General features: G+C 43.5%; 2 protein-coding genes across 4 annotated transcripts in view; one reads left to right on the forward strand and one right to left on the reverse strand.

The window, feature by feature from the left end:
• The first annotated feature begins 2,221 nt into the window (after window positions 1-2,221).
• On the forward strand, window positions 2,222-82,021 carry GMPR (guanosine monophosphate reductase). The gene is made up of 9 exons (XM_066579390.1): window positions 2,222-2,571; window positions 30,456-30,575; window positions 33,206-33,289; window positions 36,987-37,160; window positions 43,829-43,910; window positions 47,133-47,239; window positions 60,975-61,017; window positions 72,058-72,217; window positions 81,725-82,021. The coding sequence occupies exons 1-9, from the start codon at window positions 2,485-2,487 to the stop codon at window positions 81,903-81,905; spliced, it is 1,038 nt and encodes a 345-aa protein (XP_066435487.1). The 5' UTR covers window positions 2,222-2,484; the 3' UTR covers window positions 81,906-82,021.
• Window positions 82,022-106,365: 24,344 nt separating this feature from the next.
• The window catches only part of ATXN1 (ataxin 1), a 284,235-nt gene continuing 246,421 nt past the window's right edge, over window positions 106,366-144,179 (reverse strand). For all 3 annotated transcript variants that reach the window (XM_066579392.1, XM_066579391.1, XM_066579393.1), the window contains 2 exons: window positions 118,262-120,305; window positions 106,366-107,095 (listed from right to left, as the gene is read on the reverse strand). In XM_066579392.1, the coding sequence (XP_066435489.1) occupies window positions 106,571-107,095; window positions 118,262-120,136 (2,400 nt within the window). In that variant the 5' untranslated portion in view covers window positions 120,137-120,305 and the 3' untranslated portion in view covers window positions 106,366-106,570. The remainder of the gene's footprint in view (window positions 107,096-118,261; window positions 120,306-144,179) is intronic.

The raw sequence follows: 144,179 nt of genomic DNA on the forward strand, positions 1-144,179 counted from the left end.
CAATGGGGCTGATGGGAATACTTCAGCACTTTCTGCTCGGCTATCTCCGGCAGTCCCTTTGAAAGTGAATGGAGTGACGGTGCGCTTACATGGCCATCTTTGCATTCAATCTCCACCTCATTGCGGGAGTTGCTGTTGGCCCACAGTGAGGAGGATGGGGGACATGGTTCTCGAGATCAGCAGGGTTTTCAGTGGTAAGACCCTCACCGATCAGCAAGTTATCTCCTATCCTATGGATAGGTAAGGACTTGTGATCCAGGTACAGCCATAAACATTCAACAACTGTTAGACGAATGATCATTCATCCAATGGCTTACACCTGCCCCATGAACATAAGTGTTTCGTTCGGCCACACATTCATCTGAATAGGAAGATAAGCCACAGCCAGACAGTTCAGGTGGTGGCTTATCTCCAGGGGAACAATAGCATCAGGCACTGAAATTCAACATTCCCTATACTTCTTTACCTAGACATCAGGGGCGTAACTATAGGGGATGCAGGGGATGCGGTTGCACCCAGGCCCTGGAGTCTCAGGGGGGCCCTAAGGCCTCTCTTCTCCATTTAGGGAGCCCAGTACTATGACTAAAACATTATGTTTGGGGTCCCCATTACAAATTTTGCATTGCGGCCCAGAAGCTTCAAATTACGCCTCTACTAGACATGATCTGTCGGGGAAAATCTGAACCTCCACCATGCGTATCAGAAAATCTTATGGCCTCACGGGGTTTGGATAACTAAAGTCTAATGTGTAACTCTTATGTTTTAGTAACCTTTCAATCTCCCCATAAATTGGAGGATGGGATATTTTTTAGGAACATATTGATACAGTATAGTTTTGGTGCAGGTTTTTGCAAGGTGTCTTTCTGTTATAGCTTTCCTCACTTAAGGATTCAGTCTGAGCTTTAACTGACAAAAACTGCTCCAAACTGGGCTGCATAAAAGAAGCCTAATGAGGAATATGATCTTTCAACATACTAGCAAGTAAGTGTTAATAAGTTAGTTAGTGACATATTAGTGAAAACATGGAAGGCTAATAAAAAGTTTTCCTGGTCCGGTGTACATTGGCTGGAAATCTCCCAGCAGAACGAATCCATTTTTTTTTAAATCACTTGCTTGTGTATAACATTATTAAATGTGGTTTGGGCCATTTCTCCAAGAATCTGACATGGCAGGGGAGCAAACAGTCCCCTTTTCCCTGTGTATTGGGTTTCTCAAAAGTCCTTTCCCAATCACTAGTAATTTAGTCTCTAGCCGCTCTGTGTCACACCAATGTTGTTGGACAGAAGAAAGGAAGAGGAGAACAAGCAGGCAGAAGTCTCTCCAGTGCTTGGATTCAGCTCGGCCTTTATCCAAAAGAAATATCCCTCTTGTTTTCATGAGTTCATACCCATAGGGTAGTCCTGTGCACCACAGTTACTCTCACACCAGGGAGTATCCCCTGCTCCTTACTCCACAGCATGGCTGAGCAGACTCATGGGAGTATCCCCAGTTCCTCACACTGCAGCCTAGCAGCACAGACTAACCCCTTCCTGTCTCATCTTTAAAATCACAGCAGTTTACTAATCACTCACACAGCAGAACATCAAATAAACAATAAAACAGTCAGCAACCACCATACCCCCTTATAATCACTTTCTATCATGAGCAGCATTCTTACGTTGAATTAACAGAGAGGTTAATTGTATTTTGCCAAGTTCCCATGAAATACTGTCTATTATGAAAACCGGAACAATCTCTGAAAATCAAGGATGCCTGGACAACTATAAAAAGGAGTACCTTAATAGCCATCTCAGATCCACGCTTGAAATAATGCCTTTATAGATGCTAAACCTTATACATAGTGCATTCTTTGTCATTTTATGTATTTAATATGCATGTACTGCATTTTTGGACGATTGACTGAGAGTGGTTTCCCTTGTATCTCATTGTATCAGTGCTTTGCAGATGGCAGGCTGATATGTCTTTTGAGGCCCGTACAGAACAATATAATTAAAACTACTGACCCTTTAAATGATATCCGCACTGTAACAAGTGCAGCGGTAATTATTTTACATATAAAAGAGCTTCGTCTGTTGTGTTTAGTCAAGAAATAATTACTGTAGGCTGAGCCTCCGGATCTGTTAGCATAAAAAGCCTCATTGATTGCCGTCCCTATGCAGAGCTTTGGTGTGGTTACGCAGCACTGCTATGGAGAGCCGTTGACTCTGTCATACACACATTCTCGCTCTGTCAGCCCACAGAACAGGAGCCAGAGGGAAGACTACAGTTCTCTAGCTGAGCTCTTTCTAAAAACAGCACTTGCCTAATAAAGATATGGGGCTTGTACGCACACTGTTGGCCTTTTCCACACTATAAATACTCTTGCTGAAGATCATACGGGCTTTGCTTGTTTCAGGTTTGGATCTGGTACACTCTAGAGCAAACAAGAAGAATATCTGCTCCCCACTGCATTACACGATTGTAGGATCCTAAGCAGCCATAAAGATGCCCAGAGTGGACGCAGACCTCAAGCTGGACTTTAAAGATGTCCTTCTCAGACCAAAGAGAAGCAGCCTCAAAAGCAGATCAGAGGTGAGTTTTCCTCCCACCATACTAGAGTTGATGTTCTATGTGTCACTATTAGTGCCAGGACTTACTCAAGGCACACATTGGTTACTTTTTAACACGTAGCAATATACTGTGGGAGAAAAAGCAACAATGTGTATTCATGTTTGATACATTCAGAGAAATCTATAAAGGAGCAGCTTGGGACACATTATAGCAGGTGCAAATAATGGAGTTTGTCTTAGAGACTTTCTTTCAATACGAATGGAAATTTCCACTTTTTCCACTTTTTTTTTCTTGTCTGCTGAGCAGTCTAGTGAAACGTAAGACTTCGCAGCAGGGGGTGAGGAGGACAGGATTTGAACCTTGTTGGCTGGAGTATTGTATTCACCTTCAGTATTTCACCTTGGCAGCTGAAAGAACAACTCCTAGAGTAGTTGGAGTTGGAAGTAGATTAGTCTGACAACGGCATTTGGAAAGCAGAGCTGCAGAATTGTAAACACAAATGACAATGACAGTTGGCAGCACGGATTTAAGAGCCTTACCTGCACTTTTCAGTAAACATATCTGCTTGTGATTTAGTGCTAATACTATTCCAACACTTCTTAGTGACTACTTCAGACTTGTTGGAAATGTAACTAGACATATAGCAAGAACATAAGTTCATCGTTTTATCATTGCAATAACAATCGTTACTCCTGTCCTGACGAACTGATCTCTGTGCATGTTGCAATGACATTACTTAAATATATCGAAAGTATGCTTGAAGTTTGTGATTTTTTTCTTCTGCTCGTCTAGAATTTCTTATAAAGTTATTTGTAGATTTGCAATACTTCTCTGCAAATCATCTATAGATCCACTTATTCTAGTAGCAACTTATGTGTTTGACCACCACAAACATCATACTACCAGCAGACCTCGCCATATTTATCTGGGTCTGTCGATGGTCTGCAGAAAAACATCTTATGTCTATGGGCAGCACAAGCCTTTTAGCAAGGGAATCCTCATTCTCCAGTGGCATACATTGACTGGTTCTTCTATTTTGCAATCTATTAACCCATGCAGTGCTACATGTTTCATCAAAGTATATCAAGTAGTCCCATTTTGTATAATATTGACACATGCAAATTCTCATTGTATATCATGTTCTCTCTTTTTTTCTGTCTGCATATAAATATATAAATAACCAGATTCCTACAGCAAAGGCCATTAGTTTCAATAATTGTTTGTATTCTGTATTGGAATGCCCATGTTTACTAATATATATACACATATATATATAAATAAATTCAGTGTATCAGCTTTGAATAGGAAGTCACCTTCAAGGCATTCTTGCTGCAGCAGATTGTATCAAGCATGTGTTCCATTCACTACATCCAGACAGTGGGTGTCTCCCTCTGGCGTAGTGGCTTTCTGGGAAATTGCTATGTCATGTCCTAGTTGCTTTTCCAATATGAAGCATAGGTAATTCTAGATAAAACATCGTCAAGGTCCCTTTTAGACAGGCAGTAATTGTACTGTGGTGCGCGTTTCCAGAACTGCAGCTATAAAGCATCTCTGCATTGCAGCTACGTCTGCTTACTGCACGTCTGATACTGTAGCATGCCTGCTTCTATCTGTCTTCTTGGCAGTATTATACAGGTTCTCTTGTCATTCTCCGAGCGGGGATTCACTTGTATTGTCATTGGCATGACTGCTATCATTTTTTCTCGGCAGCTAAAGACGCGTTCTCATATTTTCAGACATAGAAGTATTAGATTACATATTAAAATTTCCCTTTAGCGTCAATAAAAAAACATTGTAAAATGCTTCCCAGAGATAATTTGTATCCAATCAGATGCCAAGCTGTGCACAGAAATGTATCACAACCAATGCATGACTTTAATAGTAAAAAAAATGTGAGGGGTGGGGAAAAAAATGCATTTGCTGATGTTTTTGGGCTTTGTTTTGACAGCATTCATGGGGGGGTATGAGTGATATGATAGGCCGGCTTCACATGGGCGTATTTGCACGCGCAAAATTCGCAAGCGCAATACACAGTGAATAGAACTCATTGATTTCAGTGAGTCCGTTCACATGCATGTATTTTTCCAGAGTATTTCGGTCTCTCCCAAAACAAAAAAATGCAGTATGCTCTATTTTTCTAGAAGTCAATGGAGATGTAGAAATATGTGCAATATGCTAGCAGATGCGTGAAACACAGCGTAGTTGTGCAAAAAAAAGAACACATCTGGACTTCATTAGACTGGGAGTATCAGTGTGCGCAAAAAGTACAGTAAAATATGCTGATGCGCCCGCTAGAAAATAACGTTTGTTTCACAAAAACGTGATGCTCATGCCCATGCAAATATGCATACGGTCATGTGAAGCTGGCCTATATGTTATTCTCCAGCTGAGTACAATTAAGGTGGCTTCACATGAGTGTATGCATAAAAAAACTCGCCTCAGCGCAATGTATTCGCGCATAAACAAGGTTGGTTGAGGTAGATTTGCACTATCAGGTCTAGATGGGTTCTTTTCCCCATGGTTTTGCGCAGTGTTTCAGCCATTCCCTAACGTATTTGCGCACCTCCTATAGACTTCTATGGGACCCCTGGTGCCAAAAAATAGAGTAGAACTTTTTCGCGCGTGCATGAAAAATGCATGCAAAACACGCTCCTGCGAACGAACCCCTTGAAATTAATGGGACCTATTCCTTGCGCATATTGTACACATGCAAAAACAGGAGCAACTAAGGTCATGTGAAGAAGCCCTTATAGTGATACTAAACTTAGGGCTCCCTCACACAGGTGTGTTGTCTGCGTATTATCTGAATATTTTTTACGTGTGCAGTATAAAGTACACAGCAAATATGTTGTAACATGCGTATGAACTGCAGAATTTTAGCACCTGTATTACGCATCAAAATAGGACACATTGAGTTTTTATTTTCATGGACGTGAAAGGTGTGAAATGTCCATTGTAAGCAATGAGCTTTTGGCACTGCATATTACAAGTATAATATGCAGACAATATACAACCGTGTGAGGGAGCCCTTATAATGTTTAAAAAAACAGGTCTGGTCCGGTGTTAGCCAGTAGAGTAAAATGTGATTGTTCCCAGTAAGAGAAACCAAGTAATCCTGTAGATATGATCCCTTTTAATGCCTAACAAAAATACATGATGTTGCAGCAAGCTTTCAGGATATCACCCCCTTCTAGCCTGAGGAAGGGGATATCCTGAAAGCTTGCATCAACATCATGTATTTTTGTTAGCCATTAAAGGGTATATCTTCAAAAAAACAAGGACATTCTTTTGTTATTGCATTCGAAGACCCATATCATTTTTATTATTGGGGCCATGCAAATCAATAAGGTCCTCAGGACACTATTGTCCACTTCATCTAAGCAGTTATAAGACAGTCAGGCCCCTGCTACACCTGGCATCTGATACCCACCCCTAGCTTCAGATGGAATAGCATAAAAAAGGTGTAGAGGGATGCGTTTGCACCTGCGCCCAGGACCCTAAGGCCAATGAGGCCTATATTCTTCATATATTGAGCCTAATAGTATGACTTAAGCATTATAGTGGGGGGGCCCTATTACAGATTTTGCATTGGGGCCCCAAATCTTTAAGTTACGCCTCTGCTCCACAGTATATGTCTGTGCACAGATATGGCCTGATGTATGAGCAAAAATATAGTATGGATCCAGCTTGATAGGATGGGTGAAAATGAATTATATGGGTAAGGGCTTAAACAGATGGGCGTGTATTTGTCCCGTTATGGGGCCATGAAAATCACAGCCGCAAAATGGGCAGATTGAAACCATTGGCTTCATGGGTTCGTTTTCACTATCGGGATTCTCGTGCATCAATCCTAAGCGCAAAGGTGCTAATACTACATCCAAGAAAGTTAGGTCAAGACTTATCTTCCTGTTTTGTTTTTCAAACTCACGGAGTTTAAAGAGTCAAAAAGAAACAAAACCCCCAGTTCATGCACTAATATTGTTACGGTACTAGTGGGGTGCCTAGGTACGCACAGCGCAGGGCTCCCTGATCTACACCCACGCCACTGTCCCTTCCTGGAGATAGCCCTGATGGTGGACACGTTCAGGCCACCAACTCTGACCCTACGCTTCCTAGGGGAGGACAGGCAGGGACCGCCGTACCTATGCAAGAGACTACTACCCACTAGCACCGACAGATAAGGCAGATGACAAGAACCAAAACGAACAATACAAACAGGACAGAGGCAGATGGTAAAGCCCTGGCTTTTTTTTTTTTGCCTGAGGTGGACAAAAAGAAAAAATGAGCATTTTGTGGGAAAACAAGGAGATGCATGGGCAAGTTACACTGGAGCCAAGCTGTATTGGTTTACAGTATAGAGCTCATATACAGATCGGTGGGTCTCCATGGCTAAATTCTTAATTAAATAGTCTTGATTAACAGCACCCGATCATTTTGTGTCTACAGCTGCACAAAAAATTAAATTAAATTGAAATTACCTGGATTTTTGCTTCAGGGCTTTAACAAATGGCAGTGTTTTAGCCACGTTATGCGACCCGTGTGTTTTTGCCCTTAGTTCCTAATAGGCATCCTGCACATGGACGGAAATTCCGCGGCGAGATTTTCCGGCTGTGCATGCTGCCATAGGATTGCATTAGATAATGCAATCCTATGCAGACTGCCGTGATTTGAACACGTGAAAACTCTCACGGTAAACAAATCGCAGCATGTCCTATTACTGTGAGAGGCCTGCACAGAAACATCATGGCTGATGTGCCGGCCCTGCACCGCGCATGTCTGGCTGTGCGCCAGCCGGCATATCACAGTGCAGAGAGAGAAGACGCCGGACGGGTGAGTATAAGGTCAATATCAGGGCACGGGTCTCATCCCGCTGTGAGAATTCTCACAGCGGGATCCGACCCGGCTGTATGCAGGCAGCCATAATTTATGGTCTCTTACATGAGTGATGCCCTTTCACGTTGGCCATATCGTAGCCGAAAATCGAGTGAGCAGACAAAAGTTCCAAAATTAGCGTTTTCTCGTCTAATCACACAGGCGTTTGTGGTATATTAGCGAAAATATACACCGCAGAGCTGAAATCCGTCAGTCGGGAGAAATCCTTGGAATGACTTCCAATGTTTAACTAGAGCGCCAATGGAAGCCTCCTTTGTAGCTTCTCGCGTGACACATGTTAAACCTTACCTCCTCCAGTCCAAGCTTGGGACGGGAGAAGGAGAGTGCCAGACAGTAAGTTTAAGAAGAGAAGGAGAGTGCCAAGTGCCAGGTTGGTGACAGCAGTGCTGCAGGTCAGCGGCCACAGCTTGGGATAAGAGAGTGCAGGAGAGGTGCAGTGAGTGCCAGTTTAAGGTCCTGACCTCCCTGCCAGACCATCAGTAGGAAAGAGGTTAACAGAGACACGTTGGGTGCAATGATTCTGAAGCCCAGGGTGAAGTTGCTAAGGAGGTTCTGCCCTCTCTGTGATGCTGGTGGTGATGTGGCTTGCACATCCTTGCCCAGAATAAGAAACCAATTGGCAGGGCTGGTGTTGTGCAGAAAAGTTCTATGTGCAGGGAAGTGTCTGATATAAAAAGCTGAGCAACAGCATCAATGGGAGAGCAGCAGAGAGTGTAGCTACAACAGCCAGTGAGGAGTGAGAAGCAGCTGCAACACGGAGGCTTAGTAGCAGTTCGTGTGATGTAGCAGAGCCAAATATGCGCAGCAGAGACTTGTGAGACACTGAAGGAGACTGCTCACATGGCAGCAGCCTTGTACCCAGACTGGAGAGCAGCCTGGAGACTGCAGTGAACTGTGAATTGCACAGCTACTTGTACAGCTTGTTTCCCATGCTGGGGAAACAATTTGGGAAGCAGCGTAAGAGAGTGCCTAATGACCAGGGTCTGAAGTCCAACAAAAGGGTCCTGATGACCAGGGACCAAAGGGCAGGCTTAGAAAAAAGGGCTTGTGAGATAGTTCAGAGTAGCATTGCAAAGGTAGCAGATTGGGCCACCAGAGGACTATGGACATTGCTGGAGCATCGGGCTGTAAGGGAGGCTCGGCCTCAATCCAGCGTGCACACCATTGGACTTTAAAGGGGTTGTCCCGCGCCGAAACGGGTTTTTTTTTTTTTCCACCCCCCCCCCGTTCGGCGCGAGACAACCCCGATGCAGGGAAGTAAAGAAAGTTTACCGGAGCGCTTACCTTAATCCCCGCGCTCCGGTGACTTCAATACTTACCGCTGAAGATGGCCGCCGGGATCCTCTGTCTTCGTGGACCGCAGCTCTTCTGTGCGGTCCACTGCCGATTCCAGCCTCCTGATTGGCTGGAATCGGCACGTGACGGGGCGGAGCTACACGGAGCCGCTCTCTGGCACGAGCGGCTCCATAGAAGACTGCTGAAGACCCGGACTGCGCAAGCGCGGCTAATTTGGCCATCGGAGGCCAAAAATTAGTCGGCACCATGGAGACGAGGACGCCAGCAACGGAGCAGGTAAGTATAAAACTTTTTATAACTTCTGTATGGCTCATAATTAATGCACAATGTACATTACAAAGTGCATTATTATGGCCATACAGAAGTGTATAGACCCACTTGCTGCCTCGGGACAACCCCTTTAAGCTTTGCACAGGCCTACGATGGGAAGGAATGGCTTGTTTATGTGTATTTTCTGTGTCTAAAATGTATAATTTAAGGGCACAGAAAATCCACCTGTATCGCTGACAAAAAAATGGGACTAAGCCAGGGATAGAACGGAGATGTATGGTTTATGACGTCTATGACATTGTGCATCACAATGGAGAGACTAAAGTCTAGGCTACATGTACCAAAGGTGTTTACGGCTAACGGACAGCTTAAAGGGGTTGTCTCGCGGCAGCAAGTGGGGTTATACACTTCTGTATGGCCATAATAATGCACTTTGTAATGTACATCGTGCATTAAATATGAGCCATACAGAAGTTATTCACTTACCTGCTCCGTTGCTGGCATCCTCGTCTCCATGGATCCGTCTAAAATCGCTGGCAGCTTGCTTTTTTAGACGCGCTTGCGCAGTCCGGTCTTCTCCTTTCAGCACGAGCCGCTTCAGTGTGCTCCCCGCTACAGCTCTTCTGCGCATGCGCAGACGAGCTGTCACTGCTCGGGAGCGCGCTGGAGCGGCCATTCTGTACCATCCTCTGTTAGAGGAAGGTGCAGAGCCGCCCAGCTGTCCCGAGAAGCCGCCCAGCTGTCCCGCCGTCCTGCCGCCCAGGTAAGTGATGGGCCGGGGGGGCTGCCGCTGCGCCGGGGGGGGGGCTGCGTCGGGGGGGGGGGCTGTCGCTGTGATGGGGGGGGCTGCGCCGGGGGGGGGGGCTGTCGCTGTGATGGGGGCGCTGTCGCTTGATGAGGGGGGCTGTCGCTGTGATGGGGGCACTGTCGCTTGATGGGGGGGGCTGCCGCTGTGATGGGGGAGCTGTCGCTTGATGGGGGGGGCTGCCGCTGTGATGGGGGCGCTGTCGCTTGATAGGGGGGGGCTGTCACTGTGATGGGGGCGCTGTCGCTTGATGGGGGGGGGCTGTCGCTGTGATGGGGGCGCTGTCGCTTGATGGGGGGGGCTGTCGCTGTGATGGGGGCGCTGTCGCTTGATGGGGGGGCTGCCGCTGTGATGGGGGCGCTGTCGCTTGATGGGGGGGGCTGCCGCTGTGATGGGGGCGCTGTCGCTTTATGGGGGGGGGCTGCCGCTGTGATGGGGGCGCTGTCGCTTGATGGGGGGGCTGCCGCTGTGATGGGGCGCTGTCGCTTGATGGGGGGGCTGCCGCTGTGATGGGGGCGCTGTCGCTTGATGGGGGGGGGCTGCCGCTGTGATGGGGGGGCTGTCGCTGCGATGGGGGGGGCTGTCGCTGCGATGGGGGGGCTGCCGCTGTGCCGGGGGGGGCTGTCGCTGCGATGGGGGGACTGTCGCTGTGCCGGGGGGGGGCTGTCGCTGTGCCGGGGGGGCTGTCGCTGTGCCGGGTGGGCTGCCACTGTGCCGGGGGAGGGGGGGCTGCGCCGGTTACCTGCTGCCTGGTGGTGGGTGACTGGTCGGCCGTGTTCACTCCAGGGGTCCAGTCGGCAGCTGCGGGGCGTCTGGTTGTCAGGGAGACACAGCTGGTAGCGTCTCGGGAGCGCGCACGTCGGGCTACAGCAAGCGATGGGAAAAGAGCCGGCGGCCATCTTGGGAAAATTTTTATAAGTTGCTGAAACGCTGGAACGGTAAGTACAAACCAGCTAGAAATGTCATTTACAGGGGGGCTTAGTAATGTATGCTTAATTAGGGGGACTGGGCAATAAAAAAAATCCACTCCTGCCTCGAGACAACCCCTTTAAGTGGGCAGATGAATTGCTGAGGCCCAGAGTTAGTTACAGTCAATGCACCAAAAGCATTTAAAGGGGTTGTCCCGCGCCGAAACGGGTTTTTTTTTTTCAACCCCCCCCCCCTCGTTCGGCGCGAGACAACCCCGATGCAGGGACCTAAAGAAAGCTTACCGGAGCGCTTACCTTAATCCCCGCGCTCCGGTGACTTCTATACTTACCGGTGAAGATGGCCGCCGGGATCCTCTTCCTCCGTGGACCGCAGCTCTTCTGTGCGGTCCATTGCCGATTCCAGCCTCCTGATTGGCTGGAATCGGCACGTGACGGGGTGGAGCTACACGGAGCTACACGGAGCCCCATAGAGAACAGGAGAAAACCCGGACTGCGCAAGCGCGGCTAATTTGGCCATCGGAGGGCGAAAATTAGTCGGCACCATGGAGACGAGGACGCCAGCAACGGAGCAGGTAAGTATAAAACTTTTTATAACTTCTGTATGGCTCATAATTAATGCACAATGTATATTACAAAGTGCATTATTATGGCCATACAGAAGTGTATAGACCCACTTGCTGCCGCGGGACAACCCCTTTAATGTTGTTGTGACGGTCTTACATTATTGCAGAATTTAAGTATTTATCCCCCCTATGGGGCAAATACAATCTTGCCAATTAGGTAAAAGGTTTATTCCTAAGTCGTAGTACCATCTCCCTGTTACATGTAGTCCTATGCAACTACATGGTCACAGACTACAAATAATGCCCCGTAGTCAGAACCTGTAGTCATGTCTTATTCCACTCCCTATTTTTCTATTGCTGCACTACAGACAGTAAGTTTAAGAAGAGAAGCAGATGGAAATGATCTCATTCATTAGAAAATGAATTGGGTTTTCCGCTATCACAGGTTCACTTTATTTATTAACCATTTGTAGGGAAAGGGAGTTGGGAGATTCTCTACTGAGTGTCGAAAAGCAAACTGAAGAGATATGGATGGTCACACAGAAGGGTCATTGGAGAAAAGCCAAAGAAGTTCATTCCTGTAGTTCACCAAAGTGGCTGACCTAGTACAGGCTGGTGAAAATAGGGCGCATTCTATTTCCTTATCTACGTTCTCCATTTTCAACTTTGTCGAATGTACCCAATAGTTCATTCGTGTATCAGCTGCTAGTTTAACCCATTCAAAAAAGGACAGTGTTAGGCTGGGTTCAGACGAACGTATATCGGCTCGGTTTTCACGCCGAGCCGATATACGGTGTCCTCATCTGCAGGGAGGGGGGGGGGAGGATGGAAGAGCCAGGAGCAGGAACTGAGCTCCCGCCTCCTCTCTGCCTCCTCTCCTCCCCTCTGCACTATTTGCAATGAGGAGAGGCGGGATGGGGCGGGGCTAATTCTCAGAACTTAGCACTGCCCCACCCCACCTCCTTTCATTGCAAATAGTGCAGAGGGGCGGAGAGGAGGCAGAGAGGGAGCGGGAGCTCAGTCCCTGCTCCTGGCTCTTACACCCCCCCCCTCCCTGCAGATGAGGACACCGTATATCGGCTCGGCGTGAAAACCCAGCCGATATACGTTCGTGTGAATCCAGCCTTAGAAGAAGTACAATGTGATTAGAATGTCTTTGTGTTGGTTGTTTCTTTCATTTATGTTCTTTTAATAATTCTATTTTCACTGAATAGTAATATACGAAGAGCCTATCAATGATATAGATCACAAATCACATACATGTAGAACCTCTTCAGGACGCTGCCCTTTTTTAATTTTTAATTTTCAGTTTTTTTTCTCCCCACTTAAAAAAATCATAACTCTTTTATTTACCCATCAATGTAGCTGTATTAGGGCTCAGTCAGACGGGCGTTTTTATGTGCGTATGTTGCCTGCGTTTGCGATCCGCATCTATATAGAACCAATGTTTATCAATGGCAGCAGTCAGATGCCCGATATTTACCTGCGCACAAAAATGCGCAGCGGTAAATATAGGGCAGCGGATTTTAAAACGCAGGCAACTGCGGCATTCCAGGTTTTTTGGATGTGAAACCCCTGGATGCTGTCACATCCAGGGGTTTCACCTTGTGCTCAACTACCCATTTGAGAACATACAGTGAAGATCGTGATTCTCTGACACAGCTGTGGCACAGGAGCACGATGTTCTCCCATTGAATTCAATGGAGCCGGCACTGAAAGCAATGGGCTGCCGGCAAGCCCTGCAGTGATTTTTGGGGCAGGGCTTTAAATATAAGCCCTTCCCTGAAAATCATCCCTAAAATGTGTAAAAAATATATATATACTCACCTCTCTGCAGCTGCCAGGGCTCAGCCGCGTCCAGCCGGGTCCTCTCCTGCACTACTTTGAAGTGCTTTCAGCAGGCCGGGACTTAAAATCGCCGTCTGCTGAAAAGGCTGCCTATGATTGGCTGAGCACTGTGACCAATCAGAGGCAGCTCTCAGCTATTGAATGACAGCTGGCAGCGCACTTTATGTGCGCAAAAACACAAAGTGTGGGTTTTTTTCAGTGTGACGCCCGCTTCGGTCATGCAAATCGTTTTAGGAATGCGTTTTTGCGCACATAAATTCGCACGTCTGACTGAGCCCTTATGGCTTGTTTTCTGCAGGACGAGTTGTATTTTTCAATGGGACAATTTAATGTACCATATAGTGTACTGAAAAACTTTTAAAAATTCTAAGTGGGAGGGAATGGAAAAGAAACGCAATTTCACAAATTTTTTTTGGGGGGGGGGGGGGCGGGGGTCTTGCTTCTACGGTGTACACACTGCAGCAAAAATGACATGATAGCTTTATTCTGTGGGTCAGTATGGTTACTAGGATACCAAATTTATATAGTTTTTTTTGTTGCACTGCTTTTAAAAACTAGAATATCTTTGATCGCTTTTTATTAAATTTTGTCTTGGAAACGGAGTGACCAAAAAAAGCGCAATTCTGGTGTTGTGTATTTTTCTAACAAAGTTACCGTGATAGATAAATAAGAGAGATGAGCGAACGTGTTCTTCCGAGCTTGATATTCGTGCGAATATTAGGGTGTTCGGGATGTTCGTTATTCGTAACGAACACCATGCGGTGTTCTGGTTATTTTCACTTCCTTCCCTGAGACGTTAGCGCGCTTTTCTGGCCAATTGAAAGACAGGGAAGGCATTACAACTTCCCCCTGTGACATTCAAGCCCTATACCACCCCCCTGCTGTGAGTGGCTGGGGAGATCAGGTGTCACCCGAACATAAAAGTCGGCCCCTCCCGCGGCTCGCCTCAGATGCCTTGTGAGTTAGCTGAGGGACAGTGCTGTTTGTACCGGAGCTGCTGTAGGGAAAGAATTGGTAGTTAGTGTAGGCTTCAAGACCCCCAAAGGTCCTTATTAGGGCTACTGATAGCTGTGTGTTGGCTGCTGTTAGCAGTGGCAATTTTTTTTTTTCTCAAAATCGGCTCTGCAGAGCGTTGCACCCGGCATTAGGGACAGAAGTGCTGCATAGGCAGGGAGAGTGTTAGGCGTGAGTGTAGCCTTCAAGAACCTCAACAGTCCTTTCTAGGGCCATATTTATCCGTGTGCAGTACTGTCCAGGCTGCTGTTAGCTGTGCTGCATTTTTTTTTGCTTCTCAAAATCGCCTCTGCAGAGCATTGCACCCTCCATTGATACTGCAGGGAAAGAATTGTATAGGCAGGGCCACAACACAGTTATTATTCATAGAATATACGCAGTGCTGCCTTTTGCTTGTAAAACAAGTGAAAATAATTCTATTTGTCCTGCCTCTGTCCGTCCTAAGGGCGGTGGACACGTGTGAGCTGCGTGTGCAACCTGTTAAAATCAGACGCACCCAGCTACGTTTTACTCCTGGCTTCGCCATTTGCTTTCCTTAATTGGGAAAAAAAATACCTGCTCTGCCACAGTTAATAACTCTGCTACCCTCACGTTCTGTGACACATTAGCAGGAAAACAGCACAGTTATTAAACTTCTCATGTTCATAGAATATACGCAGTGCTGCCTTTTGGTGCAAAAAACGGAAAATAATTCTATTTGTCTTGCCTCTGTCCGTCCTAAGGGCGGTGGACACGTGTCGGCTGCGTGTGCAACCTGTAAAAATCAGACGCACCCAGCTACGTTTTACTCCTGGCTTCGCCATTTGCTTTCCTTAATTGGGAAAAAAAATACCTGCTCTGCCACAGTTAATAACTCTGCTACCCTCACGTTCTGTGACACATTAGCAAGAAAACAGCACAGTTATTAAACTTCTCATGTTCATAGAATATACGCAGTGCTGCCTTTTGGTGCAAAAAAAACGGAAAATAATTCTATTTGTCCTGCCTCTGTCCGTCCTAAGGGCGGTGGACACGTGTCGGCTGCGTGTGCAACCTGTAAAAATCAGACGCACCCAGCTACGTTTTACTCCTGGCTTCGCCATTTGCTTTCCTTAATTGGGAAAAAAATACCTGCTCTGCCACAGTTAATAACTCTGCTACCCTCACGTTCTGTGACACATTAGCAGGAAAACAGCACAGTTATTAAACTTAGATTATACATTCACTAGAGGCAGTGGGGCCTTTCGTTTTCAAAAAAGGGAAAAAATTATATTTGGCCTGCAGTCTTGCGCCAATTTATTAGCTGCCTGTGAAATCAAATCACTGGTAATACAGCATGCTGAGGGGTAGGGGTAGGCCTAGAGGACGTGGACGCGGCCGAGGACGCGGAGGGCCAAGTCAGGGTGTGGGCACAGTCCGAGCTCCTGATCCAGGTGTGTCGCAGCCGACTGCTGCGCGATTAGGAGAGAGGCACGTTTCTGGTGTCCCCACATTCATCGCCCAATGGGTCCACGCGGGAGACGGTTATTAGAAAATGAGCAGTGTGAGCAGGTCCTGTCCTGGATGGCAGAAAGTGCTTCGAGCAACCTATCGTCTACCCGCAGTTCTGCGCCGTCCACTGCTGCAAATCCGAATCCTCTGTCTGCTGCTCCTCCTTCCTCCCAGCCTCCTCACTCCACTACAATGACACCTGCTCAGGAGCGGGAACACTCCCAGGAACTGTTCTCGGGCCCCTGCTTAGATTGGGCAGCAGCGGTTCCTCTCCCACCAGAGGAGTTTATCGTCACTGATGCCCAACCATTCGAAAGTTCCCGGGGTCCGGGGGAAGAGGCTGGGGACTTCCGCCAACTGTCTCAACAACTTTCTGTGGGTGAGGAGGACGATGACGATCAGACACAGTTGTCTTGCAGTGAGGTAGTAGTAAGGGCAGTAAGTCCGAGGGAGCAGCGCACAGAGGATTCGGAGGAAGAGCAGCAGGACGATGAGGTGACTGACCCCACCTGGTGTGCAACGCTTACTCAGGAGGACAGGTCTTCAGAGGGGGAGTCAAGGGCATCAGCAGGGCAGGTTGCAAGAGGCAGTGCGGTGGCCAGGGGTAGAGGCAGGGCCAGACCGAATAATCCACCAAGTGTTTCCCAAAGCGCCCCCTCGCGCCATGCCACCCTGCAGAGGCCGAGGTGCTCTAAAGTCTGGCAGTTTTTCACAGAGACGCCTGACGACCGACGAACAGTGGTGTGCAACCTTTGTCGCGCAAAGCTCAGCCAGGGAGCCAACACCAACAGCCTCACCACCACCACCATGCGCAGACATATGCACCCCTGCCTCTCCCCCTGTGCCCCAACCTGCCACTGAGATGCAACCCCCCTCTCAGGACACAGGCACTACCGTCTCCTGGCCTGCACCCACACCCTCACCTCCGCTGTCCTCGGCCCCATCCAGCAGTGTAGTTCAGCGCACCGTCCAGCCGTCGCTTGCGCAACTGTTGGAGCGCAAGCGCAAGTACGCCGCCACGCACCCGCACGCTCAAACGTTAACCGTCCGCATAGCAAAATTCATCAGCCTTGAGATGCTGCCGTATAGGGTTGTGGAAACGGAGTCCTTCAAAAGTATCATGGAGGCGGCGGCCCCGCGCTACTCAGTTCCCAGTCGCCACTACTTTTCCCGATGTGCCGTCCCAGCCCTGCACGACCACGTCTCCCGCAACATTGTACGCGCCCTCACCAACACGGTTACTGCCACGGTCCACTTAACTACGGACACGTGGACAAGCACAGGCGGGCAGGGCCACTACATCTCCCTGACGGCACATTGGGTGAATTTAGTGGAGGCTGGGACAGAGTCAGAGCCTGGGACCGCTCATGTCCTACCCACCCCCAGAATTGCGGGCCCCAGCTCGGTGGTGGTATCTGCGGAGGTGTATGCTTCCTCCACTAAAGCACCCTCCTCCTCCTCCTCCTCTGTCTCGCAATCAAGATGTGTTAGCAGCAGCATGTCGCCAGCAGTCGGTGTCGCGCGGTGTGGCAGCACAGCGGTGGGCAAGCGTCAGCAGGCCGTGCTGAAACTACTCAGCTTAGGCGATAAGAGGCACACGGCCCACGAACTGCTGCAGGGTCTGACACAGCAGACCGACCGCTGGCTTGCGCCGCTGAGCCTCCAACCGGGCATGGTCGTGTGTGACAACGGCCGTAACCTGGTGGCGGCTCTGCAGCTCGGCAGCCTCACGCACGTGCCATGCCTGGCCCACGTCTTTAATTTGGTGGTTCAGCGCTTTCTGAAAAGCTACCCACGCTTGTCAGACCTGCTCGTAAAGGCGCGCCGGCTCTGCGCACATTTTCGCAAGTCCCACACGGACGCTGCCACCCTGCGCACCCTGCAACATCACTTTAAGCTGCCAGTGCACCGACTGCTGTGCGACGTGCCCACACGGTGGAACTCTACGCTCCACATGTTGGCCAGGCTCTATGAACAACGTAGAGCTATAGTCGAATACCAACTCCAACATGGGCGGCGCAGTGGGAGTCAGCCTCCTCAATTCCTTTCAGAAGAGTGGGCCTGGTTGGCAGACATCTGCCATGTCCTTGGTAATTTTGAGGAGTCTACCCAGGTGGTGAGCGGCGATGCTACAATCATTAGCGTCACCATTCCTCTGCTATGCATCTTGAGAAATTCCCTGCAAACCATAAAGGCAGCTGCTTTGCGCTCGGAAACGGGGGCGGGGGAAGACAGTATGCCGCTGGATAGTCAGGGCACCCTCCTGTCTATTTCTCAGCGCGTACAGGAGGAGGAGGAGGAGCATGAGGAGGATGAGGAGGAGGGGGAAGAGACAGCTTGGGCCGCTGCTGACGGTACACCGGCTGATTGCCTGTCATCCTTTCAGCGTGTATGGCCTGAGGAGGAGGAGGAGGAGGATCCTGAAAGTGATCTTCCTAGTGCGGACAGCCATGTGTTGCGTACAGGTACCCTGGCACACATGGCTGACTTCATGTTAGGATGCCTTTCTCGTGACCCTCGCGTTGCACGCATTCTGGCCACGACGGATTACTGGGTGTACACACTGCTCGATCCACGGTATAAGGAGAACCTGCCCACTCTGATTCCCGAAGAGGAAAGGGGTTCGAGAGTGTTGCTATACCACAGGACCCTTGCGGACAAGCTGATGGTAAAATTCCCAGCCGACAGCGCTAGTGGCAGAAGGCGCAGTACCGAGGGCAAGGTAGCAGGGGATGTGCGTAGATCGAGCAGCATGTACATCCCAGGCAGTGCAACAGTCTTTAAGGGCCTGGCCAGCTTTATGGCTCCCCACCAAGACTGTGTCACCGCTCCCCAGTCACGGCTGAGTCGGCGGGAGCACTGTAAAAGGATGGTGAGGGAGTACGTAGCGGATCGCACGACCATCCTTGGTGACGCCTCTGCCCCCTACAACTACTGGGTGTCGAAGCTGGACACGTGGCCTGAACTAGCGCTGTATGCCCTGGAGGTGCTTGCTTGTCCTGCGGCTAGCGTCTTGTCGGAGAGGGTGTTTAGTGCGGCTGGGGGAATCATCACAGATAAGCGTAGCCGCTTGTCAACCGACAGTGCCGACAGGCTAACACTCATCAAGATGAACAAAGGCTGGATTTCCCCAGACTTCTGTTCTCCACCAGCGGACAGCAGCGATACGTAAGCAATACGTAGGCTGCACCCGCGGATGGAAGCTACGTTCTCTCTCACCATCCAAAACGGGGACATTTCTGCTTCATCAATCTGTGTCTAATATTCCTCCTCCTCCTCCTGCTCCTCCTCCTGAAACCTCACGTAATCACGCTGAACGGGCAATTTTTCTTAGGGCCACAAGGCTCACTCAAATAATTTTTCTGAACAATTTTTATAAGTTTCAATGCGCTTAAAAGCGTTGGAAGTTTAACTTGAACCAATTTTTCGTTACACTGGGCTGCCTCCAGGCCTAGTTACCACTTAAGCCACATTAACCAAAGCGATTAATGGGTTTCACCTGCCCTCTTGGCTGGCCATGGCCAATTTTTCTGATGTACATTAGTACTGTTGATACAGCAATTTTTGTGGGCCCTCGCCTACAGTGTAATCAAATTAATTTTTAGCCCACCTGCATTACAGCTGACGTTACCTCAGCTGTGTTGGGCAATGCAATGGGATATTTTTGTGTACCGCCGGTGGGTTCCAGGGAGCCACCCATGCTGTAGGTGCACACGGAGTGTAACCTACATGTGTCCACTTGTAAAGAACCCCGGTCAGACTGGGGCATGCAGTGTGGGCCGAAGCCCACCTGTATTACGCACGACATTACTACCTCAGCTGTGTTGGGCAATGCAATGGGATATTTCTATGTACCGCCGGTGGCTTCCTGGCACCCACCCAGGCAGTGGGTCCACAGGGAGTTTAACCTACATGTGTCCACTTCTAAAGAACCCCAGTCTGACTGGGGCATGCAGTGTGGGCCGAAGCCCACCTGCATTAAGCACGACATTACTACCTCAGCTGTGTTGGGCAATGCAATGGGCTATTTTTATGTACCGCCGGTGGGTTCCAGGGAGCCACCCATGCTGTAGGTGCACACGGAGTTTTTAATACATCTGTACACTTCTAAAGAACCCCAGTCTGACTGGGGCATGCAGTGTGGGCAGAAGCCCACCTGTATTACGCACGACATTACTACCTCAGCTGTGTTGGGCAATGCAATGGGATATTTCTATGTACCGCCGGTGGCTTCCTGGCACCCACCCAGGCAGTGGGTCCACAGGGAGTTTAACCTACATGTGTCCACTTCTAAAGAACCCCAGTCTGACTGGGGCATGCAGTGTGGGCCGAAGCCCACCTGCATTAAGCATGACATTACTACCTCAGCTGTGTTGGGCAATGCAATGGGCTATTTTTATGTACCGCCGGTGGGTTCCAGGGAGCCACCCATGCTGTAGGTGCACACGGAGTTTTTAATACATCTGTACACTTCTAAAGAACCCCAGTCTGACTGGGGCATGCAGTGTGGGCCGAAGCCCACCTGTATTACGCACGACATTACTACCTCAGCTGTGTTGGGCAATGCAATGGGATATTTCTATGTACCGCCGGTGGCTTCCTGGCACCCACCCAGGCAGTGGGTCCACAGGGAGTTTAACCTACATGTGTCCACTTCTAAAGAACCCCAGTCTGACTGGGGCATGCAGTGTGGGCCGAAGCCCACCTGCATTAAGCACGACATTACTACCTCAGCTGTGTTGGGCAATGCAATGGGATATTTTTATGTACCGCCGGTGGGTTCCAGGGAGCCACCCATGCTGTAGGTGCACATGGAGTTTTTAATACATCTGTACACTTCTAAAGAACCCCAGTCTGACTGGGGCATGCAGTGTGGGACGAAGCCCACCTGCATTAAGCACGACATTACTACCTCAGCTGTGTTGGGCAATGCAATGGGCTATTTTTATGTACCGCCGGTGGGTTCCAGGGAGCCACCCATGCTGTAGGTGCACACGGAGTGTAACCTACATGTGTCCACTTGTAAAGAACCCCGGTCAGACTGGGGCATGCAGTGTGGGCCGAAGCCCACCTGTATTACGCACGACATTACTACCTCAGCTGTGTTGGGCAATGCAATGGGATATTTCTATGTACCGCCGGTGGCTTCCTGGCACCCACCCATGCTGTGGGTCGACAGGGACTTCACAATAGGGAGTTGTACCTGCCTGTGTCTATGAATTAAAAAGCCCGGTCTAACTGGGGCATGCAGACACCTTGACAGAATGAATAGTGTGTGGCACATAGGTTCCCCATTGCTATGCCTACGTGTGCAGCTCCTGATGGTGTGGCACAGGATTCTATTTCTCATTGCTTCTGTACAGCATTGTGGGCTATCGCCCCGCCCCTTTTAAAGAGGGCCGCTGCCTAGCCATGCCAACCCTCTGCAGTGTGTGCCTGCGGTTCCTCCTCATGGCAGACGCACTTCTAAACAGACATGAGTGTGGCGTGGCATGAGGGCAGCTGAAGGCTGCACAGGGACACTTTGGTGTGTGCTGTGGGGGGGAGGGGGGCGGTTGGGCAGCATGTAACCCAGGAGAAGTGGCAGCGGAGTGTCATCCAGGCAGTGATTGTGCTTTGTTGTAGCTAGTGTGGTGCTTAGCAAAGGTATGCCATGCTAATGATGGCTTTTCAGAAGTAAAAGTTGTTGGGAGGGGGGCGGGGGCACTCTTGCCGGTATTGTGGCTTAATAGTGGGACCTGTGAACTTGAGATGCAGCCCAACATGTAGCCCCTCGCCTGCCCTATCCGTTTCTGTGTCATTCCCATCACTTTCTTGAATTGCCCAGATTTTCACACATGAAAACCTTAGCGAGCATCGGCGAAATACAAAAATGCTCCGGTCGCCCATTGACTTCAATGGGGTTCGTTGTTCGAAACGAACCCTCGAACATCGCGGGAAGTTCGTTCCGAATAACGAACACCCGAACATTTTGGTGTTCGCTCATCTCTAATAAATAACACATTACTTTGATAAATCGGACTTTTATGGATGCAGCAATACCAAATATGTTTTTTTTATTATTTAGATTATTTTATTATAAATATGGGGAAAGGTTTTTTTTCAAAACTTTTATTACTTTTATAAATTTTTTAGCAATGAATACAACTTTTTAAACTGATTTTTTTTTCATTTTTTTAATCCCCATAGGGTACATGAACTTGCAATGTTTTGATCACTTATGCAGTATGATGTAATACCATAGTATTACATTATACAGTGATCTGACAGGCAATCTATCAAGTTATGCCAATCTGCAATGATGGCCCTGAGGGCTTTCAGAAGCCCCTGGCTGCCATAGCAACCAAACAGCACCCAACGATCTCATTATGGAGCATTTAAAGGGGTTGTCTCACGGCAGCAAGTGGGGTTATACACTTCTGTATGGCCATATTAATGCACTTTGTAATGTACATCGTGCATTAAATATTGGCCATACAGAAGTTATTCACTTACCTGCTCCGTTGCTAGCGTCCCCGTCGCCATGGATCCGTCTAATTCTGATGTCTTCTTGCTTTTTTAGACGCGCTTGCGCTGTGCGGTCTTCTCCCCTTCTGCTCGGTCCAGGCACGAGCGGCGTTCTGGCCCCGCCCCCTTCTACGCATCATCGCTTAGCTCCGCCCCATCACGTGTGCCAATTCCAGCCAATCAGGAGGCTGGAATCGGCAATGCAACGCACAGAGCCCATGGTGCACCATGGGAGAAGACCCGCGGTGCACCATGGGAGAAAACCGCAGTGCATCCCTGGGAAAGGACCGGCGGCCATCTTGGGAGAAGATTTTTTAAAGTCCTTATTTCGTCGGATCGGTGAGTAGCAAGTGGCTTAAAAACCACTTTACTTTGCTATTTTATGCCAGGGGGGTGACAGGGGGAATGGGGTAAGGTAAAATTTTGAGGTTTGCCGCGAGACAACCACTTTAAATACCACTGGCAAAATTACAGCAGCATTTAAAGATCACTGCAGTTGCGGGCGGGTGTCAGCTGTAAGAAACAGCCATCACCTGTATTATATGGAGTGGGATCGGCTCCTGAACCTTCATGATTAGAGATGAGCGAACGTACTCGTCCGAGCTTGATACTCGTTATTAGCGCGTTCGAAATGCTCGTTACTAGAGGCGAGCACCACGTGATGTTCGAGTTACTTTCACTTTCATCTCTGAGACGTTAGCGCGCTTTTCTGGCCAATAGAAAGACAGGGAAGGCATTACAACTTCCCCCTGCGACGTTCCAGCCCTATACCACCCCCCTGCAGTGAGTGGCTGGCGAGATCAGGTGTCACCCGAGTATATAAATCGGCCCCTCCCGCGGCTCGCCACAAATGCATTCTGACATAGATCAGGGAAAGTGCTGCTGATGCCGGAGCTGCTATAGGGAGAGTGTTAGGATTGATTCTAGGCTTCAAGAACCCCAACGGTCCTTCTTAGGGCCACATCTGACTGTGTGCAGTACTGTTGAGGCTGCTTTTTGCAGTGTTGCACATTTTTTTTTTTTTCTATATCGGCCGTGTAGAGCATTGCGTCCAGAGCATTGCTTCCTGCAGTAATTTTACATAGTCCACGGCCAGTAGTGGTGGTGAGGCAGGGACAGTGAAAGACATGTCCAGTCTATATAGGCAGTGGGCTTTTCCAAAAAAATTTGGGGAAAACAATCTATTTGGGCTGCCTGTGACCGTCCTGACTGTACTGCGTCTCTGCTGGGGGTAGTTGTCCTAATTCATACGCAGCCAGCTAAGTGTTACAGCAGGCTTGCGCAAAATTCTTTCCTACTTCTGCTGTGCGTTCCGTAAGTGAAGTCAGCCTCCAACCACAGGCCAATAAGCGGCACATTTAATTACAGCGTTCTGTTTCTGCACTACTGGTAATACAGCATGCAGAGGGGTAGGGGTAGGCCTAGAGGACGTGGACGCAGGCGAGGACGCGGAGGCCCAAGTCAGGGTGTGGGCACAGGCCGAGCTCCTGATCCAGGTGTATTGCAGCCGACTGCTGCGGGATTAGGAGAGAGGCACGTTTCTGGCGTCCCCACATTCATCTCACAATTAATGGGTCCACGCGGTAGACCTTTATTAGAAAATGAGCAGTGTGAGCAGGTCCTGTCGTGGATGGCAGAAAGTACATCCAGCAATCTATCGACCACCCAGAATTCTGCGCCGTCCACTGCTGCAACTCTGAATCCTCTGGCTGCTGCTCCTCCTTCCTCCCAGCCTCCTCACTCCATTACAATGACACATTCTGAGGAGCAGGCAGACTCCCAGGAACTGTTCTCGGGCCCCTGCCCAGAATGGGCAGCAATGGTTCTGAATCCTCTCCCACTGGAGGAGTTTGTCGTGACCGATGCCCAACCTTTGGAAAGTTCCCGGTGTCCGGGGGCTGAGGCTGGGGACTTCCGGCAACTGTCTCAAGAGCTTTCAGTGGGTGAGGAGGACGATGACGATGAGACACAGTTGTCTATCACTCAGGTAGTAGTAATTGGAGTAAGTCTGAGGGAGGAGCGCACAGAGGATTCGGAGGAAGAGCAGCAGGACGATGAGGTGACTGACCCCACCTGGTTTGCTATGCCTACTGAGGACAGGTCTTCAGAGGGGGAGGCAAGTGCAGCAGCAGAGCAGGTTGGAAGAGGCAGTGCGGTGGCCAGGGGTAGAGGCAGGGCCAGACCGAATAATCCACCAACTGTTTCCCAAAGCGCCCCCTCGCGCCATGCCATCCTGCAGAGGCCGAGGTGCTCAAAGGTCTGGTAGTTTTTCACTGAGAGTGCAGACGACCGACGAACAGTGGTGTGCAACCTTCGTCGCGCCAAGATCAGCCGGGGAGCCACCACCACCAGCATGCGCAGACATATGATGGCCAAGCACCCCACAAGGTGAGACGAAGGCTGTTCACCGCCTCCAGTTTGCACCGCTGCCTCTCCCCCTGTGCCCCAACCTGCCACTGAGATCCAACCCCCCTCTCAGGACACAGGCACTACCGTCTCCTGGCCGCACCCACACCCTCAACTCCGCTGACCTCGGCCCCATCCACCAATGTCTCTCAGCGCACCGTCCAGCCGTCGCTAGCGCAAGTGTTGGAGCGCAAGCGCAAGTACGCCGCCACGCACCCGCACGCTGAAGCATTAAACGTGCACATAGCCAAATTTATCAGCCTGGAGATGCTGCCGTATAGGGTTGTGGAAACGGAGGCTTTCAAAGGTATGATGGCAGCGGCGGCCCCGCGCTACTCAGTTCCCAGTCGCCACTACTTTTCCCGATGTGCCGTCCCAGCCCTGCACGACCACGTCTCCCGCAACATTGTATGCGCCCTCACCAACGCGCTTACTGCCAAGGTCCACTTAACAACGGACACGTGGGCAAGCACAGGCGGGCAGGGCCACTATATCTCCCTGACGGCACATTGGGTGAATTTAGTGGAGGCTGGGACAGAGTCAGAGCCTGGGACCGCTCACGTCCTACCCACCCCCAGAATTGCGGGCCCCAGCTCGGTGGTGGTATCTGCAGCGGTGTATGCTTCCTCCACTAAACCACCCGCCTCCTCCTCCTCCTCCTCCTACGCAACCTCTGTCTCGCAATCAAGATGTGTCAGCAGCAGCACGTCGCCAGCAGTCGGTGTCGCGCTGCATGGCAGCACAGCAGTGGGAAAGCGTCAGCAGGCCGTGCTGAAACTACTCAGCTTAGGAGAGAAGAGGCATACGGCCCACGAACTGCTGCAGGCTCTGACAGAGCAGACCGACCGCTGGCTTGCGCCGCTGAGCCTCCAACCGGGCATGGTCGTGTGTGACAACGGCCGTAACCTGGTGGCGGCTCTGCAGCTCGGCAGCCTCACGCACATGCCATGCCTGGCCCACGTCTTTAATTTGGTGGTTCAGCGCTTTCTGAAAATCTACCCACGCTTGTCAGACCTGCTCGGAAAGGTGCGCCGGCTCTGCACACATTTCCGCAAGTCCCACACGGACGCTGCCACCCTGCGCACCCTGCAACATCGGTTTCATCTGCCAGTGCACCGACTGCTGTGCGACGTGCCCACACGGTGGAACTCTACGCTCCACATGTTGGCCAGGCTCTATGAGCAGCGTAGAGCTATAGTGGAATACCAACTCCAACATGGGCGGCGTAGTGGGAGTCAGCCTCCTCAATTCTTTACAGAAGAGTGGGCCTGGTTGGCAGACATCTGCCAGGTCCTTGGAAACTTTGAGGAGTCTACCCAGATGGTGAGCGGCGATGCTGCAATCATTAGCGCCACCATTCCTCTGCTATGCCTCTTGAGAAGTTCCCTGCAAAGCATAAAGGCAGACGCTTTGCGCTCGGAAACAGAGGCGGGAGAAGACAGTATGTCGCTGGATAGTCAGAGCACCCTCCTGTCTATATCTCAGCGCGTTGAGGAGGAGGAGGAGGAGCATGAGGAGGATGAGGAGGAGGGGGAAGAGACAGCTTGGCCCACTGCTGAGGGTACCCATGCTGCTTGCCTGTCATCCTTTCAGCGTGTATGGCCTGAGGAGGAGGAGGAGGATCCTGAAAGTGATCTTCCTAGTGAGGACAGCCATGTGTTGCGTACAGGTACCCTGGCACACATGGCTGACTTCATGTTAGGATGCCTTTCTCGTGACCCTCGCGTTACACACATTCTGGCCACTACGGATTACTGGGTGTACACACTGCTCGACCCACGGTATAAGGAGAGCCTTTCCACTCTCATACCCGAAGAGGAAAGTGGTTCGAGAGTGATGCTATACCACAGGACCCTGGCGGACAAACTGATGGTAAAATTCCCATCCGACAGCGCTAGTGGCCGAAGGCGCAGTTCCGAGGGCCAGGTAGCAGGTGAGGCGCGGAGATCAGGCAGCATGTACAGCACAGGCAGGGGAACACTCTCTAAGGCCTTTGACAGCTTTCTGGCTCCCCAGCAAGACTGTGTCACCACTCCCCAGTCAAGGCTGAGTCGGCGGGAGCACTGTAAAAGGATGGTGAGGGAGTACATAGCCGATCGCACGACCGTCCTCGGTGACGCCTCTGCCCCCTACAACTACTGGGTGTCGAAGCTGGACACGTGGCCTGAACTCGCTCTGTATGCCCTGGAGGTGCTTGCTTGTCCTGCGGCTAGCGTCTTGTCAGAGAGGGTGTTTAGTGCGGCTGGCGGAATCATCACAGATAAGCGTACCCGCCTGTCAACCGACAGTGCCGACAGGCTAAAACTCATCAAGATGAACAAAGCCTGGATTTCCCCAGACTTCTCTTCTCCACCAGCGGACAGCAGCGATACCTAAACAATACGTAGGCTGCACCCGCGGATGGAAGCATCGTTCTCTATCACCATCAAAAACGTGGAACTTTTAGCTTCATCAATCTGTGTATAATATTCATCCTCCTCCTCCTGAAACCTGACGTAATCACGCCGAACGGGCAATTTTTCTTAGGCCCACAAGGCTCAGTCATATAATTTTTGTAAACAATTTTTATACGTTTCAATGCTCATTAAAGCGTTGAAACTTGCACCTGAACCAATTTTTATTATAACTGGGCTGCCTCCAGGCCTAGTTACAAATTAAGCCACATTAACCAAAGCGATTAATGGGTTTCACCTGCCCTCTTGGTTGGGCATGGGCAATTTTTCTGACGTACATTAGTACTGTTGGTACACCAATTTTTTGGGGCCCTCGCCTACAGTGTTACCAAATTAATTTTTTGCCCACCTGCATTAAAGCTGACGTTACATCAGCTGTGCTGGGCACTGCAATGGGATATATTTATGTACCGCCAGTGGCTTCCTGGCACCTACCCATGCTGTCGGTCCACACGGAGTTGTAACTGCATGTGTCCACTTCTAAAGAACCCTAGTCTGACTGGGGCATGCAGTGTGGGCCGAAGCCCACCTGCAATAAACATGACATTACCTCAGCTGTGCTGGGCACTGCAATGGGATATATTTATGTACCATCGGTGGGTTCCAGGGAGCCACCCATGCTGTCGGTCCATACGGAGGTGTAACTGCATGTGTCCACTTCTAAAGAACCCCACTCTGACTGGGGCATGCAGTGTGGGCCGAAGCCCACCTGCATTAAACATGACATTATTACCTCAGCTGTGATGGGCAATGCAATGGGATATATTTATGTACCGCCGGTGGCTTCCTGGCACCCACCCATGCTGTCGGTCCACAGGGACTTCACAATAGGGAGTTGTACCTGCCTGTGTCTATGAATTAAAAACCCCGGTCAGGTTGGGGCATGCAGTGTGGGCCGAAGCCCACCTGCATTTAATCTGACGTTAGCTCTGCTGTCCAGGGCACTGCAATGGGATACATTTATGTACAGCCGGTGGGTTCCAGGGAGCCACCCATGCTGTGGGTGCACACGGAATTCCCATTGCGGAGCTGCCTGTGACTATTTATAAAAAAACCGCGGTCTGACTGGGGCATGCAGACACCTTGACAGAATGAATAGTGTGTGGCACATAGGTTCCCCATTGCTATGGCCACGTGTGCAGCTCCTGATGGCGGTGGCACAGGATTATATTTCTCATTGCTCCTGAACAGCATTGTGGGCTATCGCCCCGCCCCTTTTAAAGAGGGTCGCTGCCTAGCCATGCCAACCCTCTGCAGTGTGTGCCTGCGGTTCCTCCTCATGGTAGACGCACTTATAAATAGACATGAGGGTGGTGTGGCATGAGGGCAGTTGAAGGCTGCGCAGGGACACTTTGGTGTGCGCTGTGGACACTGGGTCGTGCGGGGGGGGGGGGCGGTTGGGCAGCATGTAACCCAGGAGAAGTGGCAGCGGAGTGTCATGCAGGCAGTGATTGTGCTTTGTTGGAGGTAGTGTGGTGCCTAGCTAAGGTATGCATTGCTAATGAGGGCTTTTCAGAAGTAAAAGTTGTTGGGAGGGGGGGGGGGCCACTCTTGCCGCTATTGTGGCTTAATAGTGGGACCTGGGAACTTGAGATGCAGCCCAACATGTAGCCCCTTGCCTGCCCTATCCGTTTCTGTGTCGTTCCCATCACTTTCTTGAATTGCCCAGATTTTCTCAAACGGAAACCTTAGCGAGCATCAGCGATATACCAAAATGCTCGGGTCGCCCATTGACTTCAATGGGGTTCGTTACTTGAAACGAACCCTCGAGCATCGCAAAAATTTCGTCCCGAGTAACGAGCACCCCGAGCATTTTGGTGCTCGCTCATCTCTATTCATGATGTAACTGTTATGAGGGGGCTAAAATGTGTTCTCACCCGTAATATAGATACCCCAGAAGCTACATGCTATGTCTCTTTGGAATACTCCCCTGTCTCATCATTGGTTTAGACTGTCTCCTCTGCAGCTTAACCCCTTTCCACACCAGGACGTACATTTACGTCCTTGAGCGTCGGGGTTTGTATGAAGAGAGGTCGCGGGGCGACCTCTCTTCATTTATTACAGCTGACACCTGTGGGCAATAGCTGTGATCGGCCATTGGTGGCTATTTACCCTTTAAATGCCCCAAACGATGTTCGGGGGTCCCGCATGCCCCCCCCCTCCACAGTGAGATCAAGGGAGCCGTGCAGGTGTCATGGCAGCAGGGGGCCTTCTGAAAGGCCCCAGGGCTGCCTTGAGAGACTGCCTATCAAAATGCAGTATGACGTAATGCTATAGCATTATGTCATACTGCAGGAGTGATCAAAGCATCGCATATTGTAGTCCCCCAGGGGGACCTAAGGTAAATAAAAAAAAAAAAAAAAGATCAATAAAGTTTTTTTAGTTGTAAAAAAAAAGTAATAAAAGTTTAAATCACCCCCCTTTTGCCATATTTAGAATTAAAAAATCTAAATAATAAAATAAAAATACATATCTGGTATCGCCGCGTCCGTAAAAGTCCGCTTTATCAAAGTAGCGCATTATTTACCCCGAAAAATCAGCTTCGTCCAAAAAAAAAAAAAAAAGAAATAACGCCAGAAATGCACTTTTTCAGTCACCCTGTCTCCCAGAAAAAACGCAATAAAAAGCGATCAAATAGTCGTGTGTATTCCAAATTAGTACTAAAGGAAACTTCAGGAGATCCCGCAAAAAATGAGCCCTCGCTCAACTACGTCGACGGAAAAATTAAAGAGTTATTGTGCGCACAAGATGACGGCAGAAAATAATTGAAAAAAATTAAATGTCTATGAAAAAAAAAAAAAAGAGTAGTACAGTAAAAAAAAAAACTATACAAGTTTGGTATCATAGTACTCATACCGACCCATAGAATAAAGTTATCATGTCGTTTTTGTCGCAGTTTGTGCGCCGTAGAAACAAGACGCACTGAAAGATGGCGGAATGTCGTTTTTTTTTTCATTTTATTCCACTTAGAATTTTTTAAAAGTTTTTCAGTACATTATACGGTACTTTGAATAGCACCATTGAAAACTACAACTCGTCCTGCAAAAAACAAGCCCTCATACAGCGACGTCAATGGATAAATAAAGGAGTTAGGATTTTTTTAAAGATGGGAGGAAAAAACTAAAATGGGGGAAAAAGGGGGGGGCATCATGAAGGGGTTAAACCAAACATTGCTCAAGGGGGAGTGTCTCAGACTACTTTAAATTAGGCATTGTATGGTAGTTAAACTATAGCCACAGTTCACAGGTCTGTCCTGATAGAGATGAGCTAAAACTCAGCAGCCAAAGGGAAACCTATGAGAAAAATAAGTAGCCTGTAATCATCCCCTACAGGTATACACTTACATATCAATTTTGAGTTCCTGATAGAAGGGTCACTTTAATGAAAGGATAATGGATGTTTCGGGTCATAAATCTCTATAGGTTAATGTATGTGTGGCTGTGTTTTACAGGTCGATCTGGTTCGCACATTTACATTTCGCAACTCCAAGCAAACCTTCACCGGGATCCCTATTATTGCGGCTAATATGGATACTGTCGGTACATTTGAAATGGCAAAAACTTTGAGCAAGGTGAGATTGAAATAATTTTAAGCAAAAAACAATTACTTTTACATTATTTTGCATTAAAATCTGTACATGCACCACAGTAAATAATACATCTAAGCAATGGTATAGTATACAAATATTACATAATTTCTCTACCCCTGTATATGATATTTCTACAGAGACATTACTCTCCACCCATATAACAACAACTTGCATATATGATTTTTTCCTGTTAGTTTGCTCCCACAACCACCCAGAGCAGGGCAAGAGGTGAAGTAAACACAAATTTGGTAGGAAAGCTCTCAACCAAGTGCAGCTCAGTGCTAATGGTTAAAGTCCATGCATTTCGTACGATGTTTCCACATTTTTGTCCACTCCCTGTATTTTCCGTATTAAAGTTGAGATTTGCATCACCTTCTGACTGAAAGTTGCAACCATAGCCACCCACTGAGGAGTAAATAGGCAACTGACTTTACAACTGAGCATGAAAGGGGTAAGAATGTGGTTAGATGAATGAATTGCCCTCAATCGTGTCCTGCACCCCCTTACAAAAAATGTGTCTGAACTGAGTGCTATTACTAATGGACCACAGTTGTTTTAGTGCAGTAATTGGGAGTTTAATGTGCCATTCACTGTACAGGTCCATGCACATGGCACCCAGGGTCTCTTGCATTTGGCCATATTACGGTTTTGTATGGATCCATTATACAGCGCTCATAGTTTGTCAAGTGTCTCAGGAATATACAGGAGTGTCAGAGGTGTTTTTCTCATCGATTCCATATGAATTCCAAATACAGACTATGATTATGGTGCCCACCAAAATCTATGGGTCTTTATTGTACCTCTATGCGCCTCCAGTTTTATACAGATGCAGGATGGATTCAGACGAACTTGGTTTTGTCCCGTTATGCGGCTGTGATAATCATGGTGGCATAACTGGACAAAACAAAACCACTAATATCAATGGGCTTTCGGTGTTTTAGTTTTCACTAGCTCTTTTCTCGGCTGTTAATTGTACGGCTGAGAAAAGATAGGACATGCCCTATCTTTTCTGCATGTAGTGAATAGTACACGTGGGAAACATCGGGTGGCACCTATCTTCCCGCGGTTATTTTCAAACTCCTGTCCTCCGGTGCGGAGTTTGAAACGCCGGCTGTCATGTCCAAACAGGACGTGCTGAGTCCATAACCCTGAAATACTCACGCAACCGCAAACAAGACAGTGGTAAACAATAAAGAAAACCGACACAAGAAAAAACACTGTCCGTAAAAACCCTTTACTCAGGGAAGGGACCTGCCTGTACGCAGATAACCCACCCTGAGAAGGACGAACCTGACTACATACCTAGGCCACTAGCTGACCTTACGTGGGAGTGGAGAATACTACAGAAAACGAGATTTAAATGATAATAACTGCAGTACTTAGCTTTGAGAAGGCTCAGGCAAACAGGAGATCCAGCTCCAAGTTCGTACTTCCACCACAGTCAGAGGGAGACTGAAATTAAACAGCACTCGGCTAAGTACCAGGCCAGGTTAAATAATCCTCCCAAATTACCACATGTGAGACCAAGCATGTCTCACCTAACACCACTGAAACCAGAGCCAGAAGACGAAGAGAACCAAATGCAAAACCTGTACCACATTACTAGACAGGAGGAGATCCTAGAACCGCCGCAACATCGGCAAAAGGGAAGGTCTTCCCTTCATTCAAGCGCAACTACACTCAATGCCGGCTGTGACAGTGGAGAGTCCATTGGAAGAATGGACAAGTATGTTTAGAATCCTTAATCTACATTCACATGGTGTCTTCACCCAACATAGTATCATATAATTTACTGCATGATGTATTCATTTCATCTACCCAGGATGTACAGTATATTAAAAATATAGCATTTTATACACCTAAATATAAGGTATAAGAAGCAGGGGCATAACTATAGAGGGTGCTGGGGATGTGGTTGCATCCGGGCCCAGGAGCCTCAGGGGGCCCATAAGGCCTCTCTTCGCGATATAGGGAGCCCAGTACTATGAATAAAGCATTATAGTTGGGGGTCCTGTTACAGGTTTTGCATTGGGGCCCAGGAGCTTCAAGTTATGTGCAGCATGGTTTAGGTATGGGTACGGGTATAGATACACATAGAGGGGGGGCCCCAGCTCACATTTTGCATCAGGGCCCCTGAGCCTTTAGTTACGCTCCTGATAAGAAGGCTACATTCACTTGTTGTCCTCACCTCCAGTTGGGGGTTCTGGTTCAGGGCTGCTATTAGTCAAATGGAAACCAAATTTGCCTGCACCGGTCTCTGTTTTAGCAGGTGTCTGCTCGATTCTGTCACTTTGACCAGACAGAATAATGTAGCGGACTATGGTATTCTATCCGGCCAAAGTGCTTGAATCAAATCAAAACCTGCTAATATGGAGTTTCGTCTGGACACCGTTTTCAGCCATCCAGATTTGAAGGAACTCACAAACAGGGATGAAGACGCCGAGTGAATGTACCCTAATGATGCCTAATATTCAGGCATGCTTTATGCTATACAGTCCATCCTGGGCAGATAAATGAATACACCCGGCATTATATGATGCCTATACGCTCCATACAGTATATGAGAAAGGTCTGCTCTGCTACATTATAACTATCTTCGTTTCTCTTTTAAGCATACATTATTTACTGCAATTCACAAGCATTATACATTAGAAGACTGGAAGAACTTTGCATCGACATCTCCTGAATGTCTTGAGGTATGATTACTGTAATTCTTTATTTAGATGTGAAGTGCTGAGTTTCTGATTTTAACAACACTTAAGCAAAGTACCGACGCCTTAAATTGTTGGATGCACACAACAGCGCTTATGATTGTATATTATACACATGGACTGACGGAACAATAGATTCTAACAATCCCCCCCCCCCCCCCCCACCCCCTGAACACTTTTCTTATGTAATTTACGGCTCTTATTTCCCTGAGCTATGTAAAGTACATGGATATTATAGATGTAGGGCAGCACTATATAAATGAACTATTGCCACAACATTTGCCATTAGACAGGTGTAATTTAATTATAGATACTGTATCTTAAAGATAATAGAAGGGGGTTGAACCGATATGTAGTGTTGAGCGAACCGAACCCGTTGAACCATGTTTGGACCAAATTTTGTTTGCGGTGAACCTAAGGGTGGTTCATCCTGACCGAATCCGCTGAAGAAGAAGGTGTTGTTCCTGTGGCTTAGCGGTCGGCATTGTTGCCCTAAAGTGCTGGAGTCCTTGGTTCAAATCTGACAACATCTGCATGGAGTTTTCAAGCTCTCCCTTGTCAAATTTGACCTGAGCGCAATGCACACATCGCCCAGGATAGATGCCAGACTGTGTCAACAACATCCGACAAAGGAAAACACAATACAAGAGGGAAAACTGACACTGCTCCTACCTAAAAGCAGATTGACCGCACTGACAAGTGTGAACCTGCTGAATACCTCTCTGACCTGTAACAGGGGGCAAGGGAGAAAAGCAAACCACAGTACAAATAACCAAGAGAGAGGGGAAAAAAACGCAACTTAACTGAAAGATGCATAGATAACTCCAGGAGGACTAGGACTAGCATTGCTCCAACCACCATGCCCAACTGAACTGCAATAACCCACAAAGAGCTAAGGGAGGGGTGATAGGTAGACCACAGAAATAGGTGAATATCGATTGTGAGCCCAAATGTGGAAAGAAAATATCAAGTGCTATATAAATAAGGGGGATTATTTTGGCACACAGGGAGAACATACAAACTCCATGCAGATGTTGTCAGAATTGAACCTAGGATCCTAGAACTGCAAGGCAACAGTGCTAACTGCGAAGTCACAGGAGAACCATCATTTGGCCGACATCATTATTTTAGGGGTATTGGTGAAGCCTCCGTTCAGTTCTAACTCAGTTGGACCGAACCAAACCTTTTTCAGAATTTTGGCGAACCACCAAAATTGAACTTTTCAAACGTTTGCTCACCCCTAGCCGTATGCTATAAGTGCCCCAGTTATATAACCTGACTATCACACAGAAACCTTTCATAACATGCTGACAAACCTTCACGAAAAGACTTGGGAGGATCAGAATGTATTCGACTGAACTGAAAATGAAAAACAGGGTAGTTCCAACCATGGAGGGAAACTAATTGCTGAACATATTGGCTGCTCTCACCACTGCAGCTTACAGTACAAAGTAGTGCTTTGCAGAAATTGCTCTTATGATTATTCTTATTGGTCTCAACATTACTGAAAATAAGCCAGAGAAGCTGCCTTAACAGTGTTTCCCAACCACAGGTATTGTATATCCTTATAAGTGTCTGAGACTCAGATGTTCCCTTAAGTGCCTTTATTTCAGATGCCCTTATAAGAGCATCTGCATGACATCTCCCTATAAGTGCCTCATCCTCCGATGCGTCAGTGCCAATATCAGCGTGGCACGACTGAAGAAATTCTGTAGAATGATGCCAGGAGATTATGTATAGACTGAAGAAATGTAGTACTGTATTACTAAAATTAGCCAATTATCACCTTGCTTATTAGTTTCATAGGAGAAAAATTAGCATTTCTGACAACAGTATTTCTGTAACCGGCATAAAAATTATCTGGGCTAGTACTACCGTGTTTCCCCGAAAATAAGACAGTGTCATATAAATTTTTGTTCAAAAAGGTTTAACTTTTTTACATGTACAGCTGCCTGGACACTATTTAAATTGACTTTTTAAATTAACTGTTAGCAGGGCTTAATTTTGGAGTGGGGCTTATATTTCAAGCATCCTCAAAAAGCCTGAAAAATCATTTTGCATCCTCAAAAATTCTGGAAAATCATGCTATGTCTTATTTTCAGGGTATGTCTTATTTTCAGGGAAACAGGGTATGTGGATAATATCACTGGGGGGAATTCCAGTGCTTGAGTAACTATAACCAATTAAGTGTCCATTTACACCAAACAATTATCGTTTGAACGAGCGAATGACATCAGAGTTCGCTTGTGCAGCCCATTTATACAGAAGATACATCGTTGGCTCATTCACATGAGAAATCGTTCTTCCCATTCACTTATTCAGCGAATGTAAAAGACTGGACTGAATGATCAGAATTTAAACCGAATGATTAGTGAACTAGCCCCATAAGTTGCCATGTGTAGCCTCGTAAAAAATACAGTACTTTCAACTGACTTCTTGCCTTAGGCTTCTTTCACATGAGCGCATATTGGCCGGCGTTTTCATAGCCGGCCAATATACGTTTCTATTTGGTGCATAGAAGCTCGTGAACGGGCGCACAAATCTAACGTTTGTGCACCTGTTCTCAAGGCATGGGGCCCGGTGCATATGCACCGAGCTCACCATACCGTCTCCCATTTCCCCTCCCTCCCCACCACAGGCTCACCTCTCATCTCCTCCGCGCTTGTTATTTGCAATGGGAGGGGTGGGGGTGGAGCTAAGCGGTGAGCCGCCCTACCTCCTCCCATTGATGGCTATAGACAAGAGGCGGGGAGAGGGCTGTAGCTTAGCTCCGCCCAGGGCCCGCCCCTTGCCCATAGCCATCAATAGGAGGAGGCGGGACTGGTCAGTGGTTAGCTCCACCCTCGTCCCACCCCCTTCCATTGTACAGAAAGAGCAGGGAGGAGGTTAGAGGTGAGCATGCACGGGGGGCATATTTTGTATTTCAGCCGCACTTCAGCAGTGGTGAGCGGTTCCAGCGACCTCATTGGTTGTTGGGTACACCCCCCCTTTGGAGATGTGCACGAGTGGCCGGCCCATTAAATAAGCAGCAGCACGGCCGTAGTAGGGTCGGCAACTAACCCTTACCCCTAACCCCAACCCTAAACCCTAACCCCAACCCTAACCCCAACCCTAAACCCTAACCCCAACCCTAACCCCCAACCATAAACCCCCGCGGGTCTCGTGAACTAGTACTCGTGCAAATCTCCAAAGGGGGGTGTGTACCCAACAACCAATGAGGTCGCTGGAATCGCTCACCGCTACTGAAGTGCGGCTGAAATACAATATATGCGCACGGGGGGAGAAGAGCAGAGGGAGTGAGTTTAGCAGCCATGCTGCTAAACTCTCTCCCACCTACGGCTGCTGCTATGGGCTCCCATAGGAGCCCATGCAGTGGCAGACATATGTCGGCCCAAAAGATATTTCAAGGACTATCCTTTGGGCCCAACGTAAAAACGCCCAGCGCTATATTGGCCTTGCTGGGCGCTTTTACGTCTAAGTAATACGCCCATGTGATCTGATGCATCCAATGCATCAGATCATAGCGCATATTGGCCGGCCGTGAAAACGCCGGCCAATATGCGCTCGTGTGAAAGAAGCCTTATGAAGGAGATGGTGCTTTGTTGGTTACTTCAAGCTCTTGTTTTACTGTGATGATACTTTTATCTTCAGACGCTTACAATCTTATTATGTTCTACTGCAGCACGTAGCAGCGAGCTCTGGAAGTAGTCAAACTGATCTTGGCAAGCTGAGCAGCATCCTGGAAGCCATTCCTCTTATTAAATACATTTGCTTGGATGTAGCTAATGGATATTCAGAACACTTTGTAGAGTTTGTGAAGACTGTACATGCCAAATTTCCGAACCACACTATTATGGTAAGTTATCGTACATCACCATGTAAACTATTTCCTAGACTGGGGTTTGTGCACGTGTTGTCCAACCTCAGGTTTAAAGTATACATTTAGAAGGTTTAAGCTCCATTTTTGAAACAGAGCTCAAAAATACTCTTTTTCATGATAATATTTTCCTTGGGGCCACTTACTGAAGACAGATTTACGGTAGGCAGCTACAATCCTAAGCTATTATAAACCTCTGTTCAGTGAACTCCATAGCCCCCCATCACCAGTGGAAGCTAGGCAGGGGACTTGAAGCTCTGTAAACCTAAAGGCACAAGTTGAGTGTACATATTTGTACATGACCACCAAATGTATGTCCCAGACCTATGCATTTGTATACCAGTGTAAGGTAGTTAAGCAGCTCACCTCCTTCATCAGTATCATCAGTGTCCCTCTGATGTGTCAATGGTGCAGACACATATCATAGTTAAGTTCCATTCACTTTGATGACACGACCACTCACACCTGCAAAACCCCACCACCTTGGTGATGTGCCCGGCAGGTACTATTTTGGGTATTCCATGGTGTGCATCTCATAGTGAGCACTCACAACGCTGGAAGAGAGCAGGGAAGTAGTCACTGGGCTCTAGAGTGAGGGCCCAGTGACCAGAGGTCCAGAGGTGCAGGAGAGCAGGATCTAATTGTAAAGGCCTGTTGCCATTGCAAACCCATGTAGTTGGCAGTGTCCTGAGGGATGACTGGCAGAGAAGTAAGGGTTTCAGTCCAAGCAACAGGAAGCACTCACTGAGGCTACTGTAAGTCTGGATGGTTACTGATGATTGGGAGGGCCCAGCGAGAGATCCATGTGAGTAGTAGGCAAATAAGTTGCCCTCTCTGCTTGCCCAAAGTTGACAATGCTGCAGACTCAGGTGCCAAGAGAGCTGGGAGAAGAAAGGGTGCCTAGCTATATGATGCCCACACGAGAGGATTAGACATGGTGTAGATTGCAGGTCTGGTGGCATTCTCCACCAAAGAGTGCTATTCTGTGAGGCAGAGAGTAGTGTCCAGTGATAGCCAGAGGGAATGCCTGAAGGAAGAAAAGGCAAGCCACACAGCGCCATCTTAGAGACCTAGAGCCACCAGAGGCTGGATTCATCTATGTACCAAAAGCCCTGTATTAGTGAGGTCCCCCCGCAAGATGATATTGGTAATTTAAGACTGTCCTCATAGAGATTGTTATTCCCTTAGTTACCACAAGGTATTTAGGCCTGTGTATTTATTCGGGACTGAGTTTGATGCAAGGATTGAGTTCTATGCCCTCCTATGATGTGATTACATGGGTACCATATTGAATATGTGTTGCAACCATCTTGCCTATTCTTTGACATGCCAGTATAACATCTGACCTGCACATAATACCCATACAGCTAGGGTTTATTCACACTGCCAAGCTCCTATCACATACGCCAACCATATCCATAGAGCTCCATTCACCTGACAGATACCCAAAAGGTACCATTTTGGCATCTGTTGAGCCAATATACATTAGTATACCTTTTTATGCGCATGTATGTAATAGTGTAATTGATTGCGCCATTCCATACAGAGGTATCCAGTAATAAATGTATACCGAACAATATACTTTTCTTCAACATAGGAACCTATAGCTGAACTTCGCCACAATATGCCTTTATACTGTAGCAGTATATATTGAAAGCTTTGAAATGAGGTATACTGCTTATGGTATACCCAGGGGCATAACTATAGAGGATGCAGGGGATGCGGTTGCACCGGGCCCAGGAGCCTTAGGGGGCCCATAAGGCCTCTCTTCTCCATATAGGAAGCCCAGTACTATGAATAAAGCATTATAGTTGGGGGCCCCGTTCCAAGTTTTGTATCGGGGCCCAGGAGCTTCAAGTTACGCCTCTGGGTATACCTTTGACTTGCACTGTAATTACAGATCCTTAGGCCAGCTTCACACAGACATCTTTGCGAACGCAATATGCAGTGAATAGAATCCATTGATTTCAATGGGTTTGTTCACATGCGTGTATATTGCATGCGCTTTTTCGGCTGCCCAAAAAAAGACAGAGCGTGCTCTATCTTTCTCCGCATTTGCGCAACAAATGTCCCAATAGAAGTCAATGAGGGGTACACAAATGTGCGCACAATAAGCAAGGAGATGTGTTAAACACAGCATGATTTTGTTGGAAAAAGCACACATCTGGAAGTAATTAAACATTTCAATCGATACATTTGTTTGCCACAAGCAAATAAACACGTCCTGCAGACAGAGCATGTACAATCACTTGCACCGTTACGTGTGCAAAGAAACGAAGGCATGCACAATTGCGTTTATCTCGCATGATGCGAAAATATGAAGTGATACGAGCCTTTCCCATATTTGCCATTCACTCCCGTTGTAAAGGAAAGTTTATGGCACCGGAAGGGCTCACTTACACGAGCGTTTGCTCACTGCATATTACGTGCACAGTTTTTGCTTGTGTAATACACAGTATGATGCGCATGAAGTACATGCACAAATAAAAATGTGGCATGTTCTAGTTTGGCATGTATTACCTGCCCATACATGCCTAGACAGGATGTAAGAATTGAATGTACATGCTGCGCACTGCCACGTGAGAACAAAGCGCATAGTACGCACCCTCACACACTCGGGTAAGTGAGGCCTCAGCATATCCAGCTGTATAAACAACCTAGAAGACTAAACTTTTCAATTCAAGTTAAAACCAAAGGAAAATGCAGTAGGTCCAGCGTAGGATAAAAACTCTTTCTCTTTATTGAAAAATCCAGACAGACATAGAGAAACAGGTTTATGATGTAGGGCAACATGTTTGCCTGAAACATGTAAGACGCCACATGCCTTTTGTTCTCTATGCCTGTCTGGATTTTTCAGTAAAGAGAAATTGCTTTTAGGGCCCATTTCCACGTAACGATTATTGCTCAAATTTCGTTCGAACGACCGAAAATCAGCGATAATCATTACATGTAAACGCGGGTATCGTCCACGTTTCGTTTGGACAATGATTTTAAGGTGAACTTAAAATCCATCTTTCATCTACTGAGAGGTAAAGCAAACATATTTACCTGAGTAGACAGCATGCTGTTATCTCCATAGGAGTCAAGAAATAACATAGTAACCTGCTGGGAGCCGCGAGCAGAACAATGCAGCTGTGTGCACAGCTGGGTGTGTGATGAATCACATGCAGGGCTCTGCAAACAAGTCCTGGAGGCCCTTTTACATGCAAATGCGGATGATAACATGTTAATGGACATTAATGGCCATTATCACTTTATTCAAATATATAGCAAAATCTTTCAGTTGTTTGAAAGATTATCTTTGCGTGTAAATGGGCCTTTACCCTATGCTGGACCTGCTCTCTTTTCTTGGGCATCTGTTGTAGTTTCCAGCCATTCCTTGTGTGGGAGTACAAAAGAACACTCTTGGCAGACATTCAGCTGTATAAGTTGAGAAAATTGAATAGGTTGATCATTTGCAATTAACTGAATTGATTTGCATTGGATAGTCAATGGAGGGGAAAAAAACTATAATTATTTATTGAATCTTGGATCATTGATTTGTCAGGTTGATTTGCAGCAAGTTTAGTTGATTTGCCTCTTTTTTTGACTATTAGCTGGCATAATCTCACCAAATCATTGGTTCCTTTATTTTAGATCACCCATACAGTAGTTATTACATCTTTTTATCTATTACTAAAAAAGACCTGCATTCACTGTCTGGTAAAGGCAGAGACTGGTCTCTTATTGCATGCTGAATGTGTCACTGCTTTCAGTGTCTACTTTATTGGCAGAATGTGCGTATGCATATGGTAGGGCCATTACCTCACTGTCTCAGTAGAATTTCATTCTTGAACCACTAATGGGTTCTAATGATCTTGGACATATTTGTCAAGCTGAATATTTATGACTGCAATCAATTACAGATAGAAAGCTGCATAATGGGATGGTTCCGCCTAATTGGGTTGCAGTAAAAAAAAAAGTCAATTCCGAAAAATGTGTACTTTGATAGGTATTTTCATGTAATAATAGACCCTACTTTTATTAATCCTATATATAACACACACATTATATATATATATATATATATATATATATATATATAGTAGCAACACGGGGGTTAAAGAGCACGCCAAATGGTCACTTTTGCTTCTTAACCCTCCACAGTCCACAGGAGGAGCAAGTAAATCCTCAGCTGAGGAAACAATAGCAAGTCCGTTGGTTTGCACAGACCTGTGGATGTCCAGAGCGCAGCTGGTCCTTAAGTCTTTAGTATCTTCAGACCCTTAGTCCAAGGACAGGCGTACCCCAGGGGTCCTGCTGGAACCATGTAGCGCCTCGTCCACAGTGCCTCTCTGCTAACAAGAAAAGTCACGTTTCAACTGAGCCTGGATCTCCCAGACACACACACCTGCCTCTCACTTCCAACTGTCTCCTTAAATAGCATGCTGGTTGAGTTATAAGATCTGGCCTGGAGTAAGAGAGGACCGTTCTACATCACAGAGGCTAATACCTTCCATTCCAGACCACACCTCTCACCCTGTTACTATATATATATGTTGTTCTAATAGTTCTAATAGTTCTAGTGAGTTACTCACTAAATAACATAAGTAACAGAATTATAACATAACTCTAAAGTCGATTTCAATAAAAATATTTAGTTTTCCCTAAACTCCAGGTGCCATTTATGATATTAACTTTTTCATCTCAAGAAGTGCCTTATTCTCACCCTCTGACACATCGGCTGTGAGTCACTGTCTTCCATGGAGTCTCACTTAGAAGTTCAATTTTGGAAATTTACTGTATGTGTCTGACGTGAGGAATAACCGTGTCTAGCCAAAACATTCCAACCACACATCCAGAGATACAACGCGAGCACCAAATTAGAGAATGACGACATCTTGAGGTTGGGACAGACCGAGTAGTACAAGACATTTCCAAAGGTTGTTTTATTTAAAAAAAGGAAACTATACAAATTATAGTATAGATTTTAAAAAATACAAACAAAAATAAAAACACTGCACTCACATGTAATTTACTAGGGTCTTCCGATTTTCTATCATCGGCAGATATTAGGGAAACAAGTTTCTAGCTTGTTGGATTTTTGTTCTGCCAGAGATAAGCCATTGCCAGAAGGTTTCTCTAAGGGTGGTTGTCACCTCTGGTCGGAGGTGACATTGCAGATCCGGCACAAAATATCAGAAGAAAAAGCGCTGCATGCAACACTTCTTCTTCCGGTAAAATGCTGGGCAGCAGAGCGGAAATCGAATGGACCCCATTATGATCAATGGGTTTTGTTCGGAGTTGTTTGGTTCTATCAAAAGACGGACTCTTTGGCCAGGGGTTTCTGCTTTTCTGATCCACAAGCAGAGCAGGAAAACAGAATCCCTTGGCCAAGATGTGAAACTACGCTTACCCTCCACGTTGAGATAAAAATGGATACTCAGTTGAACCAAGCACATTTTTTAATAAGGAGGTCGGAAGAGTCAGCACTTTACCAAATGCTTCTTCACCCGGTAATTATCATTGTGTATAGCCAGCTTTATGCTAACATATTCATCGCATTTCAAAATGTCTTTATCTGCAGGCTGGAGATAACTGGTGGGAAGATTAGTAAATACCTACCATTAGCATACAATTATGGTAATGCAATGTATATGGTAATGCCTCACATGTAAAGATGCAGTATGTACTATTGATGGGGCAAAGTCTAATGGTGGCCATACTCATTAGATAAAGGTAGGTTGTTGAATGAACAATCGTCTAGAGAACAATCATTTCACAGATGCAGCCATATACATTTTAGTCCATATTGGCAGTCGCAGTCCTTCAAACTGGCCATACATGTTCAATGTTACCGGCCGGTGGACGAAAGACCTTTTTGAGAACATTCTTTTAAAGAAAGATCATTCATGAATGAAAGATTTTTCGTCCGACTAAAATTTCAAATATGGCCGACTTTCCAGACACTACACACCTGAAACGATTGGTTGCTGTTAAATTTCATTTGACGAATGATCATTTTGGTTGAAATTAGACTGGTATGTATGGGGGACCTAAGAGAGCCCAATCATAGTAACATAGTATACAAGGCCGAATGAAGACAATGTCCATCTAGTTCAGCCTGTTAAATCAGTTGACCTTCACTTGGAAGCTTAAATATAGCAAAAAGAGGTTTTCAGCCTATTTTCAAAAACTGATCTTTATGATATCAAAAAATAGTTTTTTGTTTTTTTTTTGGTGTTCCACTGTATGTCTGTGAAATCTAACCATTCGCAGTAAATTGTAGAAGAATGTGCAGAAGTCTCATTGTTTATCGGAGTTGGTACGACTATATTTCCCAGTCAATATGTTTAATCCTAGATGCACACCTATATACCAGAGATTAAAGTGGGCATAATATACGGAATGATCTCTACAAATCCTTGGACTGCATTATGAGTCGGACTGCTGCTGTTGCACCTTTAGCAGATGAGGGTCCTATATACAGTAGTACTGACTGGACAACCATGGGAATAAGCTTGAGGATGGTACAGTTTTATAATACCATCATTACCCATTGGCAAGTAGTGCAGTAGATCTTCAATTCTGCATAGTGCTATTCACAAGGCAAAGAGCATTGTCAACTGGATTTCGATTCATATTTCCAATTTTTTCATATTTTATAGGCCGGGAATGTGGTTACAGGTGAAATGGTGGAGGAGCTGATTCTTGCAGGAGCGGACATAATAAAAGTTGGAATTGGACCAGGCAAGTTCAAAGAATTTTTCAATTTATTAATAACTTACATCAACTGAGTCCATTCTTATACGGAGATTCTGACATTTTCATAAACTTTGTACACATAATTCTGAAACTTAAACTTTGATTCTTTACATTTGCATCACAGAAGGGGAAATAAAAAATTAAAAACAATCACAGAAAAATGGCCGTTACTTACTGAGTGAGGAGTGCATATAAATGCATCCTCCTCTCACCATGCAGGTAGCTGACTACCAAATGGAGGAGCCAATAACACCTGTGCAGGACACAGATGAGACAGTCACTCACACTGCCTCCTGATAATGAGGGGGGTGGGTGCTTGGCGTACACTCTCACACATAGTGGATACAAGGTGCCAGACCATTCTGATATATGTAGTTCACCATGCAAACCAGCAACCTATTGATGACGCCATGATAATTCGGCGGGTTGCCCTGCATATCCATCAGTGAACCACATTGGTACTGCCACCCTGGGCTCCCCCTGGAGACTTAATGCCACGCTGCATGTGAATGATAGATAATAAATGCAAGGCATTTAATGAGAATTACCCTTACATTCGGATATTTATTTTTATTGCAAGGTGTTAAAACATGTGTCAACATTGATATATAATGAATAGTAATGACTATTCTATAGTAAAACTGAGTTGTGGCGTTGGATTACTGAAAATTTCAAACTATCAAACATCACATCAAGCGGTGGCATGGTGGCATCAGGTCCCTGGGGCTTCAGGATCCAGGCTGTGCGGCTGATCCATTCCACTGAGTGGAATCCACTTTATCTATTCCACTGAGCTCTAGCTATATGGAAAGATATATGAAAGTGTTGGCTTAGTTATTATCAATGGACAGACATCTCTCTTGGAAACGCATAGCAAAATAAATAGTATTGACAATTTACGGACCTGGGGTCTGCATCTTTTGGTTTAACCCTTGGAGCGTGGGGAAGATTTTTGTCTCTTGTATGGTGAGCTGGGATGATTTAGTGATCCCGCACTGAGCAGGGCGTTGGACTGATGACCCTGGAGGTCCTTTCCAACTCTACCATTCTAGGATTCTAGGAGTCCCTTCTCCTTTCTTGTGCTATTTACCAAACATTATAATAAAACTCTCAAAAGTGCCTTGGACAAAGCAACACTCCTCCCCAGACTGACCCACCGATGCCACGGTTGGCGCATGCCTCAAACATGTTTCCTTCAGCAGTGATCTAGGTGCACTGAATGTCTGTGGAGAAAGTCAAAAATGTCAACAGATTTTCTCAATTACACATTTTTGCTCCGAACTTACAACCTTGCCCTCCATAAGGTCAAACAACCCTGTTTCATTACTTTTATCCAGGGGCGTAACTATAGAGGATGCAGGGGATGCGGTTGCAGTCGGGCCAAGGAGCCTTAAGGGGCCCATAAGGCCTCTTTTCTCCATATAGGGAGCCCAGTATGATGAGTAAAGCATTATAGTTGGGGGCCCTGTTACAGGTTTTGCATCGGGGCCCGGGAGCTTCAACTTACGCCTCTGCTTTCATCGCTTCACTATTCAATAATCAAAAATGACTCTAATACTTTTCACTCCCTCCTTAGATCTACAGTGCAGCCACCTAAGACAGATCTGAAGTTTTTGATGCAGTTTTTTTAGCCAAAGCCAGAAGTGGATTTAAACTATATGGGACGTATATAAGGAGGACTTAGTGACATTTCGCATGAGATGGAATTCGCTGTTGAATTTGCCATTGTGTAGAAAACTATTCACCAAATCCTAATGTCTAATGTGTAGATTTTGATTCAGAATTAAAGTGGTTTAATTCTACATCCAAATCCACATTTAGACTGGTTTCACATGGGCAATAAAATCGCGCAATATTTGTGTGTTGTGAGAAGCACAAATCTTGCACAAATATGAACCCCATTCATTTGAGTGGGTTTATACACATGAGCGATGTTTTCAAGCACGGCACCGTGATGTGATGCTAGATGAGAAACACATCGCAGCATGTTCTATCTTCCTGCAATATCGCTTGTTGTTTTCAGTGGGCCAGCGGGTTGAAGGGATTCCCCGCAGGGATGAAGGAATCCCCTGCCGTTGCTATCACATAACAGAATTCTCCCATTGCTTTCAATGGGGCTGGGCTGCTGCCGGTCCATTGAAAGCAATGGGATGAAGGGATTCCCTGCAGTGATGCAAGGCTGTTCTAAAGGAAAGGAAAGGGAGGGAGGGGGAGCGGCATACATGTAATAGTAGCCGCGACGTGCTCGCGGCTGCTATTCGTGCATCCGATTTAAGGCTCTGATGGCTTTAGCACGGCTATCTGAGTGTTAAAACGATGCTTGTCTGAAAGCTCCCTTAGGGCCTAAACATGTTTTTCTCCCCTTTGCAGATGCTATAATCACAGCCGTATAACGGGACAAAACAAAAGTGATTTTGTTTTCACTGCGGGGATTGCTCAGCTGTGAATACCACTGCCGAGAAAATATAGGACCTACCGCAGGCCCCATTGAAAACAATGGGTGCTGCGATGCGAGAGCACGCAGCCAGATAGGACGTGCTACAATTTGTTTCCTGCATCACATCGCCTCGTGGTGCCATGTTGGAAAACAACACTTATGTGTATCGCTTAATATTTGTGTGACGTACAACGTAAAAATCTTGCGGGAGTTTCTCGGCCGTCTGAAAGACGCACAAATCTCATTCTGCTGTAAAATCTGCAGTATTACCGCCGGTCAGGGGATACGGAAGTGACCAGCGGTGCTGCGCTCACTAGGGGCCACCAGGTTCCCGATGAAGAAAACGCCTAAAGTCCAAAGACTTTGGAGGTGAGAGGGAGCGCGGTATCTTCTGCTATCAGCTGTGGTAGCACAGCTGATTTCGAGACAAAATCCGTACCTTGGGTGCAGATTGTAACTCTGTGTCTTTTGCAGAAATGCTGCGGATTTAGCAGCGCAATTTTCTGCTAGTGAAAATCTACAGCATTTCCGCTGCATGTAAACATATCTTTATTTTTCTCCCGTCTGGATCCACTTCTGGCTCAAAAACCGTCATGTCACGAAAACTGTAGGAAAACCTGTTTGTGAAACCACCCTCAAGCCTCCATTCCACTAGTGTACTTGGTGCCATGTGGTCTCTATTATAGCATATTGGCGCTGTAGATTGATGTTGTCACCCTTTGCCAAGCCATAGAACATACCCTAAATGTTTTATCTCCTTACTTTGGCAGGTTCTGTTTGTACTACGAGGATTAAGACCGGTGTTGGCTATCCCCAGTTAAGTGCTGTGATTGAGTGCGCTGACTCGGCCCACGGGCTGAAAGGACACATCATATCAGTAAGTACAGAAAAGTTCTTAATATTCAGGATGTCACATTTATCACGTTATCTCCAGAACTTACAGTCGCATCAATTCGCTCACATCTGTTGCTAAACATTTATGTGAGAGATTGCATGATTCTCTGCGCTATGTCATTAATGGTGTTAACAAGATAAAAGCAACTCTTTGAACGAACATCTTTTCCGCAAGGTCTGCTAAGACCATAACCATTCGAACGTCTACTCCTACACACCGAAGTCAGATGGCTGTCAAGAGGAAAGTGCTTACAACGCTTATACGAACTTTTTGACACAGTAGTCAAGTTTCATTGGCCGATTGACCCAAGACTTTGTGATGCAATCGAACTACGACATATTGACGTTGCCTATCTGGCAGACATATTTGACAAACTCAACAAGGTCAACACAAAGCTACAGAGACAAAACGAATTTCATTAAGGCTAAAGGTATAATCTCTTCCTTCATTGCCAAAAAGGACCTTCATAGCAATAACCTGAGTCAACGTGAGCTCTGTCAGTTTCCGAGTCTACAAGAAATTGCACGTGAAGACGGAGACAAACTTCAAGATGCAGACCTAGACGTTTTTTGCTCACATCTCAAACAAGCCAAAGAAGACATGCACACTAGGTTTCATGATCTATGTACCCTTGAAATACTAACGTGGGTACTAAAGATGATTGAACGTACTTGTTAAGGGCGATTTCGCAATCGAGCATCGCTTTTTTCGAGTAACTGACTACTCAGGTGAAAAGATTCGGGGGGCGGCGTGGTGGAGCGGGGGGTAGCAGTGGGGAACAGGGGAAAGCTCTCCCCCTCCCACTCCCCTCTGCAACCCCCCGCTCACCCCCGGCGCCCCCTGAATCTTTTCACCTGAGTAGTCAGTTACTCGAAAAAAAGCGATGCTCGATTGCGAAATTGCCCTAAACGAGTACGTTCGCTCATCTCTAGTGGGTACTCAATCCTTTTTCAGCAGATGCAGAAGAATTCCATCCCAGATTACAAGAGCAGTAGATCGACTTGAAACACGATAGCGAAGCCCAAGCACTTTTCCAACAATGTGGCTATGAATGTTTTTGGGTGAAAGTGAAGAATTCCTGTCCTATCCTGTGGCAGGAAGTTAAGTTGCTTGTTTTAGCTTTTCCGTCTACGTACTTAGTGGAGAGGAGCTTCAGAGCGGTTCAGCAGCTCCTGACAAGAGAGAGAAACAAACTTCAGATATGTGTAAGGGGTGACTTGAGACTGCGGTTGACGAAGACAGAACCAGATATCGCAAAATTTGCATACGCTCATCGGGCCCAAGGCAGCCATTAATGGCACAGATTGTGGCAAACATTATTATTATTATTAGTCGAATTTCATTGTTCTTGCATTTTAATTAGTCTTCTGACCATTAAGGATTAAGGTGTATCTTGCATTTTCTTTAAAGGTTGTCCATTTCTATTGAGTGATAATTAAACATTGTATTATTTCATCCCCCCCCCCAAAAAATCTTCTGAAATAAAACCTATTCATTATTGTTTCCACAATTAACCTGTTTGTAAATATTTAGCACCTATATTTTAGCAGCTAAAATGTAGCTGACTAAAATACTTTTTTGGTCATTTTTAGAAAAATGTTTTCACAATTAATGCAAATCTGTTAAACACTATCAAACTTTCCAAAAGAAGTATTTGGTATTTTAATTTATACTTTTAACTATATAAACAAGGTAAAAGTACAACAAGTTTGCATCAACTGGGTCTAAACTAGTAAGGCTGGGGGGGGGGGGGCGCTGGTTCCCTTCCCAATACCTAAAGGGGGCGCTGGGCTGAAAAAGGTTGAGAACCACTGCTTTGGATGACCCCAGGGGGGGTAATGAGAACTCTTGTTTATGTTATCTTCCCCCTTATAAATCAGAGTACATACTTGCTCTCTGGTTCTCACTTATGGAGGATCTTTTTTCAGAAGAAGACTAAGGTAAGCGGTTGCTCATCTATTCACTCCTTTGCAACTGAGGGCCCTTTTACATGGGACGACTTTTCAGGCGCAGATGCCCAACAGGTCGTCCCAACAATAAGCATTCCTGAACTTTTACACAGGAACAATCATCAGTAGTAAATAAAGGTGGAACGGGCCGCTTTCCTCATTCACTGTAAGGCCTTAGTCAGACGGGCGTTTTTAGCCGCAATTTGCGCATGCGCATGCGTCTGGCGATTTTATAAAACCATTGCTTTGCAATGGTATCGGACACATGAGCGCTTTTTATGCGCTCGTCTGATAAATTATAGAACAAAAAATCGCAGATCGCACCTATCTGCGATCTGCGATTCCTGTTCTCTTCTGTATATGCGCTCAATGGGGCCGGCGGCAGCAGCGCCGACCCCATTGAGAACATATAGAAGACAAATCATTCTTCTCTGCCACAGCTGTAACAGCTGTGGCAGAGAAGAACGATGTTTGCCCATTGAATTCAATGGAGCGGCAATACAGCCGCTCCATTGAAAGCAATGGGCTGCCGGTGTGCGCGGGGTGATTTGTCGGGAAGGGGTTAAATATATAAACCCTTCCCTGCAATTCATCCTAAAATGTGTTAAAATAAAAAATAATTGTATACTCACCTTTCCGCTGCAGCCGGAGTCCAGCCGTGGCCGCTGTCAGTTCTCCTGAACTGCTTCTCGGCACTATTCAGCCGGCGGGGCTTTAAAATCCCCGCCTGCTGAATGATCTGCCTCTGATTGGTCACAGCCCTGACCAATCAGAGGCAGGTTTCACTCACACACCCATTCTGTTGCCGTATCCATTGAATGCAGCAAGTAGCACCCATAGTTTGCTATGGGAAATCAATTTTTCCAGCACACTTGCGGAAAACAATTGTGATTTCCGCAAGCGGAGGAAAGATCGCAGCATGCTCTATTTTTTCGCAGATTCCGCATGGCCAGCTTTTGTTGAAGTCAATGGAAGCCGTCCGATCTGCGGCCCTTCCGCAATTACATTGGGCCGCAATGTGTAAAAATTTTTTAAAAAGTATAAAAATCCCCGCCTGCTGAATGATCTGCCTCTGATTGGTCACAGCCCTGACCAATCAGAGGCCGGTTTCACTCACACACCCATTCATGAATTCATGAATGGGTGAGTGACTGCTGCCTCTCAGCGCTGAGCCAATCAGGGGCAGGTCTGACTCACATCCATTCATGAATTCATGAATGGGTGTGAGTGAGGCATGCCTCTGATTGGCTCAGCGCTGAGCCAATCAGGGGGCAGGTCTGACTCACACCCCCTTCACACCCACTGCAGGATGGCCGCGCGGAGCTCCGGCTGCCGGGAGAAGGTGAGTATACAATTTTTTTTTATTTTAACACATTTTAGGATGAATTGCAGGGAAGGGCTTATATATTTAAGCCCTTACCGACAATTCATCCCGGGCTCGCCCGCAGCGCATTGCTTTAAATGGAGGCGGCTCTGTTGCCGTATCCATAGATCTGCAGCAAGTAGCACCCATAGTTTGCTATGGGAAATCAATTTTTCCAGCACACTTGCGGAAAACAATTGCGATTTCCGCAAGCGGAGGAAAGATCGCAGCATGCTCTATTTTTTCGCAGATTCCGCATGGCCAGCTTTTGTTGAAGTCAATGGAAGCCGTCCGATCTGCGGCCCTTCCGCAATTACATTGGGCCGCAATGTGTAAAATTTTTTTTAAAAGTATAAAAATCCCCACCTGCTGAATGATCTGCCTCTGATTGGTCACAGCCCTGACCAATCAGAGGCAGGTTTCACTCACACACCCATTCATGAATTCATGAATGGGTGAGTGACTGCTGCCTCTCAGCGCTGAGCCAATCAGGGGCAGGTCTGACTCACATCCATTCATGAATTCATGAATGGGTGTGAGTGAGGCATGCCTCTGATTGGCTCAGCGCTGAGCCAATCAGGGGGCAGGTCTGACTCACACCCCCTTCACACCCACTGCAGGACGGCCGCGCGGAGCTCCGGCTGCCGGGAGAAGGTGAGTATACAATTTTTTTTTATTTTAACACATTTTAGGATGAATTGCAGGGAAGGGCTTATATATTTAAGCCCTTACCGACAATTCATCCCGGGCTCGCCCGCAGCGCATTGCTTTAAATGGAGGCGGCTCTAATGAAACGCGGCTAGGAGCAGATTTTCGGGCGATTTGCGGGCGACTTGCACTCACCGGTCACACGATTTGCGGATGCGCATCCGTCATGCGATCCGCAAATCGCGCGAAAAAACACCCGTCTGACTAAGGCCTAACCAGGCAGGGGGTCAAACAAGGTAATCTGCCACAAAGAGCAAGATCGTCAAATGGTGTGTTGTCTTCCTTGCACTCAAGTTCGACACATTGTGGATCGAGTTGCCATATTACTGGGTGGAATAATCTTGGGGGGTCTCTAGGACCCACTAGGGTTAAATTGTAACGAATTCCACCGCAGCCTTTGCCATAGGGCTCCTGCCCATGGATGGATATTTGCTGCAAAATCCGCTGCGGGCGTCCGCAGCATAGATCTGCAGCAAGTGTAAAAATTTTTTAAAAAGTATACTCACCTTTTCCCTGCAGACGGAGTTGAGCCGCGTCCAGCCGGCAGTTCTCCTGAACTGCTCTCTGTAGTATTCAGCAGGTGGGGATTTAAAATCCCCGCCTGCTGAATGGGCTGCCTCTGATTGGTCACAGCCCTCAGCCGATTAGAGGCAGCTCTCACTCACCCATTCATGAATTCAGTGTGGCAGAGGATAGCGGGCAGCGCTCGGCCCTTTCGCTGAAAACGCTGCTAAGTGCAGATTTTTTCAGCGAATCGTCGGCCTCGGTCAAGGGATTTGCGGATGCGCATCCGTTATGCGATCCGCAAATCACACGAAAAAACACCCGTGTGACCGAGGCCTAAAACTACTTTCACAGAAGCATATTGTCATCAGTATTCCATTACTATTTTTCTGTTGGTAACGCAGATTTAATGCTAATTGATTCACACGAGAGTAAAATATATGCATGTATTTTGAAAACCCATCATGCACCATTTTCATCTGTTTTTGAGGATGGAACACAACCTTTGAAGTCTGTGGAGAGTGTTTAAAACAAAGATGCATCTGTATTCTATTAGCACTACATTTGTTTTGCTTTTTGTATTATTTTCTGTAAGTAAAAATGGAATCATTCATGTAAAATTATACCGATAAATTAAAATCCGGATAGATCCTGTTCCATCATACATCTATATTACGGATACATCCTGTTCAATCTTACATCTATATTACGGATACACCCTGTTCCATTATACATCTATATTACGGATACATCCTGTTCCATCATAATCTATATTACGGATACATCCTGTTCCATCATACATCTATATTACGGATACATCCTGTTCCATCATACATCTATATTACGGATACATCCTGTTCCATCATACATCTATATTACGGATACATCCTGTTCCATCATACATCTATATTACGGATACATCCTGTTCCATCATACATCTATATTACGGATACATCCTGTTCCATCTTACATCTATATTACGGATACATCCTGTTCCATCATACATCTATATTACGGATACATCCTGTTCCATCATACATCTATATTACGGATACATCCTGTTCCATCTTACATCTATATTACGGATACATCCTGTTCCATCATACATCTATATTACGGATACATCCTGTTCCATTATACATCTATATTACGGATACACCCTGTTCCATCATACATCTATATTACGGATACATCCTGTTCCATCATAATCTATATTACGGATACATCCTGTTCCATCATAATCTATATTACGGATACATCCTGTTTCGTCATACATCTATATTACGGATACATCCTGTTCCATCATACATCTATATTACGGATACATCCTGTTCCCTCATACATCTATATTACGGATACATCCTGTTCCATCATAATCTATATTACGGATGCATCCTGTTTCGTCATACATCTATATTACGGATACATCCTGTTCCGTCATACATCTATATTACGGATACACCCTGTTCCATCATACATCTATATTACAGATACACCCTGTTCCATTATACATCTATATTACGGTTACATCCTGTTCCATCATACATCTATATTACGGATACACCCTGTTCCATCATACATCTATATTACGGATACATCCTGTTCCATCATAATCTATATTACGGATACATCCTGTTTTGTCATACATCTATATTACTCTATGTATCTCTTAATACATCCCAGAATTGTGTTTGCCTTTTTGGCTGCTGCATCACATTGTTGACTCATGTTCAGTCTATGATCTATTAGTATACCCAAGTCTTTTTCACATGTGCTGCTTAGTCCAATACCTCCCATTCTCTATGTGCTTTCTTCATTTTTCTTGCCCAGATGTAGGAGTTTGCATTTCTCCTTGTTAAATACCATTCTGTTAGTCGCTGCCCACTGTGCAAGCTTTTCTACATCTTTTTGAATACTCTCTCTCTCTCTTCCCTAGTGTTAGCTATCCCTCCTAGTTTTGTGTCATCAGCAAATTGAATCAGTTTCCCATCAATTCCCTCCTCCAGATCATTTATAAAAATGTTGAACAGCACTGGGCCTAGGACAGAGCCTTATGGTACCCCACTTGATACATTCTTCCACTTGGATGTAAAGCCATTTATGACCACTCTTTGAGTATGATCACTCAGCCAGTTGTGAATCCACCTAACAGTTGCCTTGTCAATCCCATATTTGGTCATTTTTTCAATATCTATAGTATGAGATACTTTGCAAATGATTTACTAAAGTCAAGATGACCTATATCCACTACATTTCCCTGATGAACCCAGTCAGTGATTCTGTCATAGAAGGAAATTAGATTCATCTGGCATGACTTGTTTGTTACAAACCCATGCTGGCTCTGGTTAATTACTCCATTTTCATCCAAGTAATTGCATACATGGTGTTTAATAATTTGTTCAAAGATCTTTCCCTATATAGAGGTCAGGCTCACAGGCCTGTAGTTTCCTGGATCCACCTTCTTCCCTTTTTGAAGATAGGGACAACATTTGCCCTTTTCCAATCTTCTGGGACTTCTCCTGTTCTCCAGGAACTTTCAAAGATTATGGCGAGCGGTTTAGCAATTACCTCCGCTGCTTCCTTTAGTATCCTAGGATGTAATTCATCTGGATCTTGAGACTTGAATGTATAGGGTGAGATTAGTGCTCAAATCCTTAGTGAAATCCACAACAAAATCTGTATGTAACACCCAGATTAACTGTAAAATCCACAGCAGAAATTATGTGTTATGTCTGGATTTACTTTTAGGCCTCCAGCCCAGCAGTGTATTTTGGAGCTATGTGTTGTCTGTGTAAGGCCGGCTGCACACGGACGGATTTGCATTGCGGAATCCAGAGCAGGCATCCGCCTCAGGATTCCACAGCAAATACTGCCCATAACATGCTATTGAAAAATACTTTTTCCTCTACATCAGCAGAAATCAATTGTGATTTTCCGCTCACGGAGGAAACATCACAGCATGTTCTATTTTGCGCGTATTCCTCGTAGGCAGCTTCCATTGAAGTCAATAGAAGCTGTCTGATCTGCAGCCCTTCCTCAATGACATTATGGAGAGGTCGCAGATTCGATGACGCAGGAAAAGCAGAAGATTTCAGAAAGGCAGGTACACACAGATGTCGGTTGGGCACAGGGTCAGAGTCCGCTGCAGGATTCCGCGTATGGAATCTGACTCGCCCTGTGCAGCCGGCCTGATTCCATGGACAACACATGACCCCATTATAGCCTCAGGCTACACACATGGTCATTTTGTTTTACAAGCACCAACAGTTTATGTGTAAAAACTCATGTCCTACTCCTGTTTCATGGATATGCTGGTACATTTTCCTTAGCCCCCTATGGAAACGGCCCTTTTTTTCCAATTTTCGTTTTTTCCTCCCCCCTTTTAAAAAATCATAATTCCTTTACTTATCCATCGATGCCGCTGTATGAAGGCATGTTTTTTGCGGGCTACGTTGTATTTTTCAAGGCTACTATTGAATGTACCATATAGTGCATTGAAAAACTTTCAAAAAATTCTAAGGGGAGTGAAATGGAAAAAAAACAAAATTCTGCCATCTTTGCCATGTAAGAAACAGCCGGCACCCACGTTGTTTGGAGCGGGATCGACCCGCAACCTCCCTTCATACATACCCCGACGCTGCAGGACATTACTGTAGGCCCTGCAGTGTTAAGGGTTATGGTATGTTCATGGATGGTAGATAAGCTGCAGATTTTGAAAAATCCTATTTATAGATTGCGGAAAAAAAACTGCTGAGTAAATTGACCTGCAGTGCGAATTTTACATCTTCAGCAAGTCAATTTTTCTGTAGATTTTCAGATCTTCAAATGAGGGGGTGAAATCCACAATCACAATCCATGCTAAAATCCGTATGTTACATGCAGATTTTGCAAATGGAAAAATAGCATAATACTTCTGTAGCGCCACCTTTTGGATGGCAGCATTCCTGCAAGTCAATGTTAGACATGCCTTATAACAATGATTGGGAATTGTGAGCCAAAGCCTGAAATCATGCACAGACAGCTGTTTCGGGGTGATTGTCCCTAATCAAGGTACATTAGGTTTTTGGTTTGGCTAGTGAGAGGCCTATAAAAGTGGGTCAGGAAGAGTATCATCACTCCTTAAGGAGAGCAGCTACATGTGCATGTGCATGTGCAGTATTCCATGTGAGCCTGACAAGTGCCTTATATAGTGGGAGAATAATGTTCTCGTCCTTTGCCCCTATACCTCTTTTAATGCACCCCAAGACTTTATTTGCTTTTGCAGCAGCTGACTGGCATTGGTTGCTCCAGTTAAGTCTACTATTACCCCCAGGTCTTTTTCCATATCACTTTTCCCTAGCAGTACCTCATTTAGTGTATATTGGTGACATCCGTTTCTCCTCCTCATTTGCATTACCTTACATTTACCAATATTGAACTTCATTTGCCATTTTTCTGCCCAAGCCTCCAGCTTATCTAGGTCCGTTTGTAGCCATACATTATCCTCCGTTGCATTAATTATATTGTATAATTTTGTATCATCTGCAAATATTGATATTTCACTGTGCAGTCCCTCTATCAGGTTGTTGATAAATATATTGAACAGAATGGGGCCCAATAATGAACCCTGTGGCACCCTGCTAGCGACAGTGGCCCAATCAGAGTACGAACCATTTATTACCACCCTCTGCTTTCTATCTCTGAGCCAGTTCCTTACCCAGATACACACATTTTCACCCAATCCGAGCTGCCTCATTTTATATATTAGCCTATTATGCAGCACGGTGTCAAATGCTTTAGAGAAGTCCAGATATATAGGATCAATAGACTCTCCCAGGTCCAGCCTAGAGCTTACTTCATCGTAGAAGCTGATCAAATTGGTCTGATATGATCGACCCCTCATGAACACATGCTGATGAGAAGTTATACCATTGTTTTCCCTGAGGTATTCTAGGATGGCATTTCTCAGAAACACCTTGAATATTTTTTTAATTATTGAAGTGAGACTTACCGGCCTGTAGTTACCAGGCTCTCCTTCAGACCCCTTTTTGTATATTGGTACTTATCCAAACAGATGTACAACATAGTTTACAAAGCAAAAATGGGTTCAAAAAGTTACATATCGCACCTTGATTATACTAGCCGATGACCGGAATGCCCAAGCTACTAGAATGCAGGTTCTACAGTGGTGGCTCTCCTGCAGTATGGTCATCTGTGAGATCATTTGAACATTGACACCCACCACCTTGTCCATCATTACTTCCAGGAAGCCCCGGTGACATCACTGATTGACTTGGAGCTCTGTCTTCCTGCCTTCACTCTGACCAGGCACTGTGCATTCGTTGAGCATCAGATTCATGCCATGGCCATGTGACCACAAATTGGCAGAAGTATTTGGACGGCCAGCTATCTACCCTAGGCCGGGATACAGTAAAAAAAAAGGCTAATGATGAATGATACCGCTAATGAAAATAAATGGAACATATTGTAATATACATCTATCCCAATTTCCGCCCACTAACTGGTGGCTTAACCCATTCAATGCCCTTGATTCCAATTCCTCTTGTTACCATTATGTTCGTTGTTCACATGACATGCAATGGGAATATCTCTATGATGACTTCCTTAAGATCGGGGTCCTTGGTGAGGATGTCCCAATGACGTTAGATGACATCCGCCATTCTGTGGGATGCCCCGTTAAATGTAGTGATCAGTCTTACCATTTTATCCGATTCTTTAATAGATCTAGAAGATTGCAATAACTCAGAATGGTCGTTATTAGGCACACGTTGATACACTTTTTTTAAGAACATGATCTGGGTAGCCATGGTCCAAATTCATCTCTGCATTTCCATACCTCCATGAGAATACCCTCCTCAATCTGAGGTATTGCCCATATGGAATTCCTACTAAGTAGTAAGAATTTTTTTTTCAAGAGGACAAAAAGTAATTTTGAAGGTATCTGGGGAGAAAAAAAGTGAATTGAAATCTACTCGGTGCTGCATAAAGCATTGAAAAAGTCATACTCGCCTCACTCGCTCCCCCACAGCTTCGATTCCAACAGTTCTCAGTCCCCCACTGCACCCTGTGACGGGATGTTATTGCTGCAGCCGGAAGATGAGTGCAGCAGGGAAGGCGGCACAATCAGAATGTGAGCTGCAGGGCTAAGATGAAGTGAGTATGACTTTTATGTTTGTAAATGGTATGCCTGCAGCTGAGGACACTGATATGAAGACATAATAGTATTTACTATGACTTGTAGACTGATAGGTTCAATCACAATAGCCTGCACAGCTCGTCCGGCCTTAAGACAACCATGGACCCATCCATGTTTTTTCATGGACATTGAAAAATAGGTGTTCTGTTTTTATGGACTGTCCAGGAATTTCCAGTTGGAAACCCTGATATATACAATGTGCCCTTAGATTTTAGTAGTCTGATGTTTGGCCATAAGTTGCTTTGCCCTTTTTTCACTCATAATTTGCTACACTTTAATGCAGAAAAAAAGCCCCTAAAAACAGATATTGTCATAGTTTTTAAATTTACAGTGGGCGGCAATAGGCAAAAAGTTTACCAATATGTTCTGAATAATATAACTTAGCCTTCAGGATGGGACACCGCTCTCCAGGCTTTGCTGAATTATACTACTTTTTTGAAGGTAGTATAAACCACTTTAAAAAAAACCAAAAACCCTTATTCTTCTGTAGGAAGAGCCGAGAAGAACAAGCAGAGGTGTTTACCGTCTGGATGCTTATAGTACTCCCCAGACTCTGTCCTGCATTGCCTGCCACAAATTTCCCTTTTCTTTATTTCATTTGTATCTGCTCCCTTAGCGACGTGTGTATGGATTCGTATCCGTATACACTGTAAGTGCATATGCACTGCGGATCAAACGCATCCATAGAAATCAATGGAGCTCATACACACGGCATCCACAGTAAAATAGAGCATGCTGGGATTTTTCTTCCACTCACAGAATCTGCAATTCCTACCCACAAGAGTGAGTCAAATGATGAAAGTCATTGCATTTGATGGACCGCCTATTACCGCTATCATATGTGCGGACGTCTAACGCAGAATCTGCAATTCAAGTCCGCTCGTGTGAGTCCAGACAAGACTGGATGGTTGGTGATTCAGACTCTGCCAGCCGCGCTGCTCATAGAAGAAACCTACTCTGTGTTATGGTTCCATGATTATCAGTGAGTGCAGGGAGAGGCAGAGATGAAATTACGGAGGGTTCTAAAGGGGCACTATTTCTATTTGGCAGACACACAATTAACACTATTACTATGGGCACACAAAAGGGGCAATAAAGAGTAGTATTACCACATGGAGGCACTGCAGAGGCATTATTACTTTGTAAGGGGCACAAAGGGGATATTCTGGGAACAACTGGGGCACTATTACCATGTAGGGGGCATTAAAGGGGCATTATTATTTTGAGGACACATAGAGGGCACAATTACATTGTAGAGGGCACAAAAGGGGATTATTACTGTGCACAGACCCAAAGAAGGGCACTAAAATCATGGGGCATTAAGGAGGCGTTACTATTTTGTGGTGAGTACAATGGCGAAATTATTAGTGAGTGGAAGCTCTAATAAAATGGAACATTACTGCTGTGTAGGAGGGGAGCATTGGGGGTAGCAGTAGGATGGGAAGAGTGTGCAGAGATAAGTCATTTCTGGAAGAATTCTTCCCCTGGTCTGGGCTAGATAGAGAAGAAAATGAAATGGATGTAATCTGTCATCACTAGAGGTAACTGCACTGCAATCACTATCACTGTTTAGAGCTGGTAGCTATTATATGGTGAATGCATTATTTAGAGGTACACTAGAGCTGGGGTGCTGTATCTGAGCTATCGTGTTCTAAAAGTTTTTTTTTACCCTGTCTCTTATGTATATATTGTATTTATATTTTTTTCTTGGGGCTGGGAACACCTATGGCTCGTGCCTCTGTTCTTGTGAGACTCCAGCAATGCCCCCAGCTGCTACTGCTGTATGGACGGGCCACTTAAGAGACCCAGCAATACAGCTGAAAGCTGTGGACAAGGCAGGTTGGTGGTCTACAGAGAAGGGAGGGGGGCCCAAGTTGATCTTTTGCAGCCATTGGCTGTTACTGTGTTTCCCCGAAAATAAGACAGTGTCTTATATTAATTTTTGTTCAAAAAGGTTTAACTTTTTTACATGTATAGCTGCCTGGACACTATTTAAATTGACTTTTTTGAATTACCTGTTAGCAGGGCTTAATTTTGGAGTAGGGCTTATATTTCAAGCATCCTCAAAAAGCCTGAAATATCATTTTGCATCCTCAAAAATTCTGGAAAATCATGCTATGTCTTATTTTCAGGGTATGTCTTATTTTAAGGGAAAAACAGGGTAGCTACACCCTTGACAAGTGAGCAGCACTGCTCTAAATACAAATAATGTATGCCTCCAAATGAGACCCTGAATAGTCCAAAAAGAATGTGCAGCTCTCCTAAATTAGAGTATATGTAGAAATAATGTATTTTATTCACCCACTGTGATGTTTCAACACATAGACCCAGTAAGTTGTCTGAAATGTCCCACTGGGTGAATAAAACAAATGCCTTCTGTATATCATACCTTGAGAGTGCTGCAGATGTTTATGTGGACTTTTCCTTCTAATCTTACATCTTGTTGTCAGCCTGATACATTCCATTCCCATCATGGTTACATTATGGCTTTCTATTGCATAACATTGAATGCGTTAATCTAGCAAGTGAAATCAGAGCTTCCCAGACAGCCGCTGTTATGGAGCTTTGTGGCTTTTTAGTTTGCAACATTACATCATTTTACTGTAAGGTTTGGCAAAGCATTTCAATAGACTAATGCAAGACAGAAATCTCGTGCTTCTTAGATTTTTCATTCTGCTCACTAGGTGGCGATCACGATCTATGGTCCAGTCTTTGCTAATTGTCATCTGTGGGAAACCACTTTCCTTAGGCAGACAGTATTATCGAATCAATTTTACATTTAGTTGTGGATTTCTGCTGGAATTAGTTTTCATCAAGGTTATGATATCGTTGACTTGTTCACCTGAACTTCATTAAAAGTGTAACTTAAGAGTTTCACATATTATCCAAAGTTTATCCGTGTCTGTCCATCTGTTATCTGTTATGTAAGTGCAAATAATCATAAAAACCAAATAGTGTGGGTCACATAATTATATGATTTATCTAATACTTTTATAGGATGGTGGCTGCAGTTGTCCAGGAGATGTTGCCAAAGCATTTGGTAAGTTACGTGACAACATACTAAAACAGGGGGGGGGCAAACTTCATTTTCACCAAGGGCCACATCAGCCTTATAGTTGCCTTTAATGGGCCAATTGTAATTGTAAGACTGTATAGAAATAGTGACCACACAGTGGCCCCAGTAGTAATAGTGTCTTCCATAGTGGCCCCTGTAGTTATAGTGCCCGCATACTGGCCCCAGTAGTAATAGTGCCCGCATACTGGCCCCAGTAGTAATAGTGTCTCCCATAGTGGCCCCAGTAGTAATAGTGACCCCCACAGTGGCCCCAGTAGTAATAGTGTCTCCCATAGTAACTCCAGTAGTAATAGTGCCCACATAGTGGCCCCAGTAGTAATAGTGCCTTCCATAGTAACTCCAGTAGTAATAGTGCCCACATAGTGGCCCCAGTAGTAATAGTGTCTCCCATAGTGGCCCCAGTACTAATAGTGTCTCCCATAGTGGCCCCAGTAGTAATAGTGTCTCCCATAGTGCCCCAGTAATAATAGTGTCTCCCATAGTGGCTCCAGTAGTAATAGTGTCTCCAATAGTAGCCCCAGTAGTAATAGTGCCCACATAGTGGCCCCAGTACTAATAGTGTCTCCCATAGTGGCCCCAGTAGTAATAGTGTCTCCCATAGTGTCCCAGTAGTAATAGTGTCTCCCATAGTGCCCCAGTAGTAATAGTGTCTCCCATAGTGTCCCAGTAGTAATAGTGTCTCCCATAGTGGCCCCGGTAGTAATAGTGTCTCCAATAGTAGCCCCAGTAGTAATAGTGCCCACATAGTGGCCCCAGTAGTAGTAGTGTCTCCCATACTGCCCTCAGAAGTAAACAGTGACTTCGATAGTAGTCCCAGTGATAATAGTGTCCCCCCTATTGGCCTTTGGCTGAACAGTATCCCTATAGGTATTCCACTCACTCATCCAGCCTGCAGCTCCAGTCTGGTGGCAGCTGCTGCTGAGTCTGTGACCACTGACCTCTCCCCTTAGGCCTCATATCCACGGGGAAAATCAGGCCCGCTACGGATTCTCCATGGAGAATCCACAGCGGGTCCCTCCTGCCCCGCGGACATGAGCGCTGAAAATAACAATAAACTTACCCGCGGCGGACCGGGCAGATCTTCTCCTCTTCGCAGCCGGATCTTCTTTCTTCGGCCGGCGGATGCATGCGCCGGGCACATCCGCCGGGCTGAAGAGAGAAGATCCGGCCGGGAAGAAGAGAAGATCTGCCCGGTCCGCTGTGGGTAAGTTTATTCTTATTTTTGGTCTCCCACGGATCCGGACGGCTTCCATAGGCTTCAATAGAAGCCTGCGGGAGCCGTCCCTGCAGGAGACCCGCACTAAAATGGAGCATGTCACGTTTTTTTTCATGCTCCATATTTTTTTTAATTCACTTTTATTGACCATCCGCAGGTATTTATCTACCCGCGGGTGGGCAATGCATTCCAATGGGGTGCGGATCAGCGGGTGGGAGAAGAGTTAAAATCCGCGGCGGATTTTAATTCTTCTTTTCCCCGTGGACATGAGGCCTTAGCGTCTGTGCTGCGTACAGGACAGCGCACGCAGACACTAGGGGGTGGGGTGGAGAAGAGACGTCAGCGGTTACAGACTGCACAGCCCCCACCAGACTGCAGCTGCAGGTTAGGTGAGTGGAATGCCTGTTAGGCTGCTGCATGGTCGGAAAGCCACATTAAATTAGTTAGTGGGCCAGATTCAACTCAGGATTCGACTCACGGGCCTTATGACATGTGTTGCACTAAAAAAAGTATTCACCTCTCCATCCCACCTACCTTGGAGTCATCACCAGAATATGACAGAAAGTGAAAACAAATCTCTACAAAGTCATCTATAGCAATACATTTAAGGGCTAGGCCACATACATATTAGCTCTGTGCTGAGCTTTCTTGCAGGGGGCTACAAATGAATACCCCCAAACTGTAATAAAATGTAGTAGTGATTACAGAGCAATCTCCCTTTTCTGTGTGTTACGTACTGTTGTTATGATTTTTAATTTTATAATACAAATAATAACAGAGCATTGATCACAGGTGACATCTCCTCTGCTTTGGGTCTTTCGTTTAATTTGTCTGTACAGTCTCAGACCACCATGACAACTTCTTCCGGCCATGATTCATTTCTGCACACTCTCCACATGCTGCCATTTCCCCCAATAAACCTCAGTAACCCCTTCTGTAGTACTAGTGTCTCTTCTGTGATCCTATAAAGTGATAATGGCCCCTCCATAGCCCCACTTGTCCACAAATAGTGTCCACCTCTGTGGCCCAACTTTCGTGACCCCCCCCCTCCCCCCTTCCTGCATGTCCTCCCTTAATTTTAGTGCTCCAGCTGTGTATGCACTTTATAGTGCTCTCCTCTGTGGTCCCACCTTCTAGTGCCCCTGCCACGCTTTCCTACAGGAACTTTGTTTATCAGCTGCACCAACCACTGTCTATTTTAGGCCGGGCTCACAAGAATGGGTCGGATTCCAGCTATGAGCCCGGCTGGTGACCCTGCGCACGGCACTTTACTGTATTGCGGATGACCTTGGAGGAACGCAGCCGATCATGCAAAGTACAGGGTTTTTTTTTTTGCTTGTTTGTATTTCCCGATACATTGCTTAGCGATGACATGGGCGCCTACCTCCTATACGCAATTTTAATTGCGTATGGGCTGCAAGTCGGACGCTTCCATTGACATCAATGGATGCTGCAGTAATATAGAGCGTGCTGCGATTTTTCTTCCACTCGCAGAATAGACTATTTAAAATTTGACAATGCATGCCTTTTAATGCCCACGTTTTACAGTGGATCGTCCGTGCGGACCCGATCGCTGAATATGCAATTCAAATCCGGTGGCGTGAGGCCGGCCTTACTCGCACACTCTAGCGCCAGACACTGACAGCTCACTGCTGTATACACATTTGGACTCCTCCACCTGACTCCAGCCAGACTGTACTCAGATCAGGAACTGGAGGGAGGGGTGTATGAAGCAGTTAGTATGTGAACAAGGTAGATAGCGGTAACTATGGCGTATGAATGGCGCTTCAGTAGCGGCGCCTGGTGATGGGGAAACCATAGTGATGGCAGGCCTTCCAGGATGGTGGGATAGCCCCCAAATCTGGGCCTATCCAGCCGAGTCCAGAACAGTTAACCAGCCTTAATGAGCAAGTGGAATCCAGAGGGTCAAACCTTGGGCTCTGTTTGACCTGGTATATGTTAGTTTGTCATTTCTGCAGGGCACAATAGCTTAGTCTACCAATATATTGTACAAGTCAACAATAAATTGCATGTTCAATTCCCATGAGAAGAGTTTAAAAAGCTTGTTTAAAGTTTTAAAATATATTTATATTTATTATTATAAATAATGTTAAATTGCCATTAAATCCGGGTGGTGTAAAAATATATTACATATATAAAATAAACAGCAACAATAAACATCCACTAAATGAATAGTAAAAGGGGATGGAGAAAGGACCCTGCCCTCGAGAGCTTACAACCAACAGGGAAGAGGGAAGAAGGTAAAAGGTGAGGAAAGAAGGTGCTCAAATATTGGTGGCAGCAGAGCTGCTGCAGGGCAAGAAAACCAGGCAGATTTTTGCTAAATTCAAATTTTTAATAAAAAATGGCAAAAATATTGTCTCTCTGGTGTGTTGGCTTAGCACTGATGCCTTGCAGTGCTGGAGTTGTAAGTTTGAATCAGACCTTGATGGGGATTTGAGCCTGAGGCCCCAACGCTGCAAGGTGGTAGTACTGACCACTGGACCGCTGCCACCACAACCACCACCACCACCACTTCCACCTCCACTCTTGTTCAAGGAGGCCAGATTAGAAAAATGATTTTTACTCCTATGGATTTTAATGGCAGTCAGAATCGGGACTCCTGATTCCCATTTATTTTTTTAAATCAGATCAGTCACTCCTGACCGAACTATTTCAATAATCGCTCAATACTAGTTATAGGCCTTTCTGAATAGATAGGTTTTTACTCATTTTTATTTTTATAATATTTTAATAAAACTTTTTTTTTGCCTTTTTTAGTCCCCATGGGGGACTTGAACTTGCGATCGTTTGATTGCTCCGTCAGTATAATGCAATACTGTAGTATTGCATTATACCACATTTTGGCAGTCATTCTTTGTAGCCCTGGGGGCTTTGAGAAGTCCCCAGGCTGCCATGACACCCGAATGACAATTGGGGCATTAATGCTGCTGTAAGAACTGACAGCGGCATTTAAAGGATTAACCATGATAATCAGCATTCTTGCTGATTGCAGCTGTTGCCAGCTGTCAACGATGGCAGACACCTGCCATGTATGTAGTGGGCTCGGCTGCCAACACAGACTTTCGATGTGTGCTGGACATCTGGAAGGGGTTAAAGGAAAGAATAGTCTCTTCAAGCACAGTTGCACAGCAGGAAGCCTCCCCTTTTAGCAGCCGCAAAGTATACTAGGTGGGCATTGCAAATAAATCAAGGCTTACTGAATATTGGGCTCTTTCTCTTGGCCAATCTCTCCTCTACTGCTCTTCACATCTGCCTGTATTCGCACCATAGCCACAATATTATACACTGCACTCTCTCTGTCTTATACATCTGCATGCCATTACATTGCACATCGTTCAAGGTCATCAACCTCTTATCTCGCCCCCTTGGGGTACGTTCATATGAGCCCATGGGCGGAGCGTCAGGGGGTGCTGAGCCGAATATTTCTGCAATCCCCACCTAAAGACGCAGCTCAGTCTGCTGCTGTGGATGTCCGCTCCATAACTCACATATATACATACAGATTTTGGTGCAGACTTTTCTGTGTCTTTAGGTACGGAGTGCAGAAATATCGCACTTGTGTGAAAGCAGCCTTCCACTGTCATTATGCTATGTGGCTAGAAGTCAAGTTAATGCCTTGTGAAAAAAATGATTTAGTTAAAAATAATACAATTTTATTTCTCAATCATGAGCCAAGTTGTAAAGCTTGGATTTGGAATGTGACCGTGCAGAAATGTTTATAAGTCGCAATATTCCCACACTAACGTACTAAAACATCATTTATCAAAAATAAAACAGTAAAACTTTTCTGGCTGTTTCCTGCCCTCAGCCTGTGCTGTGACCACCAACCTGCTACATTCAGCTACAAAAAGTCTGCCGGACATCACTGTGGAACTTCTGACCTTCAGTTTTGTTTCAGTGTTCGTACAGAGCTTCCCAATTTCTTCTATTTTTGCATATTTGTCGCACTTGAATATTTTAAATGTTAGGCAAAGATAACCCAAGAAAATGCAAAATGCTGTTTTTAAATGGGGAAAGGGGTTTTTACTGTAAGAGCAGTGACTACGGAACTCTCTGCCTGAGGACGTGGTGATGGTGAATTCGATAAAAGAGTTCAAGAGGCTCCTGGACGCCTTTCTTGAGCAATACAATATTACATGTTATATCACTAATAACTTCAAAAGGGTTGTTGATCCGGGATTATTCCAATTGCCAGATTGGAGTCGGGAAGGAATTCTTCACCTTAAATGACAAAAATTGACTTCTACCTCATTGTTTGTTTATTTTCTTGCCTTCTTCTGGATCAACATTGGGGAGTAATAGGCTGAACTGGGTGGACATCTGTCTTTTTTCGGCCTTACATACTATATTACTATAATTTCATTTATTGATAGAAACATGCTTTTTGACCCTACCAACATGAAAAACGAATTGGTCCCTTTAACTACTAAATCAAGGGGTTAACCAAATTTTTTATCAACTGGCCTAAATTTCATTAGGCACACCCAGGCATAAGTCATCTGGCAATGTGAAGCAGGCCTGGTCTTAAAAAGTCGCAGATGAAGCAACGTAAGGTTGGAGTAATGCTTATTTGCAACGACTACATTACAGTGTACAGGTATGCCTGTCTCTAGGGATGTTGTTAATAAAGTTTGTTAAAAAAAATACTGAGAGAGGAAACGGGAAGGGCATGGACTGTGCATTATTGCTGGTGCCGCTACAGAGACTGATGGGCATGCTGAGATGCTATGCTCTGAGAAATAGTTTTTACCTTCTGTTCCGGATGTTACTGAATAAATAGCTGTTCCCCTGCTGCCCGCCTGGGGAGCGTTCTGAATAATCTGCTGCTAAGAGTAAAGAGGTTAAAATAAAGACATAATACAAGGCTATTAAAAACTACCAGTTAGGGAAGGGTTACAAAGCCATTGCTTTTCTCTGGGACTACAGCAAACCACAGTGAGAGCCATTATCCACAAATCGCGAGAACTTGGTACAGTGGTCAATCTTCCTAGGAGCAGCCGGCCTACCGATATTTCACTAAGTGCGCATCAACAACTCATCCAGGAGGTCATTACTCCATAAGTGATAGACCACAGAAATCAGTCTGTTACTACTTCATGCTGCCCTCAGTGAGGACAGCATAAAGTTCATGACAAGTTCCCTTTAAACAGGTAGTTCATGCTTGAAGAACCTCTGAAGTAGCTAATTTTAAACATTTCTGCCAAGAAGAGTGGACCAAAGTTCCTCCACAGCCATATAAAACAGTCAATGACGTTATTGCAAGCATTTGATTGCAGTTGTTACCGCCAAGGTTGGACATGAGTGATGTAGGTTTAGGTCAACCTCCCCAAGAGTGGCTGGCCTACAAACATTTCATCAAGGACTAATGAAGGATCCAGGAGGTCATAAAAGAAGTCAGATGAATATCTAAAGAACTGCAGGCCTGACTTGCCTCAGATAAGGTCAATGATTCCACAAATATAGTATCCATGGGAGAGTTACAAGATACAAAGCACTGCTGACCAAAACGAACACAAAGGCTTGTCTTAAATTTGTGAAAAAAACATCTAGATGACTCCAAAGACTTTTGGGATAATATTCCCAAGAGTTTTGGGATATTCTTCGATTGATGAGTCAATGGTGGGTAAAACTAACACCAGACTTCACAATAAGAACATCAAATCAACCGTCAAGCAGTGTGATGATAGTATGATTATCTGGGGCTACTTTGCTTCGACAGGACCTAGGCGACTTGTCATAACTGATGGCACCATGAATTCTGCTCTCGTATCAGAAGATCCTGAAGGAGAATGTCTGCCCATCAAGTGCAGTCAGATTGCAACAGGACATAAGCACACAAGCAAGTCCACTTCTGAATGGCTTAAAATAAACAGATTCACTGAGGCAGAGGAATCAACTGCAATTTGCACAACTTTCACCGGATTGATTCCTAAAACTTAACTTTTATTGATTTTATAAAATTGCTGGGTCTACGATGTAACAAAACATAAGTATACCCACCCCCCAAATAAAAATGTTCAAGGCTGGCTTTATAGACCCCCTGGTTCAAATCTTGACTAGACAGGGAAGTGTCAACTTAATTCTGTCCAGGAGCACAGAGGAGCCAGATTGCACTCAAAACAATAATATAAAAGCCAAATCAAATATTGTGGTTTATAGCTATTTCAATGGAAATTACTAAAAAATAATCACATCAAGCTAATCCCAGGATAATGCTTCTTATAAGTGAAGAAACGCTAACTGGAGATTAGAGACATATTTAACCGCTAGTAGTTGCCGAAAAATATCAATTGGCCCTTTTTTACATGCAGCAAAGATTATATGTGCATGGAGTTAGTAGAACTTCAACAGTATACTGTGTAGACTTTGGACTGATATATATATATATATATATATATATATACAGATCCTATGAGTGTTCTGGTTACAGAATAATTCCAGAGTCCCCTTTGAGAAGGACTAACTAACCCAGAGATACTAGATCTCTTATATCTGAAGAGTTCACTAGATTGGCCCCAGATCTATGATCCATACTGGTTTCTCAATCAGTTATAAACTCATAGTGAGCTTAACCCACTCTTATAGCATAGGAGTTTATCATGTGCCAAATAATCAACTAGGTTCTGTTATTTCTTATCGATGGAAGTTCTCTTTGGTTCATAAGGTTCAAAGCGTTTCTGTTGACTGCTCAACTCATCAGGAACCTTCACACTATTAGTCTTCTTGCAGTGACTTTGTTACCAGACCGGTAACCACATATATCTCTAGTCTGCAAGAGAGCTAGCATAGATATAGATATGCATAGATCTCATATCTGGTTGAATCTGTCTATGATGACTGGATCAGATTCTATCCGTTTTCTGAAGACAGTATCTAACCAGTTGAGTAACCCCCGGTATTGCTGATCTGCAGAAAAAAATGCTAGGACAGATGGAAGCTAAGCATAAATCTCCTACTGGGGAGGATCCGTCTCCAATGTCCAGATTGGGTTCTAGCCCTGTAATAAACACTACTTCAGAGAGCAATTTAGCAGTGCCTCTTAAGGATAGAGTCATGTCTATCACTAGACCCTAAAGATCACTATGCTAGCTCTCTTGCAGACTGGAGATATAAGTAGTTCCTGGTCTGGTAACAAACTCACTGCAAGAAGACTAATAGTGTGAAGGTTCCTGATGAGTTGAGCAGTCAATGGATTCGCGTTGAACCTTGAACCTTATGAACCAAAAAGAACTTCCATCGATAAGAAATAACAGAACCTAGTTGATTATTTGGAACATGATAAACTCTTATACTATGATAGTGGGTTAAGCTCACTATGAGTTTAAAACTGATTGAGAAACCAGTATGGATGGGCCAATCTAGTGAACTCTTTAGATATAACAGATCTAGTATCTCTGGGTTTGGCCTCATGTCAACGGCTGGGTCGAGTTCCGACTGGGAAATCTTGCAGCAGAATCAAACACTGTGCCCCGGCATTGACCCCCTTGTACCTGTCTTGTCTTCTCTCTCTGCCCTGCGGATGTGCCGGCTGGCGCGCTCCTGCACATGCAGAGTGCAGAGAGTTGCAGAGGGACGGACGTCTTCCATTGACTGCAATGGAAGCCGTCCATGCGAGCCTCGCATTAGAATAGGACATGCTACAATTTTCCCCCGTGAGTGGAAAATTGCAGTTGATTTCCGCTCATGGGCATGGAAAAGCATTTTCCTTGCATGTCCTATGTGGAGTATTTGCTGTGGGAGGCGAACGCAGCAAATACTTCCCAATGGATCTGTAACTCATGAAATAAAATGCAGTCGTTTTTAAGAACTTACAGGTTGTTCCTGCAGCTCCCAGCAAGAGATGAGTCCAGTTTATTCACGAGGCACTGCTACTGCTACTCATATGCCCTGATAAGCAGTTTTCTCAGTGAACAGTTTAATAGATAGAAACCTGCTTATTAGGGTAGCTGGATGGGCTGGCAGCACTGCATGGACAAGCTGGACTCCTCTCTTGCCAGGAACTGCAAGAACAAGCTGTAAGTTCTTAAAAGCCACTTCACATTATCCCATAAGTTACAGACCACTGAAATCAGTGTGTCCATTACTACTTTATGTTGGACAGTATAAGGTGCATGGCAAGTTCCCTGCTTGAAAGCCCGTGGCCAAATTAAAACAATTCTGCCAAGAAGAGTGGGCCAAAGTTCCTCAATAGCACTATAAAAGAGTCATTGTAATTATCGCAAGTGTTTGATTGCAGTTGTTACTGCCAAGGGTTAGGGGGGCAATTACTTTTTCACATGAGTGATATAAATTTTGAATAAATATTAATCTTCAATAAATGGAATGATCATTTAAAAGCCGCATTTTGTGATTACTTGGGTTGTCTTCATCTGATAAAGATTTAAATGTGACAAATCAGCAAAAAAAAAGAAGAATTTGGGTGAGGGGCAAATAGAGCACTGCATGTGTGCCTATACAAAGGGATGGCAGGAACATGGGAGGTAAGCCTTGCATGTGTTGGGAGGTCAGCCAGAACATGGGAGGTCAGCCTTGCATCCATGTGTACAGTTCTTAGATTTTGGCACAGTTATTAATACTCATACTTTATTGTGCTGTGACCTTTTTTTGATTGTTGCCATGGGACCTTTTTTTAACAAGCAACGGTTATCTAAAGCAGAGCGCCTCTTTGACTACTTAACGCTCCATGACATACAATTACGTCATGAAGGTTTGGGGTTTGTATGGTTTGAGCTTGAGGGTCGATCCCGCTCCATACATTGCAGCTTTCACCTGCCCGTAATAGCTGTGATCAGCAGTCCTCGTGATTGCAGCTGTTAACCCTTTAAATGCCACGGTCAATTTCTGATAAAACTTCTGATGAAAGTTCAGGGTTCCTGATGAGATTGTGGAGTACTGTTTGGTTGCCATGGCAGCTGGGGGCCTTCTAAAAAAGCCCCCTGGGCTGCCATGGCAGATTGTCTGTCAACCCATGCCTGTACATTATTTACCCCGCATGGTGAAAAAAAATACACCACATCAGAATTGCAATTTTTTGGTCACCCAATAGAAAGTACAGGACGTCCTGCAAACCCGAGCCTCGACTCAACTATGTCGACAAAAAATAAAAAAGTTCTGTCTGTCAGAAGATAGCGGCAGAAAACTTTATTTTTTTTACAAAGATATTTTATTTTTGAAAAGCAGTGCAGCAAAAAAAACTTAATATAAATTTGGTATCCTAGTAATCGTACTGACCCATAGAATAAAGTTATCAGGTCATTTTTTGTGCAGTATGTAGATTGTAGAAACAAGACCCCCACTCCCTCCCCCTCAAAGATGGCGGAATTGCTATGAGGGTTCTGCTGGTATAGACAAGATGCTGAATCAGAAACAAGCTCAGAGGCCCATGTCCATGGCCTTTGGGGAAGAGTGGCACAGATATAGCCCCATGCACTGGCATAACTATAGGGGATGCAGGGGATGCGGTTGCACCCGGGCCCAGGAGCCTTAGGGGGCCCATAAGGCCTCTCTTCTCCATATAGGGAGCCCAGTACTATCAATAAAGCATTATAGTTGGGGGCCTTCTTGCAAGTTTTGCATTAGGGGTCCAGGAGCTTCAAGTTACGCCTCTGGCATGGAGTATCGGGTACATTTCGCCAATGATCCAAGGAATCTTGGCACTTTCCATACTTACATGATATATGCCTGCTGTGGAGTAGAACTGGATTATTTACTGTTATTTGACATTTTGATGATCTATTTCCCTTTTTCTTTGTCGATTTGTCCAGGGGCAGGAGCAGATTTTGTGATGCTAGGGGGGATGTTTGCTGGCCACGATCAGTGCTCAGGAGAAGTCACAGAGAAGAATGGGAAGAAGGTGATGCTCTTCTATGGTATGAGTTCAGACACAGCAATGAAGAAGCATGCCGGTGGAGTGGCCGAATACAGGTATCACACATAATAAAGAAAATCCTGTACCTTTATTAGCCAAATGTTAGTCTGCATCGGCATTGCTCACTGACTACTTCCCTTACCTCCGAGGACATATACCAGCACATTAGAATTCTTCTTTTGTTTTCAAGGTCTTAAAGGGAATGTGCCATCAGAAAATGACTTATTGTACAAATCAAATTTTCTAGTTAAACCTATTTTTTAAGACTTTTTGGTGATTTTAATTTTTCTAATTTTCAATATCCTGATCCATATTTTGAAAAAAATCCTGCTGCTTTCACAGTAAAACTAATAATAGTCTGACACTTCCTGTGCTTTAGAGAAAACTTTTCAGCAGTTAACTCCTTATCACAGGCGGGATTCCAATGAAAGGTAACACCTATCTATAGATAACACATGAGCCAGCATTCACAATAGACAAAAGTCAAAGCTCTCCTCCTCCCCTCCCTGCACAATGACCTCTGAACATGTGACAGAGCATGCCTAGAAAACTTTCCCATAGAAGTCAGTGGGTCAGTTTCTGTCAATTGTGTGCATGACCCATGAGTTCTGCTGCAAAGTATAGGTCTAAATGCTGTTAACCACAAAAAAGGCACGATGGCCGCCCCCATAGCTATGAACATGCCATAGAATAAAAGTAAAATAGAATCAAAAATATAGTTGAAAAAAGGAAAATCTGGTTTTAATTTGCAAAAAAAAACATGCGATCCATTCCCTTCAAACATTTTTTTTGTAGGTAGAAGTCTCAGGGCTCTTTTTGTTGTTCTTGGTGGGTCCAAGATCCGTGTCTTCACCTACATAAATACATTTCTTGATGGCTTAAAAAGATGTTTAATGTGGTGCCAAGTGCACCAAGGACTAAGGTAGTGTAACATGAAAATCTGGGTCTAATATGTGAAAAAGGGTATTTTTATAGGTTTTTGCCAAGAAGTAGGTATCAATAAGGGTTGTTTCACATCTGTGTTGAGGGTTCTATTTTTCTGCCCCATTCGGGGAGCAGGAAAGGGAAGTCCCCATGGCCGAACATATAATGGCTCCTTTTGGTTTTTACTTAGCTGCCCGGCTTTTAGATGGAAGCGATGCATGCACTACTTTTCCCTCCAGTATTTTGAACCCGTTCGAGAGCCGGCGAGGGGGTGGAAAGGGGGAGGCAGTTTGGCAAAGCTAAACTGTCTTCCCCCACCCAACGATATCCTGGGCTTGGCGTATATGCGCCAGACCAGGGTATTTTGAACGGTCATGGTTGCCTCTCGTTTACACGACCGAAAATTGCTTACGCTTATATGAAAGAGCCCTTACTTGCAGTGTCAGACATTAAAAGGGTTGTACATAAAGCCAATTACTTTGCATTCATCCTATTAGGCTAAATGGATGTCATAAAGCAGGTCTACGGTGTATTACATGAGCGGCCTTTTGTCTGCTATGTGCCTGTAATCAATCACAGCCAGCGCTTCCTGGAGGTGGGGTTCTTCATTGTTTGCGCAATTGGTTTCCACAAGTGTGCAGGAAGAATCGATTTTTCACAGCATGCTATGGGTGCTATTAACATCCGTCCGTGGGCAGGAGCCCTAAAAATCCGATCTATCAACCAAATGCATTATTTCCCCTGCATAGTGAATGTCATCAGAAAAAAATTTAAAAAATAAACATCAGAATTGCCCTTTTTTGGTCACCCTGCCTCCTCCAAGAAAAAATGTAATAAAAAGCAATCAAAAAGTCCTATGGACTCCAAAATGGTACCAATAGAACCTACAGGACGTCCTGCGAAGAACAAGTTCTGAGTACATAGAGTTCTATCAATCTTTACTTTGTCGATGGATTCCCCATATGACAACAAACAGCGCGCTCCAGCGTTACCACAACTCCCGAAGCGCCAGAATAAGTCAGTAAACAATCTAACAAACCTTTTGGATCAGAATGCTATAATAATATCCTATAATATCCCGGCCCTCGTATTGTATCTCTTAATGCTGTAGTGAATCCTAACGATAGTCAAACCCCTTGTTGATCGATAGTTTTATAATAGTGATCTGAGGGGCAACAACTGTCAGACTGCCAACTTATGGCAACTCGCTAGGTGCAGATGTATATTCTGCTTTACAGGAAGGTTCTATCTGTGCTTCTAAATCTAGAATGATGATAGCCTGAGTAATTAAGAGGACTCCGGGCCAGATATCATGTGTCCCACTGTTTTAGACATTTCCCGTTTTGCCGGACAGTTAAAGCTAAAAAAGAAAAATGGTTTTGTGAACTTGTACTTTATATCTAAGTATATCAGTGATGACTAGTGGCAACTGTAGTTTATTAGTTCTATTAATTAACCTTTTTAACATTTTCTGATTCATTATTTTATAAAACAAAAATAATTATCCGTCTTTTCTTCATAGATTCTCTGCAGTGGTTCAAAAGGTACCCTGGAAAACTTAAAATAGGCCCCTTTCCACCATGGCCACCTACAGCAGAAAGTGAGGCTGGGACTAATGATGAGTGTTTATTGGAATATTCAGTCAGGATTAGGTCAATTCCACCAAAAGCATCCTCAGGGCTTATTCCGACGTGCGTATATCAGACAGGTTTTCATGCCCGGCCGAAATACGCTGCCTCTCTCTGCAGGGGGAGGAGGCGGGCTGGATCGGGAGCAGTGTATTGTTCCATCTCCCTTATTTGCATAATACCCAGAGGAGCATGAATGGCCTTATAAGTCTTCTAACTCACTCACCTTCTAGGTTGTCTCCCTAAGGAGAAAAGATAGTGTTCCTGAACGAAATCATAGGCCTCTCACTAGCCAAGCCAGAAACCCACTGCACACTTATCAGGGGCAAACACCCCGAAACAGCTGTCTGTGTATGGATTCTGGCTTGGCATTCAATTCCCAGTCATTGTTAGAAGGCTTGTATAAAGAGTTTAACATTGACTTGCATGAATGCTGCCTTCTAATAGGAGGTGTTGCGGAGGTATTGTTCCATCTCCCTTATTTACTATATTCACTAAAACAATGAGTTCATTTGTTACTATTCTGCTATTAAGCACAAATATACAGTAACTGCAACAAAGCAAGAAACAATTCATAAATACAGTAAAATATATATATAATCTTATTATTTGAGGCAGTAGCTGAGGATGGGCATGTGACAAGCTGACAATCTGTAAGGAGATAATTAGGTGAAGAAAAGCCCAGTGTATAGTATAAAGTCCCCAGGGTTTTCTCTCTTCTACATTTCTGTAGCAGTGAAGTGTGAGGATAGTGTCAAGACACATTTCTGCACTCCAGCCTGTCATAGATGATACCTCACAGGATTTGCCATTTATTGCAGTCTGATGCTGTGTTCTTCACCAGCTAATTTATTCCCTTATGCAGCCTCTGGGAAAGTCTTGTGCAGAGTCCCGACTGACAAGACAGGAATTGTTATTTTTACATTTCACTTAGTAGGTTATTTTTCAATCATTAATACTAAAGGTCACTATAAACTATAGATAACTGTCCGCTGACGATACCTCCCAACCCTCCATACACATCCTCACACAGCTCAGCTCAATGTGCATGTGTTGTCAGAGGGGAAAGGAGAGTAAGAGCCCATTTACATGCAAAGATAATCATTCAGGTTTTGAGCAATTGTTTTACATAAACTGCTAATGGACACTAATGTCCATTAGCAGCTTATCGCCTTCATTTGCATATAAATGAGCCTCCCAGAGCTGTATGCGGAAAACAGCAGGTGGTCTGTTCTTTGCATTCAGTTCCATTGTTCTGCCAAGGGCTTTCTGCTGAATACAATGTAATCGCCAGCTCCCGTAGAGAATACAGCACCATGGATAGCAAACACAGCACGCGGTCTGTGTTATCTTCTCTCCAGCGGAATGATGGATTTTATGCTCACCTAAAAATCATCGTTCAGCCGAACTGTGAAAGATGGGAGCACTTACACACAAAGATTATCGCTCAAATGATGGCTTTTGAGCAAATTTTGAGCGATAGCTGTTGTGTATAAATGGGCCTTAAGCTGCTGCCAGATACCTATGGTGATGGCCTATTTCCCATGAGAACAAAAAGAGCCGTCAGGTTGAAATCCAAGATTTCATTCGTTATTTCCACAAACATCACCAGTTAAGAGGAGGGTCTGGGCACGCCCATACACATTTGATGGTCAACTAATCTCTCCAAATTTGGAAGCTGTGGCTGACATTCCCTTAGAGGGGTTGACTGCCCAATATTTCATTGATAACCTATCCTCTACATTGGTCAACAGTAGTTGATGGGCAATGGTCTGCTGCTTGAGACCCCTATCCATTAGCTGACTTGTCCGGCTCGCTGTCCACTGCTGTCACATCCAGTCTTGACTGAGAGAGGGACAGGAAGTTGATTTAATGCGAGCGAAGCTGGTGCTGACACTTCCTCCCTTGTCTGCTTATGACTACGGAGAGACAAAAAAACTGGTGGCTTGGTGCAGAACTCCAGAAACAATCAAATTTGTAGAATGATTAGGTTCAACTTCTTCTTTATTTGATATAGACAACCAGCATTAAAATACGTATTTCAGGGCAGGACCCCTTCATCAGTTCAGCTACATTACATAGTCGGGGACTTGATGAATGTGAGGTCCCAACTACCGGAAAAGAATATGGGGATGTGGGTGTAGGGTGCAGTGGTCACAGCTGAAGAACATTTCAGAAGAGATCTCACCCCGAAACACGTATTTTAATGCTGCTTGTGTATATCACCAAATAAAGGAGAAGTTGAACCTAATCATGGATGGTACATGTAAGATCATAACGGACCGGTGAAATTTCATATGTGGAAATAAAGTTAGTTTCTCAATATACAATATAATACATATAATGAAAGAACTGGATAATGTGCCTGATAAACATGCAGAAGGTCATTTTTCAAACTTAAATCTAGCAGGGTTCTAGTATTTAGAGCCGCCCTGTTATAAAGAGTCTCCACCTTTAAAACGGACACTTTATCCTCTTAACACCATAAAAAGTAAGGGCTTCTGTATTCCCCACATGCTGTTCCAGCAAACAACGTGTTGCACCTGAATGACATGCTGGTTTTTCTATATATGACAGGCTGAAATACGGGGTATCTGTCACCTACTTTTAGCCCTATAAGTTAAGCCTATGGGCTAGAAGTCGGTGACCTACTGAGTCTAGGGTTGTAAGTGTTATACTTACCTTCCCCATCGTTCCCCTGGTATCAATGCTGGAAGCTGCTGCTCGATGCCTTGTGTAGCGCAGAGTGTTAAGGCAGCAGTATGCAGTCCTAAGCTCTCACTCATGACCTGAAGGTTGCAAGTTCAATCCCCACGTGGTTCAGGTAGCTGGTTCAAGGTTGACTCAGGATTCCATCCTTCCGAGGTCGGTAAAATGAGTACCCAGCTTGCCGGGGGGGGGGGGGGGGTAATAAATTACCTGAAAGCGCTGTGGAACAAGTAGGCACTATACAAATAACAAGCCTCTCCCTCCCAATGTGTTGAGCGGCACTGCTAGGTAGTCCTGTTCTAATTTCATGACACTCAATGACTGAATGAACAAGAACCGTTCGCTGTTTCAAAAAATTAATTATTGCTGGTTTGTTAACTTGTCGTTGCATTTAAGCACTCTCGTTTAGTGTTTCACATAGGGAATATGAAGCACTGAACGATTCTCAATGCTGATCTGCCTGTATAAACAGGATGCACGAGCTCGAACGAGCTGATGATGACGTCACCGACTCATTCACTCGTGGAAACGATTCCCGTTCAGAATCGTTCAATGTAAAAGGAGCATAAGTCTACTCAGTGTGCAGATTACATATAGTACAAGAGATGGCATAAAAGCATACAGGGAGTACAGAAGGCTTTACTTTGTATGGAATTGAGGGGGTTAAGTGATCGTTAAGACAGACATATTATTCATGGTTTTGTGATCCTATATATTGTATATTGAAAAACTAATTGGTTTCCACATGTGAGTTTTCACTGGTCTGTTACCATTTTAATAGTCCCATGGTTGCACACTATTAGCAAGAGCTGTCTTGTTGGAGACACAGAAGCAGTATGGATGGGGGTCTGTGGCACATAACTTGTTCTGATACATTTTTAGAATGGTAGTTAGCATGTGCCGATTCCTTCTATGTGCTAGGAATACTCTGACAATGACATTAAATTGACGGTAGCTGTTAGGCAGCGTACTCCTAGTTACTGTCTGCCTCAGCTCACTTAAATGCTCAGCTCAAAGTTGGATTGGCAATTTTTTGATAGTAGGGAAGGAGAAAAGCAGCCTGGCAGCCGTAATGCCGCGGTGAGAGTCCTCTATATTAAGCTGAAGTTATTAATTATTAATTTTAAAATACTCTTCGATGGATAACTTATTTAAAGCGCATACAAACTTCACGCAGGGGCCGTCCGTGGTTGGATTTTTTTTATTTTTAATTCATTTTTTATTGAAAATTTTGTTGAAAACTTAACAGACACAGAAATTGTATATATATAAATTTATGAGAGGTATGTATGAAGAGCATATATAGCACAGGTGTACAAAAAATGCAAGTTGATTTTACGGGCAGTAGAACAGTAGGGTGGGGCAGGGGCGTAACTATAGAGGATGCAGGGGATGTGGTTGCACCCGGGCCCAGGAGCCTTAGGGGGGCCCATAAGGCCTCTCTTCTCCATATAGGGAACCTAGTACTATGAGTAAAGCATTATAGTTGGGGGCCCTGTTAAAAGTTTTGCATCGGGGCCCGGGAGCTTCAAGTTACGCCTCTGGGGAGATGGTTTGGTTGGGTTTTAAACAGATTTCTCCTTTCTAATGATCAAGGGGGATCCTGGCTATCAGCATTTACCACCTTTTAATGGAAACACTCCTTTGATGCAGTCCTGCAGCAAACTGCCCCATGACCTACCCTACTGGTAAATGTTTTAGAATACCTCACATTTTCCAGTTTTTGTTTATATTTACACAGTTTGTCTCAAATGGACTTTGGAATGAAAGGCAGAACAAATAAACAAGTAAGATGAATAAAAATGATGGATTAACCTTGTTTCACCAAATTAAATCTAGATTTTTGACTCTTCAAAATTACCTCCTCTAGCTGATATAACAGCTCTGCACAATCAAGGTATTCTTTCTACAATTGCATTCCGATATTGTTCAGAAAATTCCTCCTAATATTGTTGCAGAAGTTTCCCACAAATGCGCTGCACTTGTAGGTTGCTTTGCTTTCATCCTTCTGTCCAGTTCATCCCAAAGAAGCTCAATGGGTTTAAGTCTGGAGACTGTACAGGCCGTTTCATTCTGTGAAGCCTACTTCCTGTTTTCTTCAGTAGTTCTGACATAACCTAGAAGTATGTTTTGGATCATTGTCTTGCTGTAAAATGCACCCAAGACCAACTAGGCGTACACCAGGGGGTATCGCATGGAGCACTAGAATACTGCGGTAGCCCTTTTTGTCCAGTGTGGCAGTCACTCTGTGGAAGTTGCCAGCTCTGGATCCAGCAAAAGAGTCCCAGACCATAACGCTTCCTCCTCAATGTTTGACGATTGGTGTCCCACACTCAGAAACCATCCATTCACCTACTCGACAGGGTATGAAAACCCTGCGTGATGTACCAAAGATGTCAAATTTTTGATTTATCAGTCCATAAGACCGTCTTCCACTTTTCAGTAATCCTCTGGAAGTGCTGCTTGGACCCGGTAAGTCTGTTTTTATTTTGCAAACCTGCAGAAAGAAGTCTTCTCTTCACAGTTGAAAAAAAATGTTTATTTTTGCTGCATTAAACTGTGCATGAAGATTTTGTGCTGTGAGGCGCCGATCATGCAAACTGTTGACTCTGAAAAACTTGTCATCTGAGGTTGTAGTGGCCTTTGGTCTGCCAGTCCTCCTCTGGTCAGAGTTTCCAAGTCAGTTTCCAAGTGCCTTTTGATGGTATAGGAAATTGTACTGACTGTCGCCATGGTTTTTCCTGGCAATTTCTCTGTAGGACAGGCCTACACTCCAAAGGGTTATAGTTGCCTCTCTGTCTTCTTTGGTTAATTGCCTTTTTATTACCATTATGATAGCAATGTGATCTGTCCTGCAGTGCAAAACTGTCCAAATCCTACCCTAGAGGGTGTTGTAAGGCAGTCTGTTCCAACACTGGTTAAAAAGAATCAGAGGGTTTGAAAGTAATCTGCAAAAGTTGAGACAATGCTATGTTCTATATCTGTCATGCTTATGTATGTATAAATATGTAGAAATCAATGGATAACAGTATTCCAAAATAGAACTTCAATAAAAATGATCTAAATAAAATAAAAGCAACTAAAGTTGAGACACCTGTAGGAATATTTTGTAACCAATTTCAAACCATAGTTTGCTTTCTGTGCTGCAGAGCAGATGTCCTTGATATGCTCCCTGAAAAAAGCTCTTTGGTTAAAATCATAAATTCAGACTATTCTTGCGTAAAAAAATAACTGGAATTATTGAGGGGTTCTAAAACGTATATCCACAGAAATGATCTGAGAAAATGTATTGTATCTCTGATGTTCAAAATGACATTTCTGCTGGGTTGGCAAGTTTTAACTCTACTCTCTGCCTTGTTCCCTTACCTGACCACTTGCTCTTCCTCTGTTTTGTTGGTTCCTTTTCCTGTCCTCATGCATTGCGTAGCTCTCCCTCACCAGCAGTGTTATATTATCCCCCCCCCCCCCACCTAATGGGCTACATACCTCCTCCCCTTCAAAACTCTAGGGAGTTATTTGCAGTCACTGACAATAAATATTCATGTGAAATACATGCATGACTCTCATTCACACAACTAGTAATGACAACTATCTGACAGTTCCCGGGACAGCTCACTAGAATGTAGCAGGCTTTCCTTATATATGACATTTAAAGGGGTTGTCCCGCGCCGAAACGTTTTGTTTTTTTTTCAATAGGCCCCCGTTCGGCGCGAGACAAACACAAGGGATGGGTTAAAAAAAAAAAAGTTTAGTACTTACCCGAATCCCCGCTCTGCGGCGACTTCTTATTTACCTTACCAAGATGGCCGCCGGGATCTTCACCCACGATGCACCGCGGGTCTTCTCCCATGGTGCACCATGGGCTCTGTGCGGTCCATTGCCGATTCCAGCCTCCTGATTGGCTGGAATCGGCACACGTGACGGGGCGGGGCTACGCGATGATGCGTAGAAGGGGGCGGAGCCAAAGCACCGCTCGTGCCGAGACCCAAGAGAAGGGAGAAGACCCTTCTGCGCAAGCGCGTCTAATCGGGAGATTAGACGCTGAAATTAGACAGCACCATGGAGATGGGGATGCTAGCAACGGAGCAGGTAAGTGAATAACTTCTGTATGGCTCATATTTAATGCACGATGTATATTACAAAGTGCATTAATATGGCCATACAGAAGTGTATACCCCCTCTTTTTTTCGTGGGACAACCCCTTTAAAGCCAGCTCCTTTTTCTAAGCTACTGGTGAAGTAGTGTATATGACTGCTGTGTAATATACCGGATCATGTTCCTTATCTATATTTTGGTTTTCAGGGCTTCTGAAGGCAGGACAGTGGAGGTTCCTTACAGAGGAGATGTGGAGAACACTGTTCGGGACATCTTGGGAGGACTGAGATCTACTTGTACATACGTTGGAGCTGCCAAACTGAAAGAGCTAAGCAGGAGGACAACTTTTATTCGCGTGACTCAACAATTCAACCAGTTGTTTTCTTAATGTATAGGCAGTTTCCATACGTGTCTCATCAGAGTCGTCCGTAACTTGATTCCATAAAACTCTTCCTTGGTAAAACACAATAAAACAATCCATTAAACATGATGATCTACTTTTAATACACTTGATCAGTGATTTCCAACTTGCGGCTCTCCAGTGGTTGCAAGCTACAAGTCTCGGGCTGCTACGATGATGTTGGGGCGCGCCAAGAGTTGTGCACCTACTGGAGAGACTCAGGTTGGAGGACACAGCAGTAGATACATGACTTCACCACTCATATGTTCATTTTATTTCCAAGCTTTCAGGATCTTAGTAAGTGTAGACAGAACCAGTTTATAGACCGTGCAGACTGCACTTTCTATGTAACATATATATTTAATTTATTTTGCAGACAAAAAAATGTATTTATTTTATATTTTAGTATCTTTTTTTGCCTACAGTTTGACTCACCCTTATGATTGTATTTAATATATATATATATATATATATATATATATATAGAGAGAGAGAGAGAGAGAGACTTATGTCACAGAAATATGTATTCATGGACTCAAACCGCATTAGATCAGGTCTGTCAGTAGGTAGCCATTTCTGGTCACTTTGTGGCATTAAAGGGGAATTCCCCCTAAAAATCATGCTCAGAAAAGTCAGTGATATTCCAAATGATGTTATCATGGGAGTCTGTGTTCTCTACCCTGAGGCCTTAGTGCTCTATATAAATGTGTGACACAATCCTTCTTCCATTGTGTCATGTTATAGGTAGATATTATAGTGCATTCCTCCTTTAAAGGGAGCCCATTGGTTCGAAAATGGAGTCCAATCTGCAGGCAGGAAGTTATAGAGCAAAAGGAGCAGAGCGGATAGAGGTTATCACAAATGACCTTCCTGATATGAAAACCCTGATAACTCACGTTAAATGGCACTCAGATACATAAATCAGTGGAAACAGAAACTCAAAAAGTTCCATTTAGCAAAACTGTCTAATAGTAAGATTGTCCTTGTTGCCTATAGCAACCAATCATAGTGCAGCTTTCATTTTTCAAGCTGCTGAAGTAAAGTGAAAGCTGCACTGTGATTGGTTGCTATGGACAACAAGGACAGCCTCACCATTTTACTACATGAAGCCCAAAAAAATTTTTTCTGCCATAGTCATTGCTAGGGGATATGAGACAAAATAGCTGACAATTAAGACAGCAGAGTGTTTTTTGTCAATGATTTTCACATCTGGGGAGGGAAAGCCCACATGTCTACATGGAGCGTATGCGTGACTCCACCCAGTTGAATGTGTTTTCGCTATAAACTGTAGGAAAGTGTATGGACCCTTTCTTTTTCCCAGAGATTTCGTACCTGGACACTACAGACATGGCTTCTGCCGCATCTGGAACAGGAAACCCTAGGTTTTATCCTCCAACAGAACAGGTCACCCCCATGTTCACAATGAAGTCAGAAGTGAGCTCAATAGGTGACTACCAAACAGATGGATTGGCCTTGCAGGTCGTGACGATAGTGAACTTCTTCCTTGGCCTCCACGTTCCCCGGACATTGCCCTTGTGATTTTTTTTTCTTCAGGAATGTTAAAGATAGTCTTCATGCCCCCCTTACCACTCACCATGCATCATCTGTGAGTACACATCCCAGAAGCCATTGCATCAGTCAACCATGATATGGTGCAGTGTGTATGGTAGGAACTTGACTACAGGCTTGATGTGTGTGGAGTGACAAAGGGGGTCACACTGATCGCCTCCGATGTAGAAACAATTTTTGATATTGCGCAACAAAACTTTTTGAGTTTCTGACTCCATTGATGAGTGCCATTAAACGTGAGTTATGGGGGTTTCAACTCAGGAAGATCATTCACAATAACTCTGTGTATTGTTTTGTGGGAAAAGATTCAATATAACTCGTCATTTATATTTATCTCTGCTCATTCTGAATTAGAAGTCCACTAGGCGGTCCTATCAGTGATTGACAGCTGTGGATGACTATAGATAGAGGCAAGGCTCTCAATCACTGATTGGACCGCCTACTGGACCAATAAACTCAAAGAGAACAGAAATTAAGATGAGGAAAATACAAGTTATTCTGAATCTTTCCCCATAAAACTATAGATCCTCCTGCTCTATAAGATGCTACCAGCAGAATGGGCTGCATTTTTTAAGCTGGCAAGTTCCATTTAACAGGTCTAACAACTTTTTTTTCCTTTTAAAAACTAGTAAGAAGGTAGAGAACATTCACAAAATAGTCAACTAAGCTTTTATCTTGCTAATAGTTGGACAGATATGCTTTTGATCTACAAGAGGAAGCAGTTCTGAGGGCCTATTGTCAGTCTACACATAATGTGTGCTACCCACATCTGATTGCATTCTCTATCATTAACCCTTTCCAATCCACTGTCTGACGTCTGAAGACATTATGATTTAAGGCTGTACAGCTCCGATGTTGGAAGACGTCCGTCAGGGTTCTCTTACTGTATATTGCCAGCCTCTCTGCTGTCGGAGCCTATCCAACGTGTCACCTCATGCAGTACTGGTTTTAGCCAGCAGATAGCGCCATTGTATAACGGCAGAAAAAGAGTCAGCCCTCTAGGAAAACCACGATACAAATTGGATTGGAAAGGGTTAATACATTGGAATGCCTTATTTGTAAAGAACTGACACAAAATGATGGCTTTCAAGTACAGTTGTCTTCTCCTAGGGGCCTTTGGGAACAAGTATTGTGTCAGGACTTGGCACCACTAGAGGATCCTCTGGAGCCCTCCAAGACGACTTTAATGGGGTACCCAGGCTGCCACTTCAAATGTTTCAGTTTGCTTTTCTGTTTCTTTAATATCAGCCTTTCAGTGGGTGTAATAGAAAAAAAGGGGGCTACACAATTCAAAGTTTACATTTAAAACATATTTTAAAAAAATGCAAAAACTGTTTATATGCATGAACTATTGCAAAAAAACATTTGCAATGTGCTACAAAGGATATATCATTATTGCCAGATATCAACGCTTTGCACTGCCCAGCAGGTTGCAGATACGGATATTGATGTGGCTGGAATGAAATCTGCATCCTTACTAGATAAAGTTGATAAAACATGTTCCCGTTTTGTAACATTTACTGTATGACCCCATTGTGTTTAGCATCGGTCTTGTCAATGTGCGGTCTAATACTCGACATATCCTGGACAAATCTGCATATTGCTGTAAAGAGTGAACAGAGTTGTGGTTTTCAGACCGGTGTGATAGCATTTGTTTCAGTATCATGTGTCTTGAAACTCTGTCCCATTTCTTAAAATTTGCATTTCTCATGTGACAAGGTGGCACAGCACCAACGCATGTCCTCATCCGGCCATGTACGGTTAGTTTTGGGTCACTAAAACATGTGCTAAACTTGCAGTTATGTGCCATCTAATGTATACTATACAGCTATAATGATTTATGGATGACTAGGAGGACAACTGCACTATCTCTGTAATAAGAGAAGCAGTTCATGACAGGTAGAGGACAGGATGCAATGGAAGAATATTTTCTTTGGATGTGCCTTTATCAAATGTTTAACAGCTGCACTTTGGAAGAACCTTCTCCCCTTAGCCCGAAATTAAAGAGCTATGCTGAAATAAACATGAATGAAAATGATGGATAATCTCCTGTACAGAACATTCTCTCTGTAATACAAAGACTCAACAAATGCCTGCCATTGTCTAGCTTCACTCTGTACTGTTGGATAACTTATTTGTGTGTATATATATATATATATATATAGACTCAGACTGGCCCACAGGGGGACAGGTGAATCCCCCAGTCAGCCCTGAGCCCTGGTGGGCCCCCAGTCCACAGTGTCTGCACATATCGGTAAATGGGAGTCTACCAATTCCTGCTGCATTCTTCATATACCTTAGTGGAGAAAGGGCCACATAAAAACACAGCTAGCTGTCTATTGACATATATAGAGAACGCAGCGGTGAGATATTTGGGAATAGGGATCGGGTAATACTTGCATGTTGGTGTACTAGGGAACAAAGAATGAATTTTAAGGGCAGGTCCTCAGCATTCCAGTCCAACACTATAATATATATATATATATATATATATATATATATACAGTATATATGAAATATATCCTACACACACTATACATATACTGTAGTGTGTGTAGGATTATCTGTTTTTGTACCTTAGGGCTCTTTCCCACGAGCATTGGGAATGATAAAACTGGTGAATGGGCGCACAAATTAAACGTTTGTGTGCCCGTTAAGACAGGATGGGTCCTGGAGTAAATACGCTGAGACTACCATGCTGTCACCCCTTTCCCCTCCCTCCTCATCGCAGGCTCACCTCTGCTCTCCTCCCCGCTCATTCTTTGCAGTGAGAGGGGGTGGGGAGGGGCGGAGCTAAGCACCATCTTGTCCCGCCTCCTTCCATTGATGGCTATGGACAAGGGGTGGGGAGAGGGCAGGAGCTTAGCTCTGCCCCTTGTCCGCAGCCAGCAATGGGAGGAGGCGGAATGGGATGGCGCTTAGCTCCACCCTAGTCCCGCCCCTCCAATTGCAAAGAGCCAGCTGGGAGTAGACCAGAGGTGAGCCTGCACGGGGGATGGAGAGCAGAGGGAGGGAGTTTAGCAGCCACGCTGCTAAACTCCCTCCAACCGCTGCCATGGGCTTCCTTAGGAAGCCATGCAGCAGCCGACATAGTACCAGGACTATCTTTGGGCCCGATGTAAAAGCGCCCTATATTGGCTGGCCAGACGCTTTTACGTCTCAGGAATACGACCGTGTGATCTGATGCAATGGAATCCAATGCATCAGATCACAACGTTTATCAGCTGGCCGTGAAAACGGATCACCGATATACGCTCTTAGGCTCATTTTAGATGAGCCGATTCACGTTTGCATGAGCGAGTGACATCACCGTTAGCTCGTTCGCTCTCATGCAGCCTGTTTAGGCAGGCAGATACATCGTTGGCTTATTTAACGAGAATCGTTCAGAATTGTTCATTCTTTCATACTGAAGGGCGTGGTTTAAACCAAACGATAAGTCAACGAGCCAACAATGGTTTTTATGTCTGCAGAAACTGAATGATTCTCGTTTGTCGTTGGTTCATGTTTAGACCGAACGATTAGCTTCATTTTCGCTCATTTGAATGTTTTTCTGAATGATAACCGTTCCATCTAAAAGCGCCCTTAGATCTCCTGTGCTCTGACATGTAGGTCAGTGTTTCTGGACGTTACAATATGTGTTTGGCAACATCAACCCGATGACAGAATCCCTTTAACATATAAACCAGGAAAAACTCCTGCTAGCTACTGAATGCTAAAGGTGTTGGGCACGTCTTACTTATTATCTCAGTGTATTCATGTATTTCACCAGCATACTGTAGTCCCATTCTTCAGACCCGCTGAGCACTGCCCTTGCCGTCTATAGCATGGCTGTTGATAAAGGGACACGTGACCTTACCCATTCATCAGCAGCCTCCATTGAATAACACTGTGTATGGCATTGTGCATGCGCTACTTTCTAATACCATGTGCCAGTTTATTCAATAGAGGCCACTGATGGAAGGTTATACCGTATTTTCCGGACTATAAGGCGCACCGGATTATAAGGCGCACTTTCTATGAGCGCATTATAAGCAATCTTGTTTCATATATAAGGCGCACTGGATTATAAGGCGCAGCACATTAGTGCTGTGCAGGGGCCGGAGAGGCTTCTATCAAGCCTGATAGAAGCCTGTCCGGTCAGATCGCGGTTGCTAGGCAGCCAGGGGCCTTCTGAAAGGCCCTAGGGCTGTCTATGCAGAGCGCCTAGCAAGTCGTGCGCTAGATGGGCACTCTGCATAGACAGCCCTGGGGCCTTTCAGGAGGTCCCCGGCTGCCTAGCAACCGCACAGCGTCCCGCGATCTCATCGTGGGACGCTGTACGGGCCCCCTGAACATCGGTTGCAGGCTGTTCTTACAGCGGGCACCCGGCGGCAGCAGTTCTGATGAGCCGCGCCGCTCGTTAGAACTGTTAACACTTTAAATACCGCTGTCAGAGCGGTATTTAAAGTGTTAACAGTTCTGACAAGCGGCTCGGCTCGTCGGAACTGCTGCCGCCGGGTGCCCGCTGTAAGAACAGCCGGCACCCGACGTTGTATGGAGCAGGATCCACCCGCGATCCCGCTCCATACTACTACTTGTTTGACTTGCGAACAAAACGGACTTGCGAACGGGCTCCCGGAACGGAACCTGTTCGCAAGTCGGGGAGCACCTGTACTGTAAAAACCCAAGTGAAGAATAAATTGATAGGCGCACGGGGGATGGGGGGGGGGGAGGAGCATGGTGTGTGCTGTGGTATGCCGCCCACGATAGAGGTAAAGGATCCTGTATGAACCCCTTTCTTTACTGTCGGGTTCATATATAAGGCGCACCGGATTATAAGGCGCACTTTCTATTTCTGAGAAATTCTCAGCATTTTATGTGCGCCTTATAGTCCAGAAAATACGGTATACTTACTAATGTATACTATTTTTACTGTATTCCGTGGGAAAGAACAACATAGTCTTCTATGCTATTCCAAACCCCTTTTTCTGTTATGCACTCATTTGGCCTCTGTCTATCAAACCCTATGAACACAGTCTGACCTGCATATAGCAGCCATGATCTCTGCTTCATGTCAGCAGGATTGAGCTGAGCTTCAATCAATTCTTAAAGGGTATCGTCCGCCACTTAAAATTGCTTCACAACCACTCTGTCCTTCCTGGACCGCTGCAGCCAATCAGTGGCTATAGAAGTTCACTGCTGTTGCAGTGATTGGCTGCAGCTTATCACATGCAACTAAGAAGGACAAAGTAGTCACAAAGCAATTTTTAAGTGGTGGGACAACCCCTTTAAATTCCTGATTGTTAAATTTAGAAAAACTTTGGAACTTACCAGGTAGGTTAGCTTACCCACAGACAAAGGACTAAAACTCCAGTAGTTGCATATGAAGAAGAAGAATGTACATGAACTAGTGTCAGCGCAACTTGTGTATTTGTATGCTTTTCAATTATTTCAACAATAGGTTATAACAGTATGTAAAAGAAGGTACTAAAAGGGCTAGTCTACAGTACTGTATATCAGTAAGAAGGACAACTGCTGTGCTGTACTCTGTTCTAATGTCTTCCAGGTCCAGATATTACAGTCTGGCCATAGTATAGATATCGTGTTTCCCCGAAAATAAGACAGTGTCTTATATTAATTTTTGTTCAAAAAGGTTTAACTTTTTTACATGTATAGCTGCCTGGACACTATTTAAATTGACTTTTTAAATTAACTGTTAGCAGGGCTTAATTTTGGAGTAGGGCTTATATTTCAAGCATCCTCAAAAAGCCTGAAAACTCATTTTGCATCCTCAAAAATTCTGGAAAATCATGGTATGTCTTATTTTCAGGGAAACAGGGTAGTATAGTACTTTGTTCAAACTTGGCATGTGCATGTCTCTATGGATCATGGTAGATGACACCGGAGCCCAGTCTTCTAATTCGCACTTGATATAGTGTTCCTAAAGGTCTACATTGCCCATAGTCTTGTAGAATTAATAATGCTTGTTTCATGTAATTTTAACGAGACTCCAATACCTCATCTATTAAAAAAGTGCTTTAGGTAGTTAATGTTCCCGGCCGTGCAGCGAGACCTTGTGCTGCTCGAGTGGCTCTTCGTTGTTGATTAGCGCAGTATTTTTTCAGGCTGCTTAAACAGATGGTTGGCTGAAGCTTCCACCACTTGTTCTCCCGTCTACTCCAACCTTAAAATGACTTTATCTTTGCGGTGCCATTTTAATTACAATGCGGCTGCTTTGTCTCTTCTTTTAGACCGCGGAATAATCCTGCATGATGTATATTTAATTAAAATGTTCAGCAGCGTTTGTCTTGACTGTCTGAAGCCGCCTATGGTATGAGGAATGAAGCCTGACTGCATGTGTGGGTGTGCGGTAGGCATGCAGGCTAGAGTACTCCAGAAATAGCCTCGCTGAATCAGAAAGCTCTCATTTCCACATTCTAGTAAATACAGGTCTAATAGAGTGAAAGTCTGAATTGCGCTTATCTACATGCTGTCCATTGTGCCTTCAGAGCTGCGTTCAATATTACCGCAGTTCTATTCATAGCTGCTGTTGTCCTGAATGGAAAAAATATGCACCATCAGCCTACATTATTACAGCTGTCAACGACCCTGCACCTTCTCCTTCATTACGGAGAGCAAAGTATACTTACAAAGACTAAGCAGAGAAACGGAATGAATGGAATTTCATTTTGTGGTGTTCTTGGTGTCCACCATATTTTGTGATGTTATAAACAGAGCGCTTTCACTTTCTACCCCATATGCTTAATTCACATGAGCGTTTCATCGCGGCAAAATCACGACCATCTGTAGCATTGGATTCCTATGCACTTGTACAGATGGTCAATTTTTTTGGTCCGTAAAATCGGCCGGCTGGGGAAGATAGCGCAAATGGTGCACATTCAGCTGGCCGCTTTTACGCTGACCGGAAAAGATAGGTCTATACCTATCTTTTGCCGGAATACACCGACTGATCCCATAGACTCCTATGGGAGCCTATGAGAGCTGCTAGAAAAGGGAGGTGGGAGGGAGTTTAGCAGTGGCTCTGCTAAACTCCTTCCCCCTCTCCATCCCTTGCTGGCTGCCGGCGAAGGGAGGGAGCGGGACAGGGCAGGAGATTAGCACAGTAGCTGTGCTAAGCTCCTGCCTCCCTGCTGCCGGCAAGGAGTGGAGAGGGGGAGGGAGTTTAGCAGAGCTGAAGTGGCTCTGCTAAACTCCCTCCCCCTCTCCACCCCTTGCTGGCTGCCGGCAAAGGGAGGGAGCAGGACAGGGTGGGAGATTAGAGCACTAGCTCTGCTAAGCTCCTGCCCCCCTGCTGCCGGCAAGGAGTGGAGAGGGGGAGGGAGTTTAGCAGAGCTGAAGTGGCTCTGCTAAACTCCCTCCCCCTCTCCACCCCTTGCTGGCTGCCGGCAAAGGGAGGGAGCGGGACAGGGCTAGAGATTAGCACACTAGCTCTGCTAAGCTCCTGCCCCCCTGCTGCCGGCAAGGGGTGGAGAGGGGGAGGGAGTTTAGCAGACTGAACTCTCTCCCCCCGCCCAATGGTATTTCAGGCTGTGGCATGTTCATGCAATTTTCGGCTGCAATGCGGGCAACTGTGAAATTGCAGCCAGCGCCTGTGTGAAGGAGCCCTTATGAAGTAGGTTTCCATTGCATCCTATTACATACATATTTATTGGAGCAATCAGCATCTTTGTGCTGTGTTAGAGCAATTCCAAAAATTCTCACAATGATGTTAATTAAATCTTCGAATTAAGAAAAATCATCTGTAGGTCTGTCTCAGCTTTGTCCTCAAGACTGGGCCAACCTATTCATCAATTATTACTACATGGTTCAGCGTATGTCCAGGCATGGTCAGACTGTACTATTTTACATTTGGGTTCTACCTGCTACATTTGTATGCAGGATGCATTTTGTTGTTCTTTGGTGCTATTCAATGGTATCTTTACTTTAGATTAACCCTACAATGCATGATTTTTAATCCATTTTGCACTTTGTATCATATGTATCCCAAATTCTGCAGCATGCATTGTAGGGTTAATCTGATAAAAGAATGACTATAGCTTTATTCAGCATACATGTTATAACAGGACTTTGTTATATAAACTCCACACCCAGATAGTGCCTTGTATGCTGCGCATGAAGACTATGTTCAGATAATAGTTAGTACATCTTATATACAATAGAATGGATGAAGCCTTGGAACATAGCACGGCGCCGAAACCAGGAGACACCAAAGTAAGTATAAGCCTTAGATATACACAGGTTAAAAGACAGACGACGCCACTGGTGTAACTATAGAGGATGCAGGGGATGCGGTTGAACCCGGGCCCAGGAGCCTTAGGGGGCCCATAAGGCCTCTGTTCTCCATATAGGGAGCCCAGTACTATGAATAAAGCATTATAGTTGGGGGCCCTGTTACAGGTTTTGCATTGGGGCCCAGAAGCTTCAAGTTACGCCTCTGGACGACGCGTTTCAGTGTCATGGGCTGGCGGCTTTGTCAGACCTGATGAAGCCACTGGCCCGTTGCGGTGAAACGTCTTGCTTGGTCTTTTAACCTGCGGAATAAAAGGTTTATACTTACCTTGCTGTCTCCTGGTTTCGGCACCATGCTATGTTCCAATGATTCCTCAATTTCTGTTCAATTGGTTCCACATGAGCCGCCTCTCATTTGTATCGTAACGTTGTATATAGCAAACAGTATGTCAGTGCACTTCTACCAAGCCACCAAGAGGTACTGTGATGACTGACTCCCTCTTACTGAAGTGCTAAAACATGAAATCAGTACATTTATAGCACATTTTTTGCATGTGTCTCTTTTTGCTTTTGGTACAACTGATTGGGACAACTGGCGTAGAAAATATCAGTTTGTATTACGTTTTTATTCACACGCAGGTGCGAATACAGCCTGCGGTCCTTTTACATACCTCAATCTGAGCTGTGTAATGAATGCCGATCAAGGAAATTGGTGCATTTTTTCGTTGCCTGTACACCGCCTAATCACATGTGGAGAGGTTGGCGATAATGATAATTTTTTCATCTGCACAAAAGATGCCATCAGCTGGTGAAAGGGAATTAGCCCATTCATCGGCTGATCAGGTGCAACATCACACTGCCCGATGATTGCGCAGACAAATGTTCTTATCGAATCCTTGGGCCGTGTAAAAAGCCCATAAGGCAGGTAATTTTGTAAAAACAGCCATAGCTAATATTTTTGAGAAAAAGCATTGCATGAAGTGTTACACACACACCTCATATTTATATAACCATTGGACGGTCTTGGTAACTTTTTGCTTTGTGGGTGATAAAAAACGATGCAAATCTCATGTGTGTTCTTCATATTTTTCTCTAAAACTGTTGGCCAGAAAATAACAAATTAAATTTTTATCTTGGAACTCTAAAATACAAGTACTAACGGCAAAATGAGAATTTTTTAGAAAATTTGATCCAAACCACCTTAAAATATTCATCGGGTGATTTCAGAGCTGAAAATAAAGTGTATTTATTTGGTATATGGATATTGTTGTTCTATGCAGAGCTTTGTACGTGTTGTATAATATCTAGAGATGAGCGAGCATGCTCGTTTAAGGCTGATGCTCGATTGAGCATCGGTCTTGTTGAGTAACTGATTACTCCACCGAGCACCATGTGGGGCGGACGGTGGGAGCGGGGGGAGGGGGGGAAGTGAGATCTCTCTCTCCCCTGCTCCCCCCGATCGAGGATCAGCCTTAAACGAGCGTGCTCGCTCATCTCTAATAATATCCATCTGTTGGTGCCATAGTGAACATGGGGAAGCCTAAAACTTTTACACCCAAATGTTCAATCTTATCATGTATGAATGTTTTAACAGTAGACTATTATAAGGGGTGTAACTATAGAAGATGCAGGGGATGCCGTTGCACCCGGGCCAAGGAGCCCTAGGGGCCCATAAGACCTATTTTCTCCATATTGGAAGCCCAGTACTATGAATAAAGCCTTCTAGTTGGGGGCCCTGTTACAGATTTTTCATTGGAACCCAGGAGCTTCAAGTTACGCTCTGACGGATACTATTATACTAGCCATATAATATAAGGCAGAGGGTCCACCACCATATTAGATATTATGTAGACGTTGGTTAATGTCAATGTTTTCCGAGATAAACATAGGGGCGCAGTAGTGTATGAATACAGTAACCTACATATGAAATAAATCCTTATAGTCACATACGGCCTGATAAGAAATTGCATGACGAATGGAAGCCTTGATGATTCCTGCATTCTTGCTTATGCCACCGATGGACCTTGTACTTACCTGATCTGTGAATGTAGCGGTAAGACCGAGCAAATAAAGTAGATGTCTATGTGAAACCGTGAATGTCGTGTGTGTTCTTTCTCCGTGGTGAAATAAAGAGACACAGATCCAGGGTTGCAATTGGCACTGTTATTTTATTAGTACGAGTATACTGAAACAATAAACTTGTACTGGTATACAGACAATTTATTTAAAACAATTTTGTTCAAATTTTGAATCAAACATTGTTTTATTATAATGAAATAATTTCTACCTAGAAAACCTGCAAGCACCATCAAAGAAAGGGACCATAAAATTCAATAAACAGACTTGAGTGTATCCTACAAATAGACACACCACGATTAGAAAATAGAATATGAATTCTTCCATTTTTTTTATATTTGTTTTTATAAAAGCTAGTGCAAGTACAATATTTTACACTGGAATTACAGAGAGTATGCACGCATATGGAAAAAAAGTCTGTCACAATAAAAGCTCGGAACTAGGTCTGGATGCACTGAACTTTACCCTCTGCCCAATAATGTGCAAAACATTATTTCCTCCATCTTTTCACTTGATACTGGCTGGATAGGCCAAGATGGACCTTAGGACAAAGCTGCAAGTTTCTTTTCATTTTGGCGTATCTTGGAAGCATGTCGTACAGCAGAATAGGAGGACAGTCCAATGATTCTTATTGGCTAGCACAAAAAAAAAAAGACTTTTATAGACTCTACATACCTGAGGTTGGATAGTCCATCGATAACTTAGTTGATGTGTCAGTTGGATAACACAAGAACATCTTGTATTATCCAACTGACTTGTGAACTAAGTTATTGAGATAATCACAAAATAAAGGGTTAAAAGGGTTGGACAGATTTAACTTATTGATGGCCTATCCACAGAATAGGTAATCAGTGATGGTCAGCCACCCAGGATCTACTTTGATACTCTTTTTGCACTTGTGCACTAAACTATTTTCTGCAGGAAGCAAACAGCTCCATTCCCACTGCAGTGGCGAGCCTAGTTATTACAGGCAAAGATCCCATTGAGGTGAATTGCCTACCATACCAAGCTTGTCGCTACAGTGGGAATGAAGCTGTCTACGTCCTGCAGAAATCATCTCAATGCAGAGTGTATTGGCCCGGCAAACAGCTGATCAGTGGAGGTCCCAACCGGCAGACCCACACCAATCTACCGTTTATGGCCTATCCTGTGAATAGGCCATTAGTAGTTTACAACTGGACAATTCCTTTAAGATTTCCTAAAGAGGTTCTGTTCAAATACATTTCAGTGCCTTTCCCTGCTTTTGTAGGACTTCCTGGACAGTTATATATCTCATATCTTGTACATCTTTTTATTTGACATAGGTTTTAGGATTATTGAAACACTTAATATAAATGTGGGAGATTTCTTGAATGCCATATATACTGCATACTACGGTAAATATTCTTGAAATAGGATATCGGGGACTTATTTATATATTTACCCATAAAGGATATGTATTAGTAATTTGTAATGTAGGATTTTCCATAAAGGTGATCCTGCCATCCTAGAATGCAAATCATACAATAAAATGGGGGCTTTCAAGCTGAATATTAGAAGAATGTGACATTTATCAAGCTGTGCACTAGAAATACACTCATTTGACTTTATTACACAGTAAAACTTATTTGTGCTGTATAATTAGTTTTTGGGGTTTGGGGGGTTGTCTTTACATGGGCATTACATCCAATTAAATGGGTGCTACCACTGGTGTAACTATAGGGGATGCAGGGGATGCGGTTGCACCCGGGCCCAGGAGCCTTAGGGGGCCCATAAGGCCTCTCTTCTCCATATAGGGCGCCCAGTACTATGAATAAAGCATTATAGTTGGGGGCGCTGTTACAGATTTTGCATTGGGGCCGAGGAGCTTCAAGTTACGCCTCTGGGTACTACCCAGGATAAATATGTACTTCCTGCAAACTTACTGCATCCACTGCTGAAACAGACCCCTATTTTTTACTAAATTAGGACTCAAGCACACTACAGTCTTATGGCTCTGTACAACCTCCGAGTTCTACAGAGCCCGAATGCAAGAGCAACCATGGAAGCCTTCAGAACCGAAGACACTGACTTAATGCTTACTTTTATCTTGGATGTTGTATTACAGATATTCTTCACTAGAAGTATTGCCTCTAGAGGAGAAAACCTACTTCGCAGAGCACCATGTGCCATGACTTGAGGCACCGTTGTATGCTTGTGTCATGCCACCTGGCAAATTAGTATTAAAACACAGGAAGGAGTGAGAATCATGAGTGGTTGTATGAAGCATATGTTCCAAAATGGAATTTTTCAGTATTGCTTATATTAACTCTTACAGTACTACCTGACACTTTAAGCAATTCGCTACATAGTATTTCACAATATATGTCTGAAGCTAAGCCATACCCACCCATACTGCACTAGACAGCCATACAATGTTTAAACACCTATGGTACCTTTAACAAATTCTTCAACTGTAAGGTAAAACGACCTCTGTAATATATGGATTGTGCTACTCTTCCGTAGTTAATTTTTAGATTTTTTTTTAATAACTCTTTATAGGATCTATTATTATGAAATGAATGTATCAGTGCCGGGAGGCTATAGACCTACTAGCACTTTAAGCATTGCCTGTAAAACACTTCCAAATTGTGGCAGACACGCAACCGGGAAAAGACCTTTGCAGCTTTGGCCAGCCAACGCTATAAACATTCAGAAGAGTTAACATGGGTGAAGTCTCCAATTAGTTTTAATGGAAGACTTTAGTCTTTTTCACACAATGACAAGAAAACAATACAATTCAGAGATAATATCACAATAACTACTTCTTGTAGCAAGGTCACAAAGAACAAATATTCTTAATTGTAATAGTGTAAGAAGCATTAGAAGCCTTCATTTTCTCCCATCTGGATGTTAGGAGAACCTACTTAGACAAATAATAGGAAGAAGTGCTAGATACCAAAAAAAAAATATTATATTTCATTCTAGGCTGAAACCTTGTGTAAACATTTCTCACAAATATAAGTGGGAGGAAAAACTCATTTGTGTCTGTGATCATAGTTTTCATCTTTTTTGTGCAAGGACAGTTCCGCAATGAACTGGTTATGAAAAAGTAATACGTTCTCTTTTTATACATAATTTTCTTCCATCCGTTTACTGGACCCAACTCGCTTGAAATTTATAAGTTTAATAAGTTGAAGGCGGCAGAGATGTGTTATTTAGGATGGGTTCACACACAAAGTTTTTGGTGTATTTTTGATGTAGATTCTTAGGCCAAAGCTACAAGAGGATCATAAATGGAGGAAGGTATGAGGGAAGAGCTTATACTACTCTTTATTAACCTATTCATGAGTTTGGCTACACAACTGTATCAAAAATGGCACCAAAACTTGCTTGTGTGGATCCAGAATTAACATGGGACACAAAAACAATGGATCGACAATAGGATTCACCACTGTGGAATAACATATTATCAGGTATGTTATGGGCTAGTTTAATAGAACCACATGAACAGACAGGAAGAGTTTAGGACGCCATCAATGTAGACCAATTACGATAACTTGAGAGTTCAGAAGAATTTAATGGGAATTTTGGCTTTGGACAGCCATATGTCATATGCCTTGTTAGAACATGCTGAGTTAACAAAGGGAGGACCTCTATTAATTAGAGTTGAGGTCTTCATTCCAGCACTGAAAGACTGCAAGGTCCAGAAGGAAATCCATGGATGACGTGGACGTCCATATACGTGCTTTACTGCCGTAGGTAAAATGTGTATCTTATGCAGATAACAGATGAATGGGGTCGTTTAAATAGCATTGAGACCCTATTTTATGATTGGGGTCTGAAATGAAATACAAGGTAATACCAGAACTACATTGATAGCACCCTGGATAAACTGTTTCAGGTCTGAAAAAAGTCTAAATTCATTGGGGTCCAATTGTCAAGTGGTAGGGAGGAGCATCCGTTGAAGAACCCACTATTTGTGCTCATCCTTACTAATGCTACGCTCACATACATCATGATGGGAAAGACAAGGAGCATGGGGGATAGTCATCGAAACAAGTATAAAAGTAACCAATCCTCCAAAAGGTCTGATTGGCTGTTGTGGGCCGATGCAGCACTTTGCTTTACTTAGTTTTTATTAACATACCCCATGTTGCATGCCCAATATTTATAGAATTTAGTCAATTGAGGAGGATGCGGCATGTCTGTAGTGGTCCAGTTACATCTGTATCTAGGCCTAAAACCCAAACTGATGTGGTTTACACAACACCAATGATGTTAAACTCGAATTACATACACATCAATTTTCAAATTAGCATTTACCAATTAATCAATATTGTATAATAATATTTAACTGTAAATGGGTACTACAATGGTAAATGATGACAATGGCCCATACAATGTATAAACACTATCCAAGTCTATTCCATTATCCTACGTAACCAAATATGTTTTTTTTTTTAAATTAAAGGTTCCCTAAGTTTCCAGTTTTGGTCGACTTCTTCATTTTAAAAACAGATGAATTCAAGCGCTCAAATTCTTTAGGTCCAAGAGTCTTAATTAAGTATAGTTGTCCTTGACAAGCCATCAGAGAGTAGAAATTGTCTCTGGCTGAAGCCATGTACACCTGATCATCTAAACTTGACAGATTTCTTCTATATACAATAAGAAAAAATAGCAAAGTTTTTACCTTTCTACTTTTGTATACAAACGTGAATATCGGCGTGTGTGCGCATATGTATAAACCCACGTTTATACACTTGACGGACACACACAAACACACACTCACACACATACACGCATATATATATATATATTTATTTACTTTACAAAGTATGAAACCCATCATTGTTTCAATAGAATCCATGTCTTTTCAAACACTGAATTACTCATTCCAACATTCATTTTTTGTGCAATTTCGTTTAAGCTTGTCATGTACTCCTAAATATGAGTGCTTCTGAAAAAAAAAAAAAAAAGGTATACGCTTCTCAGATTAGGTTTACATTAAAAAAAAAAAAAAAAACTATATATTCGCACAACATACAGTATAGTGCTACGAGAAAAGATTCTATCAGTAAGGTAACACATCTGAAGCGAGGTCATCTGCGTAAAAATTAAAAAAGAAAAAAGTTCACTCCGGAGTAGAGGTGTGCAAGGTGTTTGGATTTGTTTGTCATTTGGTTTAACACAACACTGCAAAGTACAGTAATACCTAAGGACTTGACACAAAATTGCAACCATATTATCGTGCCGCCATTTTATCGTCAAATGTTTTTGGTTATTGAAAGACTAATTTTTTTTACTATCTTACCAGAGATAAAATACGTCAGGGGCGCAAACTGGAGTGTTAACTTGTCACTCGGCCACAAGAGAAGGAAAAAGTGCATGTTTTTGTCTTGTTAGCTTTATTTCGAACTTTTGGCCACCTTGAAGTTCTAGATTTGAAATATCAATTTACGTAAATTTTGAAAATTCATCATTCTGGCTTTCCGAATTTTGCTCAAGAAAGTTTTGGCAGCACATAACATATGTTTGCATTTTTTTGTATATATGTACATATTATAGCCTTTTTTTTTCATAGAACTCTATTGTGTTGTCCCAGGTTGAAGGTAAAAAAAGAACAAACATTTGTATATTGAACATCCCTACTCCAGAGTAGTGAAAGTGCTGCTTCTGGTCACATGTGTACCAAACATACACCAGCCCCATCCCTGAGTAAGAGGTGTGAAAGTTCTCTAAAAGTTAGCTGATAGGAAATCGTAGTGATGGCATTTCCTGTGAAACGGTGATTTTTTACAGACTCGACTAAATTAAATGTCTCTTGGTGTATATTGTAAGTACAGACAGAGGAGGTCGGGGGATCACATATACAATGGATACATAATCCAATGACTTTAAAAGACATAAGGCAAAAAAAACAAAAACGTTGTCAATATATCACCCCTACCTAATGTGACCCACATAAAATGGTAAAAGTTACCCAGTTAAAATCTGCAAACAACAGTCATTATTCACATAGAAATCCCTATCGAGGTTCTTTTTTTTTTTTCTTTATTGACTCCCTGACTCAATTTATTGGTGATTGTGTTTCATTGTAAACTCAAAGTCTGGCACTATTACTATTAATGAAAAGCTAAAACAAGGTAAAATCAAATGACTGTTGTCGAAATGCTATTGCAAGGAGGACAAAGGGAAATAGTGAAAGCCTGGTCTGCTAGAAGCGAAATGTCATTTGAATAGATGTTAAGCATGCCCTACTATTATTACACCTCTTAATCCACCCAGCTCAAGAAACAAAGACGAGAATACGAGTACCATGAAATTCTACGCAAAGATCCAGAGTATGCCGTAACAAAAGAAAACACAAAAACAAGTAGCCAATATGGTTTCACAATCACTAGTTGCATCTGTATTAATAAGCGAGTGCGTTAAGAATGAATATAATCATAAGATAATATCTAAGGAGATATACATTGAAAGGATTGCTCATCCCACGATTCTGATAAATTCCACAACTGACCAAGAACAGAGAAACACGTCAACACCGTAACATGCAAAGTAAAAGCAGCAGTCCATCGTAAAACCCTTCCTTCGGTCAACGCGATAAGTGGCCAGCACGTAACATTTGGGAAAAAAAACACTAGTTCAGCACTGAAACCCCAAAAACGAATACAGTATGCAAGAAGCCAAGACTCCCCTATGGGACAATGGAAAGAGTATAGACAGCGATTGCAACAACTACAGGTATTTTACATGTCATTGTTTAACGGAATTCTCTTTCGACTCCTCCGAGCATGCACTAAAAGAACGCTGCCTCAGTAACGAGTCAATGGACTGCTGCTTTAATGTTGCTTGTATAGTTTATAGCATTCTTAGAAAAATATCTATGACTAATTGGTGAGGCGCCATAATGCTCGGCGCCAATGTTCCTTTTGGGTCTGCTGAAAGTAAGGGGTAGAAAAATAACACTTCACCTGTATGTATACTTTGAAATGTAAAAAATATATATGATGTCTATATACACATAGAGCTATCTTTTTTTTATTTTTTCATCTCTATCGTTTTCTCACTATACATACAGCTATATATATATATAACCTGACCCTGGAATTACATTGAATAACGAATGGCAGAGCCAAGAGTTAAAAATCTAGAACAAAGTGAAAAAACAAAAAGTACGTGAATTACTCATATTACATTCATTTTTTTTTATCACGTGGCCATATATGTGAATGATCTCTAGAAAGAACGATGATGTCACGGAGCTTCCTGGACATTCTATAGACGAGACCGGTGCCCATGAATAGACTGGGAACCATCGACAATAGTGTTCCTATGTCACAAACACGGAACCTACGACTAGGGTTCTAAACCATGATCGTATAAATTCCTATACCAGGATACAAAGTTCTGAATTCACTTAATAGAAATGTGATGCCATCATGTATAGAGAGACTCTGTATTGCATCTGAGGATGAGATAATAGAGATGTTGCATAGCAACCAAGTTATTTTTGCCTTGTCTCCATGCAGCTGCTATAATTCCCCCCCCCCCCCCCCGCCCCGCTGCTGACAACTCTGCACACCGAGGTAAGATACACTCCGATTTCTATAGAGTGCATTCATGTGTATGTATGCGTATATATAATTCTATATATTCACATGCATATACACAGGCATACATATAGATGTACATGCAGCTGAGTGCTACACTGGGACATGGATACTGTGATACCTGTTTATATAGGATGTATTTGAGATGACCCTACACCCCCCCCCCCCACTCCCGAACAACTCACTCAAGAATAATTCATATCTATTGTTATTTTAAAAAAATAAATCTGTTATTCGTCTAGCCGCCGCGTATTTCACGAAGGTGCGCTCTTAAGTTTAGATAACAGTCACAGGCATAGACTATAATGAGGAGGTTTTGTCGGCTGACGAAAGACTGCCTCGAATTCTCACGTAAGTATGCAGCTAGCCCCTGCTATTTACTATGGTGTATGGTTTGCATCTCTTATGCTGGATTTGAAGAAGATCATCTCTTTACCGTTTTATCATCGGACGTTGTCATGGTGGGATGACTCAAGTTGTTGACTCGGGAGCAACCCTTAATGGCCGCAGATTCCTAATTCTTGGCATACGTTGTCATACGTTGTCATGGTGGGATGACTCAAGTTGTTGACTCGGGAGCAACCCTTAATGGCCGGAGATTCCTAACTCTTGGCATACTCTTGGCAAACAAATGACTAGCACTTTACAAGACCTAAATAGGTCTTCCCACCGTACAAATTGATGGCATATTACTTTGGGATTGGTGGTAGTTCGACTGTCCGATCTTCAGAATGAAGAGGCTACAACGCTAACCCCTTTACAGTTTTTGGTTGCATAGTGACACTCCCAGCCACCCGCTACGCAGAGAACTGTAGCACAGTTACTGAATCCACAGGCCGTTGGAAGCACTGCTGGGCAGAAGAAATGCTGAAGGGACCTCAGTCCCTTCGTTTTCCGATTTAACAAGGGGCAAAGAGATTGGATCTTCATGGGTCATAAGGTTATGGTATAACCTTACAAGATTGGATTACCTATTTCAAAAGTTGATGATACTACGTTCATTGTTTTGCCATAAGTCGAATCTGATTAAGGTAAAAACCAGCACTGATGCTGTTATCCCCATTATTATGTCTGGGGGGATCTTCTAGACTGATGTTTCGTAGCAGGAACAGCTACACTAATATGATATTTGCTTTCAGGCGCTCCAGTGAGGTTTTTTTTTTCCGGAACATCTGAATTATGTTGCCTTTGCACATGGTATAGTGGTAATTGTAATTCCATACACATTCTCATCCCTCATACCAAATTAAACAGAAGAAAAAAGTGCCCTGAGGATAAATAGTACATCCGTCCACAACCAGAGGAGGACAGAAGTAGGGTGTGAGACAAGGGGTTGGGGCTAATGCTTTGTAGAAATGGGTTCAGGTAGATGCAGCACTCAACAAGCAGTCTAAAAGAAATCTGAGTGTAAGTGAGTATCAGATTTTTGAGGTTCAGTTGACTAGCCTATAAGTGAAAGAGAAGAGAAAGTCGGAGCTTTGTAGAGTTACAGTATGATAAATAGGTTCAATGCTACAGGATATGCCAGTCTTTAGATTTCAACGCCTTTTATTGCTTTCTGGATTGGCTGAAGTATTAGTAGTTCTAAGGTTATTACGATCATTATCTTCATGGTTATTGCGCAAAATATTTTTTAGGCTTTCGATTCTCTAATGTTATTTTCCGCATTTTGCAAATGTCATATATATATTGTTTAGTATATATAGTCAAGATATGAACGTATATAGTACATATGTGTCATTACAGCATAGGATTAGTTTTACACTATTAGTTTTTTTGCCTTCCTCTGGATCAACAACACAGGAGGATAACAGGCTGGACTAGATGGACATTGTCTTCATTCGGCCTTACATACTATGTTACTATGTTAGCAGGTTGCATCATTCGCAATCCTACAATGCATTAAAGCGGGGACACATTCCATCTCTGCAACCACTCAGAGGCAGCGGGCAACTTTAGAGTTGAACTTTATAGTTTTTTATCTCATTTTCCGACTATATAGAATGCCATATGATGCAGTCTTTAGTCTGCTGGTAGATATACATGGATGTAGAGGTGAATTGAACTCAACTTCCCCTTTACCCCTGTAGCCTTGTATTTTAAGTTGCCAGTCATGGGGGAAATTCTGCTAATATTATATCAAGGAATTGCTATTTTAGCAATATTTCTCTAAATTAGTTTAAAATTAATCCTATGCTCTAATATTTCGCTGTACTCCAGTAAGTAGATTTCAGCCCGTGCGTTTTTCTCATACGTAGTGAAATGTCTGGACATTCCTTTATCTTTAGAGAAAGGAACCTATTCTATTCCCTCTGTAGCCGTCCCTGCCGCACTAATAAATGATAAGAGAGCTGTACCTGAGAGCTTGCCGGTTATTAGAAGAGCTTGCTGTGTCATTAAAGTCAAACAGAGCATTGAAATTCTATTAAATGGAGGCACTGCAGACAATTTGTGGTCTTGATGATGATTAAAAAAAAGAAGACTATGTCCATTCATAAAACAATTGGCAAATTCAAAAAGTCTATAAGAAATAATATTCTATCGGATAAGCTGGAGCACTCGAGAAGAAACAGCTAAACTTTTTTTTTCTCCCATTATTAGAAGCAAGTATATAGATACCCAGTTTTCTACAAAAAAAAAAGAGAGATCTTGTCTCTAGAAGCTACATTAAAACTCGAAGATGAAACTAAAGTTGTGACGAATAAAAAATCAAAAACAATGAACTAAGCGATTTGACTAACTTTGGAAAATAGGGCCATGAAAGCCAATATGTGCAAGACTCAAGTAAAAAATATCACAATATTCACAACATCTAAAACATCTAATTCTGAAGGATAAATAGGATACTGAGAAGAGAAACAGTAATTCTGTAATTGGGGGGAAAAAAACTTGTCACGCCTTATTTGGAAAGCCTTAACTAAAACGAGAAAAAAAAGCCTTAACTAAAACGAGAAAAAAAAAAAGGGGGGGGGGGGAGGGGGGAAACACAAGCTCAATCTTCATCCACAAGAGCAAGTTACCATACGAAATACGGGGTGAATAAAAAGGCAGGTCAAGAAAAAAAATGGGTATATTATACATATGGTACACATTACTTTTTGGACTAAGTGGGAAATACAAATTGATGTTTTTTATTTTTTCTCTGTGCAATATGTGGTTTACGCCAACGTAACAATGGGCGAGTCTATACAGAAACTTCTTGTACTCCTGACTACAGGTGCTTGGTGTAGAGGTTAGTTAGAAGGTGAAGACACGCAAACATACACGCAGACATCCATCGACACGCACGCTATTACACCGTGATTTCTCGAAATTCCTTCTCAGACTCTGTTCAGTGTGACAGAAAGATTGAAACTGAAAGAAACACTACCCTAACACATTAGGCAGGTTAATAGTAAGTAATTGCTACATGTATCCATGTTCTTTCAGCTGTCCTGTTTCTGTCTCTACAACATTATTACATTTAAAAATTTTGCAGGAATTTTCATTCAAATGCGAAACGTAAGATGTGCAAACTGCAAGAATATTTTTTTTGTGGTTTTTTATGTTTTTTTTATTGTTTAAAGTCCATCTTCTTATTTAAAACACTGGACAATTATGTTTTACGTTTTTTTTTTATTCATCTAGCTTAATATTTCCCTATCTATTCTCTGTTATCATGTCAGCTCCGCGTATGACTTTAACCCTTTCTTTTTTATTTCTAAAAGTGCCTTCTTGTAAAAAGTAGTCCTTTGGGACATATAAACGGTCACATCCTAGGTCAAGAATTACATTCATCCCTTTGAAACCACATTAAAACGTTCGACGTCTTGCTCTAAGAAGTTCTGATTATTTTCATGTAGGTTTCAGTGTTGGAAAAAAAAAAAAAATATATTTAAAAAAAAACGAAAAAAAAAACATATTTTAAAATACACAAGATTAAAAGTGAGATACAGTACTTAGCAAACATTAGACCAAGATGCTCGGCAATAAAGTGTGAACAGCATTTTAAGTGCTAATAAACAATCTCGAATTACCCCTCCAGTTCTTGTTCCTTAAATGTGTCACACTGAACTTCGAAGATAAAAAGTGGCACCAGTTGTAAGTAAAGAAGAAAAAAAAAGTTGAACACAAAACGGTTGCACCCAAGATGAAAGTAATTGATGTTAGTGCTCTACGGTGGCGATGTGCTCCAACCCTGGGAAGCACATGCCGGGTTTACGGGCCATTGATTTGCTAGACTATAACAAATATCTGCCCTAACAGGAATCTGCCAGAGAGGTAACATTTTATTGGCCTCTGTGTCCTGTCAAATTTTATGTTTGCCTTGCTACGGAGGCAAGCGATGCTTCGTCGGCCGATCTATCATTGGAAGTTTTAATATCGATAATAAACCCAAAAATATATATAATAAGGACATAAATGACTTTTTTCACAGCACAAAAAAATTAGAAACTTTTTAGAGCAAAGAGGGACTCCAACCCTCTAACATTAACTTGTGCAGTTAGGCTTCCTCAGGATACTGTAGACCAAGTGCCCTATGCTAAGGTGATGTCATCATCATGTGTTCGGTCACCGAGAAGGATCTCAGATATTTACTGCTATCCATGGGGCTCAACTTGTGAAAAAAAAACAAAAAACACCACACCAACATGAGACATGGCACTAGATTCGAACCTATCATGAGACCAAAGGAAAAAGGGTAAACCTAATTCATTATTCCAACACACGTATACAAAAATTGTATCTTTTTTCATTGTCGAAAAACCCAATGACATTAAACTGGGAAAGTTTGTGCCAGTGACCTACAACGGAAACAAGTATGAAGCTATACCCTCCCAACAAGGGGCAGCCAAAATATATTGTCTTCATTTCCCTTGTAATCCTTACTAAAAGAAAAAGCTGAAGTCGTTTTAACGTTGAAGTTGGCACCCTGCAACTAAATCACAGAAGCCATGTTTATACAATCCTGACCATCAAGACTGCAGAAAACTTAGCCCCCCCACCCCCCAATCCTAGGTACTGCACGAGTGAACACTTGTGGAAAGAAACTTATGCACCAACAGTCTCCTGAAAGATACCAGTCGTAACTCTAACAATGTTATAACATAAACCTAAAATAAGATGATAATGTGTAAATACTGGGTTACTTATTCTACAGTACAGTAATCTGAATAAAAAAGACAAGAGTAAGCCTATTTTATTTTTTTTAACTCTAAACATGGTTCACTTGCCTACATTGGATCGACCTTCGATGCAAATCTTAACCTCCTGAGGAATAAAAGAAGGCTTGGGAAGAGTCAATGGTGGTTCATCTTCAGACTTCTCTAATTTTCTTGATTCTGGGGCAGACCACCTCCTCTTCCTTGTCACCATGGGTTTGCCAGGTTCAATTTTGGCTTCAAAGGTCGCGGCATTCAATCCAGCAGGACACCTTAGTTCACCATTCTCAGAAGACACCTGTGCACTTCCCTGATTAATCCCGTTCTCCTGTTCTGCATATCTATGTCTATTTCCTGACAGACTGTCATTCTTTGGGTACTTCAGCAAGATGCTAGCTGAATCCATGGGTTGCCCCTTCTTTATGGAGCCATTTTTCAGATTCTTGAGTGTAAGCGATATGCAGACATCTCCTACAGACAACTTGGAGCACGGTAAATCAAACAGCTGGCTTGTTCTCTCGGGACTACATGATGACCAGCCTTGGCCAAATACAAAAAATGGATATTCTATCAAGACTTCTACGCTGACCTGTAGAGATACAATAAAGACAAAATATACGATAAAACATATAGTATTTGACAACTACAAGATTGGTAAATAGTCTAAAGGAATGAGTTAATGCACATAGAGAGTCAAGTTAAATTATACTGGATATATCCTTCTTCTTAGTTTTACTCTTTGTAATGTAGAAGAAAATCCATCCCTCGAAATTAATCGATGCTTGCTTACTCAGTGTTCTGCTGATATGCTTGCTGATCAATCGCTTCTTAACAAGACACCATACGGTAATCTAATATAGCAAAACTAACTGTCCTGCTGCATTATAGAAGCCCAACCAAGATCTTAGAGGAGAAGCGGATGATAAGTGCTGACTTCAATGAGAACCAGCAGAATTATAAATGCAGCTCTGGACTATAATAAAGGCAGCAACTAGGGCCACTTTAAAGATTGGGTAAGCGGTGCATTTGCATTGAGTCCCCTTGCGACAAGTCACATGATTGTTATATCACATCCCTATCAGATAACCTGCTACTTCATGCTGTTTCCCGATTCCCAAGGAAACCACAAAGCTGTCCTAATAGGGACATGGGGATGGGCAGTGCTCTCTGTCTCAGACTTGGCTGAGCTGGCTCTGCCTTTTCTCCTTCTGTGCCCAGGCTGTTCTCCAGTTGAAGTGACCTGCAGGCAGTAGATGTTTGGCACAGCCAACTCCCGTGGTGATGCTGGACCAGTGGTAAGTTTCCCAGACACACCAGGAGCATAACTTGAAGCTTCTGGGCCCCAATGCAAAACTGTAACATGGCCCACAGCTATAATGCTTTATTCATAGTATTGGGCTCCATATATGGAGAAGAGAGGCCTTATGAGTCCCCTAAGGCTCCTGGGCCCGGGTGCCACTGCGTCCCCTGCATCCTCTATAGTTACACCCCTGGTCATTTTATTGACCCCACTTACCGTGCCGTATTTGTCAAGTGATACACATAGGGTGGGATTTCCACAGGGGGTTTGCACCGCAGTTTTGCAGCGTTTCTGTAGCGGCCCTGAAGCCTTTTTTAATGTGCAAATTAACTGCACCCAAAAAACACAGTCTAAATAATATGTTATGCCATGAATCTTGGTGGTTTTGTGATTAGGTTTTTCAGCTGAGGGGTTTCTAGAAATGAAGAAAATTAAAATCATGTTCTTCACTCGAAGAAACTCTTTGGCTGAAAAGCGCACTACAAAACCGCCTCGATTCTGGGTATAACCTGCAATTTTCAGGCTGTGCTTTTGAGTACAATTAAAGTAGACATCAAAAAATGCTGCAGAAATGCAATAAACCTGCAGTGCAAACGCCTTGTGGAAACTCAGCCTAATGGTCCTTTCCACAGTATGTATTGATAGCATGTGTTATCAGACAAGTGTGGCCCTTTTTTTTTTTCCGAATCGGTGCCCACCAGACCTAGCTGCAATATAACCCCCATTGACACAAACATAGCCTTGTGGGGGGCTAAGTTGTTTTCTGTAATGACAGCACTTTAAGGTACAAACTGAATAATTCTTACAGAAAAATAGAAATAAACGCTCCCTACAGGTCAAAATGTATACTCACAGCCACAAAAAGTTAAATAAGGGGGAAGTATCCAATCGCTTTTCTATTTTTTGATTAGGGAAAGATAGAGAGAGGCAGGTCAGGTTCTAGTGTGGGGTCGCCCTTTTCAGGATGGTTACTCATCTTGCTCATCTAAATATTATAGTTAGGGCATTACAGGGGGTTGTCAGGTTATTTTTTATAATTTGATCACTAATCAATTTGAAATTTTAATCAAAGGATACAGTATATGTTTCTGTGACTTTCCATACAGTATAGAAATGATATGCTACATTTTTTTTGTAGGTCATGGTTGTGGTGATAAGAAATTTAGGTTTTCTTTTCAATTATTACTACTTTTGCACAATGAAAACACTTTAAAAAAAATTGTATTTGCACCAGCACATTCTAAGGGCTCAGTCAGACGGGCGTTTTTTCACGCGATTTGCGCATGCGCATGCTGCCGGCTCCATTGAATTCAATGGGCAAACATCATTCTTCTCTGCCACAGCTGTTACAGCTGTGGCAGAGGAGAATGATTTGTCTTCTATATGTTCTCAATGGGGTCGACGCTGCTGCCGCCGGCCCCATTGAGCGCATATAGAGAAGAGAACAGGAATCGTAGATCGCAGATAGGTGCGATCTGCGATTTCTGTTCTATAATTTATCGGACGAGCGCATAAAAAGCGCTCATGTGTCCGATACCATTGCAAAGCAATGGTTTTATAAAATCGCCGGACGCATGCGCATGTGCAAATCGCGCGAAAAAACGCCCGTCTGACTAAGCCCTAAGACTCATAGAATTTTTTTTTTTTCCCCTTTTTTCTCCAGGCCAATTGTAGTTTCCAGTGATACCATATTGTTTTTTTTGATCTTTTGACTTTTTAGGGTGCAGTCACACGAGCAATTTTTAAGCACGTGTATAGTTGCGTAAAAAAAAAATAAAGCGTACTTCGCGTGTAGAAAAATCAAGTGTCCGGGTCCATTGCCACTTATATGTTCTATCTTTTGCAGGTGTGAATTTTTCACGCATGTAAAAATCGCACATGTGACCGCTGCTATTGGAAAGCATTGGTTCTATGTCGATGCGATTTTAAATCGTGCCTATACATGCGCTTAAAAATCGCTCGTGTGACTGCATCCTCAATCTTTTTGAGTTTTTGATCACTTTTTTTGAATTTTTGAAAGGTGGATGAATGAAAAACAGCAATTCTGACATTGTTTTTTTCTTCTTTCTTTAGTGCTATCTGGGATCAATAAAGTAATATTTTCATAGTTCGATTATACATGGTGATACCTACTGTCAGAGGCGTAACTTGAAGCTTCTGGGCCCCAATGCCAAATCTGTAACGGAGCCCCCAACTATAATGCTTTATTCGTAGTACTGGGCTCCCTATATGGAGAAGAGAGGCCTTATGGGCCCCCTAAGGCTCCTGGGCCCGGTTGCAACCGCATCCCCTGCATCCTCTATAGTTACGCCCCTGCCTACTGTGTATCACAGCAGAAGCATATAACCACGTGAAGCAGTTCTTGCCATCTATTGCTCCCGTCTACACCTGCCCCTGTGTTTTCATACATTAAATTAAGAAACCGCTGTTTTATTTTTACCACGCCTATGGCTATTGACTTGGAGACACACCGTTCATTCCTTGTGAATTGACAGCTACAGTTTTTCTATGTTCTGCTCAGAGCAAAGTAGGCTGCATGGGATCCAATCTTGACATCTTTGAGCTTGGCCCAAATCTGTGCTATACCAGCCCTGGCTGTAACTAAGGATCGGTACAAGATAAGTAATGCAATGGACTGACAAAGCTAGCTAATCTTTTATATTAAGTCTATCTATGTATTCATAGCTAGAGAAGGTGTTGAGAGTTTCAGATTATTATGCTTCATTGGTTCTGCTGTCTCTTTGCAAAAACTAGCTCTTTTATTCTTCTCCTAAGCAAGTATTACTGTTTAGTACATTGAAAAGTCTAGCCTGAGAAAACAGGAATAAGTTGTATTTATTTATCACCTTATGTCATCTGAAGAGAATACAGTTGTCATACGAAACTAAAACAAGTTAGCATTATACACTGGCGGAAGCTTTTAAGAACTTGTTTCACCCACAGCTTCAATAAAATGCATTGAATTTTGATGAATAGGGTTATTTTTTACATGACTTCCAACAGCAGACACCATCCACTTTATTCTTTGGATTCGTGACTGTCTGAAAACCTGGGTAACAAAAATACAGCAATATCTTACATAGTTCACTTTTCAAAATAAGATTATGCATTATAAGTGCAAAAAAACTCATCGGAAAAGTATTTGACATTGAAATATTGGTTCTAAGAAGTCGATTGTGTGAATAATGGAAGAGTCAATACATCTCTAGGGCAAACAAAGATAAGTAGACTAGTGGCATTAAGGCCAGTTTCACACAAATGTATTATGGCTGCATTTCTGCATCCGCCATATGGACTTGCCCCCGCCGACCATAGAGTTTACTGGCCCGAACTGTTACCATCATACATTCCTATAATGGTGAGTCTTCAGGTCAGTGAACACCACGATCTGACCAGGACATAGTTTGTATTATATCGCAGAAATGCGGCCCCATGGTTCCGTGAAAGTGGCCTTATAGTGAGAGCAAGAGGAAAAAAGTCCATGAGTCGTGCGAACACCTTTCATGTGATTCCAGGTTTCTTGTATTATAGGAGCACTTTTATACTTTCCAAGTACATTCTGGTGGTCATACTGTATCTGCAGGTGGTCATACATATTAGATAGCTGTTGGCTGACAACCGTTTTTTCTGGCACTCCTCATACCAGACTTCAAGGGGACGCAAAAGGCTTGGGTAGATAAAATCCACCCTGCCTGCCCATGTTTTCCGCAGACATCAGAGCAATATCTAGGGATAACCAAGGGTGTAGCTATATGGGGTGCAGGGGTAGCAGTTGCTACTGGGCCCTGAGGCCTTTGGAAGACCAAAGGCCCCCATCACATAAGACACCAGTTTTATAAACAGCACATAGTAGTAGGGGGCTCTGCTACACATTTTGCATCGGGACCCAAGAGCCTCTGAAGATAACCTTATGATTGGTGGGGGTCCGACTGCTGGGACCTTTACCAATCCTATGAACAAGGATGCTGAAGGTCACCATATGAATAGAGCAGGTTGGGTATGCTTGCCACCACTCCATTCATATCAATGGGGGCATCGGAAATTGCAAATGCTTGGAAACCTCCAGTGCTCCCATTGAAATGAATGCAGCTCTGGTGCATGTGTGCGACCAACACTCCCTTCATGTGGGGACCCCTGTTCTTGCAGTGGTCAGACCTCAAACTGATCATAAAGTTATTCCCTATCCTGTGGTTGCAAACATTAGACAGTGGTTATAAAAGTGATGCCGTATACAATTCACACTATATACACTGCTATGTGATATTATTCGGAGGTCAATGGGTATTTGTACTGAAAAAAAAGTACAAAAAAAATAACAAAAGCAACCCATATATGTCACTTTTTTCTTTATCTCTGTATAAGACAGAGAAAGGAAGAGAAATGCTTCATATCTGATGGCATTTGTCCACAGAACGCACCACAACATGCTGAAACAAATACAGCAACCAACAATACTAAGCTACTTGTGATATTAGTCATTCAGAACTGGGCTTGCCCTTTAAAATCGTGGGTGGGGGAATTTAGATGGTTATTTGTACATGATGTTATCATTCAAATTTCACGGTTTGATTTTCTATAACCATTAACTCATCTAAAGTGGCAAGGTAACAGACTAGTCCCTTATAGGCTCTTGAAATATGTTCTAGTTCTTATGGCCGGCACTTACTGAATGATATAACGGTATGTGGCCTATTTACGGCACAAGAAAAAAAAATGTTGGGTTACCACCATACTATGTGGATTGAACATGGAAGTTGCTCATTGAACCCAAGTGCATTATGGGCATTATGAAGAATTCTTTTGATAAGAATTATTAAAGACACTTAAAATGTGAATGTGTTGTGCTGACAGGTAAGGATTAATAGGAACAAGTGACTGTCAGAAGAATGCAAAACTAGATCTGTGGAATAGAAGTTACAGGCTATCATAAAACAGGCTGTGTCTGTATGAGTGACTGAAGGGAGGGCAGAGGTAGGTCACACTCAGGTACTGTGTCCTCTGCCTCATGCCAGTACTATACATGACATATGATACTTGCGAGACCCCGTTACGGATTTTACATGGTGCCCCAGGAGTTTAAAACGAGTTTCCCCACTAAAGACATTTATCACCTATCCACGGGATAGGTGACAAATGTCTGTTTGCTAGGGGGATTCCCACTGCTTGGACCCACAGCGATTGCATGCATGTATGACCACTGCTTCATACACTTCTATGGGAGTAAAGGAGAATGCTACAAGCATAGACCTCCCTTGCACTCATAGAAGTGAATGGAGCATTGGTCATACATGGGTACCACCTCTCCATTCACACAGGACATTCGGGATGCACCGTTCTTGTGATTGATGCGGGTCCTTGTGATTGAGCCCCCAGTGATAAGTGACAAATATCTTTAGTGGTAAAACCCTTTTAAAGGGCCATCGAAGTGGTATGTAACTAGTCCCCCAGTGGTAACTATTACATTGTTTAGTTACTCCTTTCCATCTGAAAATTCCTTCTCAGTTGGGTCAAGTGTTCTCATTGTGACCATCTAAGATTTACTTTACTTTGTGCCCTCTTAACACCCCATTTACACTGACAGATGATCGCTCAAATGTAGCTAATAAAGAGCTATGCAGACGGAGCGGGACACTGCCACTATCGCTCAGCGAACAATACAGCTGTTCTGCATAAGCAAACAGCTGTATTGTTCTCCGCAATTACAGCTCACAGCCTGCTGTGAACTACCAGCGGGACACGGGCTGTAAGAATCTTATCAGCTCTGCCGACTGTTATAACCAACTGCACCACTGATGAGTTCATCGCTCAATTCAAGAAAACTAGAATTGAGCGAGGAATAACTCGTGCATTTAGACCCAACGATTCTCGCTCAAAAGACAGCTTTGAGCGAATTTTGAGCGAGAATCGTTGGGTCCAAATGAGCCTTAAGAAGTCACTGTTTCAGTCACCCCGATTCCTGTGTGATGAAACTGCATGGAGTGTACCACACAGGCTCTTCACGGGGGTGGGAGAGGTGCAGATACTCCTATCACAGTTACTGATGATGATTAGAGGCTTCTGACACAAAGTTATAATAAAAAAAAAGACAGTTCATCCTCCGGACTGTATATGTATTTTTTAGGCTTATTTAGGTAAATTCAGAAGGTAATAGCAGTATTCTAACAGCAGCAGAGATGGCTGTAGCTGTCCATCAGATGCTGTGCTGATGCATCATGAGATTGCTAGCATAGCATAGAGGAAGTGAAAGCAGGGACAAATCGAAAAATCAAGATGTGTATGATAAGTATCAAGCAGGAGGCTGCACTGCATGGAAGAGAGTGCAATATACAAAAGAGACATCCAAAGTATGGCAGATGTTGAAGTGAGGGGTGCAGCATTTTTCCATTGCATGCATTTTACCATGAAACACTGTGGTTTAGTGATGTGGTTGCTAGCTATGCAGCTTCCACAGCTGAACCCTGTTAAATTAATTAAATGACTCAGCCAATACTACGTCAAGGGGCTGAAAGTTTTAGAGTTTCTAAGCTCTTATAAAACAAGAAAACCTTTCTTGCTTACCATGAGCTGGTGAAACCACAGGATTAATTCATTTTTAAACAAAAACTGAAGAAATTCGGGGATACCCAAAGGTGGGGTTTGTGTTTACGCCTCTAAGGCTAGCTGTCAATCTTAGTGTATTTAAATAGTTTTAAAAATATTTTATGAGAACGGCTGATATCTGTATCTTTTAGGGGATTTTTTCATTGTACCAACTATAGGAAAAAAAATTGAACAGAGGAAATATTACAAAAAGAATTATCCCAGGGGGTTCCTTAGGACACTTTCAGATGCTCAGTCCCATCTGATGTTTGAAAAGTTTCCACATTTGAGCCCCACAAACACAAAATCAGATTATGCAGAATGAATAAGTATGCAGCCATCCGTGGTCAGTTCATTAGCAGCATGATTCATGTTAAGAAGGGTTCTACCTTAAAGAACGTGTCATCAGAAAATGATATTGTATAAATTGCACTTTTGTGTTAAAACAAATTTTTTTAAAGAAATGTGTGATTAAAAAAAAAATTGTCGTAATCTGCATTTAGGAAAATCCCTACTATTTTTATGATTAACATACTTTTAAGATTTTTTTTGAGTATCTTTCTTCATTCCTAATGTCACTATATATTTTTTTTAAAATCCTAATATCCTGCAGTTTTCACACCGCCAATTAAGGCCCTTTAAGACGAGCTGATTCTCATTTTAAGGGGTGATGTCATCGCTAACTCATTAGATCTCACGCAGCCTGTTTGTACAAGCAGATAGATGGTTGGCTCATTCTTTCGAGAATCATTCAGTTTTTCATATTCGCAATATAAGTGACTGTGAGGGACTGAATGAGCGCTGTTTAAACCGAACGATAAGTCAACGAGCCAACGATGGTTTTTATGTCTGCAGAAAATGAATGACGAATGAAAAGTGAGCGATTCTCACTCGTCGATTAGTCGTCGGCTTGCGTTTAGAACGAATGATTATCGCGCACTTTCACTCATTTGAATGATTTTGCGAATTGTCATTGTTCCACCTTAATACATCATAAATCTAATAACAATCTGATGCTTAATTCTATAGAGTCTAAATAGTCATCTCCACAGGCAGGAATACAATGAGAGCTAACACCTATATATAGATAACACAGGGGCTGCCTCCTCTGCATAGGTCTCAAAGTGTGCCCACAAAAATGCCCTATAGACGCCAATGGGTCAGTTCCTGTCCATTGTGTGAATGGCCCACGAGGCTGCTGTAAAACATTGCTCTGAATACTATAAATTGCAGCTCACACCAGATAGTTGCCCCCCCCCCATAGTCATGTACAGACAATAGAATTAAAAATTCTGCAATCAGAAAATGAAAACAGATTAGAAAAATGGAAAATGTTTCACTGTGTGGTTTTAATGAGTAAGAATATATAAGTGATTATAGGTGATCCATTTCCTTTGATGTGTCAAGCAGCCTAAACTAAAACTTCTACGTAACAAGCAATAAACATACAGTGACCTGAAGAAGTCTTTGCCCCCTGTGTCATGCCGAGTGCTTTCTGACCATTAACAATATTAGACAATGTACAACAGTAACACATAACCCAGTTTTTCAATTATTTCATGTCAATACAGTAACTGACCCTTTGTCAACTAATTTATTGGCAACATGTGATTTATTGTTGAGTTTTAGCAGACTGGAAAGAGCTTCTACACTTTATTGTTTTCTGCCGTATTAAAATGCACAAAAAAATGCATTTAAAACATCCAACATTTTTAATGTGACATGAGGTACTACTGTCACTGGTCGGCTGTTTGTCTCCCCATTCTGAAATACAAGATTTCGTCCAGCACTCATATGAAGTTAAAAACAAAACTTTTATTATAGCATCCTTAAAAACATCCTCATAGAAGAAAGTGGGGAAAATAGGGGAACGGTTTACATGTTTCAAGCCTCACATACCAGGCTCTTTCTCAGCTTGAAACATGTAAACTGTTCCCCTTTTTCCCTTCTGTTTGTAAAAGAATGTATTTAAGGATGTGATCATAAAAGTTTTGTTTTTAACTTCATATGAGTGATGGAAGACGTCTTGGGTTTTAGAATTGGATCTATTGATGGCTAAGGCGGCTTCCTTTCATGCACCATGCTACTTAGATTCCAGGATAGTGTCCGGTGTGGATGAGCTGGTTTCACCTTTTTTTATTGATTACATCTCCCCATTCACATAGGAAGATGTACGGGCAACCAGTGACCATTTTAATGCTTGCATAAATGATACGATCAGCCAATGAGAAAGTATTCACTTGTTTGTTGGCTGATTGTTGGCACATTTTTACATTCCGGCAATCAGGCAAACAAACATTCATGCCCGATCAACTGGCCCTTTATATAAACATTACTACAATCTTAGAAACCCATTGGCACCAATGGGCAAAAAATTGAATAATTGGGAGAGCAGAAAGGCAAAAACCTAATGTTATGTATGTATTACTATTCATATATTAACAGAAATAAATATAACATCATTTTCAAGAATTCCACACTATTTAGTCCTAAGCCATTTTATCATAAGTCAAAAAGGGCAACTGTTTGGACAATTAATTTTTTTCTTCGGCTCTTCAAACTCCGCGCTATTTTGCGCGAGTCTAAAAAGAAAAAGCAGAAAGATAAGTCCTGCCCTATCTTTCTCACACGTGTTAAAACTAGTTTCTTTTTTTTTTTTTAATTTTCCCTTCTGTTGTGTAGCGACATTGGGTATAAACGCCACACATACGCAATCTTAAAATGCAAAAGATTTATCATTCAGTGATAAATCTGTCACATTTTAACCCTTTCCAATCCAGTTTGTATCCTGGTTTTCCTAGGGGGCTTACTCTTTTTCTGCCGTTATACAACTGCACTATCTGCTGGCTAAAGCCAGTACTGCCTGAGGTGACATGTTGGATAGGCTCCAACAGCAGAGAGGCTGGCAATATACAGTAAGAGAACCCCATCGTACGTCTTCCAACATCGGAGCTGTACAGCCTTAAATCATAATGTCTTCAGAGGTCAGACAGTGGATTGGAAAGGGTTAAGACTATCTAGACTAAGTTTGCCAAGTCTAACTTTTAGACAGTATTAGTAAACAAGCCTCAGCATGTTAAACCACCCTAAGGCCGCCTGCACACGGCCGAGCCGGATTCTGCTTGCAGGAGACCCCATAGGAATCCGACCCTAACAGCAGCGACATCCGCGCACCTGTCTCTTTTCCTCTGCATCCGTACTGCAGACGGTCATGGCGACCAGCCGTCGGACATGCGGAGTACAGATTTTTTTTTGCTTAAAATGTTTACTTTTCCCACACCATCACTAGGCGATGACGCAGAATTTACAACCTGTCCGCATTGTTAATTGCGGACGGGCCGCGGGTCGGATGGCTTCCATTGAAGTCAATGGAAGCCGTCCGTGTGAAATCCACGCAAAGATAGAGCATGCTGAGATTTTTCCCCCAGTGAGCGGAAACCACAATTGGTTTCCGCTAGTGTGCAGGAAGAATTGATTTCCCATAGCATGCTATGGACGGTATTTGCGGTGGATCCGCAGCGAAAATCGGTTAGTGTGCAGACGGCCTAACTTGAGCAATATGAGAGCCAGAGAACTAGGATAGAAAGCGGTAATGATTCATATGTAATTTACCAGGTTTCCTTTATCTTATATTGTATATTGTTTAAATCATGAAAAGCTATGGAATGTGACAAATAGGGAAAGCGAACTCAAGTCATATTTGAGCTGTGCACAGCAATTACATATACAACAATACAACACAAAGCCTATATCTCCGGGGCCATTCATCTGTTATACGGCCCATTGTCTATAGTGTTTTTTAATGTAAGCATAAGACTATAGTATTCAATGCAGAACATTTCAATATACATTCCACAATACAATGCCGACACTCACCTGGGCCCTGTGTTCTCCAACAGCAAATTGTACCACAGCAATGCCTGGACTATGGCTATTCTCAATCCTCTCAACTGTGCTGGAGTCTATTTTCAAGTCGTTGCTAATATCAGCGCTCTGTATGAAGTCTTCAGTTTTCAAATCCTCTACTTTCTTTAGTTCACCATTGGCTAGCTGAATGATTGACCCTTTTGCAAAATAAGGGGGCAGTGTAGGGGCAGCTGCCATAGGAGAAGCAACAGACTGTACAACTGGGAGGTGGAATTGAGCCGGGACCAAAGCGGTCTGGTAGCCTGTTTGAGTTGCTAGTGATTCAGCACTGTAGTTATCGCTTTTAGGAATGGGCGTAGTGACAAATGTATGAGGCACTGCTGCAAATTGGGGAGATGAAGTGACAATAGCAGGTGCTACCCCCACCGCAGATGATTCAATGTCCGGATTGCCAACTGGTATGAGCAAAGGCTGAGTCCCCGGAATCACCAAGTGCTGTGGCAAATTTCCAGGATAGCCAATGGTTTGCTGCTGACTGCTGAGATAGCCAATAACTGGCTGTTGTGTACCCGCATAAAAGGCTGCAGCAGGCAGCCCAACAGAAAGTTGCTCTGCTGCACTGTGAGTTGTCTGGATGACTGTGTGAGGAGATAAAGTGGCCAATGTTTTTACGCCTTCCGCGCATAAAGTCTGTTGTGGGGATAAAGCATAGGACCGGTGGGCTGGTTTTCCTAAGTGTAAGCTTCCCTTGTTATGAGCTATTGAGGGTGAGGTTTCTCTCTTAATGGTTTGTGGAACATCAATGTCTGTGGCAGCTGTGTTACTGTTGGGCACTACCATGACAGAGGTCCGAACACCTGAGGGATCCCGATGACTGAATTCAGTACTAGGGTGCACCACTATGTGCCTTGTCTCATAATGTTGGGAAGCTGGTTTATTATTGCCTGCTTTCAATAGCTGTGCATCTGTAGAGGAAGGAACTACAAATCGCCTAACTTTCTCTATTTCACCATTTAATAATTCCTTGGCTTGTGACCTGAAACTTTCTTCTTTCTTTGTAGGGTCCCTAGCAATAAAATGAGCTCCTGAATCTGAGTACTGCACAACCACCTGGGAGGAAGTGCCCAGGGTAAGTGTATGTGGAATCACTGGGTGGGTATGTAAATGTACTGGGATAGTTGGTGGTGATAGAGTTCTGACTCCACTCTGTGATGAGCTGGAAATATGGACATATTGACTTGACTGGGTAGGTGGTGATCCTGCTGCGACCAATCCAGGAGTCCGATCTAGATGGGATTCAATTTTATGCCCCTGCTGGCTTAAGCTGCTTACATTTGCCAACATAGTGGAATATGCTTCCATCTGGCTGCGTTGTGATGGAGTGGTGACTCCTGTTACTGTTGAGGACACAACACTTGAAGAGGAATTCGATGTAGGTGAAATTAGCTGCGAATTGATGAATCCTGCATATGATGGTCCACTGTACTGCGGTCCAATAAACTGGAACGTTTGGGGCACATTAGTATATTGCACGGGAGATACAGATGCCCCTGATTGAGACTGCGCAGTATGATAAACGGCAGGAATTGGTGTTGCTGTTGGTACCGACCTTGGAGCACTCGGGGGAGAATAGTCTATACCAGTTGAATGTGTTTTATGTAAACCTACCCCCTGCTGTAAACCAGCTTCTACTGAAGTTCCTGCAGGCCCATGATGACGTCCACCATGGCTGCTTACTGTGGTGGGGAGCCATGATAAACTATCTGTGCGGTGGTTTTCACTTGTCGGTCCGACTGTCTTCTCTTCAGACGGTCGACTGGTGGCGGGAATTTCTCGTTTCTTTGGTGGCAGGCTTTCATTGCTCCTTTCTTGATTAGATTTCATGTTTTGCTTTCTGCCACTCCCGCCAACCACCACTGCCTGCTCACTCTCTGACCGATACTGATTTCAGTCTGGTGAAAGGAAAATCACATTTAATTCCTGAAGGAAACCCAACAACTTCATGTGGAATCATCTCCCTGGGAGTACAACGTTCCAACGACTGATGTGGAATCTAGAAAAATACAAGAAAAAAAGTTTAAAAGAAGTTTATTAAAAATAAGAATAAAGAAGGGACTTTGGGACAATAACAACATTGTTTATTCTTATGGGTATATACAGTACTTAAATGACTTTCTTTGGTTTTTTTATATCTACTGTATGGAAAAATACACCCAAGCTGATTTTGAGGGGCAAAGACCAAACATTTAGCAATTATGTTATTTAACAATTAAGAACACTATTGAATAGAGAATGTTGACTTGTGTAACCATCGTTATATGAGTACAGCTTCATGTGCTGGCCTAGATATTTCATTTTAACACATCAGCTTGGTTATGTCAATGTTGCACAATATAAAGAAAGACTATTGTAAATCTTTACCACATTTGCGCTAGAGGTTTAACCCTTTCCAATCCAACCCCCCCCCCCCCACACACACACACACACTCCCCAGCTCTTATTTATTTTGGGTGGGAAAGCACATTGAGGATTCCTTCAACAGACATACATAAATATGAACTGTCATGATGATTTTATTAGCAATTTTATGAAACTTTTACCCTTTCCAATATAGTGTCAGCCTTCATCCAACATTAAGCTTTCCCTGCACAGCTCCCATGTTGAATGAGGTTCGACACATTTCTAAAAGTATGCAGGACAGTGCTCCAATGTGAGAGGCAGTTCTGCATATGTATATTACTGTATGCAGGACAGCTCTCCGACATCAGAGCTATGCAGGGAAATGTTAATGTTGGACGAGGGCTGACACTGGATTGGAAATGGTTAAGGTTTAGAGATGAGCGAACGTACTCGTTTCGAGTACTTACGCACCCGAGTACCGCCATTTTCGAGTACTTCAGTACTCGGGTGAAAAGATTCGGGGGGCGCCGGGGGGCGGGGAGAGGCGTGTCGGTGCGGGGGGGAGCAGCGGGGAACAGGGGGGAGCCCTCTCTCTCTCCCTCCCCCCCCCCACTCCCCACTGCTACCCCCCGTGCCGCCATGGCGCCCCCCGAATTGTTTCGCCCGAGTACGGAAGTACTCGGAATTCGCGGTATTCGGGCGAAAAAGGGGCGTGGCCGAGCACGTTCGCTCATCTCTATTAAGGTTATATAGCAATCATACAAATGGATTGGAAGAACAATATTATATTCAAAGTGTTACCCTTAATGCATATGTAACACATGCAGAAAAATATTAGCATACTGTAAAATGAATGGCAGTTCTCAGAGCCAGGATGATTGAATAAAATTTAGCAAAACCTATGGGTCTTAGTAATTTTGTGGTTTATCCAATATCAGGTTCAAGAGATTCACAAGAAGAGCTCAGCAAGGACAAGTTGATTCGGAGGCAGAGAGGTTGTTTTTAATGCTAGTGGCACAGGGCCGTTTTTTCGAGCCATTTGCTGTCCGTGTTACTCCATGTACCCCACACAGCTCCATTATAGGACTAAGAGGCCATACTCATGGATGCTTTGTCAAGCAGACCCATAGAACTATACCATGCTTCATTAATAATTCCTTTTTCCTGGATTACAGCTCTTTTAAACAAAAACACCAATCATTTTTGTGGTCATTTTTTTATTTTGCACCATTTTATTTTGCACCAGATCTCGTGTAGAAGTCTGGACCCCTAGTAGAAATACAAATCACACCAGCCTTGTTGTGGTATCAGATGATTTCTAATTTATTCTAAGGTGTATGTGGTTTATATACCATAAATGACATCACAGGAAAAGTACATACCTCCAAGATTAATAATAATAAATGCTAGGGTACAACTAAAATGTTTAATATAAGTTACACCTTTTAAGGTGTTACTATAACATACAATGAAACCGTTATGAATTCAGTGAAAAGGAATGCAAGGGGGGTCTGTGAGACTGTCTTATCTCCTGTCTGTCTGTCCAGTACCATGCACGGCTATAGAAAGGTTTCATTTAACCCCTTCACTACTTACACTAGCAGCATGCTAATATCTTTCTAGTCTACAATCCAATAAAAGAACAATTAACTGATACATTGATCTACAATTTTCTTAACATTTTTATTTGAGAAAAATTGCAAGTGATCAATAAAATGCCAAAAATCTAAACACAACATGGATGTAGACTTTACAATATTTTGCTCTGAACTTTAAAATAACATCTGACCTCAATTTTTCTGACCTAAAAAAAATGCAATGAAACATACCACCAAACATACAACCAAATGCTGCGTGTGAATCCAGCTGAAAGGAATGTATTCCCATAATTCATGGGACAATATTTAAAGCCCAAGGATTGCAACACATTGTCTCGAATGTGAAACAAAATGACTATATTGGCGCAGTCATGCCCTGGACAACCATGGATTCTATTATTATGAATGCATGTCTATATCTACCTTCAAATCACACTGAAATATATTAGTCGCATGTTTCCACTTACGACTCTACTAGATTTTCTACTTGTAAGCAAAGAAAACAACATTTTTCCAAAACCAACTCGCACATATTTTACAGTTCTTATCATATATTATATATCTTTAGGCTTCATGATTATGAACATATTATGGTTTTGTACAAGTTCCAAGTTCTTTAGTTCCCATGGATTTCTTTGGGGCCTTCTGACACCTCTATATGCATCGGATTTTATATAAAGGGGTGCAGAGTTTTTGTGAATTTGACAGAGAGAAAAATTGTAAGAATTGGACTTCAGCGTACCATAACCGCAAGTTTATTGAGGCAGGAAACATACCTGACAATGTTTCGGTTCTAAACATAGGATTTCTCAAGCAAGCTCCGAACAGAAACCGTAAGCTGCTTGAAAAAAGTTCCTGTTTGGAGGCGAAACATTGTTGGGCGTATTTCCTGCCTAAATAAACTTGCACTTATGGTATGCTGGCATTTAAGACTGGTGGGATACTGGTAGTGTTTCAAAGCAGAGAGAAAAATGATAGCATACTCCATTGGATGCTACAAGGTGGGCCATGGAGACATAGCTTACATCTAATCCTGGCACCACACTCTTTGGAAGAGGTTGTAGCCCTTTGCACCCTGTCTGGTGAAGTTGTGCTGCCCTGTGTGCAGTGTTCAGTATTTTACCCTGCTATTTAGTCCTTCTGTGCACGTTGTGTCAGAAAGATGGTGTTCTTCCTGCAACAGCTAATAGTTATTTTGGAAGGCTATGAGCAAAGTAGAGTAATTAAGGAAACACAAGAGACCTTCGTTGATGAGTACCCAGATACAAAACCACCAGCTAAATGTTCTCAGAGCTTGGTTTACAAATGGCACCAAACTGGATTTGCAACAAACATGAAGAAACTAAGGCCCTTTGTCAGTCCCGACGTCCAAAGTCATCCGTGACATTTAGCAGCGGATTGCAAATAGCCCTAAAAAATCAACTTCGAGACTGTCCTAGCAAGTTGGTGTATCATGAACAACATGGCATTGATTACTGGAATCTCCGAATAACATATGCAGCAACTGAAAGAGCTCAACAAAGTGAAATACATAATTACTGATTACTGTACATGGTTGCTGACTATGATTGATAGAGGACTTTTGACTAGAGATGAGCGAGCATACTAGTTAAGGACAAATACTTGAGCGAGTATCGTCCTTTTCGAGTATCTGCCTGCTCGTCTGCAAAGATTCGGGTGCCGGCAGGGGGCGGAGGGTGGCCAGGCAGAGCGGGTGGCGGGAGAATGGGGGGAGATCTCTCTCTCCCCTCCCCCTGCTCCCCCCTGCTCACTCCTGCAACCCACCGCTCACACCCGCCGGCAGCCGAATCTCTGCAGACGAGCAGGCAGATACTCGAAAAGGACGATACTCGCTGGAGTATTTGTCCTTAACGAGTATCCTCGCTCATCTCTACTTTTGACCCATTGCTGGAGTTTATGTTGAAAAAAGCATGGTTTAATTTATCAGGTCACGTAAATTCACAAAGTATGAGGTACTGGTCTACTGGAAATCACCACCTGACTTACAAAACACCACTGCATGGCAAAAAAATTGTCTTTTGATGCGCAGTGTCATGAAACCTAATAGTAGGCCCAATTTTTTTCGAATCATCTGTGAATACTGCAGTTTATCTGGACATGTTTGAACAGTTTTATGATCAAGTACCACCAGAACAAAGAATGTACTACTTTTTCCAACAATATGGGGCAACATGCTATACCTCTCCTGACTCACTAGCATGAGTTCATAAACTGATTAGAGAAGAGCAAGCTGTGAGCAAGGGGTTGTGGCCACCACGTTTCTCTGACTTGTCCACGTGCAATTTGTTCATGAACTGTTTATGGAGGAACAAACTGTGGGCAAAGGGTTATGTCCACCACATTCACCGGACTTGTCCACAGCTTAAGCCAATGAAATTTAAAGTGTACACCAATAATCCACATACCCTGGATGAACTCAAGGAAAACATCACAAACACTATTTGCAGCATCACCGTTGAAGAGCTGCAGGCAGTATCAGCCAACATATTGTGATGTGCTCACAGGTGCATAGAAGTGAGCGGGGACTACTTCCAGCATCTGGTGTAACATGTGAGTAAATCAATAAAGCTTTGGGGAAAAAAATCCACTTGCCCATTCTTCCTGTCGCAGCATTGCCGGAGGCAGGCCACCCTGCATATGTATGAAGATGTTCTGTCTTTGAGAAAAATAATTCTGTAACATGGAACGTGCCATTGGAAATCACAGCATTTGTACTCCCTAAACAGGTTCGAGTTTATCTGAAACTTACATATAAAAAGTATTGAAAGCCTAAAATACGATAACACCATGTAGTTCAAAGTGCTGACTTTTATTAGGATTGTGTAGGTGGGTGTTGAAACAAGTGTGAAAACAACTGTGAGGGGAAGACTGTGCTGAACAAAGGATAACTGTTAAAGAACTTGTGATAATTTTTTCTCGCTCTTTGCTGGGAACATCTGCCTCACAGCACAGGAGATTAGAAAATTACAGTCATGCATATTTTGTGTTTAGCATATAAGTGACTAACATACTGCAGCCCTGGTTTCGTCAGCTGTGGTAGGCAGTGACATGTTCAGAAGGAAGAATGAAGCTAGAGCTAGCCATCTGTTTGAACTCATTTTATTTATTGAGACCATTGTTATTAAAAACCTCACAATGAGCTGTAACTCAGATTAGGTTAAAGAGAAAACTTCATTCAAAAACTGCCTCGGTAAATATGGCCTTAGGGCTCACATGTTATAGGAAATGTTCAGACTAGCCTAAGAGGTTATAGGTAGTCAACCTAGTCCGACTGTAGTCCAGCTCAATTGAAACCTGTGGACTATATATCTCATAATACTGAAAGACTTCTTCATGTAGGGACTGAAAACAGTCATCCCTGTAAAGGGTCTGCCAATAATCTAATGATCTAGTAGACTCCATCATCGCTTCATTGTTTGGGGAAAAAGAAAAATTAACTGGATTGGATATGTTCGGGATTGGCATTCTCCACGAATGAGTAGCAGGAAGGTGTCTGGCAGCTCCTGATCCCATGTCCTCTCTTCTCTCTTGACCTATCTGAACCAGAGGTGTAACTAGAAGCTCTTGGGGCCCAATGTAAAATGTAAAACAGGGCCCGCCTACCTACCATATGCCATTTATAATACTAGTATCTCCTTATATGATAGAGGGGCCTTTGGGCCCCCTAAGGCTCCAGGGCCCAGTAGAGACTGCTACCTCTGCATCCCTTATAGCTTCGCCTCTGATCTCAACATTCCTGTTGGCAGTGGCATTCAACCCCTTAAGAACGTGGCCATTTTTTTTCACTTTTGGTTTCTTCTTCCCACATTCAAAAAATCAGAACTGCTTTGTTTGTCCATCAACACAGCGGTATGAGGGCTTGTTTTTTTGCATGAAAAATTGTATTTTTCAATGGTGCTATTTAAAGTACGATATAATGTACTGAAACACTTTTAAAATTTTCTCAGTGGAATGAAGTGGAAAAAAAAATACAACTGCACCATGTTCAGGGGGCGGGCGGAATAATATGATAACTATATTCTGTTGTCAGTACAATTCCGATGAAACCAAATTTTTATATATATATATATATATATATATATATATATATATATATATTTTTTTTTTTTTAATTGTTATTTTGCTGCACCACATTTAAAAAATGAAACATCTTTCAGATGGGGTGGCCAAAAAAAGTGTAATTCTGGCATTGTCTATTTTTTTTCTGACAATGTTCACCATGCGGGATAAATAATGCATGATTTGATAGAGTGAACTTTAACAGAAATGGCAATATGAAATGTTTGTTTTTTCTTAATTTTTTTAAATTATAAATACAGGAAAAGGTATGTTTTAATTTTTATTATCCTTTACTTTTTAGTTAAAAAAAAAAAGTTTTCATTCATTTTTCCTTTTTTTGCCTTAAAGGGGTTGTCCCACGAAAGCAAGTGGGTCTATACACTTCTGTATGGCCATATTAATGCACTTTGTAATGTACATTGTGCATTAATTATGAGCCATACAGAAGTTATCAAAAGTTATTCACTTACCTGCTCCGTTGCTGGCGTCCTCGTCTCCATGGTTGCCGTCTAATTTTCGCCGTCTAATGGCCAAATTAGACGCGCTTGCGCAGTCCGGGTCTTCTCCTTTTCTCAATGGGGCTCCGTGTAGCTCCGTGTAGCTCCGCCCCGTCACGTGCCGATTCCAGCCAATCAGGAGGCTGGAATCGGCAATGGACCGCACAGAAGCCCTGCGGTCCACCGAGGGAGAAGATGCCGGCGGCCATCTTCAGCAGGTAAGTAAGAAGTCACCGGAGCGCGGGGATTCAGGTAAGCGCTGTCCGGTGTTCTTTTTTAACCCCTGCATCGGGGTTGTCTCGCGCCGAACGGGGGGGGGTTGAAAAAAAAAACAAACCCGTTTCGGCGCGGGACAACCCCTTTAAGAGGACTTATGATTCTGTGATTGGTTCACCATATACTTCAGAGTTTTAATATATAGTATTTCTGCAGGTGTTGTATTAAGACGTGTTATAGGCACGAAAATCTGACTCTTTTCATATTGCCGTGTGCATACAAGTCTATTGGAGAATGTGCACACGGAACTCAGTGGTGGACACTGTGGGAACCAGGGAGCGGGTGAGTTTAAAAAATACATCACCCGTCTCCCTGTAACCTCCTCTAACAATACCATAACTTAGTTTATGGTGCTGTGGTGAGGCGAGGGGTTACCTTAAGGGAATGATCACAACCAATATATTTTGTCCTAAGTGTAGGGTTAGATAGAAACAATTGTTTAACTATTATACAGTACATATTGTGTAACCCAAAGTAGTACCAAGAAAATGTACAGCTCATCCCATAATGAACAAGGCCTCATAAGGCTATGTCCTCGGAAGATTAAAAAATGATACCATACAGTATATGTACCCCAAAATAGTACCAATAAAAGTCTAACTCATCCAGCAATGAACAAGCCCTCATATGGATATGTCAACGGAAACATTGCAGCACCCTTAGTACCAAATTAGGTCGAGTCCTTAAAGGGTTACGTGACCCTAATGTCTCCTCATTCACTTACCTCTGCGCCCTTCAGTCTGATCCATTAGGACTTGTTCACGCAATCAAAATTTCAATGCAAATCCACCTGGTTTCTCATGCCGATTTTCATTGGATGATGCCCCAGATTTTTATGCATTCACAGAGGGGCACCACTTGCCATCTTGCCTACGGCACCAAAATACCTTGTCTCGGCCCTGCAAATAACTTCCTATTATGATGTTATTCAGAGGCGTAACTAAAGGCTCAGGGGCCCTGATGCAAAAGGTGAGCTGGGGCCCCTCCTCTATCTGTATCTGTTACCGTACCCATACCTAAACCATGCTGCACAGAGATATAACTTGAAGCTTCTGGGCCCCAATGCAAAACCTGTAACAGGACCCCCAACTATAATGCTTTATTCCTAGTACTGGGCTCCCTATGTGGAGAAGAGAGGCCTTATGGGCCCCCTAGGGCTCCTGGGCCCAGGTGCAACCGCATCCCCTGCACCCTCTATAGTTACGCCCCTGATGTTATTTACACAATCTACCATCGGGATAATGGAAATACAAAGTAGTTAAAGACAGCTGCGTGTCTATGGCTGCCATTAGTCTCTAAGTAGGACGGACGCTGTGTGGTAGCTATGAGAAAAGGCCGTAGTCTATATGCGGTCCATAAAAACATCTATAGCTTGCTTGAAAAACATCTATAGCTTGCTTGTGAAGAGTATTTATTAAGGCATTTTGTAAAGTATGTTACATTCCGATATGAATAATGTGCCTGTCACTAAGAAGCATTTCTGTTAATGGCCTCATTTATTTTAACGGGACTTTTCTTATGGCAAGTGCCATCATTTAACCTCTATTCCATAAGCCGATTCCTTTACTTTTGCTATACTGGGTAATTACACTTCATACTCTTATATTTTAGATGATAAATCGGCATCATTTTCTTTTCTATGACTTTTAAAACTAACACTATTTTAACCTGCATAGATGTACAGTCAAAGAGAACCCATCACCACGTTTCATTCTAGAACTGTTTAGAATAGGAAAAAAACATTTTGTGTATTTGTCACAGCATATTACGCCTTAATAACTGCAGAAAACACATTTTTTAAATTATGCAAATTAGATTTGAATGGTCCAGTGGGCGTATCCGGACTGTTCTAGCCACCAAGAGTCTTCTGTGTTATTCAGCCCCTTTTCCTTTAAGTGAGGTGGATGACATCTTCTACATTATCCATAGGCCAGTGAAGATGCCGATGTCCAACACATTAGAGCAGGACTGGCGCATACCCAGAGGATCCTGAGGAGTCTGCTTATGACAGGTAAGGCTCTTCTGACTGCACATGCACTGGTTCAGGTCTGTTCCTTGGCCTCTCTTGAATCCCTTTGCCTCACACATACAACCATGTACATCCTAACCACATATAATATAACCCATGCAGTTAGCATGATTATAGCCATCTACAGCCTATGCTGCGTATGGAGTAGGCTCGGATGTCGAACCTGCTCTATACATGGCAGGCATCAGCTGTCTTTGACAGCTGACACCCGCCAGCAAAAGTCATGATCAGAAATAACTCTGATCGTGACTTCTAACCCTTTAAATGTTACTGTCCTTTCTTTGGTCCCAATTGGAATTTAAATTTTCTGAATACACCCATTACCCGCAATAAGATCACAAGGGTGCCATCCAGGTGTCATGGCAGCCTGGGGACTTCTGAAGGTCTCCAAGACTGCCATAATTGTTTTCCTATTAAAGACGTGCCTGTGGCATGTCTCTAATAGGCAGGTAGTTAAAATACAGTATTATACAATACCATAGTATTACATTATACTGTATAAGTGATCAGATGATCGCAGGTTTAAGTCCCCTATGGGCATGAAAAAAAAAGTTAAAATAAGTAAAAGAAAATTTTTTTAATTTTTAGAAAAATAAAAAATAGTAAATAGTAAAAAAAAAAAAAAAAAACATTTTCCAGTTGTCACTTTCAAAAAAATGTAAAAATTTTATAAAAATTAGTATCGCTACATTCGTAACGGTTCATTTTATTAAAATACTACATTATTAATCCTGCATGATTACATCCAACAGAAAAAAAAATATGCTGTTGCAGAATTGCGCTTTTTAGTCACTCTGTTTCCAAGAAAAAATTGCCTATCAAAAATTCCTATGTTCCCCAAAATGCAACCAACACAATTAACAGGTTGCTCTGCCAAAAAACTTAGGGCAATAAACTTATGGATTTGACCTCTCACGGAGACTCCATTCCGCACATTTATGGTATCAGCCCTCCGTCCTCAAGAAGCGTGGGGCTTTTTTTACTTTGTCTCAGCAAAAAAAAAAAAAAAAAAAAAGGGATGCGGTCAAAAGTTGCGAAAGGATTTTATTTTTTGTAAGGTACCTTTTTTAAGTAGGACTGTATATAAAAAAAACTATATAAATTTGGTATCGCTGTACTTGTACTGACCCACAAAATAAGGCCATTTTTACTACAGCATGTAAACAAAATGGTGCAATTCAGATTCTTTTCCATTTTATCCCACTTAAAAATATTTAAAAGTCTTCCAATACATTATATGGTAAGTTATATGGTACCACTGAACAAACTGAACCCGTCAGACAGGTCACAGAAAAATAAAAAAAATTCAGTTTTTTTTAAAGTGGGAATCCCAGAAATGCGGAATTTGACCTGGACATGGCGCATCAATGCCTCGAGCATGAAAGGGTTAAACAATTGTGAGACAAACAGATCTCTTCCAAAAAGAATGATCAGCAGACTCCACAAGATATGACCTGGTCCACCTAGTTATCCCAATCTGGCCCACCTCACATTGAAGGATGCACAGTAGAGCATAGTGATAATAGGTGCAAATATATATATATATGTATATATATATATATATATATATTTTTTTTTTTTTTTTCTCTCCTGGGAAAAATGTGTGGAATGTTTAGTTGAAAATGCATTTCAACCAGACAAAACACAGCGCATGTTATACTACTGAGGCTTAATAGCACTTACATTCCTCTCCAGCAAAGACCAGAAAGTTGCGATTGGAATTAGAACTTTTTTTGGCACACTGCATCAAATCTAAATAAAAGCTTAATTTTATTATTTTTAAGCAAGAAATTTCAAATCATGGAATTGCCTTAACCCTTCCCCACCACGGCACATTTTGTTTTTATTTCATTCTCATTTTTCCAGCCCTACTGTCAAAAAAATCCTAACTTTTTTATTCCGAAGACATAGCCATATGAGGGCTTGTTTTTTTTGTGGGACAATTTGTATTTTTCAAAGGTATCATTTAACATACCATAAAATGTATTGGAAAAAAATGTAAAAAAATGTGTTAGTAGGATGAAATAGAAAAAAAAAACACAACCGCGCCATTTTTGGGGAGTTTGCTTTTCCAACATTCGTGTACTTAAAATGACATCTTCATTTTGTGGGTCAGTGCGATTGCAACAATACCAAATTTCTATAGTTTTTTTTTTATGTAGTACTGATTAAAAAAAATAGCTTTCTGTCACCATCTTTAAACCTTCTAAACTTTTTTTTCCCATTGTGTGAGGTCTGTTTTTAATGACATGTGACCTGTAGTTTTTAGTAATACCATTTTGGGGTATGTATGACTTTTTAATCGCTTATTCAATTTTATCTTTCAGATGTGGCGATCAAAAAAGCAGAATTTTGGTATTATGTTTTTTCTCTCTGACATGTCACACTTTATTTTTTGATGCAATGACTGGAAAAATACATTTTTAAAAATTTTTAATACTTTTTTATTTTTTGTAAGCCCTTGGTCACACGGGCGATTTTTCGCGCGATTTGCGCATGCGATCGGCGATTTTATAGAACCATTGCTTTGCAATGGTATCGGACACATGAGCGCTTTTTATGCGCTTGTCCGATAAATTATAGGACACAAGAAATCGCAGATCGTGCCTATCTGCGATCTGCAATTCCTTGTGTTCTCTATATGCGCTCAATGGGGCCGGCAGCAGCGCCGACCCCATTGAGAACATATACTACACAAATCATTCTCCTCTGCCACAGCTGTAACAGCTGTGGCAGAGAAGAATGATGTTTGCCCATTGAAGTCAATGGAGCCGGCAATACTTATATTTTTAAGCCCTTCCCGAAAATTCATCCTGTGCTAGCCGGCAGCCCATTGCTTTCAATGGAGCCAGCTGTATTGCCGGCTCCATTGAATTCAATGGGCTGGACAGCGCTCCTGTGATCGGGCCCATTTCAAAGGAAACGCGGCTAGGAGCAGATTTTTCGGGCGATTTTTCGGCCCGGTCACGCGATTTGCGGATGCGCATCCATCATGCAATCCGCAAATAGCGGCAAAAAACGCCCGAAAAAACTGCTCCTAGCCGCGTTTCAATAGAAACGGGCCAGAGCTGTCCAGCGCATTGAATTCAATGGAGCCGGCAATACAGCCGGCTCCATTGAAAGCAATGCGCTGCAGGCGATCGCGGGATGAATTGTCGGGAAGGGCTTAAATATATAAGCCCTTCCCTGCAATTCATCCAGAAATGTGTAAAAATAAAAAAAATATATATACTCACCTTGTCCCGGCAGACGGAGTTCAGCGCGGCCGGCCTGCAGTTGGTGTGAGTGAGAGCTGCCCCTGATTGGCTCAGCGCTGAGCCAATCAGAGGCAGCTCTCACTCATGAATGGGTGTGAGTGAGAGCTGCCTCTGATTGGCTCAGCGCTGAGCCAATCAGGGGCAGCTCTCACTCACACCCACTCACACCCACTGCAGGCCGGCCGCGCTGAACTCCGTCTGCCGGGACAAGGTAAGTATATATATTTTTTTTATTTTTACACATTTCTGGATGAATTGCAGGGAAGGGCTTATATATTTAAGCCCTTCCCGACAATTCATCCCGCGATCACCGGCAGACCATTGCTTTCAATGGAGCCGGCTGTATTGCCGGCTCCATTGAATTCAATGGGCAAACATCGTTCTTCTCTGCCACAGCTGTTACAGCTGTTACAGCCGCCGGCCCCATTGAGCGCATATAGAGAAGAGAACAGGAATCGCAGATAGGTGCGATCTGCGATTTCTGTTCAATAATTTATCGGATGAGCGCATAAAAAGTGCTCATGTGTTCGATACCATTGCAAAGCAATGGTTTAAAAAAATCGCCGGACGTATGCGCATGCGCAAATCGCGCAAAAAAAACACCCGTCTGACTAAGGCCTTATGCTTTGCAATGGTATCGGACACATGAGCGCTTTTTATGCGCTTGTCCGATAAATTATAGAACAAAAAATCGCAGATCGCACCTATCTGCGATCTGCGATTCCTGTTCTCTTCTCTATATGCACTCAATGGGGCCGGCGGCAGTAGCGGCGACCCCATTGAGAACATATAGAAGACAAATCATTCTTCTCTGCCACAGCTGTAACAGCTGTGACAGAGAAGAACGATGTCTGCCCATTGAATTCAATGGAGCTGCTCCATTGAAAGCAATGGGCTGCCGGCGTGCGCGGGGTGAATTGTCGGGAAGGGGTTAAATATATAAACCCTTCCCTGCAATTCATTCTAAAATGTGTTAAAATAAAAAAAAATTGTATACTCACCTTTCCACTGCAGCCGGAGTCCAGCCGCGGCCGCTGTCAGTTCTCCTGAACTGCTTCTTGGCACTATTCAGCCGGCGGGGCTTTAAAATCCCCGCCTGCTGAATGATCTGCCTCTGATTGGTCACAGCCCTGACCAATCAGAGGCTGAAAACACTCACACACCCATTCATGAATTCATGAATGGGTGAGTGACTGCTGCCTCTCAGCGCTGAGCCAATCAGGGGCAGGTCTGACTCACATCCATTCATGAATTCATGAATGGGTGTGAGTGAGGCATGCCTCTGATTGGCTCAGCGCTGAGCCAATCAGGGGGCAGGTCTGACTCACACCCCCTTCACACCCACTGCAGGACGGCCACGCGGAGCTCCGGCTGCCGGGAGAAGGTGAGTATACAATTTTTTTTTATTTCAACACATTTTAGGATGGATTGCAGGGAAGGGCTTATATATTTAAGCCCTTACCGACAATTCATCCCGGACTCGCCCGCAGCGCACTGCTTTCAATGGAGACGGCTGTATTGCCGTCTCCATTGAATGCAATGCGCTCGACAGATCCGCAAATCGCGCGAAAAATCGCCCGTCTGACTAAGGCCTAAGGGTGCATTTACACATAGCGGATTTTTGGTGGATTTTGTCACTGATTTTGCTGCGGATTTGCTGCAGTTTTTGGCTCTTCAGTTGAATTTAAATAAATGGATGAAATCTGGTGCAATTCCACACCAAAATCCAATCAAAATCTGCACTAAGTAGTCCAGATTCTGATATGGAGTTTGGCGTAGACTTGCTGTGGATTTTTTCAGCTGCTGAAAATCTGTAGCTAATCAGGTATTTATGAATGCATCCTCGGGCCAGCTTCACACGAGCGTATTTGCATGCACAAAATATGCGAGTGCAATACGCAGAAATAGAATGCAGCATGTCCTATCTTGCATTTACATACGTATTTGCCTTGTATTGTGTATTTCGGTGCATGAAACATAGGCACGTAATACTCGGGTCACATACGCCCGTGTGAGTGAGCCCTCAGGGGTCCTCACATAGGCCTTGTTTGCTGCAGGCTTTCAGCAGTTGAAATTGTCTGCATGAAGAACTTCAGGCAATCAATATAGTTTCGACACAACTATTTTCACCTCGCAGTTGTCTGTATGTGGGCTGCCTAAAGGGTAAGATTTGCAAATATTGCTAAGAGATCCCCTGATTTCACTGAACAACCACCCTGCTTCTCATGAACTAGTGGAGGATGTGGGTGGTTTCAGAAGGTTTATATTTATAAACCTGCTTAGTTCTGAAACCAGTAATAATGACATTCCGTAATATGATTTACTACGCATCCACCCCGTAAAGAGTAGAGGTAATAAGCATGGAAGGTAATAAATAGACAAGCTACATTTAAGTATCTCTCTACTAAATAAAGAAAAAGAAACCCAAATCAGCCTGTTGATTCATAGTGTATTACATCCATTCAGATGTCCACTAAGGCGTACTGACTAGGTGTGTATGGCACACTTTGATATGCAATCAAGTCCGATGGCAATCGAGTCCGATGGCAACAAGTAACCGTGGTCTTCTTGAACTATCCTCACATTGTATGCTAGCATGGAATCTTGTGATAAATGCAGAGCAGGTTGCAAAATAGGTCTGATATGCAGAGCTGTAAAGCAGTTGACTGGTTGGGACAAATGTTTATGGAACTTTATCAGAGTGGGCAGAACTTCGATTTGCCAATCATCCATAGATTCAAGGGCTCTTTAGAGAGCTTGAGCAGGTTGTGTAAAGGTGTTCATCAGCAGGGATTCTCTTCGAAGTGGAAAAGGGGAATCCCTGCTGATTAACAATTTTGTCTCTGGACAGAACTGAACAGCCCCAGACAGACCCCATTGACCCTACTTTCTGCCCAGCTGCCTGGCTTCTGGATGGAAGAAAAAGCGCTGCATTCCGCGCTTTTCCTTCCAATATGTTCTTCCAGGTCTGTGACAGGTCTGTAGACTCCGACGTAGATGTGAAACCGGCCTAATATAATGACGTTTATGTTACAGTGCAAAATAAATGCCACTAAGGCCGGTTTCACATCTGCATCGGAACCGTTCAGCTGCAGAGATTCCCCTTTTTCTGCTCCCTGGACGGAGCAAGAAAACGGAAACCCTGCCGAAGTGTGAAACCATCCAAATCTGTTGATATTACATAATACATTATTATAGGAATTTAAGGAGTTTTCAAGTTGTCTGTAAATTTTTTGCATTGTCCAAGATTTTTTGCTATGTTCAGAAGAAATAAGATGATTGTCAACTCTGGTAGAACCCCTGTCAGGTTTCCTCATGAGGATTTAAGTAATACTCAAGACACCCTAGAGCTTAAAGTCATACTTGGGCAGTTCTCAGCTTTGGCTAATAAAAAGAGGAAGGAAGCCTCAGACATCTCAAGGTACAGGTTAGAGAGCAGCCTCAAATATCTCAAAAAGTCCTAATAATGCAATTTTAAAAAATTGTCTGTAATAGCTAAAAAAAAATACATATAAAGTGATTGGACTTCAAGTACATGTCTGTGAATAAACAATTTGTTTTAGCAAGTCTGAGAATTTATATAAACCAGGAGATTACCTGTAAATATATGAATCGGACATTAGAAGAGATCTGAAGTGACCAGTGTAGACTCGCCAATTTATTATGTAGAAATGGTGGAAATTGTAAGATTATTTACAAATTTCTCAAATCGATATAATATCCAAGTGGGAATGTTGCAAAATTAAAATGAATACAATCTACACAGACTTCTAAGTATGTTAACCCTTTGCAATCCAATTTTGGATTCAGGGTTACCTAGGGAGCTTTCTCTTTCTGCCATTATACAATGGCGCCATCTGCTGGCTAGAGCCAGTACTGTGGTATGTGACATGCTGGAGAAGTCCCCGATAACAGAGCGGCCAGAAATCTACAGTAAGAATACCCTGCCGGACGTCTTCCAACATCGGAGCTGTACAGCCTTCAAATCAGAATGTCTTTAGACGTCAGACAGTGGATTGGAAAGGGTTAAACAACTGGATCTCAGAAAGTTATTGTGGTCCCTTCTTTATGAAGGACATTTTGGACATCACATCTAGTCCTACCAAGTCAAGAAAATAAAGCTATAGTAGAACATTTCTTGACTATTCTTGAATAAATCAAAACTTATAAAATATCCGCAGTAGCAGATGGTATTGCAGTAGTTCTACAAAATACACAAGTGTAACAAAGCATACAAAGCAAAGAACTGTAAATGTGAAGATTAAAGGCATACAAAACAACCAGAAAAAATGGACAACTACTTAGTAGTCAAACAGATGGCACATTTTAGAAAACGAACTTTAACACCGAAGTTCATACATGATTTGAATCAAACGAGATGCCAATTGTTTCCTTTTCCTACTTCTTTGTTCATGGGGTAATTCTCCTTTACAAGCTTTTATGGACAAGCTGTGCCATGCCAGAAATTTCTGAAATTGTCAAGCTGTCAGGTTTTACAGAATATTGCTACTTGTGAAAATATGCTAGCAGTATCTAAATGGCCAAATGACAACTGTCAAACTTGTCCAGTCAAAGCTGTCCAAGAAGCATATTGTGGGAGGTCAGATGGGAGTCGGAGGTAGGACGTACGATATGGTCAGCCAAATGAATAAACCACGGCTATGGGTGTAGTCACAAACAAAAAGTCCCCTCATAAAACTTTCTTTTATAAACTCATATAAACTTTATAAACTCAGGTTTACGAGTGCATTATCTGCCTCCTGAAGGTACATGTTTTGAAGGATAGTATGTGACCGATATAAGGAATTCTTCAGCTTAATTAAAAGCTACCAGAAGGGCATGAATATACAGTATGGTACACAGATTACAATCATCTTCGTAGGAAATGGGTTTTCCTAAGGTGTGTTGAAATATTATAGTTGTCCAATTACATTTATTTTTCATTTAATTATGGAACATATTATACAGTTACAACGCTAAAGTTACATTGAAGGGGTTTCAGGAAAAAAGGTTTTCTCTCTTTTTTCCCCAGAAACAGCACCATATTTGTCATTGGGCTGCGTGTCTTAAGTTGCTTTCACATCGGGGATTCCATTTTACTGCTCCATGGGGTAACAGTAAAGGGGAATTCCTTGGCCAGTTGGGGTCATCTTAAGACTAAACAATGCCGAACAGACCCCATTGACTATAATGGTGTGGGTTCGCTTACCGCTCAGCTGTCCAGCATTTGGCGGGAAGAAAAAGCGATGCATGCAGCGCTATTTCTTCCAATATTTTGTGCCGAATCTGCGATAGAACTTCTGACCGGAGGTGCCAATGCAGATGTGAACTGCGCCTTATTTGAGAATCCAATTGAAGGGGACTTAGCCGCTGCATTGGTAAACCCTGTGGTACTCTTTCTGAAAAAGTTAGATTTTTTTTTCTAATGCTAGACTACAACCTTAAACATTTAGGTTTGTAGGTTGGGAAAAGCTAACTAGGAGTGAATCATCTGTGCATCTTGCAAAATGAACACATTTTCCTTGCATTAAAGGGGTTGTCCCGCGCCGAAACTGTTTTTTTTTTTTTCAACAGCCCCCCCGTTCGGCGCGAGACAACCCCGATGCAGGGGTTAAACAAGAACACCGGACAGCGCTTACCTGAATCCCCGCACTCCGGTGACTTCTTACTTACCTGCTGAAGATGGCCGCCGGGATCTTCTCCCTCGGTGGACCGCAGGGCTTCTGTGCGGTCCACTGCTGATTCCAGCCTCCTGATTGTCTGGAATCGGCACGTGACGGGGCGGAGCTACACGGAGCCCCATTGAGAAAAGAAGAAGACCCGGACTGCGCAAGCGCGTCTAATTTGGCGATTAGACGCTGAAAATTAGACGGCTCCATAGAAACAAGGACGCTAGCAACGGAACAGGTAAGTGAAAAATTTCTGATAACTTCTGTATGGCTCATAATTAATGCACAATGTACATTACAAAGTGCATTAATATGGCCATACAGAAGTGTATAGACCCACTTTGTTTCGCGGGACAACCCCTTTAATAAGTACAGCTACACTGATTGGCTACTTTATTAGAGACATCTGCCCTTTCATGGTTGGAGCTTCCCTATATGTAAATTAGATATATGGCCCCAGAGTGCAGTATAGAATCAAGCAATCAAGTTTTTCAGTGCAAATCCACATTACAATACGAAAATCCAGCGATCTGAGCAACTTCAAATGAGGCACGTTCATCAGTGCTACAGTAGCCGGCGCCAGTATTTCAAAAACTGCCAATCTTGTGGGGTTTTCTTGTGCAACAATGTCAATGTATACTGAGAATGAGGGGATCAAGGAAAAACATCCAGTGAAAGGGGATCCTGTGGGCGTAAACAACTCGATGATGAAAGGGGTCAAGAATTATTCTGACGAGCAGGTGGTGCGGGGTCAAGCAAATTGCAGTAAATACAACACTGGTGCTCCAACTAATGTGTCTGAATGCACAACTTGTCACTCCTTAGCACAGATGGCCTATAACAGCTGATGATTAGGATCCAATGCAGATTACTCTTGCACTATCCTTATGGGAGTGTCAGGATAAGCAGCATGAAACAATGAACCCTTCCTGCCAGGTGTCAACAGGTCAGGCTGGTGAAGGTGAAGTAATACTGTGGGGAATGTTTTCTTGGTACACCCTGGGTCCTCTGATATCTGTGGATGGAAAACGCGATGAGTTGTTGTGATCCTGATGGCCAGAGGAGGTTCAACATACTGTTAGATGGGTGTCTGTAATGAAGTGGCCATTTGGTGTACTATAAGGTGTGTAGGATTGGCACTCTCTCTAGTTTATTCTGTTTAGTTTTTTTAGGAGCGTATCTTGCATCTTGGGGGAACTTGGCATGCAGTTTCATCTCAGGCAGATATACAAGTGATTGGAGTTGTGGTGTGATTAGATGAATGGTCTAGTCACCGGAGGACCTTAAAAGTGGTTCCACCATTGGCCTATAAGAGGCTCTCGGAGGCTCCTTGTGTGTAGTGACCTCTTCTTCCACTTGGGTAGAGCTTGTTTACCACTAGACGCCTCTGCGGCGCAGAGAAGAGATGTCAGCCCGTTACCAGAGTCTGAGAGGGGCGCATTATTGGGATGTGAGAAGCTGGATGGTCATGCCAATGAATTGTCCCCACCGGGCCGTTCTGACCTTGTATTATGTAAGCAAATAATGCCTCTCTGTTCTACTTTTTAAAGGATTCTCTGATTATACTATGACTGTCCAAAGAAAAATGTAAAAAAATTCACAGATATTACTATGTTGATATTTTGCCAACAAGATGTGATGTACTCTGAAACAGTTTTAGAAAGATTTTGAATATTTTTCACTTAACTACTGTGTAATTTCTAGAAATGACTCAGAGACTCCGCTCATCACAGAACAGATCTCCTGATACCATCTATGAGTACTTGCTTCAACAACTGCACATATACTTCACCTTTTCACTAATCTGTTTGTCTAGTGTGTAGGTTTCAGATGCAGTGTATTCTTGTCCAGGTTAACTTGCACATTTTTAAGATTGGGGTTTGGAAGTAATAAACACGGTTAGAATTTCATTAACCTCTTCAATCAAATGCAAGGTGGTAATTTATTTGTAATAGCCCTGCAATAAAATGGGCCATTAGTCTGGGTATATGAATGGAAAACATCTCTTAAAGCGATATGAGTCTCTTGCGTATCAAAGTTGTCGGATGTTGATTTTTTTTTTTACATTAGCTTGCATAAATGTTCTTTTCTGGAGGCTATTAAACCCTTTAACATCTAGCAGTACTACCTTTAATCACTCTAAATTACAGTAGATACCTAAAGCGTGGTTACTTAGTTTTTCAGATATTTAGAACAATTTGTAATCAACGGCTTAGGAGCATCTGTTAACTACCTAAAAAGGCCAATATATAAGCCTGGTATATAACAAAAAAGGAAAACAGAAGGCAGAAGAGAAAGAAAAAAAACAGTAACATCAAATAGTTATTAACATAGCTAGAAGTAAAGAAAAAGTTATATGCTGGAGCCGAACTTCTTATGTGGGGGGAAAAGTTCTCTATTTTTTCCGAGGTGTTTTCTATTGTTATACACCAACTGTCAGAACTCAAACCCAGGAGCTTCTGTACTCCAGGCGGTGGGCTTTCCTGCTGAGAGAGTTGGATAGCTCCATTGCTGAATATTGCCCTTGTTCCTTGTGCCTGCCCCAGTTTCCCTAATTGACTGCACCCTGTCCCTTGATTGCCTTGTCCTTCCTTCCTTTGCGTGATCTCTGCCTTTAGTCTAGCTCTGCTATAACCGCTCCTCTCTATACGATTGCTGCTACCCATTACCGACCTCTGGCTATATTTTGACTACAACTATCTACCTGTTCCCTTGTACTGCAACAGATATCTGCCCATTACTGACCCCTGGTGTTATGTCTTACCGACGCTGAATTGGAACAGAATGTATAGTAGCAGTGCCAGTCAATGGAGAGTAGTCAAGATACCCGGGAGCCATTATCGGGAAGTCACGGTATGCAGTACAATGGGATGAGACGGAAGCGTAGTCAAATGGAAGCCAGAGGTCAGCAGCAGTAGGTATTGGTATTTAGTACAATGGGATGAGACGGTTGCATAGTCAAATGGAAAACAGAGGTCAGCAGCATTAGGTACAATTGCAGATGAGCAGGAGAAAGAGAAGCTTAATCAAGGTGGTGGAGAACAATAATCACGCACTGGATCTGGGGCATGGTCAGGCTTTTATAGGAAGTCCTAATTAGTAGCAGGCTAGAGCCAGGACAGGGAGATAGGAAGTAGACTTAGCAGGAGCAAAGAAACAGAACAAGGCTGGGTTTCAGCAGGGTGCCCAGGAAAGAGAGCTGCTGACTAGAGCGCAAGAGGTACCGGGTTCGAGTTCTGACACCTGGCTTATCTTGACCACTGTATTTGTCTGCTTGGGTTACTACATGAGGCTCCAAACCCGTTCCAAATCGTAACACCAACAGTCCATGCTCCTCTCTTAATGGAAGACTTATTGCAAGATTTCGCCATGCACCAGTCTTCTGATATCCAATGAAAAATGTTTTTTAGAGTCCTTTAGCTAGTTGAGAGACATTAAATTCCATCGCTGTAGGTGGTTGATCCAATCTTCCAATGATTTCACGACACAGTCGTTGCTGTAAGTAATCAGAAGACGTACAGAAGATCCCCATTTCTACAGGATTGTGTTGTCTCTGAGCGTAGTAGTTACAGGGAGTAGTTGTCGTCTTTGTGCTAATGTTGTTGCATGTAAGTTGGTATGTAGAGATAGTTACTGATATGCGCAGGTAGCGTGCTCATTTTCGTAATGGCCTCCAAGACCTTCTCCTTCAAATGGAAACGTGTCCTTGGTATGTGGTCTGCCAGACGTTTAGGTCGAGGGAGTCCGTGTCCCCTATCTATTACGAAGTTCTGTCGCGGGCAGCCTGGCAGCAAGGTGTTCATGAACTTTTGTAGGTATGATTTTAGTTTTGAGACAGGCACGGTCTTGAGGAACCCCATTGATTTTAATGTTGTTACGGCGGGACCTGTCGTTCAAGTCCACAACTTGGCTCTAAGTCGGTCTAGCTCTGATTGTAGTACATGGTGTGCTTTGATGAGTTTGTTACTTGACGTTTCAAATTTCGCCAATTGAGTCTCCATGTGGTTCTTTTCTCTGCTTCAATTATAGCTATATTTATAGATTGAATGAGTTTAGAAAATTTAGACTACAGAGAAATTTGCGGAACTTTCAACGTAGCTTTCATGGCGATGTCAGTAATAAATGTATCTGTTACAGGCATGCTGTTAAAAGAGTCTTCTATATGAGGGGATATATCAGTAAAAGATGGCTGATCACTCACACTTTCATTCGGTTGGCCCTCAGGAAATTCCAGTTTCTATCTATGTATTGCTGGACTGAAGGCGAGGGAAGAGGCTACAATCATTTTATAGTTATGTAGATGATGATGATGATAACAATACTGTTGTGTAGGCTCCAGTCTGGTCTCTACATAATTTTGCTGCAAGTCATGAGGTGGAGATGCAAAATTTCGCTATCTGATAGGACAGAGCCGCTCGTTCATTGCAGTTCCACAGATTTTGCTTACCATCCGTAGAATTCTCTTGCTCAGGCGAATGCAGTACAGACTCTGATGTTATGGAGGCTCCTTGTGGACTTCCAACTGCGCTATCTTCACACCAGTGACCACAAAACGTGGATACAGAACAGTTTTTTCCTGCTTCGTAGTCACTTTCTTTCCCTCTCCTTGCCATGCTAGATGTAGAGGTAACGGGTTTGATCCACTCCATTGTATGTTTGCCGCTGTGTAGTTGCTGAAAGGCCCCTGTTGTACAGGAGCTCCAAGTTCAGTCAGCCATTCACCTCGGCAGCTAAGCCATGCCCACCTTATGTGGCCAACTTTAAAGGGGTTTTCCGTGGAAATACTATTGGAACCCTGACAAATCAGCTGTGTGGGCGCATGCTGTCATCTCCACAATAACAGAGGTCGGAGCGGAAGTCTCCGCGCCGACCTCCGTGTAGTTGCCGGTGCTTCTAAGTGTAGGCACGGCTCTCTTTGTTTTTAATGAGAGCCGTGTCTGCACTTACAAGCGCCGGCCACTACATAGAGGTCGGCGCAGAAGCTTCTGCTCCAACCTCGGTTATTGCGGCGCTGACAGCAAGCGCCTACACAGTTGATCGGTTGGGGTCATGAGCAGCGGACCCCGGCCGATCAACTATTGATGACCTATCCTGATGATAGGTCATCAATAGTATTTCCATGGAAAACCCCTTTAACAATACAGTCTGCATCACTGTAGCACAGTCCAGACTGCGACAAAGTGGCCGACAGTAGTAGATGGCAGGACTTTGCCTGGCTAAGACCGAAAGGAACGACTCGGCCACTGTGATCAGTAAAAGGGAACCAGGGCACTACTCACCCCTCTTACACTTTTATTCACTGTATGTACTGGTGTCACAGATGGTGTGAATTAAGATGTCACTAGTAAATTTCAGTCTTTAATATAATAATAGTTCTGCTGAGTGAAATACATACTTTACGTACTTCGCTAAGCATCTACTTTTCTGGTCAGGTGAAGAAATTTACAGGTGACCACCTTGTTCCCCCAATAACAAATTCTGCAGGCAAAGGGATCATATGCATTTTTTTTTAAATTCTGTAGCCGTAGGAGTGCTTGATGAATAACTAAATGTTACCAAGAAATCCAGTTCCATCTTTCAAGAACGAGACTAAATCTCCATAAGGCCGCTTTCAGACAAGTGTACTTTAACTCTACATTTGGTCCACGTTTATGGAGCTAATGTAAATCTATGGATGTATTCACATGACCGTATAATTAATGGCTGTTTTTAAAAAAAAACTTTTTTGTCTGTTTTTGCTTTCATATTGAAATCATTTTCTATTGGGCAATTACAGTCGGTATTTGCCTGGTAGAGAATAAACCCATGACAGCAAATAGAGATCATATACCGATGACGTACAGTCTTAATGTAATTTGTAACAAGTCCGTTTTTTACGGACGTGTTACAATACGCTTCTCCGCAAGAAACTGAAGCACTAAACGTTTGTTTAACAGAGTTTTGTTCCAGTCTGGAAAAAAAGCAGAAATATTTTCTAGCAAAGCAAGTCAGGAGCAACTAAACACAGGCGCTGTGTACACATCTTATTCACGCCAATATCCCAGTGGAAGCCGGCCAGATAAATGTCTGGGCTGACATTCAAACATGCTCGGCTTCCTTGAATGTTCTGCTCTCAGTAAAC

The sequence above is a fragment of the Eleutherodactylus coqui genome, chromosome 9 (assembly GCF_035609145.1).
Source record: "Eleutherodactylus coqui strain aEleCoq1 chromosome 9, aEleCoq1.hap1, whole genome shotgun sequence".
Taxonomy (NCBI): Eukaryota; Metazoa; Chordata; class Amphibia; order Anura; family Eleutherodactylidae; genus Eleutherodactylus; species Eleutherodactylus coqui.

Coding starts and splice junctions, on each gene's coding strand:
- GMPR (XM_066579390.1), top strand. CDS start 2,485: ATGCCCAGAGTGGACGCAGACCTCAAGCTGGACTTTAAAGATGTCCTT. Junction 2,572..30,455: donor GCCTCAAAAGCAGATCAGAG/GTGAGTTTTCCT, acceptor TGTGTTTTACAG/GTCGATCTGGTTCGCACATT. Junction 72,218..81,724: donor GGTGGAGTGGCCGAATACAG/GTATCACACATA, acceptor TTTGGTTTTCAG/GGCTTCTGAAGGCAGGACAG.